Source organism: Pituophis catenifer, unplaced genomic scaffold, assembly GCF_029215685.1.
Source record: "Pituophis catenifer annectens isolate HBS135680 unplaced genomic scaffold, rPitCat1.0.hap2 SCAF_11, whole genome shotgun sequence".
Taxonomy (NCBI): domain Eukaryota; kingdom Metazoa; phylum Chordata; class Lepidosauria; order Squamata; family Colubridae; genus Pituophis; species Pituophis catenifer.
The window spans coordinates 27,696,901-27,818,796 of record NW_027256891.1 but is presented as its reverse complement, the minus strand read 5'-3'; the positions used below and the strand labels follow the sequence as shown (position 1 = coordinate 27,818,796).

The 121,896-nt window shown below is 49.9% G+C and overlaps 6 protein-coding genes across 7 annotated transcripts; 3 read left to right on the top strand and 3 right to left on the bottom strand.

Annotated features, from left to right (window-relative positions):
- Positions 1-214: 214 nt before the first annotated feature.
- Positions 215-18,453, bottom strand: TEX11 (testis expressed 11). The gene is made up of 29 exons (XM_070951827.1): positions 18,420-18,453; positions 17,585-17,706; positions 16,250-16,334; positions 15,701-15,780; positions 15,247-15,327; positions 15,037-15,156; positions 14,305-14,385; positions 14,073-14,158; positions 12,864-12,921; positions 12,637-12,732; positions 11,329-11,410; positions 10,775-10,853; positions 10,046-10,197; positions 9,571-9,656; positions 9,007-9,147; positions 7,731-7,833; positions 6,061-6,179; positions 5,504-5,589; positions 5,062-5,109; positions 4,694-4,734; positions 4,431-4,517; positions 3,809-3,879; positions 3,481-3,597; positions 3,019-3,094; positions 2,407-2,556; positions 2,029-2,137; positions 1,543-1,663; positions 1,054-1,227; positions 215-392 (listed from the first exon to the last, which is right to left on the bottom strand). Exons 1-29 carry the CDS (start codon positions 18,451-18,453, stop codon positions 321-323), a joined length of 2,757 nt encoding a protein of 918 aa, XP_070807928.1. The 3' UTR covers positions 215-320.
- Positions 18,454-19,756: 1,303 nt separating this feature from the next.
- On the top strand, positions 19,757-22,404 carry NCBP2 (nuclear cap binding protein subunit 2). Its single transcript, XM_070951830.1, has 4 exons — positions 19,757-19,870; positions 20,318-20,499; positions 21,144-21,282; positions 21,972-22,404. Exons 1-4 carry the CDS (start codon positions 19,784-19,786, stop codon positions 22,053-22,055), a joined length of 492 nt encoding a protein of 163 aa, XP_070807931.1. The 5' UTR covers positions 19,757-19,783; the 3' UTR covers positions 22,056-22,404.
- A 1,127-nt stretch (positions 22,405-23,531) lies between these two features.
- On the top strand, positions 23,532-41,565 carry SLC7A3 (solute carrier family 7 member 3). The gene is made up of 12 exons (XM_070951829.1): positions 23,532-23,551; positions 31,945-32,355; positions 33,331-33,489; positions 34,775-34,955; positions 35,619-35,728; positions 36,730-36,952; positions 37,714-37,853; positions 37,933-38,035; positions 38,256-38,467; positions 38,748-38,914; positions 39,126-39,234; positions 39,353-41,565. The coding sequence occupies exons 2-12, from the start codon at positions 31,986-31,988 to the stop codon at positions 39,481-39,483; spliced, it is 1,905 nt and encodes a 634-aa protein (XP_070807930.1). The 5' UTR covers positions 23,532-23,551; positions 31,945-31,985; the 3' UTR covers positions 39,484-41,565.
- A 5,533-nt stretch (positions 41,566-47,098) lies between these two features.
- On the bottom strand, positions 47,099-51,228 carry SNX12 (sorting nexin 12). Its single transcript, XM_070951948.1, has 4 exons — positions 51,016-51,228; positions 50,425-50,520; positions 50,156-50,280; positions 47,099-48,942 (listed from the first exon to the last, which is right to left on the bottom strand). Exons 1-4 carry the CDS (start codon positions 51,178-51,180, stop codon positions 48,840-48,842), a joined length of 489 nt encoding a protein of 162 aa, XP_070808049.1. The 5' UTR covers positions 51,181-51,228; the 3' UTR covers positions 47,099-48,839.
- Positions 51,229-53,387: 2,159 nt separating this feature from the next.
- FOXO4 (forkhead box O4) lies at positions 53,388-67,798 on the top strand. 2 transcript variants are annotated; one of them, XR_011600880.1, is made up of 4 exons: positions 53,388-54,155; positions 62,016-63,231; positions 64,346-64,387; positions 64,701-67,798. XR_011600880.1 is itself a non-coding variant. In XM_070952134.1 (3 exons), the coding sequence occupies exons 1-2, from the start codon at positions 53,691-53,693 to the stop codon at positions 63,213-63,215; spliced, it is 1,665 nt and encodes a 554-aa protein (XP_070808235.1). In that variant the 5' UTR covers positions 53,388-53,690; the 3' UTR covers positions 63,216-63,231; positions 64,701-67,798. The 2 variants fall into 2 exon arrangements, 1 of the variants encoding a protein (XP_070808235.1); XM_070952134.1 differs by lacking the exon at positions 64,346-64,387.
- Positions 67,799-70,014: 2,216 nt separating this feature from the next.
- Positions 70,015-81,570, bottom strand: GDPD2 (glycerophosphodiester phosphodiesterase domain containing 2). Its single transcript, XM_070951784.1, has 16 exons — positions 81,467-81,570; positions 79,518-79,701; positions 79,087-79,190; positions 78,880-78,973; positions 77,434-77,493; positions 77,089-77,187; positions 75,971-76,064; positions 75,461-75,606; positions 74,373-74,455; positions 73,563-73,713; positions 72,477-72,692; positions 72,212-72,363; positions 71,614-71,761; positions 71,386-71,468; positions 70,764-70,792; positions 70,015-70,418 (listed from the first exon to the last, which is right to left on the bottom strand). The coding sequence occupies exons 2-16, from the start codon at positions 79,617-79,619 to the stop codon at positions 70,366-70,368; spliced, it is 1,614 nt and encodes a 537-aa protein (XP_070807885.1). The 5' UTR covers positions 79,620-79,701; positions 81,467-81,570; the 3' UTR covers positions 70,015-70,365.
- Between the last annotated feature and the right edge of the window lie 40,326 nt (positions 81,571-121,896).

The window sequence follows — 121,896 nt, the reverse complement described above, 5'->3', positions numbered from 1 at the left end:
ATAGCTGTGTTCATGAGATTCATTGTTGGGCCTATGTGGTAAAGGAGATTAAAGAGCTGAACTGTAGATCTGAACTTAAATTCTCCATTTGTTAGGCCAAAATGGGTGAATTGCTTGTGTAAGGCCGCCTTGAACTTCTAGGAAAAAATCTGCAGCACAAATGTAATTGCAAAAAATACATAAGGGAAGACAAATACAAATAGAACTCCTTTATTCAACTTCATGTTTGTGAAGCATCCTCCACTGAATATAATCCCACACTTGCCAGTGCAGCCGGTTCCAGTTCAGCACAGAGCAGCTGGTGGCACCCAGGGTCCCCCTCACTCTTCTTGATAATGGAGTCTCTTTGCTTTGTCCAGTTTTTCCAGCACCTCACCATAAACACCAATCATCTGTGGACAAAGATCACCCCAAATCCTTTAACAGAACGGCATGATGGGCTATGGAGGGCTGTGCAGCTCAGCTCTTCCATTAGCTGAAACAACCAGGAGACCCAAGGACTATGTTAAATGCTGCCTTTTGGGTCTGCAGTTCAGGGGTGAAATGCTCCCGGTTCGGACCAGATCGCCCGATCCAGTAGTGATGGCGGCTGGTGGTTTGGAGAACCAGTAGCAAAAATCCCTGCACCCCGCCCCCTCATGCCCAGCTGAGCCGCGCGATCATTGAGGCTTTTTTTAAATATACTTTTAAAAGCATTTTTTAAAAAATTGGCCACGCCCACCCAGTCACATTACCCCACCACCAAGCCACGCCCACAGAACTGGTAGTAACAAATTTTACATTTCACTACTGCTGCAGTTCCTCAGATTCCTTTCAAAGGGCTGCTCAGGAGGAGGCTGCCCTGGCTCTTGGGAAAGGAGCTCGGCTGTTTTAGTTGCAGAGCGAGGCATTTTTGGAAATCCCCTAATCCCCACTTGATGCTAAATCTCATTAAGCAGTTTCCTCCCCCCCAGTCACCTATGGTAGAACTGCTGTTTTTTCCTTCCTTTACGATGGGCCATTTCAGAGGGTGCTCTGGGTGTGATTAAGTCCTCTCCCTCCGCCCACACTCACCTGGTTCTCGTAGCTGTTCTTCAAAGTCCCCAGGTAAGCCAAGAACCGCATTCCTAGGCCACACCATTGCTCTGCTTCCTTGTATTTGCCAGCACAGTATTGGTATATTCCTGTGTTCCAAGCTCTAGTCATGAGCCAGATTATCTCCACCTCTGGGTAACTAGTCTGTAGCACCTGCTAACATTCAAATGGACATATCACAGCTTTTAGTCCAAGCTTAGTTTTAATATAACCAAGAAGGGCACAAAGACATACAGCTGTATTTTGCTTTAAAGCTGCTGGGTATGTGAGCACCCGTACGCACAAGCTGCCTCATTTAACTGCCTGGACCGAAGTGGGGCCCACCGAGAGGATGATGTCCTCATCCACCTGAGCCTGCAATGTTAGCAGAAGCCAGGCGAATATTCTGTTGTATCAAGATGCCCATCTGGCAGGCTTTCAAGAGCCCCGTGGAAAGGCCGTCACCAAAAGAAGCTGCGTGATACTAACTGTGTTGTCCAACACGGTCAGGGCATCTTCGAAATAGGCCCAAGCCTCCTCCAGCACACAAAGATCTGCCTCAATGGGGCCAGAGGGCAGGGAAAGGTGGACCAAGCTGTGCAGGCATTTGCTGAGTATGAAATACAATGGGAGGTCAGGCTTGAGGTAAGCACCTGTGAAGCACCTTCTTCCTGCCTACTTTGCAAGGCACCCAAACCTCTCGCTGGGTCACCCGTCCAGCCCTCCCCTCACCCCAACTCAGGGGACCTTCATCAACAGGGAAGGTAAAAGCAGCTGTTCCCTTCCACGTTTTCAGAAAGAAGCCAACCTTCAAGGTCCTGAGTGAAGGCTGCATCCCTTGACTTTTTTTCTCGCAAAGAAATAGTAAGAATTTTACCTGCAACAGCCATCCTCTCCCGAAGCCTGTCCTCCACCTCACACAGCCAGGATAAATACTCCTTATGCACTCAGTTGCTCCTCAGCACCACTGCTTACCTGTAGGCGATTGTATCGATCGATTCCCCTTTCCTGAGGAGAGTCAAGATCATCCTGAGAGCCCTCTTGCACACGGAGGGATAGTGAGCGGGAGATTCCATGGCCAGTGCTTGAGGAAGAAGTCATGAGAGAAAGAGACACCTTTCAAGCTGCTGGGCACCTGCCCTTCGACAATACCGCAGGGCGCTGCTCAGAGGAACAGGCTGCAAGCACAACATCGGTGGTGGGTGGGGGGGTAATCCCAGAAGCTTCAACTCCACTTCTGCTGTGGCCTCCCTGCCTCAGACTCATGGAAGCAGCCTTTCTCATTTGAAGCAGCTGCTTTGAAATGCAAGATTCCCCAGGAAGGGTGGTGGGAGCATCAGGCCCAGCTCTTACAAGCAATGGTTTCCAGAGTCTTGATCTCCACCTGTGGAAGCGCCAGCACTTCGTCCAGCAGGCTGGACACTGCAGGAGAATTCAGCTTGGCGCTGGCTTCAAATTCATAAAGCTGCAATATTGTATCTGTGGAGTCCTTGGGGAAATCACCTATGGAGCAGAAAAAAAGTCCCATTTTAGTAGCTCACGAGGTATGACCAGGGAGGGGGGCAAAACAGGCCCCCAGTCCGTAGTGTTTCAGCACAGCAAAGAGGAATTCAGGTAGGAGAGGGGCATTTCCGAGCCTATGAAGCCATGAGAGCTGACAACGGCTGTCTGGTTTCCACTAGAAGATCAGGCGATGTCTCAATTCCATTGCTTCACTAAGCTTGGAAGGAGGATTCAGGCTCACTTCTCAGTCGACACTGAAGTTCAGGGCTCGGAGAACCCCCCAATCTGCTCTGAGAGGGCTGCAGCCTTGCTTCAAAGGGTTCAAGTGACTCTTGCCTGAAACAGGCCTGTACTCCTGACAGATTTCAGCCTCGGGGCAAACAACATCCCGCTGCCATCGCTAACTGAGGCAAACAGGTTTTACCATTCATTTATTTTGGAATTGTAGAAATTCTAGCTCACCTGTCTGCTTCAAGACTTTCCAGATGGCTCTACAGGACTGGATGTACTCGAGGGCCTGAGTCAGCAGTTCGGCCTGCTTTGGAAGCCAAGACACATTTCAGGTAAACTGCATGTGAGATCATCACCATCTTCGTTGGAGTGTCAGGGAGAATGCGTTTCCTGATTTTTTGCATACGTAAACTTATCTATTGATTATCAATGCCTAGATATATTTTTTAAAAAATTTAAATGTTCTGCAAATTCTCTAAAGAAGCATAAAAGGGTAGAATGAATACAGGTTTATGATATAAAATGTGAAGCACTGGAAGAATGGTTCAAGTATCAAACATTATTCCCATTTTCAAAGACAGTCATTTCTATAGGACAATTCATCAGAAATGAAATTAGGCCTTTCCTGACTTTCCACTGAGGCACTAATCCTAAAATACAAAAGTTAACCTTTGAATTCCTTTCAAATTCTACCTCATCAGCAGGAAGCAAATTGCTTCGGCTTATGTCCAGATCCACCGCAGCAGCCATGAGCAGGCACGTTCTCTGAGCGAGCAGGACAGCTTTATCAAGAGGACAAAACTGGGAGAACTGGAGCAAAAGATATCAGGGCAACCATAATTAGTTCCTGGACTCAAACCAGTTGTTGCTGGCTGGCTACTCATCAGCCGGCCAGTGATGAGACATGAATACTAAGGTAAGTCTCAAAAGAAACGGAGCTCCTTTCAAGAAGAGCTTTGCACAAGGAATCCACATTTGCAACTGCAAAGACATTGGGGAGAATTTAGGGAGAAGCGCATACCTTGAAGGATATTATAAAGAAATCTCTCATCACTTTTAAGCAGCCCTCACATCGCACAGCCAAGTTCCAAGCTCATAAAGCAAATAAAATAGAATGTCAGATTTAACAGCACCACCAACAGCAATTACGACAATTCTGCTCAAGACAAAGCTTTTTCTCTTCTGATGGGCTTAAAAAGTCACAGATTATTTCTGTATGGAGATTACATGGGGATTCCTATTATTATGAAAGAATACCTCTGCTTTTTAAATCCCTTCTTTCTTCAATCCATAAAGATACATTCCCCAGCTCCCCTTCTTGGAATGTACGAGACAAAATGGCCATGCGAACAAGCTGTCTTGAACACCTGACTGAAGGTGTTCATTGCTGACAAGCACAAGAAAACCTGATTCCTTGCTCTCAGATCGCTCCTCCTTTTGGATTACAGGCCACACACCCAGGGGGGGTTGTGTCTGTGCATGAATGCGGAAGGGGGGTCAGACAGCATCATTTTGCACAGGAGGGAATGCATGCATCCCTGATGTAAGTCTCCCCTGCCAAAGCATTCCCACTTTATATTTTTTGTTTCGGAACCATGGCGGTGATCATGCAGGGTGAGTGTGGGCTCCGTGTTGTGGCCTACCTATCTTTCTGAACCACTGAGCTTCACTGGCCCTGATCTCTAGCAACTCCTTTTCCTCTTTGTGTAGCTCATCAAGTCTACGGTGAGCTGGAAGAGACTAAATAATGTTAGCAACAAATATGAATTTAGGAACATTGTACATTCTGATTGGGACTTTATAAAGCGATTAAAGATCTGTCAGGGTACCAAAGAGAGGACATTCCCCGCTGCAGCTCTTGCTCTGGACTTAGTAAATGGACAGAAAGATCTAGCTACTTTAATACCTGCTGTCAAGTATGATAGGAGTGTCTCCATATCTTTAATCCTAAAATAAAAAAGTGGGAGTTATTTAACATCTCTAAATGATATTAAAGGGAGGAAAATATCTTCTCTGAAAAAACAGCAGTTGAAATAAACCAATAGTAGCACTGCTCTTCTATGAGGAAACAGAAATATGATTACAGGAAGGAGGAACTAACACTGGCAACAGGAGGGTGAAAAAGAAAATCTAAATCTAGGTTCAGTACTACATTAGTGACAGTTCAAGGCTAAACGTTTTTAACCTTCCACGCAGTTCAAGTCACTATTTAACTTTTCCCACTAACACCTTATCAAAAACTGAATATCCACAATTATTAGAAATGTAACTCACGTCTCCTCTTCAGATGTCACTTTCGACAATATAAGTCGAATCAAACACCTGCAACAAAAGCCATTATACCATGTGATGTTTAGTAATCACATAATTTAAAACACCCACCTTCCTTCAAAAGCGGCTCTCTTTATTTTTATCATTGTTACTAACTGTAGAGGCCGGGTGCTCCTTTGCTGAATCACTCCAGCACAAAAAGTCCACATCTAGTGTTGAACAAAGACGGCAAAACTTTTAATAATAATTTGGTATAGATGGACTCAAATTCAGAACTAATTTAAGAGATACATTTTAAAAAATGAATCTGAAACAAGATTTCAAGTAAAGCAAATCCTTCCCAGATATAAAATGAGGGCATTTTAAGGAAATATAAAAAAGGACCAAAGTCTTCATATTTTGACAGCAAATTATGAAACAAACAGCATTTATATATGTTACTCACTTTACTGCTGTAAGCGCTTGCTGGCAATCCTGCAAGTGTTGAGATAAATACCCCAAGGCTTTAATAGCCATGACCTGTTGATCATTCTGAAGGGAAAATACTTTAATTAGCAATATAAAAATGAAAAATATAACTTTAGTATCATCTTGTTCTACCTGAACACAATGAATGTCATATTTTAAACACAATTCAAACATGGTCAGGCTGAAAAACTCAATTCTTATATTTGGGGAATCTCAATTCAAAGCACAAAACGTGGAGCAAATGCTAATGCTGAGAGACACCATGAGGACTATAACATTGTCGCTCAGCTCCATTGTCTTTCACTAATTCTCTCTCTCTCCAGGGTGGTCATCGTAAGTATCCAACTGAGGATACAGTATCCAAATTTTGCTTATTTCCCTCTTCCCATCCCTTCCTTAGCTTCTGTTCTTTTTGTAAATTGCCAGCCTCTTGGAGAGTGGAATGCTTTGCTTTTGCTGACTTTATATAAAATTTAATTTAATTGAAAAGGACAAGTTATAGAGATCCACCAGCCGCAAGGATCCAATCTGTACCTCCAAGGCAAACTGAGCTGCTAAACTCAGAAGGTTGGTAGCCATAGATCCTTCCATGAGTGGTTTGCCTTCCGTGAACTCTGCAGCCGATTTCTCCATTGCTACAAACGCATCCCAAGCTAAAAGGCAGACAAGAGACATTAACAGCAGTCTTGGCTTGCTCATTTCAACCTGGATTGATTCCTTCAGACCTAGGGTTGATTGACAGAAGCCTTGTGGCTCTTTTACTGCTGCTCCTATCCATGGGCTGTCTAGTGATGGCCTATTTCAGGTAGCCCAAGACTTTGAAAAGTCCTTGACCAATCTCTTCAAAGGCCAAATTGTCATTGTCTAGGGAATCTCAGCTACTTGTGTGGGAGGTTTGATCTTACAGTAGGCTCTTTTTCTGTGTTCCAGAGAGTAGCAATAGTAAGAAAAATAAAGTACTGTTGTACCTTGAGACAAAGACATTTGTCAGCTCTTACAGTGCTGTAAGATTTTGTTGTTGTCCTTGCACAGAGATGTAGTTGTTGCAAGTAAATCATTTCCTGTGTCTACAATACATACAATTTGTGTTTTTCATTCTGTTTGTCATATGAGGGATTGCTTTGGTTTATGGACATAGTATAAATGAGTGTTTAGTTAGCAACCTTAAGGGCCAGTCTGGGCTCACTCTCCACCCCTCTACCGAGTTCAGGATCCTGCATTTTTTACCAGAATAATTTTAATTTGATTTAATTTATCAAATTTCTATGCCGCCCAACTCCCAAGGGACTCTGGGCGGCTATAAACCCGAAGATGCTACTTTTGAGTCAAGCTCTATTGCTGGTTACTCTTCTGGCTTGAATCTTCAATTATGTTTAATTAAATTACATATATGAGAAAGATCTATGTTAGAATAACATGCAGTAAAACATATGTATGTTGAGAAAAAATACTTTGTTTTTCATGGTTGCAAATTTAAATCAGTGAGATTACAGAAGAATCGTATTCTGTAGTCTGTCTCTCTGGATCTATTTTTCTTATTCTATGTATTTTTTATATTTATGGTTCCCTTTAATTTTTTTACCATTTTAATAGTTTCATAATCCATCCAGAGAACTCTAAATCTGGTGGATGAGAAATATATAAAAACTATATAGTTAAATACATTATTCAAATAGGGCATATTAAAGCTCATGCTGAAATAATCTATGCCCAAGTAATTCATTTAAAATCTAAAAATATTCTACGATTCCAAATATATAATGAAATAACAGTGGTGTAACTAAAAACCACTACTATTTTGCACACCCTGATAATAGTGATTAGCATCTTTTTGATGACATTAATAACAACAAGCAAGCAAGATGGATTACCAAAGAGACAGTGAGTGTGCTACCAAGAAGCATTTCTGCTCTACATAGAAAGAACAAAATGCCCTAAATTCTGAGCTGTGTCCTGGACAGTCAGAGGTTTCTAAATCTGGAACTTTTACATTCTTTCTGCTGATGCCCTGTGTGTAATTTTCCATATTCTCTTAAAAACATAATTCTATGCAGAAAATATCAGTTGTGAATTCCATTTTGTGACAAGAGGTGCTTGTCTGATATATAGAGGGCAAAGGTGGGACAAACAGATTCTCTTGCTCCTTGCCCTTAAACAGATGGATTACACATTCACTGGCACAGTAAAAGCACAAGGGGGTTTACCTTTGATGGTATTTTTCTCTAAGACGGCTATTTTATAAACATAGAAGTGAGTGAAGATGCTGCTTGGGTCGCTTATTTCTGCCTTCTTTACAGCCTCATTAGCCTTTTGGTAAAGAGAATCAGCTCAGTTAGTGACAACAATAGCCAGATAACTGGTTAATAATAGGTATATAATTAATATCCATTAAATACTAACATATCTGCAATAAAAGATTTATATTATATTATATTAATTATATTATATGATATTATTATTATTTTTTTTAAATTTGATTTATATGCCACCCTTCTCCAGAGACTCAGGACGGCTTACAATGTGCTCAGCAATATATTATTGCTGATATAATATTATATTATATTCATGTCATATTAGATTATATCAAACAATTACTGTAATATAGCCCAAATGAAGCATAGAGTAACTCTTGTACTGTCAGAGCGATACATTCACACAATAGTTTTTTTTCATTTTTAAAGTTTTTAAGTCCATCTGGAGCAATAAAAACAATACAAATACATTCTCTGCTGACAAGATGAGATGAGAGTCCCAGCAAAAAGGACCGCTTTGCTTCTGAAGTGATGCTGGCAAAGGAATTGTCACGCCGGAAGCTTTGAAAGAAAAGATGAGTTGGCAAGGGTGCCACTGTCCCCTGGTTCTTCCTAAAACGGCTAAGGGCCATGCAAGCATTCTTCTTTCCTAAGGAGTCTGAAGTGAGGTATACGCGTGTGCCATCATAGGCGAGCACTGCAAATGATGCCAGAGACGTCCTGAGGCAAATGAGGCAAGACTAGATGCAATATCTGCCAGAATAGGATGTTCCTTTGGGAAGGGACAGGCTGTATGACCTCTGGGTCTTCTGCAGCAGACAACAAGCTTAAGAATATGCCTCAGGAGAAAGCCCACGTTAATGAATTAATATTAACGTGCTAACAATCCCAGCAAGAAGCAGATGGATTTGATACACTCTGACATGTCTTCTCCTCCTTGTGAAGATGACTGGCTTCTATTGCAAGCGATGACCAAGGCAAAGCATATAAACCTGATGATGATCCTTTATACCTGATGATACAGGCATAAAGGAGAGGCCCTGTTCTCTTGGGCTTCATGTAGCTCAGGCCTTCAGTATTAAGTAGTAAGAAGACCTCCCTCCCCCAAGCTCTCCCTTCAGAAAGAAGCAGCCCCTGATTCTAAGCCATTGTCGAAGATTCCTTCTCTGCCCAGGGAGAAAGTTAAAGAGGGTCCCTGAAGAAAGGGGACACAAAGAAGGAGGAATACCTTGCCGGGTTCTTTCAGGTGAAGATAGCAAGCAGCCATGTTCCTGTACAGTTTTGCCAGGTTCTGCTGGTCTGTCTGTCCAGATGCATAAAAGCTGAGAGAGTAGTTGTACCACTGAAGGGCTTCAGCATAGCTCTTGGACTAGAAAACAGCAACCGGGTCTTAATGTTAGATATGCTCTAAGCATCTGCCTATTCAAAGGCAGAGAGGCGGGTTCCTTTCTCAGACCAGGAGAGAAATTTCCAAAGTTTCTCATTTACTATATATTAATTAAAATTAGTTACTATGAGCTTAATCAGACACCCCAATCTCAATGCAAAGCAAGGGACAAATCTTCAAGACAGATGATGAACACAACGTAAGCCAGATATTTTCACAATATTAGCCACCTGCATAGTTATCTTCAGGAGTTTGGAATATATTAAATGACAGATAATGAAGACCATCTATTTCCTCTATATCAATAATCTGAAACTGAGGCTCTCAGATTGCAACTCTAAGGTGTTATCTGCATACTTTGAAAAGGATACACTGATTTTGCTCAGAGGTAGTAAGAGGACAAACCTCGTAATTCTTAGCTGCTCTGTCCCACAAAACAAGGTGTAAACGGCTGAGTATTTCAGGAGGCAGTTGCTTTCCTATGCTGTGTGCTAAGAAGATAAATTTCAGAATTTCACTAATTCTACAAATCTGAAGAATGTCCACATGTCAATCTATATTGAGATCTAAGATCACTTATGACACCTAGCAATACTAAGCAAGATTTCACCTAAAAGCTCAAAATACTGCTACTAAAATTTCTAGTACCACATTTCAAAAGTAGACTCTTCAAATCATGGTTAAAAGTTTGAACAATTTAAAGACAAGCTTAAATTAATCTTAATCTTCATTGGTACATAAAGTTACGCAATTTTAATCAGCATAAAGTTATAATTGCTGGATTTCTTAGCTGAAAATTTCAAGTGAAACAGGTTTTTACATCCTACAAATTGCTTCCAAGTATCTACCCTAGCAGTGTAATTAAAAGCTGGACACAGACCTGCAATGGCATCTTCAATCATTCCCCTGGCAAGTGGCTCCTTCATTCTCTGTAACAGGAGTTCGATCCGAAAGAGAAGGACTCTGCCAGCATCTGGGGATCTTTCAAACAGCTGAGATGCTGATTTCAGAAAGTCAAATCCGATGGCTTCCCTGAATGTACATGAAAAGAGGTTGGGCATTTTGACACTGGGGAAAGCTGAGAGAATTCATATATTTAATTCTCAGTAACAGAAACCTGACTCCTCACTATGTTGTTCTTCCAGAACAGTCATTAAGATACAGATTTCCATATCAAAAGCTTGCTGAAGCACTCTGACAGGAATCAAATTGTAGGTCTGTGCATAGTACCTACAATGCTGCAATCGTGCTAATTGTAGGCCTTCGGCTGAAAACGCTGCTTACCCAAATGTGTCTCTTCAAATCAATCTGAGCATTGAAATGAAGAATTATTCATTGTCCCTTTGTTTCATTCATTCCCACCTAGCTGATGCACCTGCACTTATTGCCTACCTCCTGCTACTGGGTAACACTGACACTCTCTCTGTCAATTCACCTCCCTTTATTGCAAGAAAATAAATCATAATTATAGAAACAAGCTGCAGAAAATTGGAGTTTGTAAAAAAACACAAAGGAAATACATTAGGTGGAAGTCTTTAATATTCCTTAAATACTCTTACGATAGACACAGATGCCTAACTGTGTCCAGAGGGCCCTTCGGTCTTTATACCTCTCGTGTTCAAGAAGCAACTTTGCAGTGTCCAGACAGATCTCCAGAGAAACCTCATGCTGCAGAAGTTCAGTGACAGCTGGAAAGCAGCAACAGCAAGGTTAGTATGTTCACTAAAAGGGTGTGTGTATAGGGGGAAGGGAGGTAAAGTGCAAATACTTTGTCTTATACAAGACTGACCAAATAGCCAATGGTCTGAGAACCCTGGTGGACAGAAAGATGAAGCTCATTGGGATAATTTACATTGCTATGCAGTAGGAAAATGAACATACCCAATAATCTTTGCTTGTAGAAAGGAGGAAAGGAAGAATTCATACGAGTAAATGTGGACGCTGTTTATAAAACTCTTAAGGGCTCCTGCATTAGTTTAAAGTTCCTTTCCTTTGTTTAGAAGCAAAATAATACATCAGCTTAATTTAAACCTGCACAAGTTAAAGTGAAACTGCTACTGCTACAGACTGATAAACAGTCTAGGTCAGTTCACCATCTCCTCTGTTACAACTCAGACATTCTTTGGTAAAGTTGTTGGTTCTACATTGAACCAAGAATAATACCTTTTCTAATATCTTCATCCGATGCATCACTTTTCAGGAGAATTTTAATTTTTAAGTAAAAACCAGCTGGATGTAAATTATCCTGTAAATCGAAACATCAAGTAATTATTTGACACTCAAACTATTTTTATCAGATTCAGGGTATTTTTAACTAGCTACTGGGAAAGCACAGCCTATTCATAAAGAACATCAAAACTTTCCATGAGTATTCTCTGTAATGTATCTTCTAGAATAATCTTAAATATCCTTAGCAACGATCTACCTGCTATTTACCAGTTAATAATAATTGTTCTTATTAGATTTATATCCCATTTTTTTTTCTTTTTAGAAGTTCGGGATGGTCAACCCAGTACTCTTCCCACTTTCCCTGAGACAGAATTGCAGAGGGTAGATTGCCTTGATCCAAAGACACCAGGGAACTTCCCTCATGAAGGATGGACTTGAACCACACAGTTAAACACTACATGGCACTTAATCTTCCATTTGAGCGCCTCAAAAATCTATTACCTCAGAAGCCTCATATCTAAAGAAATTAAAAAGTTATTTTAATAAATCCCAGAGACCTCAAACTGTTATTCTCATTTTAAATAGCAAAGTATTTTATTCTTTTTTAAACATCATTTTGACTTGAAAAAAAACTATTAGGACCAGCAAACTACACTGACCTTAATTTTATTAGATGCATAGAGATGAAGTGAGATTTGTTATGTATACTATGCATGCATAAATACTTCACGATTGTATAGCATACATCTGATGAAGGGGACTGCAACAGTGGTGAAATCCAGTTTTTTTTATTACCGGTTCTATGGGCGTGGCTTAGTGGGCATAGTTTGGTGGGCGTGGCAGGGGAAGGATACTGCAAAATCTCCGTTCCCACCCCACTCCAGGAAAAGGATACTGCAAAATCTCCATTCTCACCCCACTCCAGGGGAAGGATACTTGAAAATCCCCATTCCCTCCCCATTCCTGGGGGAAGGATATTGCAAAATCCCCATTCCCTCCCCACTCTGGGGCCAGCCAGAGGTGGTATTTGCCGGTTTTCCGAACTGCTCAAAATTTCTGCTACCGGTTCTCCAGAACCTGTCAGAACCTGCTGGATTTCACCCCTGGACTGCAGCTCACCAAAGCAGATACATTTTAAGCAGATAAAATTTGTTGGAAAAGGTACTACTAAATTCTTTCTCCTTTTTTGTTGCCACTATAGATCAAGACAGCTGTCCTCTACGTATTACCATATTTTGGGAGTCATTCTACTGATTGCAAAACTCTTAACAAGAATTTGCCTAGGCCAGAAATCTACCTCACCTCATTAGCCATGATGATAACCTGGAGAGCTTTCTCTTGATATTGTTTATAATCCCACTCCAAATAGACAGTAGCTAATAATCGTAGCACTTTTGCCTATAAATAAAATAAAATTAATATTTACACTCAAAAGGCTGAGAACCAGAGAAAGGCAATAAAGGTCACGTATCAAAGTTCTCACACTGAGTGACAAAGATATTCTCCAATGGATTACAAAAATTGCTCACCAGCATTTCTTTACTAATTGAAGAGTTTTTGTGCATCTTTCCAATTTCATAGCTCAGGCTATTTAATAAAAGAAAGAAACAGAATGGATTCACTGACCATGGAGGGGAAAAGAAAACCCACCTGGTAAGTAAAAACCTACCCTAACGACGCATTCACAAAGATGACCCTAAACCCGCCAAATGTCCCAGCACTGTAGTGTATTAATTTTGTAAAATTATTATTTGACATACTTAAATACTTAAGAAATTATACTGGAGGTCTTCTACTGTAAAGCTACAAAAGGAACAGAACACAGAGTAGATGAAGCTTTTTCCTCTGGGGGTGGGGGAGGATATAGATGCCTTCCGGCATACTCTATCTATTCTATATACTGCACTAATGCTCACAAAACAGTTTTCTCTTTCAAATAAGAGCCTTGGTAGTACAGTGGTCTAAGGCACCCTGTTATTAAGCTGGTTATTAAGACCAGCTGCCTGCAAGGTTCGAACTGCAGGTTCGAATCTTGCCAAGGCTCAAGGTTGACTCAGCCTTCCATCCTTTCTAAGGTAGGTAAGTTGAGGACCCAGTTGTGGGGGCAATAAACTGACTTTGTATAAATATACAAAAGGATGAAGGCTATTGCTGAGCACATTGTAAGCCGCCCTCAGTCTCCGGAGAAGGGCGGCATATAAATCAAAATTAAAAAAAAAAAAAAAAAACAGGATAGAATGTGGGTTTTTTTGGCAAATAAACACTCTAATTTGTTACTTTAAAGCCAGCCTGCATGTATTATGCAGGCATTTGGAGAGACTGTGCAACAGTTTTCCCTCTTTAATCCAGAAATAAATCATATGTACAAACCTCGTTTAAATGACACCTTATTATAAGTAAATTACATCTGCAAATTTACATAGCTGAATAGTGATGATTGCTTTATTTAAGAAAAAGAAAGCTGGAGTTAAGGGAATTCTGGAAGGAGCAACATTCAGAGTTTCTACTTTTTTTTGCATCAAACCATCTGGGCCTTTATAAATGCACTTATAAAATTACTTTAGCCTTGACTACCTCTGCAGCTAGAAGAATCTCTAAATCACTAGACAGAATTGGATCGCTCATTCTGATAAATGCTTGTTTTGAATCCCAGTGGCTATACATAGGGCAGAGTTGGATATTTTATTTATTGCTTATCAAAATATTACCCAAGCCAAAAGTAATAAGAGTCAAATTACCTGAGCCAAAAGGAGCTCTGCTCATATCTCTTGAATTCGTATGTTTCTATGCCAAAGTTATAGCATAGGAGGGAAAGGTAACAAACCTGTAATTAAATTAGAGTAATTCATACCATAGTTTTGTAATTGCTGTTTTAAAAAAGCTGTGAATTAACCAAGTTTGTTTTTTCATAGCTCTGAAGGACCAGGCACTACAACAGAATAAAAAAGCATTTAAGATCTAACCTCTGACCTCTTTTGGCAGTCTTATCAGGATGTCTTTACACCGCTGAACACACGTGACTGCTTTCTGAAAGTCTGCTAAAGCAACTGCCTAAGAAAGCAACATGATATGCTAATGAATTGCTTGAATGACACATAGGTTTCTTTTAAATTAATATTTAAAAATGTAATATAAGTACAAGTGGCTAGAGAATAGAAGCTAAAACAAGAAATAAAAGATTTAAAACTATTGATTATAATATAAAGATATATGTAAAATCAGAACATGTTATATTATTTCAATATAATTATTACACTATTACTAGAATTGTTAAAATCTATGAGAAGGCAAATATCGAATAGTGAATTACAAAAGCAGAATATACATGCTGATACTGGAAGCTGTAAAGTTATATTACACTGTTATGTTGTTTGTATTTTTATCTGTATTTGTATTTGTATTTTTCCTTTTTTTTCCTTTTTTACTTATGGTTTTTAAACTTGGAAAATGTTCAATAAAAACTATTTTTTAAAAATTTAAAAAAATGTAATGCAATTTTGCATTAGAGGAGCGCTCACAAAATATCAGACTTAATAGCAATATGGGAAGTAGCAGTCCAACGAACTATAGAATATAGTTATTGAATATAGAATTACAGAATGTTATTTATTGTAATATTGTTACTGAATAATAACAATAGGGATAAAATCCACTTGTTGCCATCATGCTGCTACAATGAATTGAATTATTTTTCAAACATACAGATTCAGCCTGGTAAGACAGAACTTTAAATATATCTTTCTGTATGTCAGCTTTGTGCATATTTGCCTCAGCCTCACTGCTGCAGTCCTTGTTCAGCTGGTCATAAAGTTTCTCTAGATCCTGTAAAATAAAGCACACAGTAAGCTTAATACACATATAACCACTATTATGTCACCTACTAAAAACTTACATTGGAAAGCCTCAACTTACATGCAGGGCAATGTCAAGGAATTTATTTGCAAGGGCAGGTTTTCCAACATCCACCCAACCTTTTCCAGTCTTCATTAACATCTAGCTCATAAAAGACATATGCAGATTTAAAAGGAATTAGAAATATTGGCAAATCTAGCAACTAGATATATTTCATGTAATATTTTAGAAACTTTTATAATGTGGTTGCTTCAGGCACAATAATCATCCTCTATTATTTAAGGTAAGAATATACATCACGCTATCCTATTTCTACATCACTTGTCAGCTATCATAGTTTGTTTAAATCTTTGGCTTGCAACAAGATAAAACTGTCAATTTCTCTTAGACACAGAATAAAAATTTGAAATGTATTAGAAAACAATATTCTTCTGACATTCTTGAACCTTATCAACTCTTTAGCATTTCAGGAAACAGAAGACAAACACAAATAAGTGGACATAAACTATATTACCAAAATTTGCCTTCGTATTATCTCCTCTTTTGGATCACTTACTTCACAAATCATCATCAGGTTGCAGGCTACATGGCGTACTAGAGAAATATGCAAAGGCATTAACTGTTTCAATGCTCAGTGAAAATAGAGATGATGAGAAAACAAATATTTGTGACATGGAGTAAATGCAAAATAGGCGAAAACAGTATGAAGGGAAATACGTTTGAGTGAGATACATGCTGTGCTCAGTTCACCATTTTCATTTGTTCCAATTCATTCACTCCAGCATCAACTTCAGAAAAAAAAACATAGCAAACCCTAATGTCAGTCTCTGCTTCCCTTTAGTGCTGACATTAGAAACAAAATATTTTTATATTGCAAACACTGTGATTTAAGGGGGCACAGAAACGTAGAAAACATCTATAGATTTTCAAGAAGTAAGAACATTCATGAGAGTTTATTCAAGAAACTAAACAAAAACATTTTACTTTTATTTTTTACATTTAAAAACATTTTAGTAAATCAAAATATTCTTGCTGGGTTTTATGGCTGTGAATTCAAACTGACATTTAACTCTTTGCATATCAGTGATACCAGGGGCTGATTTTTTTGCCACAGTCCAATTCCATAAGTTAACTGCACTTTCCTCAACCTGTAGGGAAAAAAAAACAAGGATAAAAATGAAAAACCCTTAGAATTCATAGAAATCATTTAAATATAAATGAAAAAGCCAATATGTTAAAGCTATGTGGTGATTATTTAACTTCATCATAGGACATTTGGAATCCTAGAAAAAGAGACAGAGGAGCTAATAGTTACCACTTTGCTAGAGGGACAAAAAAGCAGAGGTGGACAGAAGATGGCCTGGCAGGTGGTGGTAGGTCACTGGCTAGTCTATGGTGGGTCAACAAGTATCATTGACCGAGAGCATTTAGACCTTCTCGCTTCACTCTTTGCTCAACTATGCTGAGAGGAAGGCTTGGGCCAATACATAGTAACTGTTCTACACCTTTGGAGATATGTGGAAGAACAGAATATTAACTAACACATCAAATCAGGTTCGCCTGATACGCCAGTTGCGCCCCTTTCTGGATCGGGACTCCCTACGCGCTGTCACTCAAGCACTCGTCACTTCTCGTCTGGACTATTGTAACGCTCTCTACATGGGGCTCCCCTTGGGGTGCACCCGGAGGCTCCAACTAATGCAGAATGTGGCCGTGCAGGGGATTATGGGAGCAACAGGGCGCTCCCATGTGACTCCTCTCCTGTGTGAGCTGCATTGGCTTCCGGTGGACTTCCGGGTGCGCTTCAAGGTGTTGGTGATCATCTTTAAAGCGCTCCATGGCTTAGGGCCGGGGTACTTACGGGACCGCCTTCTGCCACCAATTGCCTCCCACCGGCCAGTTCGCTCCCACAGAGAGGGCCTCCTCAGGGTGCCGTCGGCCAGACAATGTCGGCTGGCGACCCCCAGGGGGAGAGCCTTCTCTGTGATGGCACCTACCCTCTGGAACAATCTACCCCCAGAGATACGAGTGATCCCAGACCTCCGGACTTTTCGTTGGGCCCTTAAAACCTACTTTTTTCAGTTAGCCGGGCTGTCCTGATTTTATGGTTGGTTTTAAATTTGATATTGATTTTAATTGAAATGTTTTAAATTATGGGCCAAATTTTATTTAATTATTTTAAATGTATTTTAACTTTTGTGTATGAATGTTTTATATTTGGCTATTCACCGCCCTGAGTCCGGAAGGAGAAGGGTGGTATAGAAATCTGAAAATAAATAAATAAATAAATAAATAAATAAATAAATAAATGTTTGTAATCAGATTTTTTGATGGGCTACTTCCCTAAATTTTCAACCTGTTGCCTTTAATGATTCTTGCTTTTTTTCCCCCTCTCTACCTGGGTTTTCTGATTCTCTTTCCACTTTTCTTTATTTGTACTTTCTATCTTGCTGAACAGCTTCTCAATACTGTCTGCTATATCAAATAATGTTTCTTGGTTCATCAAGTTTTGAATTAACTCTGAAAGATATAATAACATTAGAATAAAAATAGAGGCAGCAAATTGTTTTCAAGTCAGACAACTTAAATTTTCCCCCTCTCGTTCCAGTAACTAAATAAAATGCCAGAGCCCAAGGATGTCAGTTAATGGGGTTTAAATAAGAATTCTCCTAAGGCTTAAGCAACCTAAAGTGTTCTGTTTAGGATTCAGAATCAGGGGTTGTCTTGCCCTTGCTGCAAAGGCTGCAATGTGAATGTTCCTTCTCTTCTTATGAGAAGCGCCTGACAGAAGTGAGTCAGGAGGAAATATGGTGCAGTGGGCAGTGATGGTCAGGAAAGGATAGAGACCATCTTATCCAAGTCTGATCAAGCCCAACCATGATCCTGAAGCAGGTGATGCCATCTCCTCAAACAGCCAGGTGCCTGCTAGGTAAGTGGCCTTCTCCTATATTTCCCAGCAGCATTTTGAAAGATTGCAAGAGGCTGTCCTTCTTTTGGAAGTTTAGACCTACAAAATAATCCTACAACAATCCCTTAACACCCTCCCTGCCACCAAGGTTGGGTAGGATAATGGTGCTGACAGACACTCCGGTTGTGACCTAGACTAGACCTGTATTTAAAATCCAGAGCAGAATCAGAAATCATTTTGAAACAGCAGACTTGAAAGAACCTGCAGAGAGAGAGAAGACAATACCACTAAAGTTAAATATTTCATTACTGTATGCAAAAATTACCTCTTATTTCCAAGCTGTCACTTTCATCTTCCATTTTTGCTATGTAGAATAACAGGCTCTTGAAAATAATTTTTTAAAATAATCTTAGTTGTTCTAGTTTATATCTTAATTATCTTTCCCACAATATTTTTTCCTGCTTTGAGCATCCTCCAGCCTTTGCTGCGTTGACAGAGCTGCAATGAGGACCAGCTTTCTGCTGACCCAGCAAAGGCTCCTTGGGGGTGCTTAAGGATGCCCAGGTGGCCATGAAGAAGGAAGCACTACGTCCATTTGTTGCCCTTTTGCAGCCCTTTTCTGGCCAGCCAAACAGTACTTTACTTTTACATTGTTAGTTCCAGCCAAATAGTTTTCTTCACAACCTACTTAGCAAATCTGTCTTGAGCAAACCCTATGCTGCCCTGTCTCTCTGGAAGACCCCTGAGCATGTACAGAATGCCTCCTTCTTCTTACTGACATGCTCCAACGTTACTTTAATCTCCAATGGCCAAGTGACTATTAGGTGACCTGAGGGAAATAAATAAATAAAGATAAACCATTAAAACCCAGGCAAGAATGCTTCTTGAGAATGTACTTCCATAGAAGCTCACCAGCAAACTTTTCTTTGGGAAACAAACTTTGTATCATATTTGCTACGAGGCCTCATTAAAAAAATGACAATGGATTTGGTAAACATTTTATATCAGAAGGGGCCTGGGATCACCTTTTCTAACTAGCCAATTGGATTAAAAGGTGTGAATTTTCATGAGCTGCCGATTAGTCCACACAGATAAAGTGCCCAGAAATGTTCACATCTTTTAATCAAAATCTTCCTCATGTTTGGCCACTCTAGGCCAGCGTTTTTCAATCTTGGCAACTTTAAGAGGAGTGGACTTTAACTCCCAGAATGCCCTAGATGGGGAGTTCTGGGAGTTGAAGTCCACTCTTGTTAAAAGTTGCCACAGTTGAGAAACACTGCCCTATGCTGTTCTTCTCTGCCAAGACTTTAGATCGGGCGTGCTTCTGCCACCGCACCTGGTGAAGCTAAAAGGAGCCTTTCACATCAAGCCTTCTCCTGAAAGAAAAAAACCTGACTGACAAGAAGGCCGATTGCCAGAGGCCGAGAAAATGGCCGCCCGGCTTTCCCGCCCAAATGTCGCCGCTCCGCCTTCTGCGTAAGGCATGCCGGGAACTCGCGAGGCCCAGCCTTTCAGGCGTGAGCCTCGCAGCCCAAACTACAATCCCCGGCGACCCTAGCGGCGAAGTCGCTAGGAGCGGCCAATGAGGCGGCCTAGGGAAGGGGAGGGCTCTTCTGAGCGACAGGCGCTCGAGCCAATTGCCGCTCGGCGGAGTTGGCGAGTCTGAGGCGGCCCGGCTCGCCGTTCAAGATGTCGGGGCTCCTCAGCGCCACCCTCAAGATGCTCACCAGGGACTCCTACTGCGACTTGAGCGAATACTTGGAGCAGTCCTACAAGGTGTGTGTCGGGGGAGGGGGTGGGGAAGCGCTCTCTGGACTCGCTGGGCTCGGGCTCCAGCCCGCGGGCGCTCTGTACATGCCCAGAAACCCTCGCCCGGCCATAGATCTCTTCTGCCCTCAGGAGCCTCTTCCCGGCCCCCAGAGCAGATGGCATGCTCGTGGGAACGGGTTGGTTTTGCCTTAGTCCAGGCGGGAGGGGGAAATCATCATCATCATCATCATCAAATAATAGTAATAACGATCCTAGATCTCTTCTGTTGTTTATGCCTCCCTGCTTGCCTGCCCAATGGGATTGCAGGCTCCCCCAACAACTGTGGGTGGTGGGTGGGTGTTGCTCCATCTCAGCTGCTTCAAGAAGCCTGGATTACAACTCCCAGAGTGCCCCAGCGGCAGGTGGAAGTCCTGGCTGGCGGTGGCTGATGGGTCCTTTGGGGGTCCTTTGCAGGGGCGGAAGGAGCTGCAGGCGGAAGACCTGAAGAACTCCTCCACCCTCTACGTGGGCAACCTCTCCTTCTACACCACGGAGGAGCAGATCCACGAGCTCTTCTCCAAGTGCGGAGACGTCAAGCGCATCATCATGGGCCTGGACAAGAACAAGAAGACGCCCTGCGGGTTCTGCTTCGTGGAGTATCCTTGGCGTGGGGGGCTTGGGGGACGCGGCTCACCTCTGGCACGCTGTGGGGGGGGGGTGGACAGGCAGGAAGGGGAGGCTGCTGGTGGGGAGAAGGGCATTTGGAGGAGGAGAAAAGTGGATGGAAACTCATCGAGAGAAGCAACCTGGAACTAAGGAGAAACTTCCTCTCTTCCTTCCTAGGACAATTCACCAATGGGACAGCTTGCCACCAGAAGCTGTGGGTGCTCCAGCACTGGAGGTTTATAAAAAGACACTTGTCTGGCTGTCTGCTTGAGCAGGGGGCTGGACTAGAAGACCTCCAAGGTCCCTTCCAGCTCTATTCTGAATTGAAATTAAGGCGGCTTCTGCCTGTTCATGCCAGTTGCACCCAGCTGCTCTTCTGGATGGCTCGGTTGACTTGTTCTACCCCTCTTCGTGCCAAGGGAATCTTTCCAATTTCACTCCATGGTATTTTTGCAGAAGGTGCTGGGCACTGGGCAAGAGTGTGTGTGCCCCTCATGGGGCTTGTAGTTCCTGACTGCAGGGCTGGGAAGCTTGTTCTGCATCAACAATTTCTGGCCTGGTTGCTGTTCTCTGAGGGGAGCAGTTGCACTCTGTGGCTTGGAGCCTGCAAATCTTTCCTAAAATAATACTCCAGATACTACACAAAAGCTGAAGCCGAGCACGCCATGCGTTTCATCAGCGGAACCCGGCTGGATGACCGTGTTATCCGGACAGACTGGGATGTAGGATTCATAGAAGGGAGGCAGTATGGCCGTGGCAAATCAGGCGGGCAGGTAAAGATGGGTAACTGGGAGGAGACTGTGCCTCGAGGGCCCCACTTCCCCAAGGGTTCCTCTGGAGACCATTCTGAGCTGTGGGGCTGGATCCCAGAAGCACTGAAGTTGATACCTTTTGCCAGCAGAGATCCCATAGCATTTGGAGGTCGGGCCATTCAAGGGCAGGAACCAGCACCTCTGGATCTTACTTCTACCACTGCGTACCCTTCTCTCAGCTGGGGGTCTCGGGGGCTTCTGGGGTGTCATAACTCCCCAAATTCCTACATCTACCCTTTATGGGAGTCTTCGAACCTATCATTCCAGGTTGCTTTTCCCTATCATTGGGAAAGGTTGCCCTTTTGATTCCGTGGCTTGCAAGGATGAAGTCTTCATCCATACCTGAGCTCTGCCTTGTTTCCATGCAAAGTCCTTGAGTTACGTGAGCCAAGGGAGGCCGTATCAGAGCTACAGAGAGAGCAGGAAAGGAAAACCTGCCAATTGCAGGCTGCTTTCAGGCTGAGGTGCTTTCAGGATGTGCTTTGCAAGCTTCTTCCCGAGTGACCATCCTTGGCTGGCTTTCGCAGCGCCCATCCAGAATCAAGGGTAGCTCATATTTTGTAAAGCCTGGGATGCAGACGGCTCAGTCTCTTTGGTCAGCTAGATTTTATCATGGTTTTCTCTCTCTCTCTCTCTCTCTCTCTCTCCAGGTAAGAGATGAGTACCGGAAGGAGTATGATGAAGGAAGAGGCGGCTTTGGCAAGTTTTTCCTGCAAGAGATGCTGAAACAGTAGAGGGCAATTTTAATAATTTGGATGGAAGGCAGGGAGGAGAGCTAACAACAGCTCGTATCTCCTTGGACAGCTGGATAGAAGGGAGGGAGAAAGGGCTGGCTCTTTTTTTTGCAAGGTTAGTTCGAGACTCCTTTCTCTCCCCTGTCACTGTTTTTTATGCTTATCCTGGCCTGAGTTGGGATATGGTCCAAGTGGGGAAAAGGGTCCCTGTGGTGTGGAAGCCATTTCTTGTTTGTTTTTCACTTTTTCTGTATGCTGTCATAGTGGTTGTAATGTCCTGAGGTGTATAAACTGTCCTTAATGTTTAAGAGGAGGAATAAGACTGCAATAAAAATGTAATTGGTTTGAAGAGACTGCTTCTGCTTTCTGTTACCTTCTCAGGCAGGCCTGTGTGGAGGCATAAGTAGTGTAGAATGGGGCTAGAAAACCACACACCTTAAGGAAGCCCACAGCAACCCACAGAACCAAATGTCTCCAGCAGGCTTTTCCCTCTGATTTCGTCCAGACGCGGCTGAGAAGCAGGCCAGGGTAGTTGGCTCAGAGGACGTGCAGAGGTTTAGGGGGAAGGAAAAGACATCCCAGGAAGAGGGGCCCTGCTGTAGCTTATACATGCTCACCGAAAAGAAAAATACTGTTTGTCAGTTATTCGGCATCCTTTTTTTGCAATTCTTTTGAGTTTCTGTAGTGAGAGGCCTGTGGATGTCCTGGGGTAATTGTCCCACAGCCAAGGGGCTGCCCCATCCCACCTGCCCTACTGATGTCTGCAGGGAGTAGGGCTGGATGGGCTGGGAATGTGGCCTTTTGTGATATTGAGGCTGGAGTTTTTGGGGAAATGTTGTAGAGGCGAAGTCTGGCCAGCAAGAAGCGCTACAATGAGGCATCCTTTTGCTCTCCGCCTCTGGCAATTCACATCCAGCACATCTCTAGAGGATTTTGGGGTCTGAAATGGAGACGTGACTTGGGGGAGAAGTTCCCACAGGAAATAGGTGCCCTGTGCCCGGCGCTGCTTTTCCTGCCTTTGGGATGTGCTGGGAACTCTTCCCTTCCTCCTTTCGCTGCCAATTTCGGGTTGGAATGAAACAGCAGCACGTCCCGAAGTGTCCGGAAGGCCGGGAGATTTCCCGAAGTCTGAAGAGGGTCGGGCAGCCTGGATTCCGCAAGTCCCGTTTTTGAGAAGCCGCCTGCCTGGCTTCTCTTCCCGGCTGGAGCCTTTGGAGCCCGCCGCCCGAGGCTCCTCTCCCCGGCTCTGCCACGCCGATCCCAGGTTGGAAGACGGAGGCGAGCGTCGGCGGCTCCCGGGCAGCAAGAGCTCTGGGCTCGCTCCGGGGCTCAGCTGTTGGCCCGGGCCGGGAGGCGCTTCCAGCGGCCCGGGGGAGGAGGAGGCGGTCGCTGGCGCTTGGCCCGCCCCTCGCCCGCATTAGATATCCCGCACCCCGCCGGCCGCCTCCTTCCTTCCTCCCTTCGCCGGCTGCCGAGGAGCTGCGCGGCCGCGGCTGGTGAGCGCTGGCGGGGGCGGGCGGGCTTGGGGGAGCCTTCCCTTTGGCGCGCCCCGTCCGGCGGGCGCCCGGTTGCAAGAGGAGCCCCGTGTTGCGTCAGCTGTGCCGGCGGAGGGTCAACAGGTGCAGCTTCGCCTGCCCGCGCGCCACCTGAGAGGCTCTCAGCGCCGCCCGGGGAGTCCCGCGGGCTCCGCGTCTTTCTCCGGCGGGAAGGATGGGCTTGGACTTGGTCCGTCCCGCCAAAGTTTGTGGCTCCCGCGTTGAGCCGCCCTGCGTGGGACGCGGGCGTGGAAGGAGAGGCGCGTCCCGTCCCGGGGCTCCGCCTGCTCCTCCGGCCCTTCCAGCCTGCGAGGGAAGCCCCTGGGTGGGGAGGGGGAGGCGGAGGGGGCAGTTCAGCTTCGCCGGCGGCCCTGCGCTGCTGCTTCCCGGCTGGGCTCCCCTCTGGCCGGCTCTGTCCCGGGGCTTCCGGGCGGGGAAACTCCGAGCCTTGTAGCGCCGAGCTGGGTCTCGCCAGAGCGCCGAGAAAGCCCCGCTGCGGGAATGGCTCGCTCTGCCGGGGGCTCTGGGGCCCGAGCCGTCCCCGGGAGGTTTCATCCCTTTCGTCCTTCCGAGCCTTTCCCGGCTGCTGCTCCTCCTCTGGGGTCGGGGCGGTGGACCGAGTGCCTGAGAAAGGGGGGCCCGAAAGCAGCAGGAGAAGTTCCCCTCTGAGAATCCAAGCCTGCAGGTGGGTCCCGTCTGCCTTTCCCTCCTGGGTATTTGGCCAAGGCAGCTTAGGGAACAAAAGGGGGAAAGGAGACCCTGTTAGGGGCAGAAGCCCCCTTGGGGCCAGGAACGGGGCTGGTGGGCTTTCCTGCCTTTCATCTCGGCTTCTGGTCTGGAAAAACTTGGACTTGGGAGGGCCTTCTGGGCACTGCTCCCCAGTTCAGAGCCCAGGGCCAAGAAGCGGCAGGGAATCGGGGCCCAGGCACGTTCACACAAATGCCCACTTCAGTCAGGCCAAGCCCTTCTAGCCTTGGGGCCTGGCCAAAACCACTCTAGAAACGGCATGTATGTTTCTGCCTGGCTGAATGCAAACAGGTGTGTTCCTGCACAGAATGTTAAAAATGCGTCATTTGCCAGGTGCCAATTGCTGGAGATGAAAAGGGAGCTGCAGGCAGGATGCTCCTTTGCAGGGAAGGGGGACCGGGAGGGATCAGATCTTCCTGGCGCTCTCTTTCAGAGGATCTCTTGGCGCAGCTGACTTTAAAGTCAGGCTCATTAGTGCTGCCTGGCAGGTTGGGCTTCACAGACCTGCGCCTGGGCTTGGGAAGGTCTCGGAGCCCTTTCAGAGACGAGACGAGACAAGTGGGTCTCATCAAAGACTTCCAGGTTTCCTCATCCGTGGTGTTACCAGGCCATGCGGGGTGCAGGGGATTGCTGGGGGAAAAAAGTAGCCCAAAGGGAGTCGGTGCAGAGCCGGCCGTGTGCGGTTCAGTGATATGGCTCAGCTACAGACATGGTAACCAAAGAGAAGGGGCATTTATAGTGTAAAGCTTGCTGTGAGTGGGGGGGGGGGGCTGCTTTGTTTTGTTCTGCAAGAACCCTGAACTATTCAGGCTTCGATCCTGCCTGGTCTGGCTGAAATGGAGCACCAGCCTAGTCTTGTCCTTTCCCAGGTAGGATGTTGATTTATTTGCTGTTCCTGTTCCTGAATTCTGGCAGGCTCTGAAGGACACCAGAATAGTTACATAAAACATGCCTGACTACCAGATTGCTACCATGGCACCAAGTGCAGGATCTGCCTGGTTTCATATGTCATGTCATAGTTTGCTTGCCCATAGCTTGCTTGACAAACTAACATTGGCTGGTTTCTTACCCTGTGTCTGCCAAGCTATCAAAGCATGCCATTGCGGGCACCTGGTGAGAATCTGGTCAGGGGATCTCACCTCTGGAGCGTCACCTGTTGGCCCCACCTTGGGGTTATCCTTCTAGTTACTCTTTTCTTTGGGTCCTGGCTGTGCTGCCGGCAGCAGGGACGGGGATGCCTGGTGCCTTTCTTCCTGGGTGGATCTCCTGACCAGTCCCTGAAGAAGGCTCTAGACAAGCGTGCCAGGCTCAGGGGTTAATGGGCAACCCTTTACCTAATCATCAAGAGGGACCTAGTTGGGCAAATGTATGCACGGCCATTACGGGAGAAAGAGGAGGCTGGCTGGCCAGCCTCTGCCCCGGCTGGCTGATGCAAGCAATGATGCAGCTTCTACTCGCCATCTGTTTCTCTCGGGACCTTTGGCCCCGCCAGTTCACGCTCGGTGGATGATGTCTCTTTGCAGCCTCTCCTTGCCAAGAAGCTACAGCTAAAGCAGCCACCGGGTGACTCTTTTCTGCCAGAACCGGGAGGTCTAAATTGGCAGGGTGATGCCCCTGTCTGTCACAGGTGCATGGAGCGGTTTGTTTGCTTTTCCTCCCATTTCCAGCAAGCCCCACAGAGTGGAAGGCGGTTTTTCTCGGGGAGAAGGCCTGGGGAATATTTAGCAACCCTTTTGGAGAGGGCTGGAGGAGAGAAAGCCAGAGGCTTGAGAGAGAGGATTGGATTAGAGATGAAGGCTGTCCCACAGAGCCCCTCAACCTTATGGGCACCAAGGACTCGTTCCCTGGAGAAAGGTTTTTCCATGGACCAGAGGGGGCCTGGTTTCACGTGCTGCCTGCATCTCATGGATGGGGCTTCGCTTGTTTTGTTTTGTTTTGTTTTTTTAATTTGATTTATATGCCGCCCTTCTCCGGAGACTCAGGGCGGCTTACAATGTGCTAAGCCCCTGATACGAGTGATCTCCGACCTTCGGATTTTTCGTCGGGCCCTAAAAACTCATTTTTTCCAGTTAGCCGGTCTGTCTTGATTTTAGGGTTAGTTTTTAAAATTTTAATATTGATTTTAATTGACAAGTTTTAAATTATGGGCCAAATTATAAATTATTTTAACTTTATTTTTAAACTGTGATGTTTTGTATAGATGTTTTTATCTTGGCTGTTCACCGCCCTGAGTCCGAAAGGAGAAGGGCGGTATAGAAATTTGAATAAATAAATAAATAAATAAATAAATAAATAAGCAATAGCCTTCATCCTTTTTGTATATTTATACAAAGTCAGCTTATTGCCCCCACAACTGGGTCCTCAATTTACCTACCTTAGAAAGGATGGAAGGCTGAGTCAACCTTGAGCCTTGGCGAGATTCGAACCTGCAGTAATTGCAGGCAGCTGGTCTTAATAACCAGCTTAATAACAGGGTGCCTTAGACCACTGTACTACCAAGGCTCTTTTGCATGGCCTAGTTGCTGGCATGCTGTGGACCAGTGCCGGGAGTTGGGGAGCCCTGTCATGGAGGAGAGAGCAGCTTTGCTTTTAGCTGCTTCAGAAGGGAAGAGGAAGAAGAGGCCTCGGCGTATAGGAGGGACGAGCGCAGGTTCTGTGGCTGCCACCTTCGAGCAGGGGCCGAATGGCCACTGACGGGAGGTCAGTGACGCAGTGGTATATTTCCTGCTTCAGGAAAGTTTTGGACTGCTGTCTGTGGCCCTATCAGACTTGGGCGATTGTCTGAGCCAGAGAGTGTGAAGTGCGGCACCAGCTCCATTCAAAACAGTCACATTCCGGTGCTGCTTTTCCTCTGGCAGGTGCCTCCCCCCTCCCTCTCCATTCCTCCAGAGGTGCGCATCATTTTCTAATAAGTTATGGCCGATGAGCAGGAAGGCATAAAGAGCACCTCCCGTGTCCTCATTTCCCTGTTGGGACTCTTAATGGGTTGGCAGCTGGCAGAGCCCTTCCAGGCGTCTGCCAGGCTGGGCGAGAGTGGGGTTGTTTTCCTCTTTGCTAATTTAAGGAAGAGAAAAATGAAAAAAACCAAAGCATCCTACAAAAAAAAGCCCAGGCCAGGCTTCTGCGCTTGGAAATGTGTTAAGGCCCTGCACAAAGTGATTTCTCAGCATGCAGAAGCCCCTTTTGCCTTGATCTGCTTTTAGAAAACAAAAAACTTGCCTGCCTCTTCCTGGCCTGGCGGGGGGGGATAAGGGGGGGGCTCTGAATGCAGCCCCTCCTGCCTTGCAGGGCCTTGAAAATCAGGAGTCTGGTCACCTTGACATCTTTTCTTTCTCGGCTGCCAGCCTCTATTTCCCCTTTTCTTCAGACTCCAAGCCTGGCCTGCGTCTGTCTTAATTTCTCCAGCTTCTTCCATCTGTTTTCCACATGCCAAGGTCACCTCACGGCTCCTGTGTGACTTTGCTGGGTGAGGATTCAGCGGGGGGCTCTCTGACTTATGGAAAGCCCCCGACTGAAGGCTGCTGCAAGGACCAGTGAGGAGCCAGAGGCAGCACGCCTGAAATGCTGGTTGCTGGGAGACGGTGGAGCAGAGGGCTTCCCAAATGTGCCAGTCGGGCGCCTGCGGACCCAGCCTTGGCACCGACAGTGGATCTGTGGCCTGACCCTGCAGAGTTCTCCAGATGCCTGACTGTATGCTCCTTGGATTTCTGAATGGGCAAAAGCTTTGCTTTAAGGGCTAGCTGGGTTTCTCTCCTCTTCTGGCTCAGTGAGATCCTAGCAATTAAAGCACAGGACGGGTTTTTCGGTTGGTGATCCCGGGGCAGGACGCTTGGCTCTCCGGCCACTGAGTGTGGCCAGACGCCTTCTTCAATGCATGTGAGGAAAAGACCTCCTGCTCTCGGAGAGGCCAGGAATTAACGTGTCTCGTGACGGCCAAGACCCAGGGCCGTTTCCTGAAACAACATCTGAAATTCCTGCATGTACAACTCGCCTGGGGTGGGCCTGGAAGGAGTCAGCCGCCCGGGTCCTTCTCTTCCAGGCGAAGGGTCAAGCGGCCCAGGACCTCTTCTCCGCCTTGAGGGCTGCTGGCACAGCCCAGAGGCTGCCTTTCTCGAGAGTGACGGGGCAGGTGCAGGGGAGGCAGCAATGGCCTGCTTCGGCCCCTCAGTCCCTGTCAGTGCCTGCTTGCTTTGGGCTCCCCCTTCCCTGCAGTAACCTTGGCTACGCTGCTGCTGCTGCTACATGGGCCATGGGGATGGCCTCCCTGCCCAGCTACGGCTGCAAACACTTGACCTTCTGCCTCCCTGTCAGCTATTAATAGGCTGAGGCTTCCAAGGCACAACGGCTTCCTGCTCGAATGGCAGACTGAGTTTGGGTCTCTTTTGAGTTGGTGGCACTTCATCAGGTGCTTTGCTAACTGGTGGTCAGGGAGGCGAGGCAGGTCTGGACCTTGGAGGGAGGAGGTGGGCAGCACTGTAAGGGTCGGACACCTTTCCATTGGGGGCTCCCCCCCCCGATTTGGCATAAGCACCAGGGGCAGCCCTGCCAGCAAGGCTCTTTGCTGCAAGGAGGGGGGCCACCCAGGATGCCAAGCAAGGCTGCCCCCTTCTCGTCCCCTCTGGCCGATTGGCCCCCTGGCCTCCTGGCAGCTGTGCTGTCCTCCTTAGCGGGGAGCTGCGCTTTTGAAAGCTGCATTCCAAGGAAGCTTCTCCTTCAGCCAGAAGGGGCTTTGTGGAAATTCTCACGTCGTCCCTGGCCACTCATTGACAGAAGACCAATGTTGCAAGCAGCCCTGGCACCTGGGCACGTTTTTCATTTGCCAGCCCTTCTCCCATACAGCTAGCTGAGCCAAGCCAGGCCGTTTGGCAGGGTCTCCTCGTCTGCCTGGGGTTTTCATTTGCACACAAAGGCTCTAGGGTGGCTGAGGCCTCCCACTTCAGGTGTCTGCTTCCATGCCAGACACCTTTTCAGCCCCCCCGCCCCCCCCCCCAAGTGGGCAAGGGCAACAGGAGCAGAACCACCATGAAGCTGGCCGGCAACCCTTCCGAGGACACTAGACTCCCAAGGCTGGCGCACCGGCAGGCTTTGATGCTTAGTTGTGCTCCATCACTCCTGACAGCAGTTTCGTGGCAGGATAAATGAACCGTCAGAGCTGGGCTTTTGCCCTGGCTGAAAAACAGCCTGGAAGTGCTGACTGGGAAAGGAAACAGATCAAAGCTTTGTCTGCTGGGTTTTTGTAAGGATTTTCTGGTGCACCGGATTGTCTGATCCCAGAAGGTCATGCCAGGCTTGGCTGGACAGTTGGTGGGAATGCTTCCCCTCCCCTGCCCATAGCCGGGGGGGGGCAGTTTTCTCCCTGCGCTTATGGGAACCTCTTCCCCAGGGAAGTTTGGGCACTTTGCCTTGTGGGAACTGTGGTCTGTGGCAGCTGGGGGCAAAAGCTCTGGAGTTTTGCTGGCACAGAGCGGAACCTGGCACTTTGTCCAGCCTCTCTCCTGGGAGATCTTTCAATTATCTTCCACTGGACTGGAGAACAGACTGCTGAGCACCTCCACTGGGGCGGCCTTGTTTTTCTTCTTAGAAGGTCCTTATAGCTTCCAAACTGAGATGTAAGGGGAAAAAAATCTGAGATCTCTCGGGAGTAAATCTGAGTCATGCAACCCTTGGAAACCCCGCAAACCCCCACCCATCTCCCCAGGGATCTTGGTTAAGTCAACTGTCTCCCCTCTGGGGGTCCTAATGGGAAAGGTCGGCTGCGTATCAGGCCTGGGAAGAAGGGAGACAGGCTGACGGTGATGGGATGAGGGCCAGGGGGGAGATGCGTGCAATGGACACAAACCGAGTGAGACCTGCCTTTTGTTCTCGTTCTCCTTATGGGGCCAAGAAAGAAGAGGAAACTCACCAGGGATAAATTCAATTAGTTTAGGGCAGGCCCTGCAATATTTGATTTTGAAACAGATTTCTGCATCTTTGAATTGCTGCTGTTTTTCCGGATCTTGCTTATCTGATTTTTTTTTTTTTTGGCTCACTAAAGAGATTCGACTTGGGTCTTCTTCCCTTCTGCTTGTACAAGTGTGGCCCTGATTTCTCAGCTCCTGAAGGACGCCTGGAGTGGTCCCCCCACCCCCCCCCCACCCCCAGCAGAGGAAAGAGATGGTCATTAATCTCCTCTGACCATCGGTCTGGAGAGGGGAAAGAGGCTGCTCCTTTGCTGCCTCTCCCTTTGGACAAAGCCATCCATCAGCTGATGGATGGGCCAGGCCGATGGCACCGCATTGATCGGAAGCACAGCAAAAGATGGAAAGCCACAGGAAAGCCTCCCTCCCTTTCCCCAACCTACTGCCCAAAACGGACCATCTGCGTATTTTAATAAAGATCCTATGTCTAGGCCCCATTAGGAAAGCAGAATTCCTGAGCGGAATTGAATGCTTGACATTCAAACCAAGATGCGCTTGGACACCCAGAGAGAGCGGTCACCTTCCGGAGAGGACAAACAGCTCCTGGACTGGTCCTGGGTTGTGGCTCTTTGCCTTTGTCTGACCCTGGATGCAAAAGCCACCCTCTTCTTTCTTAGTGCCCCCTCCTCCCTCTTTCCTGCGCAGGTGTAAGTGCCATGCCGAGCCGTGTTTTTTTCTTTTTTTAAAAAAAACTCTGATTAATGATTAAAGTGCAAGCCAGATTTGCAAATCGGGCAAAGTTATAAATCATGGTTTACAAAGCATTGTGTTTGAGTTCCCAGAATTTACGAAGCCAAAATCACGCCAGATCCAGTATGTGGTGTGTTGAATGGCAGAAGCCACCGACTTGCTGGCAAGAGTGGGAAGGATGAAAACGAGGCAAAATCAGGGGTGGGGAGGGGGAAAGAGACTCTCTCTGCATAATTCCACCATGAAATAAAGCCTTATCTTGTCATGCGAATCACATGCTGGGTCTGATGATGGGCTTGAAGGTCTCGTCCAGCTTGGCTTAGCTAAAGTTTGTTCTGTGGTCTGTTAAATTAGCTTCAGTTGGTTAATAACTGAAGGTGCCTCCCTGACATTTATTCCAATGAGCAGCTTGTGTAAACACAATTAATCCAAGTAGTCGACGGAGGGCTGTTTTTCTTTGCTAACTTCTGCAGAGGTCTGTGATGCACAAAGGTGTAATGTGTAACCACAGCTGGCTACCTCTGCCGCTTTGGCTGGAGTGTTTTTCCTAAGATGGCAGTCTTCTTCCCAGCTCTCTCTGGGCTTTCCAAAACGTAGCCTTAAACTCAGGTTCTCAACTAGATGGACAGGGCAGCCGGGCGCCTTGGATCTCCGCTTCTCTAAAAACATCATTTCCAGAGTAATCTTTGGAGCCTGGACTGTACTTTCTCAGCATTATGCCCTGAGTGTGATTCCGGTAGAATCCACTTGGAGATTTTGCAAGAAAACTTTTCAGCCAATCAGGACGTGTCCGCAAACAGCTGGCCCTGAAAGAAGGAAGGGAAGCTCAGCTGGGGTAACTCCTCCGGGCAGCAGCCAGGGACCCCCAAGGCTGTGTAAGGTCTTCCGTCTTGAGCTCCCTGTGACTGCAGGCCTTCCTCCCCACTGCTGGCTGACAAGCTCTACTGTTTTCTCTGCTAGGTCCTTTCGGGAGACGGGACGTGGCACCACCATTTGCCAGGATGCTGAAGAGAACCTTGACCAACTTTGGCAAGAAGCTGATCCGGCAGCGGACCGTGGACCTGGGCTCGCAGGAAACTCAGCTGGCCCGCTGCCTCTCCACTGTAGACCTGATTGCTCTAGGCGTAGGCAGCACCCTTGGGGCAGGGGTCTATGTCTTGTCTGGAGAGGTGGCCAAGGATCAGGCTGGCCCATCTATTGTGCTCTGTTTCTTCGTTGCGGCCGTCTCATCTGTTTTGGCTGGCCTGTGCTATGCAGAGTTTGGTGCCCGTGTGCCCAAGGCTGGTTCTGCCTACCTCTACAGTTATGTCACCGTTGGGGAAATTTGGGCCTTCACTACAGGGTGGAATCTCATTCTCTCCTACATGATAGGTACATAGCCTTTCGCTTGGAGCAACGTCTGCTGAATGAGGATGTGAGGATGTCTTAAGGTGGAATACGGAAAGCCCAACCATGGTTTGCTTGCAGCATGAAATCAGGGTTCCCATTGGCTAAGCCATCCCTGACTTGTGATGGGTCCTTCTATGGGATTTTTCCTCAGATAGTCCAGCAAATACGCCAACACATCAATTTATCAAAGTTGCAGGACAAGCTTGCTTAGAAATGATCTGCGTTACTTCCTTGACTCCCCCAAATTGAGTCTCTTCCCAACTATTATGAGGAGGAATTTGATGAGAGTCAAGAGAAGGACTCTCATCTGTAGAAACCAGATTAAATAATGGGCATTTAGTGCACTTGCATACCATTCCTGACAAGCTTTACAGTTGCCTTTCAGCTCTCCAGATGTGCTGGAGAGGGTTGGAGGGGCCAGAGCAAGAATAGCAGAAGCTGTTCAAGAACAGAATTCTTTCCTTTGTCCATCGAGCTTCACTCAGTGGGTTTGAGTTGGGGATTGAAATGACCCATTTTCTGAGTTTGCACAGCAAGTGAACCAGAAACCGAGGGGTCCTTGGTGCTCTCTAAGCTTGGTGGTTTTCTTGCAGATGTCTCATTACCCAAACCAGGGAACCTCATCAAGCGCTAGGCAGAAACTGACCCATTGGGCCGAGTTTACATGACATGCTAAGTCACTAACCAAAGTAGGGAGCTGGTTTGCCGAGCTGGCTAAGCATGTTCCCAGGTATGCTGGGCATGCACTGAGCATGTAAGCATGGAGTGCTGTGTGTACGGCTGCTGCCGGATTGGGAAGGAGGTGGGATCTCTCCAACCTTAAGGGCCCGGGGTGTGTGTGTGTGTGTCTTTTGAGCCCTTCCACCATCCTCTGCTCCCGAGAAGGGACAAAAATCCCCTCCAGCCCTGCCTGGGAGACTTGCTTGAACTCACATAGATGCTGTTTTGCACCCTCAGGGACAGCAAGTGTGGCTCGGGCCTGGAGCTCCACTTTTGACCACATCATTGGGGGCCACATCTCCACTTTCTTCCGGAATCACACAGCTTTGCACCTGGAGAATGTGCTGGCCGAGTATCCCGACTTCTTCGCCCTCTTCTTGGTGCTGCTGCTCACAGGTGAGGCGTCATCACTTGCCTCTCCAACCGCGGGGCTCAGGCAGGCAGGGGCTTCCCCTCAGCCAGTGGGAGGCATTCCAGGGCAGAGTTGGCCTGTTTGTTTAAGAAGGTAATGCCAAACATTTCTGCTATGAAACCTCTCAAGACGCTGTACAAACTTATTGAATCTTAAGAAAACAGAAATGTATAAAACATAAATGCCACAGCAATGCTGATAGCAAGAAGTGCCTGGGATCCCAATGGAGTTTCATAAAATGTATGCCTGGCGTGGAGGTTGTTTTCCTTCCCTTTTCATAAACTCTGTTGCAGAGTTTGATATAAGATGGGCAGCTGTGTAAACGTTTTAAACAAGCAAAGCAGGACGATGGGAGATTCACAGTAGGAAGGAGGAAATTTGCTTCCTGCATTGATCTTCCACTGCGGAGATTCTTGACTTTGGCAGGGGGCAGATGGGGGGGACTTCAACTTGCCAAGGTTCAGCAACATTGACCTCCTGCCTTGGCTGCCCCCAGAGGAGCCCATTAATGATCAGCCAGTTGACGGACGTGAGGGATGGACGTGAGTCATGAGGCTGATAGCAGGGCCGGCATTCCTTAGAAATCAGGAGGAGCTGGGTCTTGGTCTCCACAAGGTTGGCTGATTGGCTGTGCCAGAGCAGAGCACCAAACTGGACCGTGTCTCGAAATTGGCAAGCTTTCGGCTGCTGTGCCTGCCACCTTGCAGATTTTGACACCACCTGGCCTTGCAAAGATGCGGCTGGACGGACATTGGATCCGATTCCATGAGGCTCTTGGGTGCTTAGGATGGAATTGCTGCTAACACTCAGGCAGGGGTGAAATCTACTTACCTTCCTTAACAGGTCGGAAGTGCACCACCTGGGTGTCATTACAGGAAGTCATGACACCCAGGCGGCGATTGCTACCGGATCGCCAAACCACAGGGAAAAAATTGCTACCGGATTGGGCGATCCGGGAGCATTTCACCCCTGCACTCAGGCCAAGAGAATGTGCTGATGTTGGTCATTAACAATAGCCAGGAAGGTGCCAAGTTGCAGCTTGGGTACAGCTGCAGAAAAGGCCCACGTTCCCCATCGCTTGACTTCCAAAGCACAATAGAACTGGCAGAATAGAATTGCATGAAGCGACCAGTGCCAGGATGGCACAGAAGCAGACTTTTAACTCTTGACCTGCCTGGCCCGTCTCTGCCCTCCGGAGGTAAAGCTTACACCCGGAGACCTTCCCCTGAGGAGCAACAACAGGCTCGGTCTCTTTTCTTTGGCTTCCAGGCCTGCTGTCGTTCGGAGTGAGCGAATCTGCCCTGGTGAATAAAATCTTCACGGCCATCAACTTGCTGGTGCTCAGCTTTGTCATCGTTGCGGGTTTTGTGAAAGGAGACGTCAAGAACTGGAACCTGTCCAAGGAGGATTATCAGAACCTCTCGCAAAACCTCTTGGAGTCTGGACACAAGTACGGGCCCCCTCCCCAGTCGTGGCTACCTCTTAGCTTTCGCAGAAGAGGGGAGGGGGAGGGGAGTTTGGCACCCCCCTATTCTCCTTGCTCCAGGGTAGCATCTACTGCTACAGGTGGTTTTTTTTGGGGGGGGTGTGTGGATGGATCTGCGGGAATGGCTGGAGGGAAAGCAGCAGCAAGTTGGGGAGAGCCCTGGAGCAGTGGTGAAATGTAAAATTTGTTACTACAGGTTCTGTGGGTGTGGCTTGGTGGGGAGGGGGGTAATGTGACTGGGTGGGCATGGCCAACATTTTTTTTTTTTTACGTTTAAAAGCCTCTGACATCCCAGCTGAGCCGCGCGATCATCAGAGGTTTTTCTTTTACTTTTAAAAGCATTTTTTCGGCCGAAGAAGTTGTAAAAAAAATGCTTTTAAAGATCGCGCAGCTCAGCTGGGCATGGTGGTGGTGGTGGTGGCGCAGGGATTTTTGCTACTGGTTCTCCGAACCACCACCCGCCATCGCTACCGGATTGGACAATCCGGTCTGAACCGGGAGCATTTCACCCCTGCCCTGGAGGCAAGATGGGGGACCCCAGGCCAGCTGGAGACTGGTGCCCCTCTTCGAAGGGTTGCCCCTCAAGGAGACCGCTTTCCTCACCTGCCTGCCTGTCTCCTCCAACAGGGACCACTTTGGCAATGGAGGGTTTGTCCCCTTTGGCTTTGAGGGAGTCCTCTCGGGGGCTGCCACCTGTTTCTACGCCTTTGTTGGATTCGACTGCATCGCCACCACAGGTAAAGTAGCGCTTTGGAGGCGGTGGAAGGGCTAGTGGGAAGGGAACGCTGTTCCTCAGTGCTTGTTGTGACCGAAGCCCAAGTAGTTATTACCAGACACAATTGATCCTAAAGAAACATATTTTATTAGAACAGCTGAGAATTACTTCATTCTCAGTTTAGTCCAAATTAATTCCAAAACAAATTCTTCATAAACAATCCTTCGGACTTATCACCAACCTTTGTCTACTTTGGCACCCTGCCAAAGGCTTTTCATGGCAAAACTCCAGAAACAAGAGACGATGACAAGAAACAAATGTAGCAACGTTGCTTTCCTACAAAGAGCCCAAGAGCCATTGCTGCTCTTTTAAGGCTTCTGGAAGGGGCCAATCATCTCCTGGCCTTATTCCGGAGTTGTCCGTTTTGCTTTAGCTACTCTTGCCTTCTGGCAGCCCTGCGCATGCATGCACTTGCTGGGAAGGTGCAGTGTGAAAGTTGTCTTCGAACTCTTGGAGGAGAAGCTTCAAGAGGGCAGAAGACGGGCATTCTCGTTTGTTTCAGAGGGCAATTCTAGAACCGGAGCTCCCTAGAAACAAATTTGGATTATTCTTAACAACTGAAGTTGTTTGGGGAGCCTCTGCAGCCCGTCTATTCTGCTAAGCAGAAAGGTTCGGAGCATTCTCAGATTCATGTCAGGGATACCGCGTGCTCATCAGGTGTGCGGGAACTAAACGCATCAGCCCTGAGGCTCAGATTCCCGGTTCTACCATGCCATCTTTAAGAAAGAGGTGCATAATTTGGGCAGTATGTTATGGCCAATGGTGGCCAGTACTGTGCTTCCTCGGCTACTCGGGAAGACCACTTCACAAGGCAGAGTTCATGTTTGTGAGAATGGTGTTGGCCTGCCAAATCAGTGAGCATGGGCAAGAGGTCCTTTAACCTTAGCCGACGTTGGGTATAGCAGACGAAGGAGGATTTTGCTGGGATCTCACCTGTGTCGCTCTGCACCTGTTCTTCCGCAGGTGAGGAAGCACGGAACCCTCAGCGGTCAATCCCCATCAGCATCATCATCTCCCTCCTCATCTGCTTTGTGGCCTATTTTGGCGTTTCGGCTTCCTTGACCTTGATGGTCCCCTATTTCCTGGTGGATAAAGAGAGCCCGCTGCCCGATGCCTTCAAGGCTGTGGGCTGGGAGCCCGCCCGCTATGTGGTAGCCATCGGCTCCCTCTGTGCCCTCTCCACAAGGTAAGAGAAACGAAGGGAGGTTGCTCAGTTCAGCCAGAATTCCTCATCTCTTGGTTGGCATGATTTATAGCTGTTTCACCGAGATGACTGACAGGTGACTTGCTTATTAATTCTTGAGCTCAAAACAATGCTTTTAAAGCACTGAAACCAGGGGTGAAATCCAGCAGGTTCTGACAGGTTCTGGAGAACCAGTAGCGGAAATTTTGAGCAGTTTGGAGAACCAGCAAATACCACCTCTGGCTGGCCCCAGCGTGGGGAGGGAATGGAAATTTTGCAGTATCCTTCCCCTGCCATGCCCACCAAGCCACACCACACCCACCAAGCCATGCCCACAGAACTGATAGTAAAAAAAAATGGATTTCACCACTGACTGAAACCCAATCAACCTGGGTTTTAAACAGGCCATTTTTGAAGGAAAGGGTAAGAGAATATGATGGCAGTTAGAGGTTTGAGGGGAAAAAAACGGCAGGATCCTGTGGTTTGAAAGAGAGTTAACCTTCTAGCGCAGAAGATGAACGTATGTCAGGACATCACAGAGAAATTCCTCTTCCCAAAAGTTGCTGCTTAAACCATGAAAAGCAGAAGATCAGGAACGGCCTTAATGAGATATTGGCCAATGAGCAAGCAGGTTTGGAACAGAGGCAATCCCTTGGTTCATTGAGAGGCCTGAGCCCCCATCCTAAACAGGGCCCAGAAGCCAAGTGGAGAAACACCAGAGACCCAGGGCCATCAGTGGCTTCTGCTCTTTCTCTGCCATGCAGTTTGCTTGGCTCCATGTTTCCCATGCCGCGAGTGATCTATGCTATGGCTGAAGACGGACTGCTCTTTCGGTTCCTCTTCCGGGTTCACAGACGGACCAAGACTCCCTTGGTGGCCACTGTCGTCTCAGGCATCATTGCAGGTATCTGTCCATTAATGGCTCCCCCCCCGCTTTATCTGTGATCCAGACAGAGATTTTTACAGCCTCTCTTCCCTTACAGCCCTGATGGCGTTTCTCTTTGAGCTGAAGGACCTGGTTAACCTGATGTCTATTGGCACGCTCCTGGCGTACTCTCTGGTGGCTATTTGTGTGCTCATCCTCAGGTGGGGGCCTCTTTGGGTGCTGATCCCTCGGCAGCTTAGATGGTGGGCAGGCAAGCTGGCTTTGAGGGTGATGAATATTGCAGCGCACAACTGGAGAAGCTACAGTTGAGAAGGCTGAGAAACAAGACCTGGCCACTGGGCCTTTGTTCTCACAGGACTTGTTGTTTGCAGAGAGACTAATCAGGAATTCCTGTTTTTGCCACTCTTGCTTTCCTGATAGATACCAGCCTGAGCTATTGAGGTTCTCCAAAGATCTGGAAATGCTCGAGATAAATGGAAGTGAAGAAGAAAAGATGACCATTAATTCCACGGTCGGTGACAACCAGAATGCATTCAAAGAGAAGTTCACCTGCAGGAGTCTTTTCTTCCCCTCTGAAGACATCCCAACCCATGTGTCAGGGCGCATCGTCTACATCAGCACCACGGTCGTTGGTAAGGATTCCTGGGGAGAGGGAGAAATTGGGCATCCTTGCTGACCTGCAGTTGAGGACCCCAGTGGCTGAGACTAGGGGGCCTCCAGAGACGACCGGAAGGAGCAACTGGCCGGGCTCGGCTCCTTTGCAGGAGACCAAGAGAAGAGCAGGAAGAGGCCAGAATCATGTTCCAGGATTCCGGGATTGGGATTGTACAGACGAGTGGCTTCTCAGGCGTGGGAATGGAAAAGGTCTAACTTGCCTAACCCTTCCTTGCTTTTGGTCTCATTTTCTTGCAGCCGTCACGATCACTGCCCTGTGTGGCATCCTGGCCCATAAGCGGGCAGCCCTCCAGGTGGGCAGTGTCGGCTGGGTCATTGCCTGTGTCATTCTCCTGGGCATTTTGCTCACTGGCACCGTCATCATCTGGAGGCAGCCAGAAAGCAAGACACGCCTCACTTTCAAAGTAAGACTCTGGCCAGCTCTTCCTCAGGGGCCCCGTGGGGGATGGAGAGTCCGGAGCCTTGCTCTTGACAAAGGAGCAGGAGAGCTGGACGGTTGTTTCCTCAATGGCACTTTGCCAGGGAGGTTATCTCCTGCCTTCAAGCCAAGTTTCCATCCTGGCCGGCCCGCTCCCTCCCTTGGCCTCTCCCAACTGGCCTCCTCTTCCTTTCCAGGTGCCTGGCCTGCCGTTGCTCCCCCTCTTCAGCATCCTGGTGAACATCTATCTCATGATGCAGCTCGATGCAGGAACCTGGGCCCGCTTTGCTGTCTGGATGGCCATCGGTAAGGAACTTGCTGCCCTATTGCGAGGGCTGCCTGGTGCAGAATTTTTCCCGCGTGGTGACCCTGATCGGGGCCGCCGGGCCTGCTCTTACACTATGGAACTTTGTCTCTTTCTCAGGCTTTGCCATCTATTTTGGTTATGGGCTCCAGCATAGCGAAGAAGGGCAGGGGCCCCAGCAGTCCCAGTCTGCCACCAATAAAGGCCTGCCTTCGGCCAATTCTGAGCTGAGCCAAGAGATCGCCATCTGAGAGAGGCGGCTGCTTCTGTCCTCCTTCCACTGCCATTGACACCCCCGAGTTCTTGTTTGCCTCCTGCCCCACCCTTCAAGAAGGAAGCCGTGGCACGTGGGATCTTCACTGGTACATTGGACTCAACCTGTGGCAGCAGCTTCATTTCGCAGAGGAGGTCAATAAAGCAAGCTGGGACAAAATTTAGGCAGCAGCCTTTTCTCCCAGGTGGGATGGGGAGGGGAGAGCGACCTTCAGACGAGAAGCTGCCACACATGGTTTATTTATTTACCCGGCTTTGCTGGCTAGATTGCCTCCCTCAGACCTAGATGTATGTAAAAGTGTCAAACGTGAAGAGTCCCCAAATGATCTCCAGGACTGTCAGTCTAGTTTTAACTATTGTTTGTATGTCATTTTTTTTCAGAGATGTTAGGTGTTTTTTTAATATCGGTACAACTCCATGCTCTTAGCTTTTTTTTTAAAGTTGGACTCATCTGACCCCCCGTCAGATGCCTTTTCTCAGATGCCCTTGGTCATGGGTCTCCAGCAGAAGCAATCTGGCGGCCTCCAGAAATTTAGACAGCCTGGGAATTGTAGCAGTGCAGTATTAGGCTGGGGCATAATTGCTTAAATAAGCGTGGTGGTTTGGAGCTCTGCCGTTCTTCTTGCCCAAATAGGTTAAATAGGTTCCTGGGGTTTCTCAAATAAAATAAAAACGGATTATTTCTACCAATGGGATACAAAACTGGCTTACCCAACATGCTGACATATATGGATTCGACGTCCTGAACACATTCAGCCCATAATAGTTTATTCGCGAGAGCAGGCTGCAGTGCCTTGAATGAATCGGCCGAGTGTGAAGTGGGGTGAGAGGATCAACAGCTGAGTAAAGTCATAGTAAAATAAGTCAGTTTGTTAATATGAAACTAAGCCTGGAGATAATCACCACCACATCAGCCTTAGGGGCTCCCCCATGCTGGAAGGTGAGGATGCAAGAGAAGGGGAGGGAAGCTGGGCACTGACCTCGTGGTCAGTAGCTGCCAACAGGAGAGCCCTTGACCCTCGGTGCCGCCACCTTCTGGACCAGAGGCCAGGGCTAAAGAGGGAGGCCGAGCGAGCGCATAAGGGCCTGCTGAGTCTGGTTGCTTAGAACGAAGCCAGCAGCAGACCACAGCTGGCAAAAGCTCAAAGCAAAGTGAGGTCATTGCCAGACTTCATCTGTTGCAAAGATGGCAAAGCCAATAAACCCTCACTGGCTCCAAAACAGGGTGGAGATTTTTTTCCTCCTAATAAAAGCAGCCAAATCTATTGTCCAGCTAGTGATTTCCTGTTTTGGCCCATCCTGAAACTGGCAAGGAAACCAGTCCCTAACTTGGAAGGCACCAGGTTGGCAAAAACAGGATTGGGGTTGCTTGTTTTCTCCAACTGTTAAGGGAAGAAGTGGGATGCTTTCTATCACGATGCAAATTATTTACCTTTCGACTGGGAAAATAATTCTGAGAATTCCCCAGAAATCTGGTTAGTGACGTTGGTTGTATGTACGCAGATACACTCCAGTTACATCAGAAGGCCAGGCTTTCTAACAACTGCACCAGGGCCAAGTTCTATGATGCCAAAGCCATTTCAAACTTCACGCAGCTCTGTTCCAAGTCTTATGATTAATTTCCCCAACATTTCCAAAAGCAAGTTGTGAATGTGCAGGGCCAACACTGAATTTGTTGTTGTGTTTTGGAAGTTAGCTCTGTACGCACACTTTTGACGTTTCCTCTTTCGGAAGGAGATTTGGTACCATCTCATCTCAGGGTTTGTAACTCAGTGGCAGAATCTTCATGGGCAGAAGGTCCCAGATCTTCAGCAAAGGCTGGGAGCACCGTGTCTGGAACCCAACCTGAGATAAATGGGCCAATTCAGCAAAGGCAGCTTCTCATGTTCCTAACTTTACCTTACTCTGCAGCCTCGCTCAGGGCAAGAGGGGGAGATTTCCACTTGTTTTTACAGAACTTTGTTGTCTTGTTTGAACATCTACGATACATGTGCACAAAAGTTCTTCAACATGAATATAATACGCAGCATCTTAATGCATTTGTTGGACCAAATAAAATGTTGTGCTATTATTCGGTGTCCTCTGTGGTTTGTAGTATGAAGCAGGGGTGAAATCTACTTGTCCTTACCGGTTCAGAAGTGCACGCGCCATGCACGCGTCAGATGCAAAACCTTTCTGCGCATGCACAGAGGGTAAAAAACACATTACCTCCTGGATAAAACCAGGAAGTAATGACACTCGGGCAGGTGGGCGGAGCCTCGCGCCACCATCGCTACCAGTTCTCCGAACCACTTGCCACCATCGCTACCGGATCGCCTGATCCGGTCCGAACCGGGAGCATTTCACCCCTGGAATGAAGACAAGAATACATGCAGCCATTTCAATTGTCTGAGTGATGTTCTAGAGCCATGGAGAGGAAGGAAACCTGGCTAGGGCAGAGAACGAGATCCATTAATTTCCCTAGAAATGCCACACTCTCGAGTTTAGATGAGGTGAAGTAGGGTCACCCTACAGATTTCAGCACAAAAGAGGAAAAACCAGCCCTGCCAAAGATAATAAAGATACCAGGAACCCGACGGGGTGATGCAGTAGGGGAACAGGAAAGGCAGATGGGTTACGTAAGCTGAGCAGAGGCAAAGTGACAAGCTTGCATTCGAGATCTCGGCAGCTTGCAGGCAAGACGGACTTACACAGAGGCAGCCAGGGAAGAGGCTGGGAGCTGCCCCGCTGAGGAAGGGGCCATACTCTGCCTAGAGGGCCAGGCCAGAGGTTCCCAGTTTTGTCCGACTGCCATCTGTGCCAGAGGGGAAGGCTTACCAAATGCCAGATTCCAATAAACTCTTGCAAGCAATTTGATTTAGGCTTGAGCGGCTGGCCAGCTTCCAGCCACTTGGTTCTGACAGACACAGGAAGCCAAAGCCAGATAGCCGGCCGCTGGCTTTCCTACCAGACCCCACTACAACCAGCCAGGAAGACAAGTTTAATCGAATGTCAAAGAGACAAATGCTTAGGTTAGCTATGCCAAGGATGATGGAAGAGAAGGTAAAGCCATTAACTATAGCAATGTTTCTTTTAATAGATGTTTATCATATACTCTCAAGCAGCCCTTTTCCGAACATGGGCTCTTTTTAAAATCATCATCATCATCATCAAATGAAGACACATGTAAATACCATACATCCATTCAAAGCTATCTAGAAATCTTTCTCTTTTTCACAGAATCCATGCCTGGATTCTTCTCATTAGTTTCCACAGTTCCAACAAGTATTAACCACATTCAGGACATAGAATAAACAGGGCCAGATGTTTTCTAACCTCATAATGACTGAAGAAGTGAATAATTAATGAAGAGATGAGTCTCTCACTCAACTTTTCTCACACCAACCCAGCAATCCTTTTCCAGGCCTTTGAAACCTTCATACCCCGACCTCCCTGGGTGGGTGGTTAAGACAACTTCTCTGGAATTTAATAGGCACTTTTCAAACTCACTTACCAAACAGAATTCTTCGCCCTTTCAAATGTGACACTTTCCTCATCTTTCTGCTACTGTGCAGAGGGAAGGGGGGAGAAGGTTGAAACGGAATCCAGTGCAGAATAAATGCAACTTTTTAATTATATAGCTTTTTGCCTAAATTAAGGTTTGGCCGTGAGTGGAAATCTGAGCCTTTTACGCAACTTCATAGCCATTCAGTGGGGATCAGAGAGCAAGAGTCACCACTCTTGAAACCTCATGACTAGCGGATGAAGAGCCAGGCAGATGGCCAAAACGTCGTGTGGATCACTGCTGCCCTGAAGTGGTCACGTGTGCAGATTTGCAAGGAACCCATGACTACCTGGATTGTGAAAAACGCTCTAATCTACCAGTTTCCTTGCCTGTCGTCTTCCATCAAAGAGCACCATTTTCCCAACTGACAAAGCATCCCAATATAAAAATGGTATTTTAATTACAAACTGGAATAGTTCTTTTTCCAGCAATCTGCCTTTATGACCACATCTATACAGAGGAAGCTAGCAAGAAGTGTGTTGCTGCACAGGAAGAGCTCCTCCCCACATTGATAGCAGAGAAGTCGGTTTATAATTCCAAGTACAAATTTATTGCAAAACCAGATTTCACGGCACTGTTCAGTCTTGTTAAAACTGCGCAGAGAATCTTATTTTACCAGGAACACCACAGCTCAGTATGACAGATTTATTTTGATAAATATAGAATTATTGGAAACAATTTTGGAAATCATTAATCCAACCCCTTATCCAGTATTTCTACATCATTTTTCCATGGCCTGGCTCCTTCATAGAATGCCACACAAGGGAACAGTGTTGATACCAAACTTAAATTTATACATTTTTCTGCAGGCTTCAGTAGGATAAATAATTCCTACTGCTCTTTATACTCTAGCTCTTATTAGAATTACTCCACTGATACTAGGATGTCTGTTCGGTTTCTAGTATTGACATACTATTATACAACATTCCATAAAACACAATAGAACAAGAACTGTAAGATATATCTCTCTAATGAACAGTTTGGGCATTAATATGATACATTAATTCAACTACCTTATTATTGCAAAATTTAACATTTAATTTTCAAACCATAGTATTTAATCTCATGTCATAGAAAAATCTTATTCTACCCACTTAATGGCCAGTCCTGGAAACGTTGAGACTCAGCCTTCAAATAAGAGATTTTGCTACTCTCTTCTATTCTCATGGAAAAATACCAGTAGCAAATCTTATTTCCCACTTGCTTCTGACTGGATTGCAAAATCAGGAATTTAAAATTGTTCTGTAATCCACTAGGTAGAGTATTTTATTACCCAACAATGGACTTCCAATAAATAGAAATCCATATAATTATAAGGATACTTGTTCAGGAAATTGATGAACCAGAGAAGTTAATCTTTTAAAATGGTAATTCCATTTCCCTCTCATTCACCGTCTGAGCCAAAGGCAAGGAAAGAGATTTTCCAGCTCTGTTCCCACGCAGATTAGATCTACACAACCGGGGTTCTTGCTGGGATAGATACTATCCGCCTTTGAATCAAACCTCTGCTTTTCATATCCTACTACATGGAGATACTCCCTGTTCTTCTAACTTGGACGGGAGATTCTTTGGAACCTTACTTCCCTCTGCTGGTGATTAGCCACCTTTGCATCAGGAAACAGGTGGGGCATGGACTGGCAGGGAGGATTGCTTCTGAGCTGATGGGGCAACAATTCCGTTATATATTTTTGAGATTCTGCCTTGGCTATATTGCTGCCTCCAGCTGTTGAAACACAAGCAGAAGTAGAGGACCAGCATGAACTTGAACCCTAAGGCTGCATGGCTTGGCAAAACAGAGCTCGGAATCCCGCACAAGTTTGTGAGTCAAAAAGGCTGCCCACCTTTCACTTTCCAGGAAACGCAGCTGTGTTTCCGGTAGTTCCCCTATTATCTGAATTCAATTCTTCCCCCTACGCATCCTACCCCTAAATAACCCAAATATGGCTGGCCTCCGACTTAGATCTAGTTTGTAAATGTACAATGCTGACAACTCCAGTAGATAAATACACTGCAAAATTATGTCAACAAGCAACCTATCTTGATTCATGTTTCTAGGGTTGAATAAGTGTTTCCAGATGCTTATTTAGCAGAGATTGATAATTCAATTGGTCCTTGGTACCCCACAACTTTGTAAAGTTTTTCAATGTTTTTGTTGACTTACATATCTTTGCTAAATGTAGTTACTATAAGAATAAACTGCTGCCACCAAATCAAAATTGTTCCTATGTTCAAGATGGTTTGTTAAAATGTAAGGAGTCAGAATAGACCCTGCTACTCCTGCTATCACTGCAGCAGAGTTGAAGATCAGGCATCCATGCAGCATCCAAATCCAGGCACTGCCTCTGTAATGATCAGCTACGAAACGGCATTCGGCAGATTTTATTTATTTCCCAACGTTCCCAGCAGACAAGATACAAGGTCAAAGCAAAAGAACTTTTGCAAGAGTTTCAAAACTGAAATAATCAATGATTATTGATCCACAAGTCATGATGGCAATTTATCGTTAAAAAGGCCATGAAACCGAAGGCCAACGGGCACCGATCGAGAGCCCTCCTTTCTCTTGGGAGCCCGAGGCAGCACTCCTCCCCTGCACAGCCACCACCTTGCGAGGTGCTACTACCATGAGTAAGTACAGGCAGTCCTCATTACATTCATTTAGCGACTTACGTTCATTTAGTGACCATTCGAAGTTACAACGGCAGCAGGAAATGGGGCCGATGACCGTTTTTCAGTTACCACCTTTGCAGTGTCCCCCGTGATCAGGTAGTCAGAATTCGGATGCCTGGCCACCGACTCACATTTATGACCGTTGCAGTGTCGCGGGGAAGCCAGGTTCATTGAACAACACCCAACTTATCAACTGCAGTGATTCACTTAACAACCGAGGCAAGAAAGGTCATAAAACAGGGCAAAACCCAACACATTTCTCAGCAACATAAATCTTGGGCTCAATTGTGGTCGTAAGTCGAGGACTGCCTACCATTTATTCGCCTTTATTGCAGCCGCTTCCTCCAAGGATGCCAAATGGAGAGCGGGACAGTTACAAGCAGGCGGCTCCTCCCGGGCCTCGCCGTGGCGGCTGCTTGAACGTCCGTCCTCCCGCCGGGGCCGAAACCTCACGTGGGACTCCGCTCCCCCGCCCCCCACATACACACACACCTGCGCCCTTCTCTTCCGGCCACCGAGCTGAAGGGCCAGCTGGGCAGGCGGGCGGGCGCGCGCCCGCGACGCCACGTTCGCATTCCGCGCCAGGCTTTTCATTGGTCCTCCAATGAAACCCTCCACCAATCCGACGAGGACCACATCCCATCGGCGCCGAGGAGCCTTCTTAACCACGTGCAGGGAGGCGCCCAATCGGAATTGAGCGAGGGGGGCCGCCATTCCCCCCCACTTTTTCTCTCGTTTCCGCCGCCCAGTACGCTCCGGGCGGGGTGGTTGGTTGGTTGCGAGGCCGGGTTTGGAGCGTACCATTATTTTACCCTGCGGGGGGGAGGTTGCCTGTGTCCCTCTGGCGGATCTTGGCTCCCTCCACGAGCGCCCATTGATCCCTTCGGACGGTCCCGGCAGGAGCGGAGGTGGGGGTGGTGGGGGGGGCGAGGGAGACCCTCACTCGGAGCGCCACTCGCCCGTCTTTCCCGGGTTGCTGCAATTGCCGGCCAGCCGGGCTGATGGTGCCCCTTGGACCTCCGGGCAAAGCCAAGCGCGACCCACTGGCAGAGGGGCATCAGCCGAGCAGCAGCGCTCGCCTTCCACGGCCTCCGGCAGGCACGTCCCTGAGGCTCCGTTATTCCCTCCCCAGGGCAAAGGACGCCCAGGCCTGGGCAAAGGGCAGCAGCACGAGCCCTCTGGGCCAGGAATCCCGCCCAACTGGAAAAGCCCAGGCAGGGAGCTTCTCAGCACAACCCCCCCACCCTTCCAAGCGCTGCAGAAGGCAGAGGATCTTTAAAGTAGGTCCTGGCAGCATGGCCACAGCAGCCTCTACCGCCACCAAAGGCGCCTCGTCTTTCCACCTAAAAGCCCCGTCTTCCTGGCAGGACACGCAGACACCGTTGGCTTCACAGTGGTTTTAATGTGAACAAGTCTCGGACGGACGTTACATCAGACAGTCAGCCCAAGACACAGGTGGCTGACCTGTAAGCCTCCCCCCTTCCCCTCCAAAGGTACTTCAGGTACAGCAGCAACAGCCATGGATCTTCAGACTTGTGCACCAAATAAAAGTATATTAAAAACCCACAGCAAACGCAGATTTGTACGGTGCTGGCAGGCTGCTCCAAATGGGGATGCTGATATCCTTCAAGCAGCAGCTCTGGATGCCTGGAAGACTGCTTGCTATCGAGCGCTTGCTGGTCATCTCAACTCATTTGACCTTTCCCAGCCCTGCTCTGCCCTCCGCTGGACTTTATGCAGAGCTGGAAGGGAGACCGGAGGCCCTTCAAATAGTGTTCAACCCACATGGGCAAGCTGGAGGAATGCTGAAAATGTAATTCGTATAGGGCCTCTCCCTTTTTACTCCATATTCCCAGTTAATTGCCCACCCTAAACTGGACGGTGGGAAAGAAGTAACTTTAATTAAAGCTTCAGGGTATGGACTGATATTCTCCCCCTACCTCCCAGGGGGCAACCCGTACAGAATGCTGGGCTTAGACTTATTCAACTGAGGAGGCTCCTTAGGGGACAACAAAATATCCACAAGCTGCCTATAAAATCTCCCCTTTCATTACACATTAAACAGCAGAGAACTTTGCACCACAATCTTGCAAGCACGGAGTTGTGAGCTCAGAGACTCTGCAAAAGCAGGTAAGCACCACGTAGTACAACTTCCAGTTCAAAGGCAAAAAAGGACTTGAAATCACGCAGGGTGCCAAACACAAAAACAATCTCCCCCTCTCCAAAGTCGCCACTGCAGCCTCTTTCCTGGGATCGAATGGCTGACCTCTGCAGCTGCAGCACAAACCAGGGGCTGAAGAAGCCCCACACGGCTATGAAATGCTCACACAGCCTTTTGCTGTAAAAGTCAGGCTACTGAAACCTGTAATTTTGCACGGTATCATCCAGAGTGGCCTGCGCAAGACATTGCTGAGAAATTTTGGGGAGCCTCCTATCTGCTGGGGTGCGCATTTTGCCTACTCTCTTGGGGATCCTCTCTCTCCCACCAGAAATAGTTGGCAAAAGCTCTTCTGTGTTTCACCTGGGAAATCATTTTGGGCAAGGTACCACAAAGCCCCTCCAAACATTACAACGAGGGAAAGGGGAACCAGAGTCCCTGCATGGCAGCTGCGTGGGCTTCCCAAAGGCCTGATCACTGACAAAAGAGGTTTTGGTCCATAAGGCTACCTTCAAAGAAGGGAGAAGGGACTGGAAAGCAGAAACTGGCTTTAATCATTCAGGGCCGAGAGACACTAATATTGACAGAAAGAACAGCTCTGAGCAACAGACTCTGTGCCAAGTTCTCCCCGGGGACATCTGTCCAGGCAGGAAAACTCCCTTACTCAAAAGCAGTAGGCTCAGATCCCGAGTGTATATTCTTACACAGGTTCCTGGCAAGCTTTACACATCCACCGATAAGTACAGCTATTCATAAATCCTCACCTTTCATGCAGAAACCAAAACCCAACAGAATTTGTCATGGCTGCCTGACAAAAGGGTGGAATGGGATGGCATGATGGGCAACACTGGAGAAGTAGGGGAGTTCAGAAAGAGAGAGAGAAAAAAAGCTGGTTCAGAAGAAAGTGTAAAAATAAATGTCATTTTTGCAGAGAGGAAAAAAAATGGAAGAGAGGCCAGGCTCCCCTACTGGCGGACCTTCCCCGGGACGTAATTCCTATCGATAGTTTCTTCTTGCAGGAACATATGTAAGCAGCGCTCGTTCTGTGCCAGCGGGTGTCCAGCGATTCTACCAGGAGAAACGAGGAAAGGCAGGGGAGTTACAAGGTTCAATAGCTACCTGCTGGCTGACATTACACAAGAAAGAAAGATCACAATGGTGCACAACGCAATCATGGTCTTGCAGGGCTTTAATTGCGGTAGTTGCCGTTCTTTCTCCTTTGGCCCTGGAATAAGAGTTTGCTCAGGGATCTGGGCCCTCGCTCGGTTCTCTTCCCTGGGCTCCATTGGGAAAATAAATGGAGAAGAAGCCACTTTCTATGAGAGGCAGAAAACAGGCAGAGCTGCTGGCGGTGGCAGAGGAAGCAGGCTGAGCAACAGCATATGGTTCTTATCCTGACGGAGGAGATATGTTTTCTGATGGGCAAGCACTTTTCAAATAAAACCGGGCACTCTGCCCATAGCAGGAGACAAATGTCCACCTCCTGCCTTCAAAGCAGCATACAGGATATTCCTCCCTCCCGCTTTCCCACAACTGGATAAGGCAAGATGCAAAAAAGAGGTGAATCTATCAGTTGAGGATGGACTCGAACCCAGGCCTTGCCTGAACTTATTCCAACTATTTAACTCTAAGCATGTTGTGCTCATTTAATGGAAATATATTTAATGGTAATATAATGGAAATACTTGACTTACCACCAACCCCTCAAACATAGACTTATGACCCAATTTCAAAGGTTGGACAGCCATCCCTACCCCCATGGTCATGCAAATACAGAAAGGATTCAGCTGTAAAGGTTGCAGACACACAACCACAATTTTTGATGCTTTGTGCTGATTTCTGGTGCTTAGTTCTGGCTTCTGGCAAAAAAACGCCCATTGAATTAAACTGATTTGTTTACTGATTTACTTAACAACCACCACAAAAAGGTCATAAAATCAGGCACAGTGACTGCTTGATGATTAACAACCATCAATTATGGTTATCAGTCGAGAATTGCTTGTCCAATTTAACTGAGGTTTCAAACAGTGTCTACTAAAACAAATTAATCTAACATAGGGGTCTCCAAACTTGACAAATTTAAGATGTGGACTTTCCAGCTGGCTTGGGAATTCTGGGAGTTGAAGTCAAAGTTGCCAAGTTTGGAGAGCCCTCATCTAACGCACTAAGCCAAAACATGAACCCCTTAAAATTCAGCGAGCAGTACCCCTGCCTCTTGCATGACCCAGTCCTTCTTTCCCAAACAGCCCAGCCCCCCCCGCCCCCCCCACCCAGGCCTTACTTGTTGATGAACTGTTCTAAGCCTTGTCTTCTTTCTTCTATGAAGGACTCCTCAAAAATGCCCTCGTCTCCCCGGAAAGGAAGCTGGCGCTTCAAGGCCTTGCCCGGCAACGGAGGTACTACAATCTGTAAACCCAGAGTTATCGTTTTAGCGTGGAGGAGAACCGGACGCTTGCCAAGCTGCACCGTTTTCCCCGTGGCTCCTCCAGATGCTCAGCCCAAGAGCAGGCTTCGAGAGGGGGGCTCCAGGCAAGGCCCTCGGGCACTCACCTTGCTGTCCCGCTCCAGCTCATTCTTCAGCCATTCAAAGTCACTGTATCGCCGCCTCACGCAGGAGTCTTTCAGTTTGAAGATGGGCAGGTTTGTCTGGGTGGGAAAGAAGAGAGGATGGAAGGCCACCCCCCTCCTCCTCCTCCTCCTCGCCTTCCCCCAGAGGCGGTTTCAGAGGGCAGGGACCCATTTCTGGGCCTCCTGTAGGAGAAGACCCCCCCTCTCCTTCCTGCACATCTCCCCCAATACCCCCCCCCTCCAAAGCTTCCAGACCACCTCCCACCCCCAGGATCCGGGCAGGGCCTCCTCTGCAGGGCCACGCTCTCCTGGCAGGGTCGGCTGCCTTTTCTATCAGCCATGGGGTGGGGGGGACATCCACCCCCCTTAGCTGTGCACGTGGACCCACAACTCTCCCCCCCCGGCTTTGATAAAGGGGCTCTTAGCCCCTCCTGAGCAAGAGGAGACCCTCCCCCCAGGCAGGCAGGTTTCCTGTCCCGGAACGGGCTCCCCCGCAAGCCCCCCTTGGCAGCCCCATCCGGGAGGGGGGGTCAGTAGGGGAAGCCCCGCCCCCTCGAGGCCCCGCCCACGCACCCTCATGCGGAGCTCGTAGCTGGTGTAGCGGGCCCGCCCGACGCCCACGGTCTGCGGGTTGAAGATGTCGATCTCCAGGAAGTTGCTGGGCGGCCCGTAGGCGTCCGTCAGGTCCTGCGGCTTCGAGTTCAGGCGCCGCGTGTCGGCCACCGCCGCCTCGGACATGATGGAGGGACGCGAAGTCGGTCAGAGCCGCCTCAGCGGAACCCGCCCCGCCGCTACTACTCCCGCTCCCCCCGCCGCCGCCGCCGCCTCCGCCTCTTCAGCGCTGCGGCGCCGCAATACATAGCGCCGCCCCGGAACCTGCGCGGATAGGCGCGGCGTCCCTTCCGCCCTGCATAACCGCGGGCGGGATCCAGGTTCCGGGGCTCGCGGCGCGCCAACCCCGCCACGCGCACAAGCCAAAGCCTCTCCTTGCCGGGAAAGGGGATTTAATGCCTTATCCATGGCGCGGGGTTCCGGAATTCCGGTCCCGGGAACCTGCATTTAGCATTACCGCCGTACCCGCACCCGGCAGAAGGGAGGAAATATCCACGATCCGGGGCTGCCTGTCAGAGGGCCCCGACTGCTGCGCCGCAAGGAAACGCCGCTCGCCTCGTAGAGGGGAATGTTCGTGGGTTGGGCGCATGCGCGAGATTGCCTCGCCCTGTCCTGTGGAGCCGAGGGGGGTCTCTGGCGCTCTGCAAGAGGCGGGGGGGGGGCAAACGTGCAAATATACCGAAATTGATATGCATTTTGTGGGGTTTCCCCTTTATCGGATTGCAAACTTACAAAGGGTCCTACAGGTTCGGGGTGGGGATGGTTCTTGCCCCTCCCATTCTAACCCTGCTCTTCCTTCTCCTGATATTTCAATGCATTTATAACCGCCTTCTTCAAAATAGAAAAGCAGAACCCAAGCAGACCCTGGCATAGTAATAGCAGCAGCAGCAGCAGCAGCAGCCGCCGCCAAGTATTTGAAAGCAAAACGCAGGCGAAAAATGCTGCAGCCAGAACGGGAAGAAGGAAAAAAAAACCCCACCAGCCAGTTCCTACAGCAGGTGTCAGCAAAGCGCAAGAACCGGCAAGGTGAAGGTGAAGAACTGGATAGAAAGAAGCAGCCTTTCACCCTCCAAATGGGCTGGGCTGCACCTCCCAGAATCTCCAGCCAGGATTAAGGGGTTTTGCAGCAGGCGGGCTCCCACGGATGACCTTATATATAGAGCTCCCATTCGCCCCCGTCCCGAACTGGGGACACAAATTCCGCACAACCTGCCTGCTTTTAACTTCAGGAGGTGCATCTTTGGACAGGGCATAGCAGCGGCCCGAAGGCAGGGAGCAGGGATCCCAGTCCCTGTGGGATTTTTCTTGATCTCGGAGAGCGACACCTGACGTACCTTCTTGTCTCTGGGATGGTTCAGTTGGTAGTTTAAATAAAGGTGTGTTTTTGCTCAAAAGCAACGGTGAAAGTGTGGATCCAGAGATGCCTTTTCCCTTCTGTTACTGTTTACTATCGGGAATGGCCATGATGGTGGATTGAGGGCTCCGACATGCATTAAAAACAGGTGGAGTTTGGATTGCACCGATGGCCCCAGTTCTCACGGTACCTGCAGCTATTCCCCCCCCCCCGTAGACCATGCTTGACTGGCCACTTTTAACTTTTGGTTAGTTTTGTTGCGGAAACCCAGTTTGCCCAGGTTATTTTATAATATTTTAATAATCAGGTTAACTATTGTGCATATTAAGACCTTAGTCCAGTCTCGGTAGGTGGCATGGCTTGGGTCCCATGGCCTGTCAAAAGAAAAATGCATGACATGTCAGGGAGGAACGCTTCACACCGCCTGCTAGAAAGTCTCGTGATTAAAGGACTTCCTTCAACTGGAAGGTCTAACAGTTCATGACGCACTAAGCTGTAACCAAGCACATGGGATGGATTTATGCACCACGGAAGGTGCCAAAAGCGGCCGTCTGCCCTCTCTGCCCCCCTGAATCTTGGGAGGCTGCGGTAGCTTTGCCAAATGAGATGATGAGGCCGATTTCTCCTCCTTGCCTAAAATGCCAATGTTTGCAGTGTTAAGCCCCCTCCCCGTCCCCATTTGCGGCGGCTCAAGACCAGCTGGCAGGCAGCACAAGAGGTCACAGCCAAGAGGCGGGAAGGAGGAGGGCGTGACTTGGAACAGCCGGCAGGGGGGGAAGGAGCGTCTCCTCGGCACGGCGGGCTTGTTTTGGCGGCAGCGGATTGGCCGCCTGCTTATGTAAGGGCCCCAAGAAAGAAAAGAGAAGGGGCACGCGGGCCGCGAGGCCTTGTGGGAGTTGTAGTCGCAGAAGCTTGGTGGTGGGGCGCCTCGCTCCGGCCGAGCGCCCGTCCGCTCGCTTTGCCTGACGGGAAAGCGAGTCCCTGGAGGCGCGGAGAGGCGCGGCGCACGCGCGGAGGGGGCCCCTGCCCGCCTGCCTCGCCTGTGGTAAACAGAGTGCCGCCGAGGCGGCGGGCTGCTCTCGTGGCTCCGCGCTCGCTCGGCTGAGGAGCGGCCAGGCCGCGTCGGGAAGCGGGCGAAGGCAGCAGCGAGCAGCGAGGCCGGACGGGGGGAGCCCGCGGCGTCGGTCCCGGAGTTCCGCGGGCGCTTCCCCGCCGGGCGCCCGGCCTGAGGCGCTGATGTGGCGGCGGCGCTGAGGGAGGCGGCGGGAGCGGCGGCGCCATCATGGCGGAACCGGCCGGGAGCCCCCAGGCGGCCGAGTCCTCCTCCTCCTCCTCCTCGCTGGCCGCGCTGGACCCGGAGTTCCCCCCGCAGAGCCGGCCGCGCTCCTGCACTTGGCCGCTGCCCCGGCCCGAGCTGGTGGCCGTGGTGGGAGCGGAGCCCGGGGAGGCGGCGGCCAGCCCCGAGGAGCCGGGCGTCGGGGTCGGCGGGGAGGCCTGCGGGGGCGCCTCGGGGTCGGCGCCGGGCTCTGCGCCGGGGGCCGCCGGGGGGTCGCGCAAGGGCGGCGCGGGGTCTGGCGGGGCGCGGCGGAACGCCTGGGGCAGCCAGTCCTACGCCGACCTCATCAGCCAGGCCATCCAGAGCGCCCCGGACAAGCGGCTGACCCTGGCGCAGATCTACGAGTGGATGGTCCGCTCCGTCCCCTACTTCCGCGACAAGGGCGACAGCAACAGCTCCGCCGGCTGGAAGGTGAGCCTCCCTCCCACACACCACACACCACACACCACACACAGCCCACTTGGGCAGCTGCGACGGCCCTGCGAGGGAGGCCGGGCTGGGCCTGGGAGAGCGGCCTCCCTTTTCCTTGGCGGTATTTATTTCCAGGCTGGTTTTGCACGGCTGCTGCCTTTAAAAAGAAAAACAAAACACCCCGAGAATTGCTTCGGTGAAGGAGGCCTTGGCTCTCGGCCCTTTGCAGCCTTTCCCCACTTTATCAACTTGGCAGGAGAAGGCTCTCCTGGAACCTGAAAGTTAGCCTGTTCTTTTTTTAAAAAAAAAAAAACCACACACACACACACACACAGACACACACACACACACCACACACACACACCACACACACACACTGAGTTCTGTGTGATAAAAAATACTGCATTGCCAAAGTATCCGATTTTTCCCCCCCTCTTGAATCATTGCGATAGGAATGGAAAGGCGGTAAATTACACACTTTTCCCAACTCTTTTTGGCAGGGTAAAAAAGAAAACCCACAGGATTTCTGGTAAATTCTAAAAAAACGGGCAGGGAGGGTCTGATGTTTTGAGGGTGGTTTCCCTGCCCCCCCCCCCCCCCCCCCCGCCCCGCAGGTGCATTGTGGAAATTCTGGCATTGTTTCATCAGAAAGCAGCTTTTAGTGCCAGCTTGCAAACCTGTTGCGTTTGTATAGAAAACAGCTCTGGAAGGCAGGGTTAGAACCGGGCAGTTCAGCAGCACCGGCTATTCCCCATGTCCCGCCACATATTTGGAAACGGGCAGCTCATCTTTGGGTCAGTGTGCAGCAGCCCCTCATTTGTTAGCTGTCCAAGTTACTTGGAACGGGGATTTAGTTTCCAGAGCTTCAGGATAAAGTGCTGTTCTAAAAATGGAACATTTCTGAGCATGTGCAGAATGCCAGCTTTAGGAAACCTGCTGCTTCCTGGAACCTGCTTTTAGACGAGGTGGGGTTGCTGGTCTCTATAGATTGGCCTGCCTGGTGGCTTTGCCATCTTGCAGGGTTCCTGGTGCCAAGGGTTTTGAAGTCGTCTTCCGTCCTGCCAGGTAGGGCAACTGCTTCCTTTCTGGTTAGGGAGGAAAAAAATCACAAAGGCAGGTGGAGAGGACACCCAACAAGCCCAGCTACAGATTGCCCCACTTGCTGCAGCTGCTTGGCCTTGAGCCCGTTTACAGCTGACACGCTGGAACTCTTTAATCTTAACCCTTGTACCAGTTTCAGCCCAGGTTGAAAGGACGGTGGATTGAACGCCATGTGTCCTGGCAATATTGACTCCCGCAGGGTGTCTCTGGGCAGAGAGGCCTGGGATTGGCTCTCCCCGCACTGCCCTGATTATTGCCATGGCCCAGATACCCTGCAGTGCTACTGCAAGGGCAAAGCAGTGTGGGGAGGTTCACCTGATCAGCCGGTGAGAGGACGGCTTCGGTGGCTGGAAATTAGAAAGGGAGGACAAGGAAGCTGCTCCCTGCAGGCCTTGAGAAAGGCCCAGAAATGTCTGCAGGCTTCTTCTCCCCCTTGTGTCTCCTTTCTCCCCAGCCTCCGAAAAAGTAAATGTAGGATTGGGCTGGGGGCTGTTCCTTGACTTGGGAAGAGATTTACAGCTTTGTTCCATTTTGTCTACTCAATGTCCAGTCATTCTAGACAGACAATCTGGATATAATAAATAAGTGCCTGGCTTGATTTGCCGTGAAGATTTCTTAAATCTTGACTTACATGCTCAGGACGGATCCCGAACAGTCATCAAAGGGTGGACTTTGGGAAGCTGTGCAGCAGATGACTCCCCCCTTCCCCCCCCCAATGTTGTGCTCTTTCCTCTTGAGCTTGACCCCGCAGTTCACTTTGTTTCAGCACTTCCAAGAAAAGCCACTCCCTGCCCCCTTTGTAAATGTTCTCAGCTGTTTCTTGGAAAGGCAGGAGTCCAGTCTAGGACTCTCTGCCAGTGTCGCACAACTTTCTCAGTCACAGGCTTCAGCTCTTTGTCACCCAGCTGGGCTGATGCTTAATATAAATATCTCCTTCATAGCGGGCATTCCTAGCCCTCCCAGCCCTCCTTTCAGAAAAGACCTCTGAGCCGAGAGCGGACATGTCTCTTTGGCTCTGAGGAAATGCAGTATGGCTGGAAAAAATTTTTTTTTAAAGGCTCTTTTCAACGTGACTTGTGTTCCTTTGAAAAATTGACAGTGCCAGCCATAAAGGCAGTTGACGTTTTCAGTGGCTGATTGTCTCTGTTCTGAGAGCACCAGATGTGTGAATTATCCACTTTTTTAAGAGTGTGCATATATGGTAGAAATTTGTTTGGCCTGGAAATGCCATCTTCCTTTACAGGGAGAAGCTTCGTAGCCCTGCTTAGGACAAAGCCTTTGTTTAGGGGAGGGTCTGTCTCTGTTGGTTTTAAGGATTCGTTTATGACTGATGCTGGGGAGGGAGGGGGTGTCCTAATCATGTAGCCAGTTGTCTTTGCTGTTCTGGAATGCAGAGGTTTATGAATGACGGCCCTTTCGGTTTGAGCAGAATTTAAACTCAGGGTGGCTCAGCCTTTTTTTTTTAGGGGCATGAAGATGCTGAATCATGGAAGTTCACTAACTACAGGCAATTATTGAACAGTCATTTTTTTATGACAGTGTTTGGCTACATTCTGTACAGTATCATGCAATTTAAAATGGGAAATTTTTCTGAGGTGCAGATGGAAGAAGCCCGGCTGTGATTTGGAACTGATGACATGAAACTCTGTGCTGAGCTGCTCCTGTGCTGATTGCAAGGCGAGAAAGACAGGCGTCTTGATCCCTGCACTTGCTATCATAGTTCAGTGTAAGATGAAGATGTGCCAAACCTGCTCTAACACTCCTTTTTGGCCTCTTCAGAGGACCGCTGCAGGTTGCTGTTGGCTTTGAATGCTTGGGAATGGGCTTGGTGGGTGACAGAGAATTTAAGAATGAACTGAGTTAAAAGGAGAATATTCAAAAAATGCAGCACAGGGTAGTTGCATCTCCTTATTAATGGTTTATAGATAACTTTTTTACATTTCCCCCTTACCGCATCCTTAAAGCTCAGGAGGGAGAAAGAGTGGGTTTCTGTGCTTTCCCTCCCCTTAAGAGCCTCTTCGTTTCTGGGCTGAGCAGGGATGAGGGAGGCTACGCTGCATCCTTCCTTTTTCAGTGAATTTATTAAATGCAGAGAAGGCATGGTGGTGCCTTGGGAAAGCACCAATAGGAAGGTCTGACTTTTTTTTTTAACGGAAACTTATAAGTTTCTACAGTCATATAGGATACTTATATGCTGATTGCAATGGCTGGGTCCATATAGCTCTCTAAACTTCAAATGAACAAGCTACTATTATGGCTTGAGTTGATGTGTGAATGCAGCCAGCAATATATCAGTGCACTGCTTCTCGGTATCACCAGGTTTCTGGGTTATCAGTTACCGGTTCAAGGAGGAGAAGGAGGTTTTGGTGGGGAGGGGGAGGATTGAACAAAGATAAGGAAGCAAATAGAGTTTCAACTTGGTGATATTTCAGGGCAGTTAATGCTAGAGAATGCAGAGAGGATATTATCAACCAATGTTTCCTGGCTGAAAGAGTAGATAAAAAAAAAAACAGGGTGTGCTTAACTGAATCAGAATAGGACAAACATGCCCCACCCCAGAGCCAGTTGGGTTCAGAGTCCCAGCAGGCACTTTCCCACTCCTTCCTCCTGCTGCTCGCTGCTCCTGGTAACCCAAGTGGAATTCTCTTCCTGTAGAAAGGTTCCCCCCTGGAAGGAGCCTGTGCAGAGAGAGGCAGGTGGGAGCTGTATCTGCCCCCAGTGGCTTCACCGGGATCCTGAAGCTGGCGCTCACTGACGACTAGGCAAAACGGCTCAGTTGGGTGTCTGTGAACTTCATGTAATCTGCCGGCTAAGGATGATCTCTGGCTGTGCTAATATTGCTGCCCAATTTATTCCTTGCTTCCACACAACAAGAAGCTGTTTTTTTCCCCAGTCATCCTGAATGTGACTAGAAATTGACACCTTGCCTTGTACAGCTAAGTCCTCTCTCCTTCTGTTTTTAAGAGTTTGATGAAACACACTTTCTCTCCCTATCAATCCTACAAGGCAGGCTGGCTGAAGAAACAGGTGCCATGTAGCCCTAAAATTATTTTTATTACAGTGCCTGTAATAACAGAATCTTGTATGTCTGAATGTGCTTCCCCTTCCTTTATTTTAGGGATTTCCCCCCTAAATCACATTAAAATAAATAAGGGAGGATGTTAAGCAAGGATCTCCTTACAATCCCCTGCTGGCTTTGAACAACCACAATTGTGGGGAAGCCAACAGGAAGTTGCAAGTCCCAGGCAGCTCTCTTGCAGGTTGGCAAGCAGGTGAGTGACTGCTGTGGGGGAAGAGGATGAGTGAGACTTTGACATAGCACAAGGTGCAGCAGGGGGCACCTACGGGCGTGTGAGGGGCTGGTGCAGTGCCAGTGCAGAGAGGCTTGGCATGGCTGCTGCCAGGCATGCGAGATTTACCTGGGCAAGTTGCAACCTTCTCCGCATGCTTTCCCATGGACTTTGCTTTGATTTGGGAAGCGGCAAATGGTGATCAGATGACCTTGGGATGCTACCACCGTCATAAGTTTGAATCAAGTGCCCAGATTGTGACCGTGTGTCTGTGACAGGTGCTGGGCCAGCCAGAACCTCAAGGACCAGTTGTAAGTACCCCTTTTTCAGTGCTGTACTAACTTTGGCCACTCAACAAGTGGTTGTTATCCAAGGACTACCTGTAAATAGATATCCCCAAATCTCGCCTGCAAGGATCAAGTGAAACAATCCAGTGAGGTGAGGGATTGGCGATTTCCATACAAAATTACATGGTTAGAGAAAAGTTGTTTTCTGTTCGGTTGAAGAACCCGGGGTGACCAGTGCGGCTGTGATGCCGCCAGTTGTGCAGTGTGGCCAGCAGGCTGCCCTCAGAACATTAGATCCTTGTCTCTGGTTTCTGCAGTCAGCACGATATTCCTTGGCTGTGTTGACTTGAACTTTTCCAGCTCCGTTGCAGAGGGCAAATTCCTTCCTTGGCAGACGCTTCTGTAGGAGCTGGCAATTTGATACAGGAGATGCTTTTCCTTCCTCCCAGGAATGTCTGAGTGTTTGGCTCATCAAACCATCATTTCCTGTCTGTCCTGGTGAGGACAGTTTGCCCCAACCAGCTGCCAAACGGTTGTAGGTTTGGAAGCTCCTGAATGAACTATTGCCACTCAACCCTTTTAAGATCCATTCTAGGGGCCAACTGTAGTATCAAAATTGTGTTACAAAAATTGTGTTTGCCTCGTGGTGCAGAGAGGGGTGCTTTTTAGAGTGCTGCTTTTCCACCACTTGATATCCTGAAGTAGAATGACAGTTCTCAAAGTAATAAGCCTTCTTCCAAAATGGTATGTTTTCAGGTCATCAGGACTAAGAAACCCACATCAGAAAATGGGGGAGTGGAGGAGCTACAGAGGCTACAGAAGCGCAAAGGATCTTCTTTTTTTAAAAACATGATTTCTTTCCCCCATGAAATTACCCAGTAACAGAACTTGCTGTTTGGAAAGGGGTATCAGGTAACAGGCTTGTAATCCTGAACTTGTTTTAAAACAGACTCTAGTTTGTTCACGGGTCTCCAAGTTTTCCATTTTCCTTTTTCTCAGGGGTTAAGGTTTGTTGAAGTATTGATCAAACATTTTGCCCTGAATGTGTGATCTAATTTAATGATTTGAACCTGGACATTTTTAGAACCTTCTGGCTGGGCTCACCCATCCACTAAGCTTGTTTTTTAAACTTTTGCTTTTGTTTTAAAGTCACAATTGATTTATAACCATGCTAAGCGAACAGCAAACCAGAGTAGAGCTTGGCAGAGTGTGTGAACCTGGTTCCTCTCGCCCTCTGTCCTAAACTATTTTGCTTTGCCATAACTTCTGGCTGTTCTTTGGGGAGCGATTCCTACTTTTTCCACTCTTTTGCACCCAAAAACTGTGTGGCTCAGTCTTACGACGTTCGTTTGCTTGTACCGTACTGATATTTTGGATCAAGACAGATGGTTTTGGCGTAAGGGAGCCTCCTCGGTCCTGAAGAGACGAGACAGCCGACTTCCTCTGCTTGGGCTGTTCCTTCATTTCAGGCTGACTTTGGGGCTGTTGGCCTGAGAAGAGAAGCCGAGGCTCTCAGTCCCAGAGCTGCCCTGTTCTTGGGCCAAAGAGCTCCTTTGACGCAAAACTGAGCACTCTGCGGTTCTGGCAGACGAGGCTCTTCCCCAGAAGCGAAACCTGACTAGTATCCTTAGGAAGTTACATGCTGTTCCCCACCTCTTGCTCTCAAGTCACTCTGTCACCGGGCCAGAATCTGCCGGTTATGCAACTAGGTGGTATTCACTTGGGGGGGGGGTCCTGTGGCTGACCGGCTGCTTTGCTGGCTCCTGTGGGATGGAGCTCCGAAGCCATGCGCAGCCCCGAAAACCCCCACGTGGCGAATAAGAATCCTGTTCTAAATCAAGAGCACTCAGGGAAGAAGGAGCTGTGGTTTCTCTTCGCCCCATCACAAGGATTGTAGGGAAGAAGTCTGGGAGCCAAAGAATTCTCGGCTGGAATTTGAAAACAGCTTTGTGGTTTGGGATCCGTGAACTTCTGGCTCCACAGATGGTGGCCAGTTGGCAAGATGGTTCGGGCTGTCCTGGCCAACAAACAGCTAGTAACGCTGGTTAGGGGGCAATGCCAAGGCAAGGCCGCTTGGGTTTCTAGGTAGGCGTAGCCCAGTGCCGTATGTCAGATCTGTGCCTGCTCCATGCCGCTTGGGTGGGTAACAGAGATCCTGTCTTTTCTGTTATTGGCTGTTGGGGTTTGGGCCGAGGCTGCCCAGTTTGCTATTTGCTCTCCCATTCTCTGCACGCCTGGCCTGGAGGCGGATGAATGCCCTTCAGAAGGAGCCACACTGGCTCTGTTCATAGGCAGGGCTGGACCACAATGCAGCCTGTTTGCTTTGGGCTGCTTGATGCGTTGTACACATTCAGCATGCTGCTGCTGCTGCTGCTGCTGCTTGAACCAGTGCTTGGTGCAGGGTATGAACCCGGGCAGTGAAAAGCCAGCAGGGAAATGAGGTGGCAGAATTCTTGCCATTCTTGGGTTTACTAGCATGGCAAATGTCCCAATCCCTGTGCTCTGCAGGGAGGGAAGAAAAGGTCCAAGAAAGAGAAAAGAAAGATAAGAGGGTGGAAGGAGGCAAATGGACACGGTGCAAGGAAACTTGGGGGGAGGGTGCTTGTTGGTCTGCTTTGCCTTGTTGCTCAGGCACCTCCCCCCCCCCAGTACTGTAATATGATAAATCTTGATGGATTGTACTATTTGCATCTGGTGATAATACAGCGGGGATGCTGATTTCCCCACCGTAATGTTTATGTAGTACGATTGAACTGATTAACATTTTATTATTTAAAGAAAAGTATTGGAAAAAAAGAGAAACGGATATCAGTGTTACAAGTGCAAGATTATGTTTATGTATGTTTGTTTATGTAACATAGAAATAGGGGGAAGATGTTTGGCAAGGCTTTCTATAAAGTTTGGTTCTTAGCCTCAGAATGTGCTTAGCAACTTCCTCTTCAGATGTCTTAACTGTATCACCTGGTTGGTATTTTGACTCTAACTAACGTAAAATACACAGGCTGTTACCGTAGGAAGGTGGGAGCAGTCTGACAGGTCAAAGGGCAGCCTGTCAGTGCCCCAAAGGCTGCGGCTGCAGCTGCCACCCAGGAAGCTCTTCGTATGGCCCAGGGGGCTCAGGGGTTGTCTGTTGGGTTTTCTGGGCTTGATCTCACCGTCTGTCCTTCCTGCTTTATTTCCAGAACTCCATCCGGCACAACCTCTCCCTGCATAACAAGTTCATCAAAGTGCACAATGAGGCCACCGGGAAGAGCTCTTGGTGGATGCTTAATCCAGAAGGCGGCAAAAGTGGGAAAGCCCCACGGAGAAGAGCGGCCTCCATGGACAATAGCAGCAAGCTGGCCAAACTGCGTGGGAAAACACACAGGAAGAAGCCGGCCATGGCAGCTGCTCCGGAACCGACGGCCGACAGCCCGGTCTCCCAGTTTCCCAAGTGGCCGGGCAGCCCTTCTTCCCGGAGCAACGAGGACTCAGAGGTGTGGACCAGCATCCGGCCTCGGACCAGTTCGAATGCCAGCAGCGTGGGCCTCTCCTCGGTCCTGGCCGAGCAGGACGACCTGGCTGACGAGGAGCTGCTCCCCACCCTTGTTTACTCCAGCGCCTCCAGCAACGTGCCTCCCACAGTGACGGAGGAGCTGGAGCTCATTGACGGCCTGAACCTGATGTCGGCCAGCTCCTCATCCTTGCTGGCCACTCAGCAGCCGGCCCAGAGGAACCCCAGCTTCCCCTTGCGGGCCCCCAGCTCTGCCGCTCAGGCCTCGGGCTCCTTTGGCAGCTCCCTCTTCAGCCCCATGGACCACCTGCTGCCTGGCTCGGCCGGCCATTTCTCCCAGTCGCTGGAGGAGCTGCTCACGTCCAACTCGCCTCCTGCCAGCGATGTGATGATGACCCAGGTAGACCCGATTCTCCCGCAGAGCGGAAGCCGGGTGAGCAGCCAGAGTTACCTTCTGCTGGGGGACCAGCCATCCAAGCCCAAGATGAGCCTGGGGAGCCTGCTCAGAAAGCCTTTGGAGCAGCAGCTGGAGTCCATTGGGGCCACCGCTTTGCCCTCCACCTTCACCATGACGGCATCTTCTCAGAGCCCCATCGGCCTGTCCGCTTTGAAGACTCCGGGCTCAGCACCGTCTGCCCAGCTGGGCCAGCTGGGCCCCCAGCCCGCTCTGTCTGCCACTTTCCCGGCCTTTGACGGGAATCAGGATAAGCTGCCCAATGATTTGGATGTTGATATGTACATGGAGGACCTTCAGTGCGATGTGGACTACATCATCAGCACCGACCTCATGGACGGAGAAGGACTGGATTTCAACTTTGAGCCCATTCCGTCTACTCCGAGCTACCCGAGCACATCGCAGGCTTCCAATCACAGTTGGGTCCCCAGCTAACTTCGTATGGACAAAGGTATGTACCCGCTGGCTCCTCCCACCCCCATAGCCAGCCCTCCGACCCTGTGGAAGCCTGGATCCCTGCCCCCCTCGCCCCGGTTCCCAGTGTTTCTTGGTTCAGGAAGTACATGAATGGGGCCCCTCCCTTTGGGCAGAAGTTCTTTCAACTGCCATCAGCCAGCAGAGCATTCTCTGTAAAGGGATTCTTGCAAGGCTTAGTGCCGTTTCTGTCCTTGGGGCAAGGGTGAAATGCTCCCGGTTGGGTCTGGTTCACCGAACTGGTAGTAAAAAATGTAAAAAAAAAAAAAAAAAAGTTCCAATGATCATTGGACACGTGATCGTTGGAACGTTTTAAAAACCTTTTTTAGCATTTTTTTACTACTGGTTCTCTGGAACTGGTAGTTAAAAATGCTTTAAAAAATTTTTAAAAAAAAAAGTTCCCAAGATCGCGCGTTGCTCAGCTGATTGTCGGAACTTTTTTTTTTTTTTTTTACACTTTTTAGGCATTTTTTTATTGCTGGTTCTTGAACTGGTAGTAAAAATGCTTTAAAAAAGTAAAAAAAAAAGGCTCTGACGATCACAGCTGTGGCGCGCGATTGTCAGAGCCTTTTTAAAAGGTAAAAAAAAAGGCTCCGAAGATCGCGCGCCACAGTTGATCACCCCCCAACCCCCGCATGCTGTCCTACTTACCCCAGGCCTCCTTTTGGCGTGCACTGCGCCCCCGCGCACCTTGCGTTCAGTGCTTGGTGCACATACGCAGCCAGCGAACCGGTAGTAAAGCAGTTCAGATTTCCCCACTGAAGCCTTGGGGCTAAACGAAAGGCTCTTCTGGTTCCGTCCAAATGAAAATAACTGCCCTGAAGGAAGATGAGGAGGTGGATGGATGAAAGGGGGAAAAGGTTGGTGCTTTCCCGGCTTCTATTTGCATTGGGAGAAAAAGTTCTTCCCAATATGAACAATAGTCCTGGGACATTGGAATTGCCCTGGTTGAAAAAGCTCAATGCTTCGGTTGGGGGTGGGGGGTCTGTCCTTGCTTGGTTGGGGTCAGGTGTCAGCCATTTGTTTGTTGTTGTTTTCTCTAAAACGATGCTTCCTTTCCTCCCCTGCTAAAACGTTTCATCCTTACTTAGAAACAAAGGAATGGTCGGTGGCAACCAGGTGGCCATTTAGAAGTGAGTAGCTCTAACCGTAAGGCATGAAAATCGAACCAAGGGCTGCCTCCTGCAGACCATCTTGGGCCGTTCTCTGTGCCTTTCCAGAAGACGGCTCCCTGGCCCTAAGGCTGCTTCTCTATAGGGGCCCTTGACATTGGTCCCTAGCGGAGTCTTTGGAATGCCGTTCCTATGTAGGGGGATGGGGAGAACCGATTTGGGGGGGGGGGGGCGAAAGAAAGTCAATACTGTTGTTCACCTTTTCCTGTCGTTTGTTTCCCCCTATGCACTAAAAAAACCTGAGCCTTTTTTTCTGCCCCTCCCCCTTTCCCAGTGCCCTTCTGCTTCAGGAGCTTTACACACCCAGAAGAGTCTGGAATGCCAGGAGTTCTGGTGCCCGCCTTGGCCTTGCACGCGGGCTGGGCGCGAGAGGCCAGCTGCCACGGGAAGAGAGAGATCCTGTCCAGTGCCATGTCTTTTCATGAATCCAGCCTACGCCATTCTCCCAGCAGGAGCCTCGGAGAGCGCTTCGCCTCGGCCAGACCCTTCCTGCCCCAAAGAAGCCTTTCCAGCTGATTCCTGCCTCACCTGTCATTTGACTCGGTACACTACGCCTCCATGGATGGGAAGAGGAGCAGCCAGCCTTGGGGCTGCTTGAGTGGAGAAGACCTGTCCTTTGTGCACTTGTCCTGCCTTGAGAGCAGCAGGCGGGGAGAGGCGGGAGGGGGCAAGCTGTCCTCTGGAGCGAGGAGCTCACCGGGCTCGATCTTGACAGTCCTGGCCAAGAGGCCCTCCTGGAAACGCAGGCCTGGCCTCGCCTGGCCTCTCGAGGGCCCCACCTGGACCTGGTCACGGAAAGCACTTTCCTGCAAGCGTGGCTGCCCTCAAGCAGGTGCTAAAAGCCGTTGCTGAGAAACCAAAAACGCCTTCTCTGGGTTTGTCTCTATGCTGCAGTAGAGAAATCGGAAACCTGGACCTGGCCTTAACCAGAGCCCTAATCAGTGTCGGATTTTTCTTCTTCTTTTTCTAACCTGGAAGGGCATTTTATACAGATGAACTATTTTGGTGGCGTTTTTCTATCTTTTCCCTCTTTCGTTTGGACGGGGCTTTTTGTGGTAGCCTCGGGCCCGTTTTACACGTCTCTGTGTCGAGTGCCTTTTCTCCCCTCACTTGGCATGTCAGCAGCTGTGCTATTCCAAGTTGTCTCCAGAACAGGAGGGCGGCTTTGGGGGTGCTTTATAGCTGGGCGGGGAGGAGGGAAAGGGGCACCAAGCTAGCCTTCTTCTTTGGAATTGGGGTAGGTGAGGGGCTGTAGATAAATACCTGTAAAGTTAGCAGCAGATTAACTAGAAGCTTTTGTTAAACAAAAAAATGGGGAGGGGGGGGAGAGAAAATCCTGTCTATATTTTAACAGAAAATCCTATGAAATGATTGGCTAAAAGTAAAGGACATTTTCTTACAGCTTTATAAGTTTTGATACCAGAGAGAACACTAAAGTACGCAATGCCAGGAATTGAGCTGAAGAACGGATGATGGGAAAAATGGGTGGGGGGCAAGGGGTGGGGTTTAGATAAGACTTCGAGTCCCCTTCTCCGAGGAAGGGGGCAGTCCGAGCTCCCTGGAAACACAAGGCTGAGCATCTTGTATTCCTGGGAGGAGTTTTGGGTGCTCTAAGCCTTGAAGGTAGCAAGGTCGCAGCTGCCCCTCTGGACGTGTGGAGCCCTCGACCTCTTGGTGCAGAAGCCTCTGTGGGAGAGGCCACTGCCTGCTGACTGACAGCTTGGGGGTGGCGGGTATGCTTGTTGTATAGCCTGGCTGGCAATACTCAGAGTGTGGCAGGGATGGCAGTGGCTTTGTCCTTCGCATCCAGCATGTTCTCAGGTGATCTGGCCTGCCCTGAAAAGACCGGGGGAGGGAGGGAGGACTGCAGAAACAAAGAGCATCAGAGACCATTTTTCCAGTATTACTTCTCCTTGACGAGGGGAGAGAGGGTGGGCCCTTGGGCATGCTTGGGTATTTCCCAGCAGGGCTGAACGGGAGAAGGTGGGGCTTCAGTGTAACCTGAAAAATCCTTCGGCAAGGCAGTTTCCAGGCGTCCTTCCATTCTTTTCCTGCAGCTGCTGAATGCGAGGAAAGGCCAAAGGTGTGCAGGAGATTTTGCTTGTGTCCCACCATAGAGGGGCAGAGCCATCTATCCAGGCAGCCCTCGGAGTTCTTTCGTGAGGCCCCTCGCCTGCCCTGCTTTGGAATGGGGACTTTCAGAGAAGCTGGCCCAGTTGAGAAGAAAGGGGTGCCAACCGGGAGAGAGGGTGCCCTGGCCTCCCACTGCCAAGAAGCTGTTCTGCCAGTTTGCTTTCTCCAAGCAAGGACTGGCTAATGAGGGGAATGCACTGCTCCCTCCCCTCGTTTGCATGGAGCATTGTAGACAGAAGGGATCCTGATTGGGATCAGAGAGAACCTTGCATTGAGCTGCAAGAAGAGATGCAGAGCTATGGAGATCCTCAGTCATCCAGGTGATGGTTGTCCCAAAGGTGCTTTTTTCCCCCAAAAGGAAACTGGACTTCCTTGGTTTTCTCCTTGAAAACATGTCATCTAGGAAGCTTCTTCAGTTGCCTTTTGGGGGAAAAAAGTACCTTTGGGACCAGAGATAGAGACGTAAATTGCAGTCCGAATATCAGTCTGTAAAGATTGCCAGGCATCTAACCCCCCCCCCCCTTAACAGCTGTGCTAATGGGGGTCCCTGGGTCATCCTGCCCCAGGAAGGTATCGGAACCTTCTGGTGGGTTTTAGTCCTCTCTGCCTTGTGTAAAGGAGGAACCTTCCCCTGCCCCACCCCCTGCTTTTGGGATACCCTGCTTTGCAAGGAGAGCATGTTTCTGCTTTGGAGGAAAGATGAAGGCAGCAATGGGTCTTCTGTGGCATGAGTAATGAGATCTGCTGGGATCCAGGACAAGAGAGACGGGGATCTTGGGGGCTTGATGAGCTATTTCCATCAGGATATTGGTAGGAGTCCAAGGCCGCCTTCATGCAGTTATACATCAATTCTGCTTGCGTGTTTGGCTTTGCGATAGGCTTCTTGGGCATTGTAGTCCCAAAGCCTTGGGGCCTGGAGGTCCTCACCCGGGCCTGGCCTGAGGAGGAACCTTCCGGCTGGCCTCTTTCCAGAGCAGAGTGAGGAGGGGGTGTGTGCCTGCTGTGGGGTTGGAGCTCTCCTGCCTGTCCCTTGGGGACCTGGAGAGGAGCTGCTGGACCCGCCCCAAGGTTTGACTCACCCCCTCCCAAATAAAGGCTCTGTCCCCTCCTGCAACAGGATCACTGTCCAGACATTCTCTCTCTCTCTCCCTTGCCCCAGCCCTCCCCCCTCCCCCCCCCAGTTTTTGTGGATTTGCTGGAGGGCAAAATGTGACAAATAAACCTTTATAATCCTCTGTCTCCATCTTGTACTTCCCATTTACAATTTGCAAGAGAAGTTTGGCAGTGGCCTTTGGAAAGAGTGTCTGTGCTGGAGATCACGAAGGGAATTCTGTGTGTGTGCGCGTGCGCGTGTGCACGCTTAAACTCTAAATGCTGGTTAATGGGAAATGAATGTTGGCAGGAATTGAGCTGGCAAGTGGCAATGCCTGGTTTCTGCTAGAATATCACGCAGTTGGGCACCAAACGGGGTCTTGATTGCAGCCAGGCCCAAGTGAAGCAGTCTTGGGGTGTGGGGGAGGGTCGCAGGTGAGCATCTTCAGGCAGACTTTTTTTCCAGGGTCTCCTCATGACCAACCTGGGGTCTGCAGGGGTCATGAGAGACCTCGTAATAACCAGCTGCATCCTTTTGGGTGCCAGAACGGTTTCATCTCTGGGGGGAGAGCTTAGCTCAGGGCTTGGCGTTGTTTTAGTTAGGGAAGTTCTGGATTCAGTGACTTAACATTTTCCAGTCCAGAGAAATGATGGGGATTCCCCAACATTTCTCTTCTGGACAGGCTGATTTTCCTGAGGAATCGGAGACAGTGTCCCCTGCTGGTCAAGGGTTGCAGTGCAGGAAAGATTACCGTATTTTTCGGCATATAAAATGCACCGGAGTATAAGACGTACCATAGTTTTGGGGAAGGAAAATAAGAAAGCTGATTGGCAGGTGGATCGGCCTCCCGGAATACCCCCAATCAGCTGTTCCCAGAGGTGAATTTTAGCAACAGGTTCCTTGGTTGTGAGCTCTGTGCCTTGCTTTTTTTTTTTTTGCCTCTGAAACTTTTGAAACTCTGTTTCAGAAAAAACTTTTTCCTGCCTCTGAAAGCCTCCGAAACAGAGCTTCAGAAAAAAAAAGCCTCTGAAGCTCCATTTGGAGGCTTTTTTTCTGAAGCTTCGTTTCTGATGCTTTTTCCAGCCTCTGAAACCTCCGTTTGAGAAGCTGGGTGGGGCTACATTCGGAGTATAAGACGCACCCAGATTTTCACTTTTGGGGGAAAAGGTGCATCTTATACTCCGAAAAATACGGTAAACAGCCCTTGGACAGAGGAGCAGGGGCTAGCACTGCCCTAGGAGTTACTGGCCATCATGGCAGCAGCTCCATGTTTCCTTGGTGGTTTGTGGGTTCCTGGGCATCATTCAGGACAATGGAGAGCTGCCCAGCCTCATGCAGTGGGTTTTATTCCTATTGGGAGGGGGCCCAGGGTGAGCTGAACGTTGGGGGTTCACAGCTCAGGGGAGGTATAACCTTGGCCATTGTGTCAAAGTGTGCAACCTGACGCTGCTTTCCTGCCTTGTTCTGGCAAAGTTCTTGGTGCGTGCTAGGAGCTCTCAGCTGCATCAGTCCCGGAGGAAGTTCTTGGGGCAGGAGGCACTGTGCCAAGATGGATTTTGCTGTTTTCAGGGTTCCATATAAACTAGTTTACACTGGTGTGTGTGTGTGTGTGTACATTTTATCGCTATAAGAGGTCTGCTTCCGATTGCTCTTCCTCTTCATTTTCAGTTCCTTAATTTTTCTAATTAAGTCTGAATTACCTGGATGAACTTTCTCCGTCTGACTCATGAGTTAATAGATTGGCTGATTCCATTCGAACGCCGTGCTGCTAAATATTTCTTAAACAAGGAGCCGCCTTTCTCGGAATAAGGAGATCACCTGTCCCGAGGGACCTCACCCAACTAGAGTTTTCCCCCAGCATTTTCTGTAAAGCTTTTGACCCCCGTCCATTTTAAAATCAATATAAATTCACTTCCTGTTACGTCATCACCACTTGAAGAAAAAGAGCTGGGTTTTTTTTTTTTTTTTTAAAAAGTGAATTATTAACACATACACAGAAAGTAGCATTTTGTTCCTAAAAGAACCAACTTGGGGCAGCCTGGGCCACTTGCCTGCTGGGTGTTGTGGTTTTGCACGCTCTGCTGTTGAACGCTGAACCTGCAATCCGACACACTCCCACATGGGAAGGAGCGCAGCCATTGGTGCCCAGACCCCCTGGCTCGTGTGAGGTTAGCATGCTTTCTCCACCCTGGAGCCTTTGAACCCAGCTAGGCTGCCAGAACACAGGCTGGGCAGGAAGCTGCTAGAGGTAGGACACCCGAGGCAGCTGTGCATTGAAAAGGTGTCCCCCCCACCCACCCCCGCTTTACTTGGGCCCCCTGGGAGAGGAATAAGTGTTCACAGCAGCTCCGGGTTTCCCAGCCTGTACAAACAGCTTTATTGGGCACTTCCAAGATCCCCCCCAGCCCCCCATCAAGAAGAAAAATGGTCCCGCAGGAGAGTCGGTAGCTGCCTAATTCTGTCTTGAGGCTCTAGCAGTAGTTCCAGGATCTGGGAAGGCTCCGGGTTCAGCTCTCCAAGAAGAAACGCAGCTTCCAAGCTGCTCCTTTGAAGGCTGTGCAATACAGGCCCCTGAAACAGATCCCAGCAGCCGCTGCCAGCAAACACCCAGGACAGGCTGTTCCCAGAGAAGCATTTGAAAGAGGAGAGTCCTGCCAAGAGTAGCAAGGGGGGGGGGGGAGGGCAAAGCCCGGAGCTTCTGGACGCTCCTGCCTCACTCAGACAAGAGGCTGTGGATCTTCGTCAGGAGCACATCGGAGCTGGAACCTGCAGGCGGGAGGAGATGCCTGTGAGGGGCTGGCTGGCTTTTGCTGGACTCCGTTGCGTCTTTTTTTCGAGGCTCAGCAGAGGTGGGGATGTACAGCTGAAGCCACGTTCCTTCAAGGAACAGCGAGCCTCGCTTGAAGCTGCTCACGGAGACGAGAATGGAGGATGCCAAGGAATATGCAGCCCTCCACAAAGCTCTTTAATTCCCCCCAAATGCCTGTGAGAGCCTTTCCCCTTGTCTGTACCCTCTTCCTTGGTCGCCAGGGCAGCTGCTGTGTGCCAAAGTGGCATTTTGTTTCTACAGCAGAGTAGAAATACCCCGTTTTCCCAAAGTACCCGCTTTACCTCTCGAGTCCTTTTTCCGAGACCACCTTCTGTAAAGGAGGAGAAAAATAATCATGTCAGAATGATTGATGTCCAGTGAACCTGTCGGCACCTGGAAGGGCAGCTGGAGAGCAACCGGGGCCTTTCTGATGCTTGTGACACAGCTGGACCAGGTCATGCGGAGCTCCACCCAAGGGCACCACAACACTTCTTTCAAAACGAAAAGACCCATCCGAGAAACTCAAATCCTACAGAGCCCAGGTTTTCTCAACTGTGGCAACTTTAAGATGTACAGTCTTCAACTCTGGGAATTGAACCCTGAACCTAGAACTTCCAACTCTGGGAATTCTGGGAGTTGAAGTTCACACATCTTAAACTGCCCAGGGTGAGGACGGGGCACACTGTCCCCGAGCAAGATTTCGGTAGGTGCTTCTTGTCTACCTTCTAGTAGAAAGGCTGGGTCTCCAACTGTAGACCTAACACCAACTGTAGACTTAAGCTCTAGGCGCATTGGCAAACCTCCATAAAGGTGATGGTAGCAGCCACACGCCTTACTTGAGAAGACACAACTACAGAGCTTGCAAGCTGGAAAAAGCCCTATTATCTGACTCAGGTTCCTCATCTCTGTTCGCTTGGTACTCACTTCAGCATCAAGAAAGCCGAGAGAACCAGCAGGAAGGACACACAATCTGTCACAATCCAGATCATTTGATAGGTGGCACGAGGCTGGGAGAAAGAAACGGCATGTCAGGGTGGGCTGCTCGATGGAAGCAGGGGTGGACAGCTGCCTGGCTAAGCCCTTTCTCCCAGGGAGTCAGAGTGGGCTGCAGCAGACGGAGCAGTAGCCCCCCCTTGCCCCCAGTGGTCTTACCAGTAGCCAGAGGGGGTGCTGCATCTTCTGTAGCACCTGGCAGGCATTGGTGGTGACCGAAGTAGTCCCAGCACACCACAGGACGGAGAAGAGCCACGGAGCATTTATCACAAACAGGTTGACCGAGATATTGTTACGGTGGTATTCCCTGCAGAAGTGGGGGGGGGGGGGGAGTTTGCCAATAAAGTGGGGGTCAGAACCAACCCATAATAGCACGATTTGCATGGAAGGGCTTGAGGAAGGCTGCAGCTACATCCCAGCCTTTGGGAGTCCGAAGCCTCCCCGTGCAACAAGGACCTGAAGATGACACAGTCTTTTGCCAGTTGCTCTGCAGCGTTTGCTAACTGGTTATTGAGGGTGGGGTGGACGGAAGTTATGTTGAGCCCCCTGCTCTGCTTGAGCCCTCCCCTTCCCATTTGTCAATTGGGGTGGGGGGCTTCAGAGATCTTTGCTTTCTATACCCGACACATTTCCCAACTATCTGCCTTCATAAAAGCTGAGCTGGGATTGAAAGACAGAGTTGTATAAAGCCCCCCCCCCTCCTCAGATCTGGCCAGGATGTGCCCACCAAGAAAGAGCTCCCCTCCCCAGCTCTAACCTGATTTCTCTGCTGCTCAGTTTTTGGTAAGCTAGGTTGACTCGTGGTAGCCTTCTGGTCTTGTTGTCCAAACTTTCAGGGCCGTAGATGTGCTGGAACCCGGGTGCCCACTGTCTCACATCCTTCCGAAACTTATTAGGCAGCCAGAGGATCTGGGTTGGGGAAGAGAGAGGATGTAGCAGGGCCTACTCACCATTTGTAGGGCCAGGAGAATCTCCAGTTCTAGGACCACAGACTTGCCTTTCTCGCCACAGGGAAAACTCACCAGCTCTTGGTCAATGCCAGATTTGAGGATGGTCTCCACTGTGATGTTGACCAGGCGCTCGTAGTGGGGGTCTTCCAGTGGCATCAGATCAAACATGACAGACATCTGCTGCCTCTTGGCCTCCGCCAGCAGCTCCTTCAGAGACGGAATGCGCTGCCTCCTGGCCTGGGCCGTCTCTTCCTCTGAAAGGCTCCAGGCTGTGGGGAAGGGATGCTTCTGGCAAAGGAAAGGGAGGCGGTGAGCCCAGCGGCTGTACGGCAACCCAGGTTAAATCACGCACTGGGATTCAATGGGCTACTGGACTCTCCATGCAAATCCAGCTTCTTGGAGTGCATAGGAGGTTGTCCCATCAGTGAAGGGGTTTAAATCTGCCCTTCCATTAGTCCTAACACCCCTAAGATGTGATTTCTGATAGAAAAGACCTGTGGTTTTGCCAGAGGGGAGATCTCCCCCTCCCCAATTATTAGGTGCGGAGTAGCAAGAAAAATGAGATGACTATTAGTGGAAAAAGAAACTCCTGGAGGCCAAGAGTTAAGAAGAGCATGGAAGGTTCTTGTCATGAGTAAGGACCAGGGGTGAAATGCAGCAGGTTCTGACAGGTTCTGGAGAACTGGTAGCGGAAATTTTGAGCAGTTCGGAGAACCGGTAGCGGAAATTTTGAATAGTTTGGGGAACTGGCAAATACTACCTCTGGCTGGCCCCAGAGTTGGGAGGGAATGGAGATTTTGCAGTATCTCCTGCCACGCCTACCAAGCCACACCACACCACGCCCACCAAGCCATGCCCACAGAACCGGTAGTAAAAAAATGTGGATTTCACCCCTGGTAAGGACCTCAGCCACCAAGTCCTTCCTGGGTGGCTACTTGCTTTTGTGCAGGTGCCGAAAACTCCCCTTGTAAAAATGAGGACCCAGGTCCTGTTCCATCCGCCTTCTGACCCAGATGTTCCCTGATAGGGATTCTCCAGAGAATCCAAGGTGGTTCACCCCCCCCAAATCAACCAAATCTAGACGAGTGAGCCAGATGTTCAGCCCAACCAATCCTAATCAAACCTTGTTTGGATCAAGGGGCCCCACCCTGCTCTCACCTGCAAAAACCAGCTGCCAGCATCCAGCTGCTGCAGCTGCGTCCAGTTGAAGGCGGTGGCCTTGGCGTGGGCTTGGGTGGGGAAGACCTCCTGGACATTTGTGGTCCGTAAAAGGGTCTTATCATGCATGAGGAAAGGGATCCCATCAGCACTGGATTGAGAAAAGAAGGAAATACCTGGATCCTGGACCTTTCTTTCCTGTCTGGGGGATGAGGCAGCATTTGGATTCCCACCAGGGGTGAAATCCTACTGGTTCGGGCGAACCGCTAGGGATTATGGGCATCAGTTTGCCGAACTAGTAGTAATTACCCCTCCTTGGCCCCACCCACACCCTCTTCTGGCAGCTTGATATTCCACAGAATTCAATGTTAAATGCAGCAGAGAGAATGCTAACTTTTCTCCCACCATTCAGAACAGAGCCGCTGCGGCCTGTCCCTTTTAAGGTAGTCTCCGGGACGGGGAGGGGGGTGGGGGAGCGGCTTTTGTGAAAGGCAGGAAAATGGGGAAGGGGATTTTTCTGCCTGTCATCCATTCCTCAATCTCAGCACAGACTGAGGGAAGGATGGTAGGCAGGAATGTTCCCCTCCCCATTCTCCTGCCATTTGCAAGAAGGAGTGGCTGGGAGGGGAGGGGCCGGTGAGGAGCCCCTCGATGTGAGTGATGTCGAGTTGGCCATGCTCACCCAGTCACATGACCTCCCCCAAGCCACGCCCGAAGAACTGGTAAGGGATTTTTTTTTTAATTTCACCCCTGATTCCCACCCTGCCAAAATCTTCCAACAGGGCCACAGCTGTTCAGCCTGTCCCTTACCTCACCCGGACATCGGTTTCTAAGACGCTGAGGCCACAATTGATGGCCTTCTGGAAGGACATCATGGTGTTCTCTGGTGCCAGCTGGGGAGAGGGGGAATGAAGGTGAAGCGGGTGGGTGGGTGGGTGGGTTTGGGATACCCCCCCTCTTGAGACCCCTAGCCAGAGCCTGTGGAGCCCACTGCCCAGCTCTCCAGGAGGGGGCTCCACACATCATCTTGCAGATGGAGCAATTCTGACAGGTCGGAGGGTCCTTAGGAAAAAGAGGTGGAGCTGGGACATCTTCCCAATGTCTTACCGAGTTGGAAGGGACCTTGCACAAGCAGGAGACCCCATACCATTTTAATCCAAGAGGAAAAGGCAGAAAAATCCCAGCAAGGCTAGAAAGTCAGCCTGGAAAAGCTGCTGCAGTTTCAAGGACACATCTGTCTTGAAACAGGCCTGCTGCGTTCAGGAGGAAGACCCCCAGAGAGCTTCTCCAACCTGGGGCACTCCAGATATGTTGGGCTTCAACTCCCCCCAGCCCCACCCCCCCAGTACAGACATTGGGCTCATAGACAGTGAGCTCTGACACATCTGGAACAGTGGAGGGTTGCTTCTGGTTCGGCCCGGTTCGGCCGAGCCAGTAGTGATGACGATGTGACGTCACTGAACCAGTTCTCTTCCACTGGGAGCTGGGCCCTCCTGCCTGCCGCCGCTTTATTCCTATCTTTATTCCTTGCTTTTTAGCCCAGCTGATGGGTGCAGCAGAATGGATTGCCGCACCTCAGCTGGCCAGAAACCTAACATGCTTGTGATTGCGTGCAAAGCACGTGCGTGAAAAGAACCAGTGTTACCACTGATCTGGAACAGCTGGGGAAGATAGCTGAAGACAGTTCCCCTTTTCCCCAAATTACAGACACTCATCCAGGAAGGTGAGCATCTTCCAGCAGCTGCTCCACTGTTGCATTGTACAATTCTCAGTGACCAAGATCAGGAGAAGCACTCAGATTATTCCAGCTTCTGGAAGGTCTTCTGCAGGGTCGCCCTCCTGGGAGCCTGGCTGGCCTCATTCCAGGGCCAGTGTGGGACGGAGGGCCAGGGACTTACCATGGGAGCCCCACGGTGCCCAAACAGAGCTGGTTTGGGGGGAAGCTGGCTGTGCTCCAGGAAGCAGGGCGAGTCGATGCCCAGGGGGGCCAGGTATAAAGCCAGCATTGCGCCCAGATACAAGACCAGGAGAACCCCACGGAGTGCTGCGGCAAAACAAATGGAAGAGGGCCCAAAGCAGTCAGTGGGGTCCCCTGGTCCCCTTGAAGTCGGCTACTGGATCCCCACATCAGCTGTCTGCATTCCGCTCTTGCGCTCAGGAAGGTTTTCCTAGCATCCGGCTGAAATCTGCCAGCCCACAATGTTTTTTCTCCTTCAAGGCTGTCCCAACAGTTTAAGGAAAAAACTCCATCACAGACTTGGGGACCCCCAACATCCGAGACCCCCAACTTCCAGGCATCCTTTTAACAGCTCAGGAAGAAGCTGTGCCTGTGTGTTAGGGTTCATCTTGGAAGAGGCGCCCAAGGGCTGAGCCCCAAGGAACAATCCCCCATCCCCCACCCTCAGTACCTGCACGGGAGATGCGGTAGAAGCAGGTTGCTACTGGCCAGGCAAGCATCGTCAGGCCCACCACGGCTCCAATGTGCAGGAAGGGGCCGGTCGCCTGGCAGGACACAATACAAGGCGTTGGCCTTTCCAAGGGAGCCGCAGTTGGCACCGAGGGAAGGCTGGCCCAGAGAGGCCACAGTTCAGAAGCTCTGAAGCCTCCCAGGATTAGGGAGAAGGGCAGCTGGGTCAGGAGGGGGCTCCACCCCCACTCCCTGAAGGAAAAGCCACAACATCCCTTGGATTTGGCAAACGGAATCCTTCTGAAATTCTCTCTCCTGCTGCTCTCCATCAACCAGAAGCTGCCACGTCCCACTTCCTGGCCCTTTTGGTCCTCACACAAGGATTTATGATCCTATGGCAAGGCATACCTGTCTTGGAGAGTCTCCCATGCTAAACGGCACACAGTTGTCTATCGCTCAGTGCCCCCAGCCTGCCAATTTCATGGAGCCAAAGGTCTGACCATTAGCCCAAAAGGGTGCTCATCCAGACCTCAGATATGCCCATCTGATGGCTGCCCAGCCTCCATTCTCTGGGGCCCCAACTGGGCATCTCTCCACGTACGAGATGCTAAGTCACCTGCTGCAGCTCAGCCAGCAGGTGGGACAAGAACAGAATCGTAGTTGGAAGGGACCTTGGAGGTCTTCTAGTCCAACCCCCTGCTGAAGCAGGAGACTCTGGGCCATTTCAGACAAATGGCTGTCTAATCTCTTTTTGAAACCTTCAATTTCTGGAGGCAAGTTATTCCACTGGTTAATAAAGACACTTCAGGTTGCTTCTCTCCTTGATTAGTTTCCACCCATTGTTTCTTGTCCAGCCTTCTGGTGCTTTGGAGAATAGATTGACTCCCTCTTCTTTGTGGCAACCCCTCAAATATTGGAAGACTGTTATCATGTCTCCCCTAGTCCTTCTTTTCATTAAACTAGTCATACCCAATTCCTGCAACCGTTCCCCATACGTTTGAGCCTCCAGTCCCCTAACAGAGGGGGAACAGAGAACAAGAACAGCTGGACAGACAACTCTGCAGGTGCCTTGGCTTAAAGCAGGGAAGGGCAGCCCTGGGCTTCTCTTAGGGCCCTTACCTGTAGAGCAATGTGGGCACTCTCCCATTGCTCCGACCACTGAATTTGCAGCCCCACAAAAGCAGCCACTGCTATCAGCAGAGTCAGGATCAGAAAGCCCTGGAAGAAACAGGGCACCTTCAAGGTCCAGGAAGTCACCCGAAGAACCCCTCTCCAGGAAGGAAAGGAGGTCCTCTGTGGGCAACACATCCGCTGGTGGGTGTTGGCAAGGGAACGATCAAGCAGAGGGCATCCCAGGGAGGCCTCAGAAGCCTCCCACCCAACGGGGATCACGGAGAGACCAACGCAGAAAACCTTATGGCTTCTGCCCAACGAAAGGAAAGGAGGCAAGCAAGCAAGCCTTACCTTGTGCAGCCAATGCAGCTTCAGGGGCTGATGGCACAGCTGTAGGCAGAGTGCCAAAATCTGGGATGAAAAGGAAGGAAAATCTGAATGTCCTCACTCCATATAGCTGCTCGGGGCAAGAAAACCTTTAGGACAGTGATGAAATCCAATTTTTTTTACCACAGGTTCTGTGGGCGTGGCTTGGTGGGCATGGCATGACTTGGTGGGTGTGGTCTGGTGGGCGTGGCGGGGAAGGATACTGCAAAATCTCCATTCCCACCCCACTCCTGGGGGAAGGATCCTTCAAAATCTCCATTCCCTCCCCACTCTGGGGCCAGCCAGAGGTGGTATTTGCCGGTTCTGCAAACTACTCAAAATTTCCACTACTGGTTCTCCAGAACCTGCTGGATTTCACCCCTGCTTTAGGAGGACAGGATGGGATGACCTCGCTTGGAAAGACCCTGCAATGAGGCAGAGTTTATGCAAATCTCACCCTTCTGGATGTGTCGGACAACCCAGTTCCCTTAATCCCAGGTAGACCAGTCAAGGTGGGTGAAGATTACCACACGCCAAGAAAAGGAAACGTCTAGACATGATTTGCAAAGTGAGCATCCCTTTTCTTGTCTGCCTATTTACTGTAACTCTCCAAGCCTGAGATGCCCAAATGCTAACCTCTCCCCTCTTCTGTCTTCTGGGTGTGTGTGTGTGTGTGTGTGTGTGTGTGTGTGTGTGTGTGTGTGGTTTGCCCACCTAAGTCTGTCCAATTTGAACTGGAGAAACGTGGTTGCCCATTCTTCAGGGTGAATCGGTGCTCCCTTGTGCCAGTATAATATCGGCCTCTCGATATGGCCGAGATTATTCTGTTAGATGCTGCTGTGACACTCCTCCCCCCTCTCCCTCCCCATGAATGACTGAGTCCAAATTGACTCAGAATTTAGTTTATAGCACAGAGCAGTGATGGCTGACCTTCTTGCCACCGCCTGCCAAAAGTGGGGGGGGGGAGCGCGAGGGGTTGAGTGTGCACATGCCCACCCCCATAATTCAATGTGCCCCACTCCCTGTGCATCCACGCGACCCCCCCGCGCTCCCCCTGCTTTTGGCACGTGATGGCCTGGTGGGCCCGGTAGGCCTGTTTTTGCCCTCCCCAGGCTCCAGAGGCTTTCTAGGAACCTGGGGAGGGCAAAAATGGCCTTCCCCACCCTCCTGGAGGCCAGAAATGGCCCTTTTCCCGATTTCTGGTGGGCCCAAAAGGCCTGAAAACCAGCTGGCTGGTGTACGCATATGGCTCCGCGTGCCACAGGTTCACCATCATGGGCATAGAGGTATCCTGAAATCCTCCCAAAACCATCAGCAATGGGGTGGGGTGGGGCGATACAGAAACCCCCAGAATCAGGGGAACTTCACCCCCTAATCACTGCAAGTTGGCCAGGAGGGGAGGGGGAGGAAAGATGAAGGGGGGGGTCCTACCAGCAGCAGAGAGGAGTAGGTGACCAGGGTAGCTGTCACGGAGAGCATCACCACTGACCAGTCCAGCCACCATTCTGTCTTCTGGAAGACGAACCTGTGCGGGGGGTGGGGGGGAAGGGAGGGCAGATAAAACTTATCCAAAGGTCAGAAAGGGGCACAGTGTGTGTGTGTGTGTGTAGAGACGGGGTGTGTGTGCCTTCTACTCACTCGTTGAAGTTGTGGAAATCGTTGAGGGTGACCAGGGCTACGTAGAGCCAGGTCAGAGCAAGGAGGCCGATGCAGAAGAGCAGGAAGAACCAGACGTAGTCACACTGAGGATGGAGCAGAGGAGGCGGCTCAGCTGACACTGCCAGCCTGGGACCCTCCACCCAAGCAGGTTCAGGTGGGAGAGCCGAATCCTCCCAGTCAGCTCCCCTCCCACCCCTTGGCAAGAGGGAGGCATCTGCAGCCCTTCAGTGCTTCCCATGCAGTTCAAGTGGTTAATCAAGGCCCAGCTTATTTGGGGGACCCTAAAAGGCAGGAGGGGTCTGCAGCCCATCCCCACAGGGGACAGGGGCATGGCGTGGGCCTTCCGCCATTCCTCCAAGGACTCCGTAGAGTGGGGAGGTTTTTCCAAACCTCCCTGTAAGCGCACACACCTTGCTTGTCTTCAGGCCCTTCTTGTGAGTCCAGTGGCAGCCGAACAGGCCCAGCAGGCAGGTGGTGCAGAAGCGCTGGCAGCCCCCTTTCTCCTTCGCCATGGCCAGTCACGTCTTGGGGAGGGGCAGCCCCGCCCTCCAAGGCAAAGCAGGCAGAGCTTGGTGGGCCCGGCAGGCAGGCGTCCTGGGGGAGACCGGCAGGAGGAGAAGGAAGGAGACTCCACAGACCTTCGTCCTTGCTCATTCATCAGAATCCCCCCCCCTTCCTGCCCCCTTCCTCTTTCCCATCCACCCACAACTGCAGGGACCGTCTGGTGAGCTGCGGGAGGCGAGTTCAACAGGATCCCCTGACTCATCTGCAGATTCCAAGAGCAGCCGATCCCAACCAGGCACGGAAACCTGTGCAACCTGGCCAGGTGAGCCCTGCCCGGCCACCCCACCCCAAGGCTGCAGGTTGGGGCAAGCCCTCTATGCACGGAGGCACTTTGGAAAGCTGTTTAACCCGCCATCTTCTCCCAGGTGGGAAAAAGGGGAAGTGGAAGGGAAAAAACTCCTGCTGAAAATCCGGCTTGGGGGCAGCCTTTGGCGAGGGAGCCCAGCCTCTTCTGTGCCCGCAAAGGAAGCGCCCGGAATCACCCTCGCCCTGCCCCTGGAGGAGAGGGGGGGGGCAGGGAGGGGCCTTCCTGCTGTGCCCTAAACATGGTTGCTTTAATTCCCTACATCTCCTATCACAAACCAAATTATTAATATTGGGGTTTTCCTCAGATGAACTCTCGAGGCAAGTTAGCAACATGGATTCTTTTTCCAACCCAGAGATTAAAACTAGTAAAACCGCTCCACAGGCAAGCTGGATGGAGCTGCTAAGACTAGACCAGGTCTCTCTCAGTCTGCTTTACAGCAGTGTGGAAACTACAATGGATGCCCAAGTTGCAGAGGACTGAAGGCAGGAACCTCCAAATGCGGCAATTTAAAGACTTGTGGACTTTCCCAGAATTCCCTAGGCAGCCATTGCCCCTCCCCAAGACATGCTGGCTGGGGAATTCTGGGAATTAAAGTCCACAAGTCTTTAAGTTGCCAACTTTGGAGGCCCCTGCACTGAAGCCTTCAAGTCAGAGGCACGAATACCAATCCTGCACCCCCACCCCCAGCCTGCCCCTGGGCCTTTCCCCACTCACCCCTAACGGCCACCATCTCAAAGCAGCCCAGTCCTCCTCAGCTGCCCACAGCTAAAGCAGCCCCACCGGCAGGCGTCTGCCCCCTCCTCTTGCAGAGGCAGATGGGCATGTTAGGAGGGCAACTGGCAACGGGGGTGGGTGGGTGTCAGGGTTCTTTGCTGCAGCTGGTTCAGGAGGGGTGGGAGAGCAGCCTAGCTCAGCAGTGAGGGAGCCCCCCCCCCCCGTCCCTCTCACTCCCGGATTGCAGACCCCTCTGGGAACCCCTCATACCCTGCAGGTGTTGCATGTGCCAAGAAGTGGGTCAGAAGGGGGGGGGGCACAGCAGCAGCAGCATTCTTCCCACGGAAGGGCCCCTTCGAGGACTGCATCACAAAAGCCTTTGCAGGGGGCCTCCCGCCTTGCCCGGGCCTTTAGGCCTGGGGAAGGGTTGTCATGGTGACCACCCAGGCGTCAGGCCTTGGTGCACAAGGACAGCGAAATGGGGGCTGGGGGGGGGCTGGGGAAAGAGAATTTGGCTCCGCAACTCGAAATCAGCCGCCGCCTCCGTGCCGAACGATCGTCCTGCAATGCCGGGATTTTTTTTTAATGGGGGGTGTCAGACCGCCCTGGCTCCCCCCCCAGACTTTATAGAACCTTGGCCGGAGCCCAGCCGCCTTCGCGGCAAGAACCCTGGCGCAGGGGGCGAACAAAGCTCTCTCCTCTGAAGATGCGCCAGTCAGTCGGGCTACTTTCTTGGGCCTTTGGAAAAACTTTTCCCGAACTTTCCAACTTTACCTTCCTGCGGAGAGGAACCAGGTAGGATCCGGCCAGAGTCGCCTCTGGGGCGGCAGGGGCGGCTGCTCTTCCCTCCCTGGTCCCGGTCCGGGATAAACGCTCTTCGGGGCGTAATCGCGACTTTGGGAACGTGAGCGGACTCCCGAGTTTCTCCGGGAGAGACCGAGGGAGGAGCCGCGCCGCTGCCCTCCCGAAGACAGAAGCCGCGGAGCGGAACTTTTCCAGCGGAAGGGGAGCCTCGCGGCTCCCCAAAGGCTCCCAAGTGAAGCTCACCCCCCTTCCCGCTCCTGCCCCCTTCCCGCAAGCCCTCCGCGCCCTCCCTTTGGCGCGCCTTTCGCTCAGCCGACGCCTTCCAGGTCACTCACCTCGGCCAAGGCTCCAGTCCTCGTGGAGGGAGGGAGGGAGGGAGGGAGCGGGCGCTCGGCTTCTCTTTCCGCGCTGCGCTTTTCCTGGCTGCTGTTGCTGCCGCCGGCTCCCTCCTCCTCCTCCTCCTCTTCCTCCTCTACTCTCACCTGCGGGGCTTCTGGCTTGGCATCCCGCGTGGGTGCCGCCTCGACTCCCTCTCTCTCTGTTCGTTTCCCCCAGTTGGAGCTCAGTCTTCTGGCACTTAAGCGACCTTGTACTTGCAAGGCTGGGGTAAGGATCACAATAAAGCTATTTTGTCTACCAGCTTCTGCCTGTCATGCAGGGAAAGCTAAGTGGCAGCGCTTCAGGCCCCCTGTGGGGATTGGTGGGCAGCTCCTGCTCCATTCGGGGGTCCCACGGAGTACATCCCACAGCCGGATATTACTTGTCCCATGTCACACTCTTCTCTTTTGGAGCTGTGCAATTTTACTCCACATGGAAAAGTAAACTAAAGAAGTTGAAAAGTACCAAAGTATGATTAAACCTGTTTAGATCAGCCCATTCGCTACATCTTGGGTCTGTGTGAGTAAGGGCACCCATCTCCTTTTCCTCTTGATCCATTCACTCTTCTCCCTTCGCTCTCTTTCGGTCTCTGGGTGGCCAAGCCACCTCAGTGTGTTTCCTCTGGACTAGTTGTTCCCTTGGGGGTCAAGCCCCGTTTCTCTGGGGCCACTCAGGCAGAAGACGACTGCTTGCTAGAAAGGCTTCCCTTTTGCTTGGCCTCTCCTAACCCTGCATTGGGCGGCTTCAGGCCAACAGGTAGGGTGGAGAAACAGGCTTGGCTACTTGAACGGGTCATACACCAACTTTCTGCTTGGAAACATCCAAGGTGGTTCCCCATTGCATCTTGCACGATGGAAGGCCACCGCACAAGGGTGTGTGTGTGTGTGTGTGTGTGTGTGTGTGTGTGTGTGGGAGGAGGCCATGGGGCTGGAGTTTCCCGCTCCACTAAGTTGGCTGAGCACAGGTGGAGATCAGGTGGCCGTAGCACATTGTGTGACCCCAACCCCTTCCATAAACGCCCCTAAATAAGCCAGAGCGAAGTGGGAGGGGGTATCATCTCTTATTTACTCAATCAATCAGCCTCCATTGTGCTGCTCCCCCATTGGGGCCCCAAACCAAATGGCAGAGACACACCTTGGACCTCACTTGGTGGGGAGGAGATGTTCCAGAGGGCAGCAGCAGCAGCAGAGAAGACCCTCTTCCTGGACCCCACCATGCCTTCTTTGCCGGCAGGAGTGGGACAGGCCAATCCCAGTGGAGTCACCCACTCCCCTTTCATCTCTTCCTTGAAAAGGAACTTCTCCCTTTAAGACCAGCCTGGAGAATCAGTTGAGTTGAGTTTGTGAAGCAGGCACCCTCCACCCTCCCTGATAAAGAAGTGCAGCTCCAATAGAGGAGCCCACCGTTTCTGACATTCCACTGGTAATGTTACCTAATCTGGAAACGAAACGTTCAGAAGCCAAATAGCAACTTTGGAGAACAATCCACCGTCAACACCATTTTCCCCTTTGCCTTTTATGGGGTGTCATTTCCATTTCTGCAGCTTTTCCATGAGGAGACATGAAGCGTGAAGTGGAAAATGTGTTAATCTTTATCCCACAAGATGATTAAACATTTTTCTTGGGTTCAGGCCAAGGTATATTTAATACCTTCACCTGTTCTGGTTGTTGTTTTGGGGTTGTTTTTTTTTTGGCAAATAAGGAATGACAGCTTTGCGTCCATAGACCAGCAGGGGGCACCAAAGAACCCTTAATCTCTAACAAGGACTTAAAAACCTAGGAGCTTCTTCCAGAACCCCAATGATCTGAAGCTTGGTTGAGAGGAAGCGGCTGCAGCCCACTCGTTGCCTTGCCTGCTTCCAGGTGCTGACGGGGTCTCTGTGCCCCCTGCAGGGTTGGCTGTGCCCCTTCTCAGTTGGATCTCCGTCCCACAAGGGGCAGTTGGGGAGGTGGAAGGCGGTTGAAGGATGCCGTCGGCTGGGGGGGGGGGGCTTCCAGTGCATCTGGAGGGGTCCCTGGTGGCTCCCAACTCAGGAAGACTTTGTGTGATCTTAGTCCCAGACCAGGCTCCCACTTTCTTCGGCTTGGAAAGGTGGTGGAGAAAGTGACGGCCCTGGAGGAACTGGATGATTGAGGCGGAATGGAAACTCTTTGGTCCTCCTTGTGGAGGACCGAGATCAGGGACTGAATTGCAACCTTCCTGGTCCTCCTGGAGGAGGGTCGAGTGGGAGGGAAGGACCCAACGGGGCCCCTCTGAGACCCTGAGAGATTCTCCTCAGGGTGCCGTCGGTCAGGCAATGTCGGCTGGTGACCCCCAGGGGAAGAGCCTTCTCTGTGGGGGCACCCGCCCTCTGGAATGAACTACCCCCAGAGATACGACTAATCCCGGACCTCTGTACCTTTCGCTGGGCTCTGAAGACTTTTTTATTTCAGCAAGCAGGGCTGGCTTAAAATTTTTAATTGGTTAATTTTATGGGTAAGGGGTTTTAAATTGGGGGAAGCCAATGTAGATTTAATTATGTTTTAAAGTATTTTAATGTTTATATTGTCTGTTTTTTAATCCTGGCTGTTCACTGCCCCGAGTCCTTCGGGAGAGGGGCGGTATAAAAATGTAATAAATGAAATGAAAAATGAGACAGAGCAACTTCCGGTTGGTGGGATTAGCAGTTCCTGAGAAATTCCTTCTTTGCTTCTGCAAGGGGTCATTCCTCCCCCCCCCCTTCAGAGGTGGTCTGCAGTTTCTCCCGGGCTCACAGCTCCTGCTGGAAGAGCAGGTGGCAGCTTCAGGAGAGCTTCTGGCAGGCTGCCTACAGTGCTGGACTGGATCCAGGCTGATGCCCTCCGCCTTGTGAGTCACCACTGCAAGTGTTGGCAGAGACGGAAATCGTGCCCAAGGGAGGGTCCTGCTTGTGCTCCCTCCCCCCTACACGATGAGAGGACCTTTCTCCAGGACAGTATCTCGAGGTGCACCTCTTTCTTTTCTGGGAAATCCACCTAGTTTCCCCAGTGGCAGCTGCAGGGGCGTCTGCTGGGAAGGGGGTGCCAGGTCAGCAAAGGTGGGACTTCTATTGCATGGTTTAGACCAGGGGTCACCAACCTTTCGGAGCTCAGGGACCACTAAATTCATAATTTTAAATCCCGCGGACCACTAATATGATCTGCCTGATGACCAGCTGGGTGGGCGTGGCTAGGTGGTCATGTGACTCGGTGGGCATGGTCACCGGCCTCTACTCGCCCCTCCCCTCCCAGCCACTCCTCGCCTCCCCACCCAGGCTCCTTAGGGCCCCAACAGGAAGCAGTTCTTTTTTTTGCTTTGATTTATATGCCGCTCTTCTCCAGAGACTCAGGGCGGCTTACAGTGCGTTAAGCAATAGCCTTCATCCTTTTGTATATTTATACAAAGTCAGCTTATTGCCCCCACAAACCGGGTCCTCAATTTACCTACCTTAGAAAGGATGGAAGGCTGAGTCAACCTTGAGCCTGGTGAGATTCGAACTTACAGTAATTGCAGACAGCTGGTGTTAATCACAATGCTATCAGTCTGCTGAGCCACCAGGCCCTGTTATTGGAGCTAAGCATCCACCAGGAGAAAGAGTTGGCAAAACAGCTCAGTTCAAATTAGATCTGGCCGAGAAGGAGGCTCAGCAGAAGCACCTCACTGAGGACTAGGAGCATAGGCTTTCCAAGCAGAGGGAAGACCTGTGGGAGTGCAAGGCCAGGTACGGGCACCTGGAGGCTCAGCAGGCTGAGATAGTCAGCCAGGTACAGGCCATGATGCTGTTCCCCTGGAACGAGGCCCTCCGGCTCTTTGCCACCAACGGTGCTTCCCTCCAGCCTTCCGCCAAAGCCCTGCACCAGGAGGCTGAAACAGACCCCAAGTCGGAATTTCTGCCCCTCTCCAACCTGCACAAAAAGACCCCGAAGGGGGAGATTCTCTGCAGCAAAACAATCGTTCATTGCAGGTATCCAGCCCAGGGGCCGTAGTTTGAGGACCCCTGATTTAGTGCAATATAAAAAATGCAAATAATTTTTCTGTGGACCACCAAAATTTTCTCGTAGACCACCAATGGTCCACAGACCACCAGTTGGTGACCACTAGTTTAGAACCCCCCAATCCTTTTTCTGATCACCCCACGGACACCCCTGAGAGCAACAGGAGTGGATGCCTTTCAACTTCAAGCAGCTGCAGTTCGTTAGAGAGAAAATCCGTGTGTAACCTATAACTCCACGGACTGCTGGGGCTGAGCAGTCAGGGGCCGGAGAAACCCCTGAGTAGGGCTTATTCCTCTGTATTCAGGACGGCTCTAAGGACCTCCAGGGATGGCCTCCCAGTTGCATTGCAGCTTCTCCTCTGGGGCTCATGAAGAGAAGCACTTCTGCCAGATTCTAAAGTCTCCAGATCGTAATACCTTTTACTGTCAATTTTATGGTGAATTATGGCGGCCGTAGAATGGCTCCCTTGTAGGTTGGCCCGCGACTGTAATAAACATTTTATCTATTTATTGGTGCAGGACTTGGAGGGTAATATTGACCCTCTGGGTGCCATCCGTGGTATCATAAAACCCTGATCCTGGCGGGGATATTTCTGGAGCAGCTGGAGAGAGGAGGATGCTGTTAAGACAAGGGCTGTTTTTCATGCCTTTGAAGGCCAGAGAGGACATAAGCTGTGCCCCACGGGGCTCTCAAGGCTTTGGGGAAGAGCTTGCTTCCTCCACAGGTTCATAAGCAGCAAAGAAGGGCAGGAGAACCATCCAGGCAGAGCTGATAGAAGGGGAGAATATTCATTCGGCAGGAACAAGACTTTGGCGCAACTCTGAATCCCAGGTGAACCCATCATTAGTAGGGAGAGAAGTGAATGACCTCTCTGGCCGGAGGAGGCCCTTCATCTGGCCTATTAACCGAGCTCCTCCTGAGGAATCTTCAGACCAGAGTCCTTCAGAGTAGAAAGGGAGTGGACGCCCGTCTGCTATGGTGCTGGGATCCTTCTCGGAGGTCAAGTTGGAAGAAATGTCCATCTGGGTTCAGTTCCAAGTGGGGAAAAAGACACTGGAAACATGGAGACTGCTTGGAAAGATGGTTTAATGGTGGATAGGAATCACATGGCTTGAGTTCCTGAGCAGAAAACAAAGAAGCCCCAGATGCTGGGAGGGCCTTGGTTTTATGCCCCCTGTTGGGCCCCAGCTCTGAGTTTCTTGTTCCTGAATAAGAAAGGTATCCTGATTGGTTGTCAAACTGCCAGGTGGTCTAGGGGTCTCAGCCAACTTTGTAGGTGGTCTCTCAAGCTTGCTTGAGTCTTGCCATGTGGTGAGTTTCTGTTGCTAGAGGGGTTCTATTGTGTTGCAGATGATCATTCATTGGCATCCTTCAGTCTCAAGAGACTCTGGTATCGTGCTCTGGAAAGAGGTCCTAAAACAGCATCTAGTGTGACTAAAAAGGCCAATTCGAGAGTGGCCATCCCTTCCACACTGAGGGCAGATACATTCCGTCCCCTGCCCAGCCCCCAGATTTCACTGGTTCCAGGACTGCCTCTTTGCCTCAGTCTGCCAAACAAGTGTCTCTTCGAATTAGAGAAGGCCATGCTCAGGGGCGAAATGCTCTTGGTTTGGACCGGATCGCCCGATCCAGTAGCGATGGAGGCGGGTGGTAGCAAAAATCCCTGCCCCCCCCTTGTTTCTGCCAGTGGCATAGGTGGCCTCTGCCTGCCCCAGGGCTCAGGAAGGAAATGAGGCCTAAATGTTCTTCATGCAGGAGGAGGAGGAGGAGGAGGAGACAAAATGGCCCCAAGATTAAGTGCGTCTCATGTCTAAAAGCCACAGCAGCAGCAGCAGCAGGAGACGTGAGGATAATGGCCAGCCTTCTAGCAAAGTGTAATTCTCCTTCCAAGGTCTGCAGATTGCTGGGCATTTCCGTACTTTAAAGAGAGATGTGAAAAGGAGCATCAATGACTCGCTGTGTGCTGGGTGCCTTCTGGTGCTCTTGTCAATGTCCAGACAATTAAAATCTCCTTCCAGGTTAGCTTCACAAAGGCCGGTGCTCGAGGAAAATGGTTTCATGCAAAGAGATGCTTATGAGTTCACTGCACAGCCCTGAGGAGGAAGGTGCTTTCTGGAACCGGCCTTTCTTTCTCGCCTTTCTTCTAAAAGTCAGAAGCCACCCTGTGTGTTTCCTCTTGATTGCTCCTTCCTCTGTTATCGGAGCCTGGCAGAGTTGGGCAAGAGCACAGTCGGAGTGTCACTCTTCTGTGGAGGTGATCTAATCACCTCTTGGGAACAAAGGAAGCACGGGGGATCCAAGGGGGGCGGCATGTGGATCCTTTATGTGCAGAAGGTATGAAGAAGGGGGTGGGGGTGGGGGGAAGCACCTGAAGGCAGGACAAGAAAAGCAACCGATGGAAACTAATCAAAGAGAAGCAACGTAGAACTAAGGAGAAATTTCCTGACCTTGAGAAAAATCAACCAGTGGAACAACTTGCCTCCAGAAGAGAGGTGGGTTGCAGCAGGTTCTGACCAGTTCTGGAGAACTGGTAGTGGAAATTCTGACTGGCCCCGCCCCCATCTATTCTCTGCCTCCTGAGTCCCAGCTGATCCAGAGGAAATGGGGATTTTGCAGTAGCCTTCCCCTGGATTGGGGAGGGAATGGAGATTTTACAGTATCCTTCCCCTGCCATGCCCACCAAGCCACGCCCACAGAACCGGTAGTAAAAAATTTTGAAAGCCACCCCTGCTCCAGAAGTCGTGGGTGCTCCAACACTGGAGGTTTTTAAGAAGAGACTGGACAGCCATTTTTATGGAATGGTATAAGGTTTCCTGCTTGAGCAGGGGCTGGACTAGAAGACCTCCAAGGTCTCTCCTAACTCTATTATTCTGCCACAGAGAGCAGAAGAAAACCGCAGTCTCTCTTTTCTTCTGGTTCCCCTGGAGAAGCAGGACTGGTGGACTTGCCTTCTTCTCACTCAGCAAGCCCCCCCCCCCACTTTCCCCCCAGGAAGTCAGGCAAGGAGCAAAGGTCAGGAACTGAGCTTCCCAGCACTGAAAAGACTCTTAAATGGACATAGTAGATCAAAGGTAGTCTCAATCTGATGTCCTTTAGGGTTTTTTAAAAACTCAGTTCCCATCAACTTCAGCCAATATCATAAAAAAATAAGTCAGCCATAGAAGGTAGACCAGACCAAGAAACAGGCACTGCATAGAACTACAACTACTTTGAATGTGCTTTCCCATCTGCCTCTTCTATTTTCTTGTGAATTGGGGAGGTACCTGCCCTAAGCACATTCCAAAACATTTCTCTTCCTAAAGGCTTAAGCCATGTTTATCTGTTTGTTGCCTTCCCTCTTTCTGTCATCCTCCCTACTCTCTACCAGACGCAGGCCAGGTAAGTCAGCCAGTGTCATCATCAGGTGGGTAATGGCTGTTTGACCTAAGGCAGATTCTTCTGCTCCTTATTGGATCAGCCTGCAACTTTCTCCCAAATGCTGGAGGCCAAAAGGAAGAGAGAGAGAGAGAGAGAGAGAGAGAGAGAGAGAGAGAGAGAGGGAGAAAAGAAGAAGAAAGAAGAAGAAAGAAGAAGAAGAAGAAGAAGAAGAAGAAGAAGAAGAAGAAGAAGAAGAAGAAGAAGAAGAAGAGGAGGAGGAGGAGGAGGAGGAGGAGGAGGAGGAGGAGGAGGAGGAGGAGGAGGAGGAGGAGCACTCTCTGAAGGGAGTCGGGCACTATTGATGTCTCCAAAACTCCTACCAGAAACCTTCAGGTGAAGTCTTGCGAAGGGCCCCACGATACCATTAATGTTTGTGTTAGGAACTGCGGGGTCTCTGTTTCCGTGCTAACATCCAACTCATCTCAAACATGCACGAGGGCAATCTGTGAGTTGTGCGCAGATCGTTTCCCTCCCCAGCAGCCTCTCACAGAAACAAAAAGGAAATAATTAGCAATCGCTGGTAGGAGCTTAATCTTTTAATTTTCCAGCTGCTGTGTTGCTGTGCCCCAAGCTTGGCTCAGAGAGGCAGATCCATCAAAGTGAAGGGAATGAACACAAACTGCAACACACGGCAGACAGGTGCTCCCTCTCCTCAGCCCCTCCCATCCCCCGTACCCATTTAGTGAAAAGGGCAGGCTCCAGAACCGGCTTCAGGCTGGCACTTCCCGTTGCTGGCACAGTGACCTTGAAGGGAAGGGACCCGTCCTTAGCAGAACTTCCACCGCTTCCCTTTGGGGGACCCCAAACTTGGGAAATGGCATCCTTTTGCAGGGGCACCAGGCCTTACAGAACAGCGGTCACCAACTGGTGGTCCGTGAGAAAATTTTGGTGGTTCAGAGAAAAATTATTTGCATTTTTTATATGGCACTAAATCAGGGGTCCTCAAACTACGGCCCTGGGATGGATACGTGCAATGAACGATTGTGTGCTGCAGAGAGTCTCCCCCTTTGGGGTCTTTTTGTGTGGGTCGGAGGGGGGCAGAAAGGCTGGAGGGAAGTGCCACTGGTGAGGGGCGAGGCCAGAAGCCTTTGGCCGGGTTTCCCTTGGGACGCCCTGGAAAGGAGGCCGAGTGCCCTTCCCAGGGGAAAGTCTGAAGGCGAATGGCATCAAATGCTTTTCCTTCTCTGTGGGAGGCTGTGTGCTCACTCCCGGAGGGGGGCATTATTAGAGGTTGTAGCAACAGAACGTCCGCACTCTTTTCAAGGAAAGGAGGCATTTTTTTCTCCCCCTTGTTAAGAGCTGGTTCTGCCTAATTAGGTTCCATCAGCAGCACCTGCATTCTGCCCACCCAGCTCTTTATGTCCCAGGCAGAAGGGATGCCGAGAGAGGCAAAGGCTTTCCGGCTGAACTAAAGATGCAGCTCCAGAATTAAGCCTGGCTTTACATGCATGTAACAGTGAGTGGCCTTTTGGCCTTCGGGAGGGGGGGGATCTAAGCAGCCCCTTTGCCCTGGAGAGTCAATGTATGTGTGTGTGTGTGGGGGGGAATAAGACCTCTTTGAGGAATGGTCTTTCTGGGCCTGTCCAGGGGCAGAGATGTTGTGTCATGGCTTCCAAAGACAACCCAGAGAAGAAGGAGTGAAGCGATGTTCCCGCAGAAGCTAATGGGAAACGTTTGCCAAATCACGTGCTCCATCCTAATTTATGGGTCCCTCTCGCTGTACGAACGCCTACACTCAGAGACCGTGGAGTGTGCAGCCTTACGATCCGCCGAGTAGTCCAGCCTCCTGAAGCTACTTTGCTCCCTGCTAACTAAGCCTTTCTCGCAAGCTTCCTCCGGTCAGGCTGAGCGCCGGGTGCAAAGGCGGCTGGCAGGAAGGATGAGCTTGTCCAAGCAAGGTGGTCTCCTCTCCCTCCGCTTCCGATGGCTCCACGATTCAGCAGGTCTTCCAGGCCAAGATGGAGGGTCCTTCAGGCACCCTCAGTTCAATGTCTGTCACCCTCACCCCACCCCATTTCTCTAGGGTGCCTTAATTTGGACCTCAGTTTAAGTCACTTCCTGGGACTGTATGCAGAAATTAGAGAGAAAACGGGCTCTGTTTTAGTTGTGTATATAATTCAGGCATTTTACAGCTGGGTCCTAATGCAGTTTGATTCTCCCCCCCACCCCCCTTTTTTAGGTCTGTTTGCCTTCCCCTTGAAAAAAATGCACCATTTGCCCCCCCCAAGCCTGCTTATGTATCCCATGCCCCCTCCCCCCTTTAAACCGCAGCAGAATCCGAGCAGTAAACTCAGGCAGCCTTCGAGACAAGCAGGCTGTCTCAGCCACAGATTATGATTTAATATATATCCATTTATGTCACTGCGAGAAGCATGAAGAAAAAATGGAAAAGGTCTGTTGGAAAATTATAGGGAATTAATGCTGCAAAGCCATGAGGGAGAATTTGAGAGAATTGATGTTTCTGCTCAAACCTTCCTGCAAACAACCAGGAGTTATATCAGGGTCGGCTACTTTAAAGAACTACCATATTTTTCGGAGTATAAGACGCTCCGGACTATAAGACGCACCTACCTTTTTTGGTGAGGAAAACAAGAAAAAGAAATCTGCCTCTGCCTCCCAGCAATTTTGCCTTGTTGCAGCAAACAGCAAATAGCCTGCTTTACTTTCATTTTCGTTTTCAGCATAGCTTGATTAGCACAAGGAAAAAAAAAAATCTGCTCCCAGCAATTTACCTCCTTGCAGCAAGCAGCAGAGGCCCCCGCAAAACAGCTGAGAGCAAAACAGCTGAGAGTCGGGAGGCCAATCCAATCAACTTGTGCTAATCAGACTGTGCTGAAGCTGAAACGAGCTGTTTCTTCTTGCTGCTTGCTGCAAGGAGGTAAATTGCTGGGAGGCAGAGGCCAAAGGGTGGGGGCCAGTGGGTGGGTGGGGCTACATTTGGTGTATAAAATGCATCTAAATTTTCACCCCCCTTTTAGGGGGGAAAAAGGTGCATCTTACAGCCCAAAAAATATGGTAGTCACGTTTCTCTCTTGAGCCAAGTGGCCTTTGAAAAACTCCTGGCTGAAAATAAAACAAAGGGAATCAGTTTCAGTCTTATTTAACTCCTTCTCCCCCCCCCCCCGGTTTTTTGCTAGAATGTTTGGGGACTCACCCCCACTGATTATGGCTCTCCAAAGGATTCTTTTGGGCTGCACTGGCTTCATGGCTTGCAGAGATGGGCAGAAATTGGGATCGGGAAGGCAGCTGAGGGCAGCCATCAGAGCAGAAAGCTTTATGGAGGCCTGGCACTCCACAAGCTTCTTCATCAATGGACACATTGACCTACAACCAGCCTACGAACACGTGAGAATTCAACTCAACCCCACAATCAACCAGTGACAGCACCGGCCTTCAACCGACCCACACAAATGCCCCCCAATCAGCACCTCATCTCCCAATGACCCTCACCTGATGCGGCTTCCCCATCACAAGACCCTCACCTGACGTGACCCACACTTGACCCCCACAAGACCCATCATTAGACCCATCACCAGACCTCCACGTGACGTGAGCCTCCCATCACAAGATCTACTGACCACACGAAGCCCTTAGAAGCAGAAGGACACCAACACTGGCATTCCCTAAATTCCGCTGAAGACGTTACCTAGCCTGGTAAAGAAATGTTTGGAAACCAACCCAAAAGCTCGGAGACGAACCTCCACTCTCAGAGCCGAAACTACCATGGGGGGAAAATTTGTCAGCAGAGTTTATTGTGCAGAATGTTTACATCTTCAAAATGAATTGTGAGGATGGAAGGTCTTGGTTTTTCCCCATGTGGGGCCGGTTGAGAATAAATAGCAGGAAAGGTACTGGTTGGGTCTCATGGTCCAGGCAAGAGTTCCTTTTGGAGTTTGGGTCAGCACTTTGAAGACGGCTGGGTCAGGAAACAGACTCCACAGGAAATGTTTATTGAAAAACGTTTATAATGAATAGAACAGAATAGAATTCTTTATTGGCCAAGTGTGATTGGACACACAAGGAATTTGTCTTTGGTGCTTAAGCTCTCAGTGTACATAAAAGACAAGATACGTTCATCAAGAATCATAAGGTACAACACTTAATGATAGTCATAGGGTACAAATAAGCAATCAAATCATACTAGGAAAACAATTAATATAAATCATAAGGATACCAGCAACAAGGTTACAGTCATACAGTCATTAGTGGAAGGAGATGGGTGGTGGGAACGATGAGAAGATTAATAGTAATGCATTCATTAATAGTTCGACAGTGTTGAGAGAATTATTTGTTTAGCAGAGTGATGGCGTTGGGGAAAAAACTGTCCTTGTGTCTAGTTGTTCTGGTGTGCAGTGCTCTATAGCCTCGTTTTGAGGGTAGGAGTTGAAACAGTTTATGTCCAGGATGCGAGGGGTCTGGATATTTTCCCAGCCCTCTTTTTGGCTCGTGCAGCTTACAGGTCCTGCATGGAAGGCAGGTTGGTAGCCATTGTTTTTTCTGCAGTTCTAATTATCCTCTGAAGTCTGTGTCTGTCTTGTTGGGTTGCAGAACAAAACCAGACAGTTATGGAGGTGCAGATGACAGACTCCATCATTCCTCTCTAGAACTGTATAATAACAGATTCCTGGAATCCAAGCAGCCTTTTTTCTTCCCTCCCTCTTACACCAAGGAGAATCAAGATGAGGCCGTCTTGAGTTTCTTCCTCATCTGTTTCTTGTTGCCTGGGCTAGGTTCATCTTCTCCTAATGGCTGCTGCCTATTGTCTTTGTAGTTGTTCAACAGCTTAGTCCAAACGTAAAAGGGAGCACACGGGAGAGAAGCTGTGAGCCCTGAACTGCGTGGAAGTGAAGCCTTCAGGAGGAACGCTGCCTTAATTGTCGTGCAGTGAGCAGTAAATGAGTAATGAGACTCAGACAACCTCATTACAGGGAGCAGGGATATTGGTGCATTTAATTAATAGCTAGCAGGGTAGCAGTCATAGGGAAGGGGAGGCCCATCGTTCTGCGGGACGTCACTCCGTGGAGGACACAGAATTCTTGCTGAGTCACTCTTCAGGCTCTTCAGCAGCCCAGAAAGGAGGGCTTTGTGGTGGGGAGTCCCAATTTGCAAATCGACTGGGGAGCTCAGTGATCATCCTAAGAGTGGAGGATGTGATCTCTGCAGGCCCACTGCCCAGGATGGGTGGACCCTTGACTGAAAAGCAGTGGTGAAATCCAATTTTTTTTACTACCAGTTCTGTGGGCGTGGCTTGGTGGGCATGGCAGGGGAAGGATACTGCAAAATCTCCATTCCCACCCCACTCCACGGGAAGGCTATTGCAAAATCTCCATTCCCTCCCCAATCCTGGGGGAAGGATACTGCAAAATCTCCATTCTCACCCCACTCTGGGGCCAGCCAGAGGTGGTATTTGCCGGTTCTCCGAACTACTCAAAATTTCTGCTACTGGTTCTCCAGAACCTGTCAAAACCTGCTGGATTTCACCCCTGCTGAACAGCAACAGGTCTGCCTTCCAGCTCATTAAGCAGCTGCACTTGCGATGCCCCGGAGACCCTGACCATGGGATGGGAACTAAAATGGACAATATGCAAATCAATGCAGCCCCTCCCCCCCTTTTTAAAGAACTTTGCTCAGTTGGTTCTCTACTCAGAACAAGATGCTCCGAAATGCCAACATGATCAGAAGGCTACAACAGCATCATGGCTGAGGTCACCAGAAGAGCAAAAAACTCTCAGAGCAGAAGAACTCTGTGTCTCCCTCAACACCTGAAATGGTAGAGGAGGAGGAGGAAGAGGAAGGGGTGGGCATGAGGGCTTGTGTGACTTGGGGGGGGGGGAGTTTGGAAAATCTCATGTCTTTGACTACAGCCACTCCCCCCCCCAGGGAGAGAGACAAATAAAGCAATATTTGGAAATGCACTCAAACAAAAGTGGCCGTAGTGGCGATTGCTGGACCTTTGTTCCTTCTTAGGATGGGGTTTCCCAATGAGACGGATGGGGCAGGTTCCAGGAAAACAGGCAGCAATGCAAAAGCCGACTGCTTCCCGCAGCACGTCATGAATCTGAGGAATTTGCTGCCACCAGAGTGACCCTGCAGAGATTTCAAATGTGGCTCCGTGAGCTGGAGGAGGAGACGGAAGAAAGGAATAAGCAACAAGGGTTAGAACTGCCACGATCAGAGGCCAGTTCTGGTTCTGAGGACCAAATTCTGCAAAGCAGAAGCAGCAAAAGGGCCTGGATGATGGCTGTGAGAAATTGGGGGGGGATCAGACCCTTGCCTGGCCCAGCCAGACCTGCCCTCTGCTGATTCCAAGCCCAGGAAAGGAAGCCCAAGGACCACACATCTGCTGACCAGCAGCCATTTTTCATTCCTCCAATGCTGCACCAGCCTCCCCCCCACCCCCGGCCCCAGGTGCCCTCCATGAATAGATAAAATGGCCACGGTGGCTGGGATTGCAGGAAGACCATCTGATGGGAGGAGGCCGTGATTTGGATTCAAAGCTAAAATTCATATTCTGGGATGGTAGAAGTTTCCTGTGAACATCTGTTTCTTTCTTCCTTACTAATTTTCTAAAAAAAATTCCTCGGGCCAAGAATTTCCCTTCTTCCATGAAGCAAACACTCAAGTTTCCAGAGTGAGTGAGGGCAGGAAGATTTGCTTCTGCAAAGAACCTTCCCACTTCCCTTACAGACACCCGGCCCCCTCCCCTCGTCCCCTCCTCTCCCCAAGTCCTTCCGAGGGAATTGGTGGTCCCTTGTTGGGAAGAAAATTGGGGAGCCAACCTGTGGCTCTTTGACCTGTCAGTTGTCTTGCTGGACTCAGCATTTTAAAGCCAGGGACAGGCCTTGAAACAGAAATGGATGCTGTGATGGGCTCTCGAGTCCCTGGATGGGTGGGTGGGAGGGGCTGTTGGCTGCATTACATTTTGATGCACCTTGATTTATTTTAAAATATTTTATGTTCCCTTTGAAAAATGCTTTCCTGGGTTCTGTTAACCCTCAATTACTCTTAATTTTATCCTAAATTATTTTTATAATAATTATATTACAACCTTTTGGTTCTTACATTGCCGGGATTCATACACAACGTTGTTTGCTTAATTACTGTTGGTTGACTAAGCCACAAAGTGCAATAGAGAGGTTTGTGGAATATGTGAAGCTGAAACCAAATGAAGTGTGACATGCGAGCTCCATTATTGTGTGATCCACTCAGATAAAATGAGAGGCGTATAAATGATGTTGAATAAGTTAAATACATATAATCGTTGAATCTTTTCCTCTGCAGTGGATTGCTGTGAATTGAACTGTCCATGGTCCTGATACCCAATGTCTTCCTGTCATTAAAACGGGTACTCCATAATACTCCGTTGGACTGTGCTGCCTGGGGAATTCTGGGAGTTGAAGCAGTGGTGAAATCCACATTTTTTTACTACTGGTTCTGTGGGTGTAGCTTGGTGGGTGTGGCTTGGTGGGCGTGGTGGGCGTGGCAGGGGAAGGATACTGCAAAATCTCCATTCCCTCCCCACTTCAGGGGAAAGGATATTGCAAAATCTCCATTCATACCCCACTCTGGGGCCAGCCAGAGGTGGTATTTGCCAGTTCTCCGAACTACTCAAAATTTCTGCTACCAGTTCTCCAGAACCTGTCAGAACCTGCTGGATTTCACTCGAGTTGAAGTCCACAGATCTTAAAGTCACCAAGGTTGAGATACATGGCTGTAAGCAATTTATCTAAAACTTATTTGCTGCCAGTCTGATTCCACGTTAGGAGTAGTTGGGTTGAGTTTTATCCAATCTTTAAGGACACAAGGAATAGTCGATCCCTCAGACTTGAAAGAGCAAAGATGATTATTTCCCAGTCTTGTTTCCAGCTGTGGAAAATGCTGACAGGTCTGGCCAAGAGCCGAAACAAAGAGATCGTGCATTTTTTATCAGTATATAAAGTCAACAGAGCTATCCTACTCTCTAAGCTGCTGCATTTACTCCTCCTCTCTCTTTAATCGCTCTATCGTTTTGCAATTCTCAACTTGCTTTTAACAGATGCCTCTATTCTGATAAAATAAATTTTCCTTACAGCTGAGAAAATAATTAAAACGATCCCCTTGCTTAACCATAGCAGGAGTGACTAATTTCTTGTTTCTCGTGCATCAGTTTCCGATGCAAACATAAATGTGAGTTGCCTGTAGCTTCCTGTGGCGTCCATTTCTCACAGAACATCCTGGGGTGCCTGACCAGACTGAAGTTGGGGGTTACAGCACTGGCAGCTGAGCTGGTCCACAAAGGCCAGGAGGCTCAGCTCAGGGGTGGGTCACATTCTCTGCATTCAAACATTATGGGGCTAAGCCACTTTTCCTGTTGGAAGGAGGGAGCCTTGGGTGACAATGCTCCACATGGAGCATTGTCATGGCATTGTCGTGGCATTTCATGTCCCACAGGAGATGATACGAAAGGAAGATGTCTCCTCTTTGACAATGCCACATGTGAGGGAAAACCATAGTTAGAGGCGAAGGCCATTGGGGGTGTGCCAAGGGTTGTGCCTTCTGGAGATGGTGGGAGCTTCTGGGGCCACAAGGCTGTCTCAATCTGAAATCATCCTGGTCTCCTTTACCGGAAGGCCTCTTTCTTCAGCCTTTCCATGTCTAACCGTCCAGCACCCATCACTCTGATTCACCAGCTGGGGGCTTGGAGGGGGTCTTAGGGAACAGAATGCTTGCTGATTGGACTCGCCTCTCTGATTTTAGAAAGCATGACAACATGGGGAGGCCAAGAGAATTTAGATGCGCGCAATTATAGAAGCCCGAGCATATTTCCAAACAGAATAAACCCGCTGGTGGGAGTCAGCATAATTTTGACCTAGATTCACACATGGTTTTCCGGATATCCAAGAATGGATGTGGGCACCTCAGGGAGCCTGTGGACGGGTCCAGCTGCCAGAAAGAGATTTTGAGCCATCCGCCCATCATCTTTTCCTCTCAGCTGGCAATGTTGGCAAAGCACCTCAACCCTTGTGGGAGCCATCGGCTCTGAAAAAGAAGGCCTCTCCGTTTTCTTCTCACACACATTATGGTTGTGGGGAGGGGGGATAATTGCTTTGAAATATTTTGCACCATAAAAGCCTAATCAAATCAACGGCTGGCCTTAATTCTGTTGAACGGAGAGGCATCGTTTCCACACTGCTGTCGCCGCTTATTGTCAAGAGAGGCTGCAACCCTTTAAATGGATTTGACTTTTATGGAGAAAAAATAGCGATGATTGGTTAATGTAAATCAATGCCTAACTGCAAATGCTCGCAGCCGGGTCTGGTTGTCAGTGAGTTAGTGAGCATGGAGGTCATAAAATCCTGGTGCTCCATTCACTGTTTCTCATCTATGGTGTTATCTGCCTTTCCCTCCTCCGTTATTTCTAAAAACAAAAATAATTGACTTTCCTGTGGAATTTAAAACCATTTTCACTGAGGTACAGCAGCCCTGAGTTGGGAAATCCTTCTGATGAGAAGCAATGTGTAGAAACTATGGTGTTCTCTGCACAGAGCTAGCATTTGGCCGACAGGATGTCTACTTCCATATCGCCAACTTTTATTAACTTTGAAAGCTGGTTTATTCTCTTTTAGCCAGCTGCCTTGGAGGTTGAGGTTGTTCCTTGATAGTAATCCTATCTGAGAAGGATTCTGCGGAGGTTTCCTTGGTAATGTTGGAGCTTCTCATGAGCAGCCACTCTGTGGACTGGCCAGTGGCCCGGTTGACTCAGGGAACCTGTGGGTCAGTTTTTCTCAACCGTGGCAGCTTGGAGATATGTGGATCAACTCCCAGACTTGAAGAGGAGGCTGAGGCAGGGGTGAAATCTGAACCGGCTTACTACTGGTTGGCTGGCTGTGCATGCGCAGTGTGCACCATGCACCAAATGCGAGGTGCGCGGGCGCAGTGCAGGCCAAAAGGAGGCATGTGGTAAGTAGAACAGCATGCAAGGCGGAGGAGAGGTGATCAGCTGTGGCGCACAATCTTCTTTTTTTTACTTTTAAAAGCATTGCTTTTAAAAGTAAAAAAAAAAGGCCTCTGACGATCGCTCTGCTCTTCGGCCAAAGAGCTTGTAAAAAAATGCTTTTAAAAGGCTCCGACGATCCCAGCTGAGTTGCCTGATCGTCAGAGGCTTTTTTTAAAAAAAAAAACTTTTAAAAGCATTTTTTCTACAACCTCTTTGGCTGAAGAGGTTGTAGAAAAAAATGCTTTTAAAAGTAAAAAAAAAAAAGCCTCTGATGATCATGCGGCTCAGCTGTGCATGGGGGGGGCAGGGATTTTTGCTACCGGTTCTCCGAACCACCCGCCTCCATCGCTACCGGATCAGGTGATCCGGTCTGAACCGGGAGCATTTCACCCTGGGCTGAGGGTAATGGTTGCAAGGGGAGCAGTGATGGAGAAGAGGAGGAGAAGAAGGCAGAGGTGTAGCTGACGTCCCTCGCCTTCCTCCTGCTCCGTTTCCCCACTTTGGCCTCACATGACCAGGTGTGGTTCAAGGTGTGTGGCAAGAGAATCCATGCCTCCTGCCCCAAGACGCCTGCTCCCTGGTTTCATGGCTGCATTCCTTGAGACCCTTTTCTCTTTGAATGCCCAGTTCAAGGGCTTCTCCCTGTGGGTCTGACCCTCCATTGGTGCCCTAGAGGCAGCCAAGGACTTTTGCTCAGGCGGCCCCAAAGGTATCCTGAGCTCCAGAGCTGAGCTCTGCCTCTTCCAGAGCTGGAAACTGCCCTGACTTTCAATTGCAGTGGAAGACAAGGCCGGCCGTTTGCTGAGCTTCTGCCCAGTGGAAATTATTATTTTCCACATGCTGCCTTGTTTTCAGAAAGAACTTTGGCTTCAGAGGTTGCTCTCCAATTAAAATAATTGTTTATGAAAACTGCTGCACACACTGTTCAGAAAGGGAGCCCATTCTCGTTGGAGGTGACTTGTGTTGCAATCCTTATATTTATAATTAGTGCAGTCTCAGGAGGAACATATGTGTGTGTGTGTCTCTGAGCATATGTGTTCAGCCTGGCAACGGAGACGAAGGCTGTGTATTAGATGTCACTGAGCCAGATAATGTTCTCCTGGGACTCTGACCTTCCTGCATCTTCTGGGCTTCTTCTCAAGAAGATTGGAATCAGCTCATTGAACCATTCTGACCTGTCAGAAAGCAGAGCGATGGTCAGCCATGAAATAATTGGATCCATGGAGATCATCTGGGCAGTTGTCTTGTGTTCTCAACTTTAAATGTGGGATGAATGTCCTTCAAGTGCCCTCTGGATGAAAAATGCAGGAGGTGAAAGACAATTCAGGGACGGAGATGGAAGAACAAAGCTCGGGCAACCTCTGGGGCATCCGCTGGGCAATTTTGCAGATCAGGATTGACTTCCTGGGCCAGATCAAACCCCAAACCAACTTTGGCTGCCTTGAGCGGCTCTCCATGCAATGTTGACATTGACTTAATCACGCTGCCCTTGGGATTTTAGAAACCCTCCCCAACTTTCCATCATTTCACAGGGAAAATGCTTGCGTTGAATTGTGTTTCTGTCCTGAAGATGTTTCTTTCTTTCTTTTTTAAACAGAAGATAAATGTGGGAACACAGCCGCAGGACGATTTAGCATCTCTATCCAAATATATGCACTATTCGTCTGCAGCAACACCGCAGTATGTGTTCACCAGCGTGAATAATTTAATTTTAAATTAAAATTGGCCTGGGACTTGTTTTTCCTTGCAGATATTTATTCTTGGGATTGCTTGTGGTTTTGGATGCAAGTCTTCTCAATAACTCCTAAAGATCCTTGAGCTTCAGTTGCATTTAACAGCCAAAATACAGTATGTATTGATGCTGGTTTTTTTTTAAAAAAAATCCATATTCTCTATAATGCGAGCAACAAATGCAACATTTTTAAGGAATACTGCAGACATATCAGGTGGTGGGGAAAATGCCCACTTAAATAAGGAACCACAACAGTGATCCCTGGGCTCTTTGCCAAGACCCCAGAACTCACAAGGGCACAGGCTAGATGCCCTCTGAAATGATACACACACTACATACAAAAGCAGTACAAATGATAACACAACCTTTAATGCAGGAAAGTGGATCTGATAACAGCTACACGGAGTGACCTTACAGCAGGGGTGAAATCCAGCAGGTTCTGACAGGTTCTGGAGAACTGGTAGCGGAAATTTTGAGTAGTTTGGAGAACCGGCAAATACCACCTCTGGCTGGCCTCAGAATGGTTGGGAATGGAGATTTTGCAATATCCTTTCCCCAGGAGTGGGGTGGGAATGGAGATTTTGCAGTATCCTTTCATCAGGAGTGGGGTGGGAATGGAGATTTTGCAATATCCTTCCCCCAGAAGTGGGGAGGGAATAGGGATTTTGCAGTATCCTTCCCCTGGAGCGGGGTGGGAATGGAGATTTTGCAGTATCCTTCCCCTGCCATGCCCACCAGGCCACACCATGCCCACCAAGCCACGCCCACAGAACCGGTAGTAAAAAAATGTGGATTTCACCACTGCCTTATAGGGGGCTGACAGCTCCTCTTCTTTCTGTCCGTTCTGATCAAGAGGCTCCATGCCTTTCTACTGACACTGGAACTTCTAACATCAGCAGCGCCCTTTATTGTGTCTGTGTATTGACACCCTGCACACCACGGGAGAAGTAATAACCTGGCGTTTGTTAACTGCCTCCTTCCCTTCCAGGGTCAGTTTGCCTGCTCTGCCTAATGTGCACTTTGGAATTACTTTTGCAAGGGTGCAATATTTTGCTCCTTCCCGCAACCCTAAAAATCGGATAAAACTCTCTTTCTCTAGGGTTAGAGGGAAAAAATGGTGGGAGAGAAAATTGTCCAGAAGCAGAAGAAGCGACAAGGATATATTGTGAATCGGTATAAAGACGATTCTGCTTGGACCCATGAGGAACTTTATCCAGACCAAAAGAAACTCTTAATTAAATTTCAGAATTAATTACTTTCCATGGGGAATGAGTTCATTTACCGATTGCAGTTGGCAGAACTAAAGCCAGCTTTCCCTCTGATGACTCACCACTGGCCAAAGAGTTATCTTAGTTTCTCTGCTGCTTCTGAACCCTCGTTGCAGCTCAAGCTTACCCAATGTTGGGATTTGACCCAGTTTAGAGGTTGCACCATAGCTGATGCCGGATTCAGTGGCCATTTGTGTTGTGGTCTGCCAGCAGCCTGCGGAGCTAGCAGCGAAGTCGGACAGTAAGGAGGCTGGGGAGGACTATGGGCCAGTCCTGGAGTCTGGGGAGGGCCCGGATGAGGGCTCTGCATCGGAGGCAGAGATGGGGCCAGGGCCATCCTGGAGTGATGCGCAGACTCTGGAGCCTCCAGAGGCGGATAGCAGAAAGGCAGAGGAACAGGAGGAGCCTGTTCCTAGTGCGCACATGTGCAGAGCTGCCAGAAGGCAAGAGAAGCTAAAGCAGAAAGGACGACTCGGGAGTAAGGCCAGGAGATGATTGGCCTTCCCATAAGGCTTAAAAGAGCAGCAAAGGCTCTTGGGCTCTTTGTAGGAAAGCAACTTTGCTAAATCTGTTTCCAGTCAGTGTCTCTTGTTTCTGAACTTTGTGGGGCTTTGCCAAGGCCGGCATTTGGCAGGGTGCCAAAGAAGATAAAGGTTTGTGATAAGCCCGAAGGACTTTTTCTGAAGGACTTCGTTTTGCAATTAATTTGGACTAAGCTGGGAATGAAGTAATTCTCAGCTGTTATAATAAAATAGGTTTGTGTAAGACTAATTGTGTCTTATAGTGACTAAGTGAGCCTAGGTCACAACAATTTGGGCCTCTGGTTGGCCGTGGGCTGGCAGTGACAGGCTGAGATGCTCCGTCCCAAATTAAGGGAGGACATCAGATCTTTGGTTTGTATTCTGCTGTCTGTCCATCCATCTGTCTGTCTCTCTTCTCAGACCTTGGCTTGTATATTGGTGATCTGAATTTGGAGCACTGAGCCTTGCCCGTCTCTTTGCTAAGTTTAGCTTTTGCTTCTGTGCAGTGAGAGGGAGGGTCGGGTGTAAGGAAGGCAGGCGGCAATGGGGCCCCTCTTCCCCGGGAGACAGTCAAGATTGCTCAGGGAAACTATTTTTATGATTCGTGTGGGCACTCAGAGAGGCTGCAAAGCTCAGGCCGTGGGCAGAGGAGGATTCAATTTCCTTGGGAAAAATCCAGACAGCGAGGAGAGCAGATGCAAGGAGACCAAATGAATTCTGTCAACATCTCATTTTCGAGGGATCACCTTTGCGGAAGGTCCGTTTTGTTGATGCTGAAACTCTAAATATTGGCTGAGTGCGCCGGTTTTTATTTTGCAAATTCATAGAAGCAGAACTCCACCATAAACCACGATGTGGAATCAGCTTCCTGGATGGAAAGCCAGCCAAAGGAGCTGTGTTTGCATCTGTGAACAATCTGGGTAGCGCTTTTCATGAACAAAAGTGGAAATAACCCCACACGGAGGAAGGAAACCTTTGGACCCGGTTCAAATCCTGCGTAGGTTAAACGTTCCTATTTTGGAACAGTCAATGTTCTCTCTCTCTCTCTTTCTCTCTTTTTTTGGGAAGATAAAATGAGACAATGATGATGACGATGATGCAAAAGGGTCATTGTACTTAAATTATGAAGTGTATCTCATCACAGATGAACAACAAAAAGAATGATGTGCTTTAATATAGCCGTTTCCTCTGGCCTCTATAGATCTTCCTCCTTGGAGGCATCCACCCTCCAACCCATTTCCCATGCAACCTTTGCTTTTCCAGTCCTCGTTGACACCTCAAAACACATTCACAGAGCTTGGCTTTGAGAAAGTTTTGCTCTGATTTGGACAGCTCCTGAATCTGTGCCGGGTAATCCATTTCAGGGAGGGCCCTGTCTCCCAACCTTGGCCACTTAAAGATGCGTGGACTTCAATTCCCAGAATTCCCCAGCTAGCTGATTCTGGGAGTTGAGGTTCACCCATCGTCAAGTGGCCAAAGTTAGGAAAAGATTCAACAAACTGGGTGCCCCACCCTAAAACAAATCCATTCTGTGCTGACAGATTGGAGATAATGATTAGTAGTTAGCTACTAAGTTAGTTCTCAGGCATAGTTCACAAATGCTTCTTTTTCCCTTGTTCCTATTTTAAATCCTGCCTGTTGTCCTCTTCCAGCCATCCATTTATGACCTAAAGCTTTCCGAGAAGCTGTTGATTACACATCAAGCCTTTGCAGTCGGTCTGAAGCAGTGGTGAAATCCAATTTTTTTTTACTACCTGTTCTGTGAGTGTGGCTTGGTGGGCATGGCAGGGGAAGGATACTGCAAAATCCCCATTCCCACCCCACTTCAGGGGAAGGATACTGCAAAATCTCCATTCCCATCCCACTCCAAGGGAAAGATATTGCAAAATCTCCATTCCCACCCCACTCTGGGGCCAGCCAGAGGTGGCATTTGCCAGTTCTCCAAACTACTCAAAATTTCCACTACTGGTTCTCCTGTCAGAACCTGCTGGATTTCCCTCCTCGTTTGAAGGTAACAGATCCGATTTGTCGGGTGAAAGAGCTTGAGAAATAAGGTAGCAGCCCCATCGTGGCTTGTCTCCAAGTGAATCAAGAGACCCCATTTGCCTTGGGGTCTTTAAAGGTAATCCTTATTAATGAATGTTTTTTTTTGCTTAAGGCTGATAGATTTCTGTTATTATGTTTCCCAATGTCACTCCAGCTGAAATAAATGCAGTTTTAACTCCAGAGTGCTTTATGGGTTTCCATAAATAGAAAGCCCCAGACAGCAGGGCTGCGGGGGAACTGCATCCTTCCCAGGAAGATTGCATTAAATGTCTATTTTTTTTAAAAAAACCTCTGCTTTCTACTTTCAAAACCACAGTCCTCCAGCGGGATCTTAAAATTAATGATCCAGTTTGCAGGTGGCTCCACCTTCACCAAAAGGAGGAACTTTCCAGGAAGACCAAGGATTCAGTGCCGGTAACTTTATAAACACTGGCTTTAGTAAATGCAAGTGACTTATTTGTCTCCCTTTAGGCATCAGAAGTAAGTCTGTAGTAGCAGCAGCAACCTTCAGTTAATGGCTTCCAGCATCATACAGACACACTCTTAATGCGAGAGGGAGAAGAGGATTCAGCTGGGGGGGGGCGGGCTTTCCTCATGGGTGCCCTCCATGCCTCATCCATCCAGGAAGCACAAAAGCACATTTTCTCCCTCTCTGAGATCATTTTGGCAGAGTTTCCCAACTAAAACCCCAGATTTAATTTTACAGAGAACTGAGGAATGTCTAGTTGGCAGTTTGTAGGCCCTTTATCACTATCTGGGCATTACGGGGTCTAAGAGACAAAGGCAGTTGGGGATGACGTAGTTATAAAAATGAGCCAGTCTGTAGAAAACCATTCTCTCCTTCTCTCTCTCTCTCTTTCCCCCCTCCCTCTCCTTCTCCCTCCCTCCCTCCCTCCCTCCCTCCCTCTCTCTCTCTCTCACACACACACTCCCTCCTTTTCTTTCTCCCCTCCGGCTGCTGGCTCCCAAATTCCGATAAGATCTGTTTGCTTCTTAATGGGAAACAATGGTGTGTCTCCAGAACCTGCGGCATCCCTTCGGTATTCACATTTAAAGGAGCCGGATTCTTGGGGGGGGGGAGCCGATTTCCAGGTTGAAACCGCCACTCAACAAGAGGGGTGACCTGGATCCCCCCTCCCACAGGCTCCCCCCTCCCCATCTTTCCCCTTTCTGCCAGCTGGGCGATCAAGGTTTTTGATCGATCTACTTTACACAACGGAGAGGAAATGTTTCACCAGCCGGGCTGTTTCCAGACATAAACAAAGCCATCTGTTCTATTGGGAAGTCTGGCAAAAGGCTGCTCCTCCTTGCGAGGAAGGGAGAGCATCGGCGGCTGCAGGGAGGGGGCTCCTTCCTCTGTCTCCCTAACAATGTAAGCCAGCACCGGGATGAAGGGAAACTGGCCATGTCCCATTGGGAGCTCCCAGCGAACCCCTGGAGGCTTCTGGCCCTGCTCTGTGCACCAGCAGCTCTCGTGAAGCGAGAGACCCAGAAGAAGGGTGCACGAAGGGGATGGCAGCATTGATATGCTGAGGGGCTCATTATGTCCCTGGGGAGGAGCCTCCGTAGGCCGGGAAATGCCTGCTGGCAACCTCCGAGCCCCAAGGGTCCATACATGGGGTCTCCCCCACTCCACACGTCCTAGTAAGTCACCAGGTGATTAGCCTTGGTTCCTGGAACCACCCTCAGCTAGATGGACTCATTCGACACACAGGGCCAGATCACTCCTCTGCATCCCACCGTTGACAGCAGGTGGTGTGGATTTCTCATATTTTGGGGCAGAAAAATTGACAAACCTCGAGTAGAGTAGAACAAGAGAAGCCTTTGGAACAGGCCTGGAGGCCAAAGGTGTCCCTTGCTTTTCCCTGGGCCAGAACCCTGACCTACACACAACAGCCAAAGGCAAAAAGAGGGGAACAAGCCCCCTGATGCTTTGGATGATGCACCTGCAGGAAGCAAAAAGCCTCCTCTAAGAGGCAGAAGGGGCCAGTTCAGACCCCCCCACCACCACCACAACCCCACGGTGCACATCAGTGGCCCAAAGTGATCTCTGTGCAAATCCGGAGGGGCTCCCCTTTCTTTCCGCCAACTTAGAACTACGCCGGCTTCGGTCTGACCTACGCGTAGTACATAAAATTATCTGCTACAATGTCCTATCTGTCAATGACTACTTCAGCTTCAACCCCAACAATACACGAGCACACAGTAGATACAAACTTAAAGTGAACTGCTCCAAACTCGATTGCAGAAAATACGACTTCAGCAACAGAGATGGTCAATGCCTGGAATGCACCACCTGACTCTGTGGTTTCATCCCCAAACCCCCAAAACTTTAACCTTAGATTGTCTACTGTTGACCTCACCCCATTCCTAAGAGGTCTGTAAGGGGCGTGCATAAACGCACCAACGTGCCTACCGCCTCTGTCCTATTGTCCAATGATGGGTTGCCCCCAGTTTGGACCGGTTCACAAGAACCGGTAGTAAAACTGGTGGGAGGCCCCGCCCACCACCCCAGATGTCATCATCGGTGGTCTGTGGATGCAGATTGGTTCGCTCGTGCACACGCGCAATCCTGTTGCAAACCAGTAGTAAAGGTAAGTAGAACCCACCCCTGCTAATGTCCCCTTTTATTCGTAACCATCCCATGTATTCATAATCATGTTTGTACATTTCATGTATAAACCATGTTTATACTTTTATCTGTAATCTTATATATGCTTGACAAAATAAATAAATAAATAAACCTTTGGGGTGTACCGATTGTCTTCCGTGGTTGCTGGCTCAGCCACGGAAGGAGAATTGGAGGAGAAGATGGAGGAGTTTTTCCTTCTCCCCTTGCAGAAACGAAGGATTTCCTTGGCTCCAGAGAACGTTTAAGGATCAGAAGCCTTGGGCCTTTGTCTGTCAAATTAACTTTGCAAATAGCTTCTGCTTTGTGAGACTCGCTTTCCTGGAGGGGCCTGAAAGGAGAGCTTTGGCCTTGGCCTCCTCGGAGCATTGCAAGAGGATGCAGGAAAGAGTCGGTTGGTTCACAAAAGAGTGACAGCTTTTAAAAAGCATTTATCCCCTCTGCTCTTCCTCCCAAGACTCCTGGCAGGGTTCCCTGGCACAGCTTAGCATCATAACAACGTCGCCATGTAGTTTCAACTGAAAGAAATTGACCTGATTTTCACGTCAGACAAAGCTGGGGTTTATTGTCCCAGCCGTAATTGGTTTACACAGTGCTAAACAGTTGTGTGTGTGTGTCTGTGTAGGGATGCACAAGCCACATGATTGTCTAATCTGCTGCCTGAGAATGGGACAAACTCTCCACAGGACAATTCAATAAATACAAAAGTTAAACCGATTTCGACGGAAGGCTGGCCAATAACAATAAAAAGAAAACCATGGAATCTATTTTACAAGGGGTTGGAAAAAAAGGGGTGGAGATTAAGAATGCAAATTTGTATTGTTAAGCAAATTAAATACCCAGAGACCAAGATGTTTATTAAGCACTAAGAAATGTATTTAATAGAAAATCAAGAAAAAGAAAGAAAGAAAATCACGCCAGAAATACAAGCGCTACAATACGTTCCACAAAAATATTGTCACCTATAATAAAAGTAATTGAATGAAACGATTAATACAGCATTGAATGTTCCCCTGGTGAAGTTGGCTGTGGCAGGTTGTCCTCGAGCAGTGTTTCTCAACCTTGGCCGCTGGACGATGTGTGGACTTCAACTCCCAGAATTCCCCAGCCAGAGTTGAAGTCCACACATCGTCCAGCGGCCAAGGTTGAGAAACACCGTCCTTTTTCTGCAACAGGATAGTTAGTACAATAGCTATTCTGGGGAGGGGGGGATGAATCACCAGATTTCCCAGCTGAGTTTGTGGGGGAGTCTCAGGCTGAAGGCCCCTGAAGGAAAATTCCCAGCCAGAAGGGGCCCTTGTCTCTTCGTCCTCGGCCTTCTGCGCCGGCCACAGCTCAGGAGGAGAGTCTGAAGGTTCCTTCATGTGCCAGCAGGGAGGGGTGGCATCTCTGCTGCCAACCAACCACTGCAGCTGACCAACCTCTCATGTGGTGTCTCCACTCCATGGCCCATCATGGCACTATGGTGCTGCAAACGGATAGGCAGGTTCGCACCGCATGGGTGAAGCTCTTCTACGGCATGAAGGGTGAAAACGGGATCCTATTCCTGAAGGCCGGTGAAATTCTGCAGCCGGTAATCCGGGCTAAATTCGATTTGGAGAGCCGCTTTGTTTTCAGGCTAAACTCAGCGGCCGAGCTTTTATCTGAGTCCCTGCATAAACATGAAGCGGTGATTAGATTTAACATCATTGGTAGTAATTTGCTTTTTTCCACCGAGAGTTTGAAGCTGGGAAACTAACGCTCTCCTCTCTAGGAAGGAATTAAAACCTTATTTACTCATGTCTTTTAATGTCGTTCTTTATATTTTTATTAGCTATATTTTAAATCATTGCTTTTAATGGCTAAGCATATTGTTTGTTGTAATCCACCTGGAGTCATCAAGGGAAGAGGGAGCAGATGCATCTCTTAAATACAGGGGTCCTCACTTAGCAACCAAAACTGGGATTGGCAACTGAGTCATATTGCAAAGTGGTCCCTAAGAGAAACCTTATCTGTGCTCACAATCTGACTTCAGCTTTCTTTTGCTTTAGAAAGACTGACAGAAGTCATAAACGTGACGACTGATCGTAAATTTACTTTCTCATCACCGACAGAACTGTGAATGGTCACTAAGCGAGGCAGTTGTTAAGTGAGAACCACCTGTAAATATGGATCTTGATTTCCCTGAATGATTTCTGAAGGTGGACATTTTTATAATAATCTCACGTTTTCCCTTTTACCCCCCCTCCCCTTTCTCCTTTTACCTAGGCATCATCTGGGTTTCTATTTTTCTGATTATTTTCTCCCATCTTTTCCCTATCTATTTTATCTCTATACCTTTATTCATATTTCCTTTCTGACCAATCGTAAAATTCATCCCATGTCCTGAAATACATCGACTCCTCTTTATCTTTTATCCTCAACGTTAATCTATTCATTTCTGCACATTCTAAAATTTTCTTTATAATTTCTGCAAGATAAAAATGGACCAGATTGATACGATGAGCTTGTTTTATGACTTCATATTTGGTGGCAAAAGAGCTTCTGGACTGGGCTGCATTTGAATGTTGCAGCTCTTCCTGGGAGACAGGTGCCTCCCCCTAGACACAAGGCTGCTTTCGGATGTATTAAGCGTGATTTAAGTGAATCAATTCAACCAAGTATTTCATTAATTAATTAAAATCAAATTTCAAGTGTTTAATTAGATCTAAAATTAATAGCAACATTGCAAAAAAAAGGGAAGGAAAGTTAAGGTCAAGCTGAGGAGGAACTGACAAATTGGGAATATTAATAAAGCAAGACGGAGTTTTATCAAAAAGATCCTGTCTAGATATATGATCTAAGATCACACCACCAGGATACAATTACAAGGATGCGTAATCTACCTTAATCATAGTTGATAACCTGATTTCCTTTGCTTTTTATCCCACGGATGATCAGTCCTTGGACGGCTTTTCCTTTTCTCTGATCTGTTTCAAAATGCTGGTCAATGCCAGGCACCTCAAAGTAGCTAAAAGCATTACTTGACCTCTGGCATGGAGGAGCCCCCCCCTCTCTCCACAGCCTTTGGCAGACAAGGAGCCCCAAATTCGTGTCTCCGCAAACAAACATTCATGATTCATATACCTACTAAGCAGGTATATACAGAAGTATAAAGGCTATTGCTTAACGCATTGTAAGCCGCCCTGAGTCTCCGGAAAAGACTCAGTTCAAGCACACAGCTCCCTCCCTCTCTCTCCATCCTTTCCTCTCTCTCTCCCCCTTCCTCTCTCCTTCCCTCACTCTCCCTCCCTCTCCTTCCCTCTCTCTCTCTCCCTCCCCCTCCCTTCCTCTCTCCTTCCCTCACTCTCCCTCCCTCTCCTTCCCTCTCTCTCTCTCCCTCCCCCTCCCTTCCTCTCTCCTTCCCTCACTCTCCCTCCCCCTCCTTCCCTCTCTCTCTCTCCCTCCCCCTCCCTTCCTCTCTCTCTCCCTCCCTCTCCTTTCCTCTCTCTCTCCCTCCCCCTCCCTTCCTCTCTCCCTCTCTCCCTCCCTCCCTCTCCTTTCGTCTCTCTCTCCCTCCCCCTCCCTTCCTCTCTCCCTCCCTCTCCCTTCCTCTTTCTCTCTCTCCCCCCTCCCTTCCTCTCTCTCTCCTTCCCTTTCTCCCTCCCTCCCCCTTCCTCTTTCTCTCTCTCTCCCTCCCTTCCCTTCCTCTCTCTCCCTCCCTCCCTCCCCCTCCCTTCCTTTCTCTCTCCCTCCCTCCCCCTCCCTTCCTCTCTCTTTCTCTCTCTCTCTCTCTCTCTTTTTCTCTGTCTCTCTTTCTGTCTCTCTGTCACCTTCCCTCCCTCTGTGTAGAACTCAGAGGGTGTCTAGAGTTGCTGCTGGTCTGTCTGTGTCATTTGGACTGCATTTTCCCCACAACGCACCATGGTTTACAAACTCAGAAGTTGTGGGAGCTTCATCACTGGAGGCTTTCCAGAAGAGACTGGACTGCCACCTGTCAGAAATGGTGTAGGGTCCCCTGCTTGGGCAGGGGGTTGGACTAGATGGCCTCCAGGGCCCCTTCCAACTCTGTCAATCTGTTAAACTCTCATGGCTGGATTCATCATCCAAGCCAAGCAGCCCTCATCGTGGTTTGGAGCATTGCAAGAAGCGCTGCCACCATCCACCATCAGCCGAAGGGTCGGAGCACAAGTGGGGTAGGGGAGGAGGGGGGGCTCCAGGGTTGCTCTCCAGAGGATTGTTAGACTGGATCCCAATTGTAACCTTTAAGCTCCTCTGCGCTGGACATTGTTAAGCAACAGCCTCTTTTCACCCATGATTACCGGTACTGAAGAGCCTGACGCCATTAACTCAATCCCAGAAAAGGAGAACTAAGCCAAGGGTAGCAACGGTGAGGGATCCTCTGGACCGCGGGCGAGGCTTCGGGTCCTGCGCTGCTCTCTGGACGCCTCCCCAGGGCCGCTGGGCGGGTTGGGAGCTGGGACTTTGCTCCTGGTCCTTCGCAGCCACCGGTGCCCGACGTCCCGTCCCCGAATTCGCACCTTCGGAAGCCGCCCCCAGGTCGCGCCCCTTGGGCGGTGGGTCTGCTCGGGGAAGCCGCCTCGGGGGTCGCGCGGCCGATTGCCGCCCCTCGCGCTGCTCTTCAAGGCCCCGGAGCGGATGCGAGTCCCGGGCGACCGCCGCGCCTGCCGGGTGGGGCCACCTGTTGCGCCTCCTGCGCAAGCCGGCCGGCCGGGGGTCTTCGGGGGCGCTGGAGCAGCCGAGGCGCCGGCTCACCTTCCCGGGGCGGCGGCGGCGGGGCGAGGCGCCTTTAAGGCGAGCGGAACCGCGGCGGAGCTCCGCGTCGGGCGCCCCCTCCCTCCCTCCCTCCTTCCCTCCCTCTCTTCCCGGCTGAGCAGCCCCTGCGGGTCCCCCCAGCCCGGCGCGCAGCTCCAGCCCTGCCCGGCCGGCGGGATGGGGACGCCGCCGCCCGGGAGAAGCCGCGCCGCCCGCCCGCAGCAGCCTTGACCCGCCGCCGCCGCCGCGCTGGATGCGCCCCGCCGCGCTCGGGAGCCAAGGAGCCGCGCAGCGCAGCGAGTCCTGGCTCGGAGCCTCGGCAGCCCCGGCCGCCGCGTCCGCTCGCCCGCTGCCCGTCCTGCCAGGTAGGCTGCGCGGAGAGCGCTCGCTTCCTCCCTCCCTTCCTCCCTCCCTCGCCGCGGGTCCTGGGAGGCAGGTGGGACGCTGCGCCGGGGACGGTCGGGGGTGGGCTGGGGGGGGGAGAGGGCTGGGAAGGGCTCCGCAGCCTCGGCCCGGGCAAGTTGCGGCCAGGCGCCGACTCCGGGCTCCGAGATGCTCCCGTCTGCTTCCCTTGGACCGGAGAAGAAGCTGCCGCAGGAGAGGCGCTTCGACCGTTGCTCCCCTCCCGGGCAGCCGCGGCCGCTCCCGCCATCCCGGGATGTCCGCCTTCGGGGCCCGCCGCTGTCCTCGCAGCCCTGTTCGGTCGTGCGCCTCCGCCGGAACGCGCCGCTGTAGACCTGTGGCTCCTGGAAGCCTCCGCCGGCTGGCTGGCCGCCTCCCTGCAAGTGCCTGCCCCCCCCCGGTCCCGCCTGTTCGGTCGCCCCCTTTCCCATCTCAGCATCAGGGCCGCGGATCCAGCCGGGCCGAGCTCGCGAGACCCCTTTGGCCGTTTTCCGCGGGGCCTCCTCCTGGCAAGCGTGTCGGGGACCCGATCTGGCGGGGGCGAAGGTGGGTGCCAAGCAGCCCCAGCCTGCCCTTTGGGGGTCTTAGCTGCGCCCTCTGCAGCAAAAGGCTGGGGTTTGCCCCCCTCTCCTGCCCCTCCAGGGTTGAGAGCAAACCCCTTGGAAAAGGCTCAGATTCCAGGTGGCTGACCCAGATCCCCCCTTTTGAATGTCTGTCCCTGGGTCTCACCTGCTTCTTGACCCACAAAACGGGGTGCACGCAAGTCGACGCTGTTGATAAATGGGCAGGTAACCTTTGGAGGGGAGAGACCCTACAGCATCATTAAAGGAGAATATTTGTAGCTTGGAGTTGAAATTGGGGGTCTCAGAGAGCACCAAGGACCCCTCAGATCCCCCCAGGGCCTTTAGGGAGAATACTGGGGGGGTGGGCCAGCTGGGGCTCTCAGGGAGGGGCCATCGAATAAAAGTTGGGTTCCCAGCCGAAGTGCCTCCCCAGCAAAGACGGCCTTTCCCGTCCTTTGGAGCTGGCTGTTCAAGCAGAGCCTGCCTGGCTTGGAGGGCGCAAGGCCGACCCCCGTCTCTGCATCTGGGGAGTCTTGTGGAGAAAGGGAGCAGCTCCCAGGAGCAAGTGGGGCCTGGTGGAGACTCAAGGGCAGCTTGGGTGGACCGTCTCAACTGGGGGGCCTGCATGTTGGAGGGGGCTGTGGCAGACCTGCCCATCAATGCCCGTCTTTCTGGTGCCAATGCTGCCTCCATCCCATTTCTGAAGGTCTCGGCTGAGGGGGGCTTTACTCCATGGGCTGAGCTGGCTGAGGGTGCTGGCAGCTCTTTGCTGGGGCCGGCCTGCCTGTCTGGTGGTCTCTCTGTGACTGGCTCAACTCTGCCAGCCTCGGTGCCCGTTTAGTGATTGAGTGGAGATTCAACTTACCTGTGCGTGGAAGGACACTTTCAGCACGATGGTGCTGCACCAACCTGAAAACCTCAAATGGCTCTGCGAGGGAAGGGAGGGGGATATGAGCCAAGGGAGGGTGGGGGGAGAGGAGAGGCTGAAATTCTGGGGTGGGTGGGTGGGGAGTCCCAGGCAGGATTCCTGCCCTGAATGGGAGTTTCAGAAGCCCCTATGCCCTCTTCCATCTTTAGGGTTCTAGGATTCATTGCAGTCCTTGACAAGGGGAAGAAATAAACTCAGGGTTTAGATTCGATTCGATTGGACTAATACCAAGGATTACATTAATTCTCCTCTTAGCATTTTGCTGTTACTATAGTACTGTATACACATTTTTTGTATCCTTTTGGTCTTAATTCTGTGGCCTTCAAAATACTCGAATAACTGAAGCAGGGCGGTATCGAAATATCATGCTCCTGTTTAGATGGGAGGGGGTTCCAGAGGTGACTTGGCCTCCCCCCCACAATGGCCAGTCTGATGGATCAGGGAACAATGCAGAGAGGCCACTGAGCAGGTGCTCAGCCCACAGGCTGCCCAAGGCAGGGCACCAGCACCGATGCTGCTGGAAGGGGACATAAATGGGGTGCAAAGGCCAGAAAGGGGGTGTGTGTCTCTTCTGTGTGTGGCTGCTCAGCTTGCCTGCCCTGCGCTGTGGTCTTCTTCCACACAACAAGACTCAGCCCAACCCCAAGCTCCTTCTTGGCCTTTTTTGCTGGGACTTCCAGGTTTGGGGTTTATTGTGTCCTTAGAAGGAAGCCAGGATGTTGGTGTAATAAATACAGGAAGAAAATGGAGAAACCTAGTAGGAAGTGGTGCCTTTTCACAGGTTCTGAGCCATCGGGGGCTTTGCCTGGTTTTCGGAGAGGATCAGGTGAGCCCAGTCAGATCCAGTCCATAAGGATCATCAACAGGGCGTTGAAGCAACTGGCTGGATGGGTGGGGGGCTGCTTTCCAGAACCAGCTCTGGAGCCACACAGGAACTCCTCAAACCCCTCCCTTTTAGGTTTCAGCAGGGTGTGTTGTGTGTGTGTGTGTGTGTGTGTTATGTGTGCACAGGCACATTCCAAGAGGAAGAAAAGTGACGCTTTAAAAAATGACTGTCAGTTTTGTGTGTGAGGCATGGGAAACGATCCCGCCTCCCTGAGGGCTCCCGCAGCTGATAAACCATGCGCCCCCCCCACCTCCTTTTCCCTGTTTAGGAAGAGGTCCCGTTCATGAGGAGCTGGAGGCCTGGGGCCTTCCAGGGACCTTTTGCACCCGGCCTTGTCTGAGCCTCGGAAGGCAGCTGAAACCTTCCCTGCACCAGCGGCTGCTGTTCCTGCCTGACCGCCTTGCCCGGCAGGCGCTCCTGGAGAAGAGAGAGGCTTGCTTGCTTGCTTGCTCTCGTCTGGTAGCTGCCAAATGTGCAGTGGCGGCAGTGGCAGCAGGGAGAGGGCAGGCTCTGTGCAAGGACCAGCCAACCGCCCGCCACCTCGGCAGCCTCGGCAGGTGACATGAGCAGCCTGCCTTTCAGAGCGCATCTGTGGTCCAAGAGAGCAGAGGCTTCCCTGCCGGGAGGAAGGGGCTTCCAGGGAGCCAAGGAACGGAGCCAGACTGCAGCAGGGAAGACGGGGAAAGGCAGCCTTCCGAAGAGGGGAGGGGCTCCAGCTGCTTTCCAGGGGGAGAGTAAACTGACCTTGGTTTATCTTGAAATCTGCCGGAGATGGAAGGCCGTGGCAAGGCTCATCCATGGGGAGATGTGAAAGCTGGTCTGGGGCAGAGAAGGACCTCTTGGAAACGTCATGACTAGGATCCCAGTTTTGTCTGAGCCCCCCGAGGTGATGGCCCCCTTTGTGACCTCCTTTCTGTGGGCTCTTGGCACCAATGAGGATTGAAGATTCCCCCAAGTGGGCTTGGCTGATGTGTGGAGCATGTTGGTTTACTGGTGGCTGGACGGAGAGGCTGCATTGGGGAGGCTTCTTCAAAGGTAAGCCTGGCAGTGCCAGCTGGTTTTTGAGGGTCGGCCAGCCGGGGGGGGGGGATCAAAGGTAGCTTTGGAGCTGCTCCGAGAAGCTTTGGAGGGCGTTTCTGGGAAACTGGTGGTCGGTGGCTGGGAGGGAGGGTGGGGAAGTCCATTCTCTCAATGGGGGAACCCTAACATGGAACAGGAACTGGATTTGGGGGCCAGGGTGACAGCGAGGGGGGCAGAGGTTAGTGGCGTCCCAGCATTGTCTGGAATGGCTGTGAGCGAGGACTCACAACCCTGAATGATGGACAGTGAGGAGGTGTGTGAGAACTTCGCATTTGGTGATGAGTTCTAAGCTTGGTGGAAGTGGCTGGATCAGAGACGGCTCCACTCTGGGGGAGAGGGGGGGGGTTGCGGGAAATTCAACTGTTCACTTGGAAGACCTCACTCAGACCGTTGAGGTAACTCCAACTTGGACAACTGGCTGAGTCCCTCCCTGGGATGTCTGTTTTTTACAGTGATTCAGAAAGCAAGACGCATGTTTTGCTTCGTAGACATAACACCATGCAGTGAAAGAAGGTTTGCAATCCATTCTGGGCAGAGACAAAGCAAACCATTGACCTGATTCCTTGAATGGTCCCTCTGGGTCCCTAAGAGCTCATTCCTGAATCTCCCGTCGGATTCTGGTCCACCTTGAAGATGAAGTCTTTGACAGATTGCCATTGGAGATGCACCCATCAACTGAAAAAAGTTTTCCCCCCCACCTGATGGCGATTTCTCAGTGTCCAGAGAATTTCTCTCTTCCCGGGATCTCAGAGGAACTGCCCCCACTCCCGCTTTTAGAAGAGAAGGATTCTGCCCCCTTTCAAACACTGTTAAAGGGTTCTTGTGACTCTTGTGATGCTCTCTTCAGAACTGTCTCCTCCTTGGAGGCCTTCCCCTCCTTTCCTCCCATAACAGTTGGGGGCATCTGATGAAAATGGAAATGGGTTAGGGTTAGGGTTAAGCATGGGCTGACAAGGGGGGGGGGGCTTCTACTAAGGTGGAGGGGGAAAGAAAGCTTCCATAAGGATGCCTGGAAGAGGTTGGAGCTCAGGAGCTCACTATCTGGGAGGGCTTCCTTTTCTCCTGGCCCAGGTGCTGCCTTCCTTTGAAGAATGCTTGCTCTCCTCCATTGAGAAACTGGTTTGGAGTAGTGGCCATCTCTCCTGGCACTGGGAACCAGTGAGGGGTCCCTCCCTCCCCTTCCCCTCTCCACCTCCCAGCATCTCCCCCACTGGACCCCAAGGGGCCTTGAGCAAGGAATCTTTTATCTTGTGGCAGGAAGGGTTGTTTTTTTTCTTTTCTTTCCCTTTTAAAAGCATTTGTTGCATAAGGGCCACTGGATGGTTTCTAAAATAGCTCCGGGATATTAGCATCCTAAGCATCTCTAAAGGAGATGCTATGACTCACGTTGCCATAAATTCTACCAAGGTTTTCAGCAAGTATCCTGAGGAAATTATACGGAACTAGAGATTTATTTCAGGACTCTATTATTTTCATGGGCAGGTTTCAAAGCCAGCTGAGGTATCTTGAAAGGCTGGGCAACTACTTATCGGCAAGCTGGACAGTTTCAAATGAGTCCCTGAAATCTAATTATAGACTTCACACGGCTGAATGGCCGAGCCAGATCTATGCCGTCCATTCCCTTCTGTCTTCTGAAAAGTCTCCCAAAATAATTTGAGTCGGTGGTTGGACTCTTAAACGTTCTCATGCCTGGCCTTGCACTCTCTCAGAGCCGAATGTTACCGGAGAGATAATGTCTACCTTCTCCTAAATGTTCCCTTAAGCCTCCAATTTAACAGCTGCCACGCTCACACACGATGCTAAGCTGTTGCTTGCTTGTGCTTAGCATCTAATACAAACTGACTCCTGGACTCGACAAACCACGGTTTATGGTTTAGCATCATTCAAACTCAGAAGCAACCAGAATTCCCCAACCAGCATGCTGGCTGGAGAATTCTGGGAGTTGAAGCCCACATCTTCTTTTTTTTTTTTTTAATTTGATTTATATGCCGCCCTTCTCCGGAGACTCAGGGCGGCTTACAATGCGTTAAGCAATAGCCTTCATTCTTTTGTATATTTTATACAAAGTCAGCTTATTGCCCCCACAAACTGGGTCCTCATTTCACCTATCTTAAAGCTGCCAAGGTTGAGAATGATGGCCTTAGCCAGATATTGCCTGTTGCTGTTGTGGCCCGCCAGCAGCCTGCGGATCTGGCAGCGCAGTCGGACAGTGAGGAGGCTGGGGAGGACAATGGGCCAGTCCTGGAATCAGGGGAAGGCCCGGATGAGGGCCCTGTGTTGGAGGCAGAGATGGGGCCAGGGCCATCCTGGAGTGATGCGCAGACTCTGGAGCCTCCAGAGGCGGATAGCAGAGAGGCAGAGGAACAGGAGGAGCCTGTTCCTAGTGCACACATGCAAAGATCTGCCAGAAGGCAAGAGCACCTAAAGCAGAAAGGATGACTCGGGAGTAAGGCCAGGAGATGATTGGCCTTCCCATAAGGCTTAAAAGAGCAGCAAAGGCTCTTGGGCTCTTTATAGGAAAGCAACGTTGCTAAATCTGTTTCCAGTCACCGCGTCTCTTGTTTCTGAACTTTGTGGGGCTTTGCCAAGGCCAGCCTTTGTCAGGGTGCCAAAGAAAGGATTGTGATAAGCCTGAAGGACTTCTTCTGAAGGACTTGTTTTGGAATTAATTTGGACTAAAGCTGGGAATGAAGTAATTCTCAGCTGTTACAATAAAACAGTTTTGTTTGGGACTAATTGTGTCTTGTAGTGACTAAGTGAGCCTAGGTCACAACAGTTGCCTATGATTTCTGCTGTGAGGCGAATGGATGCCTTCCTCCATCCCTTGAGACCTCTGGCGAGGCCTCCGTTCGGGTAAGGAAATCCAGCTGTAGGAGGGAGAGTTTTCCACAGCTGGTCCTTCCTTCCTCCTCCTCCTCCTCCTCAGCCAGCAGAAGGGCAGTTCTTCCTGACTTTGTAAACCACCGTCAAGCTCCCCCATTCCCCTGCAGCCTTTCTTTATCTCCTCCAGTGAACTCTTCAGAAAGTATAATATTATCTTTTTTCGTTCTTTTTTTTTTTTTTAAAATAACAATAATGGGCTTGATTTCTCTCCCTCCCCCACTTAATGAAGAATTTGGACTGAAATCCAAGCAGAGTTTGCTGCTTTGTTCTTGCTCAGATAACAAAGAAAAACCGCCTTTAAAAAAAAAATTATAGATTTTCCACCCAAAGTGCCAGGGCTGTAGGATTTATTACCCAATTCTGAGCAGTTGGGGATCATTAGGTTTTATCCCATCATATAAATGGGGAGTGACATTGCTACTGTGTCTTCTTGCTCATGGATAGCTGGCTCCCTCCTGGCTTGGGGTCGAAAAGCATATTGCAGCCGTGTCCATATCCGAGCCGCTCTTGAGGTGTTTAAAGGAATCCAGACCCCGGGAATATCCTTGCTCCCTCCCCCCCCGGTTCCCCCCTCCCCTTTCCAACTGAGAAGATTTGCCAGTTCCCACCTCCCTGCAGGGATCTTTGCTACCCGTGTAAATCTGTGGGTGTTTGTTTGCTGCAGGATTATTTATGGGAACAATAGCAAGCTGCTGCTCCCCTCAGTTGGTTTGCACACCTCTGGCTGCATGGAGATTCCTCTTGGAGCTGGGATTAGGGCCAGCTAGTGGCAATGCCCACCTTGTTATCCTGCATGGGCGAGGCAGAGGGGAAGGAAGGGGAGGGAGGCTGGCCGCGTCTCGTCTCTGCTGCCCCTTCCTCCAGCCTGGGGCTGCTCTGCTCTCTGATGGATTCCTTTGGCTTTTCGGCCAATTAACGGGAGTTCCTCTTCGCATAAAACCTCTTGTTCCTAATGATTTAGCAGAGCCTAAAAGCCTGGTATCTTGGGGGCAATCAAGCTGATGGAGCTGCATGAACATTATAAATATTCAACGTTTCACAGAGCAAATCCCCCGTTTAAATAGATTTAAGCTGAATTATGACTTGTCTGAAAATTATCAGATTAGTTCTTATCAAAGCGCTCTTCTCAAATCTAACTCCTTTTTTCTCCTCTCGATTACCTGGCAAGGGACCTGCAGAGGTAGCACCAGCTTGGCAATAAAGTGTGTGTGTGTGTGTAGGAATCCAACCCTCAGTTTTGTTTTGTTTTTGAAGAAGGCGGTTCATGAAACCGGAGCTCTTGTTCAAGGACACAGAATGTTTGCAAAGGCCTGAAAATGGCTCTTTAAGGGCTGCTCTCCGATTTGGAAGGAGGGAGTCGGTTCTGGCAAGGAGGACCTGAACAGCCGGAGGGGTTGCGGTGTGTAGCTTCAGGTAACACTAGCATTTTTGCCTTCGCACGACAGAAAGGGACCTGCAAATACTGGATCCTGTCCGTGGAGATTCTCAGAGTCTTCCTGGCAAAGCAACCTTGTCACTCTCTTGTTGCCCAGTTGCCAGCTTTGCCACTCTTCCTACACAATGGCCAGTTGGGGTAATGGTTACCTTCAAAAAAACATTGAAGGAAGAGTGAGGGCAGAAGTTGGGCACGGGGTGGCTGCCGTTAATTTGCACCCATCTGTGCCCACTGGCCAACCGGAGACTGTGCCGGCTTCTCTGTAAGAGGGACCGGTGCAGTGGTGGGTTGCCCGGGTTCAGACCGGTTCGCAAGAACCGGTAGTAAAACTGGCGGGAGGCTCCACCCACTGCTTCAGATGTTGTCATCAGTGATCTGCACATGCACAGAAGCAAGGCGTGCGTGCAAGCGAAGCAAGCACATGCGCATGATCTCGTTGTGAACCGGTAGTAAAGGTAAGTAGAAGCCACCTCTGGCCCAGTGGGGATGCTTGTGTGACCCCCTCCAATAAACCTGCTATGGAGTTAAGAGAGAATGAGAGAGAAAACCTTCCTTGGGGCAAAGTGTTTTCATAGTCCGTGGTTTTGGATTGTTTTCTGGGTTCTCCTTAAGGTCTTGCAGGAGGAAGGATCCCCCACTCCAGCAAAGGACCAGCGCAGATCCCGGGGGTGCTCGGAGGGCAATCAGCAAAGGAAACTGGTTCAGAGGAGATGAAGTGACAAACTAGATTGGACTGTTGCTTTTGTTACGGGGTGGAGACAATTTACATTGGAGACAGGCAGGGACGAACTGGCAGGCAACTTCCACAGGAATTCTGGCTGATGAAAGGCAATTTGATTTTAAATTAGCATGATCAGCTACAAAATCCCCTTAAAATCAACAGTGCCACCAGTTTGTTGTTTTTATAATACCAGCAGTTGCCAAAGCTCCCTGGTTTGCTCTCACCTCTTCTGTTCCCGCTTCAGGGGCTTGATTGCTCTGCCTTGTCTTGCAGTTTGCATTTGCTCATATTCCCCGAGTGAGTAAATTGGCCCCCAATTCTTCAAGTGGGTTTGCCTGGGCCTCCCCCTGGATGGAGCCCTGGCCCTTCGCCCCTGAGGCAAAACCCACTTCTGTGGAGAGTTTGTGCTGGAGGGGAGGAGGGGAAGGCAGTGAGGGCCTGGGAGTTGCCGTGGGGTGAAATGGGCCCTCCCAACATTAAAGGAGCATGTAGTTGGTGCCAGCTGGAGCTTCTGGCAATTGTGAGGTTGGGCTTTCAGTGTGGAAGCCGCGATAAAGCTGAATTTTTGCATCCTGAGAATTTCATGCGCTGCCCCGTGCCGTCGTGGGCTTTTTGGGATTCTGGTTTAATTGAACCTTGTAAAATGTGGCTGATTGATTACCACGTGGCATGAATCCAGACCATTACGATTTGCTCCCTGAATCATGGCTAAGCGAGCCACTTATGATATATAGATCAGGGCACATTGATTTACGCACCGTGCTCAACCATGCTTCGCTTAATGCAATTAGCGGTGTTCACGCCATCCT

Coding starts and splice junctions, on each gene's coding strand:
- NCBP2 (XM_070951830.1), top strand. CDS start 19,784: ATGTCGGGGCTCCTCAGCGCCACCCTCAAGATGCTCACCAGGGACTCC. Junction 19,871..20,317: donor ACTTGGAGCAGTCCTACAAG/GTGTGTGTCGGG, acceptor GGTCCTTTGCAG/GGGCGGAAGGAGCTGCAGGC. Junction 20,500..21,143: donor TGCGGGTTCTGCTTCGTGGA/GTATCCTTGGCG, acceptor ATAATACTCCAG/ATACTACACAAAAGCTGAAG.
- TEX11 (XM_070951827.1), bottom strand. CDS start 18,453: ATGGAAGATGAAAGTGACAGCTTGGAAATAAGAG. Junction 15,328..15,700: donor TAATACGAAGGCAAATTTTG/GTAATATAGTTT, acceptor TTTATGAGCTAG/ATGTTAATGAAGACTGGAAA. Junction 6,180..7,730: donor AGAGAAAAATACCATCAAAG/GTAAACCCCCTT, acceptor TCTGCCTTTTAG/CTTGGGATGCGTTTGTAGCA.
- SNX12 (XM_070951948.1), bottom strand. CDS start 51,180: ATGTCCGAGGCGGCGGTGGCCGACACGCGGCGCCTGAACTCGAAGCCG. Junction 50,521..51,015: donor GCTACGAGCTCCGCATGAGG/GTGCGTGGGCGG, acceptor TTTCCCACCCAG/ACAAACCTGCCCATCTTCAA. Junction 48,943..50,155: donor TTAGAACAGTTCATCAACAA/GTAAGGCCTGGG, acceptor TTCTCCTGGTAG/AATCGCTGGACACCCGCTGG.
- GDPD2 (XM_070951784.1), bottom strand. CDS start 79,619: ATGGCGAAGGAGAAAGGGGGCTGCCAGCGCTTCTGCACCACCTGCCTG. Junction 78,974..79,086: donor GATTTCCACAACTTCAACGA/GTGAGTAGAAGG, acceptor CCCCCCGCACAG/GTTCGTCTTCCAGAAGACAG. Junction 70,419..70,763: donor TCGGAAAAAGGACTCGAGAG/GTAAAGCGGGTA, acceptor TCCCGCCTGCAG/GTTCCAGCTCCGATGTGCTC.
- FOXO4 (XM_070952134.1), top strand. CDS start 53,691: ATGGCGGAACCGGCCGGGAGCCCCCAGGCGGCCGAGTCCTCCTCCTCC. Junction 54,156..62,015: donor ACAGCTCCGCCGGCTGGAAG/GTGAGCCTCCCT, acceptor CTTTATTTCCAG/AACTCCATCCGGCACAACCT.
- SLC7A3 (XM_070951829.1), top strand. CDS start 31,986: ATGCTGAAGAGAACCTTGACCAACTTTGGCAAGAAGCTGATCCGGCAG. Junction 35,729..36,729: donor CGACTGCATCGCCACCACAG/GTAAAGTAGCGC, acceptor GTTCTTCCGCAG/GTGAGGAAGCACGGAACCCT. Junction 38,036..38,255: donor ATTTGTGTGCTCATCCTCAG/GTGGGGGCCTCT, acceptor CTTTCCTGATAG/ATACCAGCCTGAGCTATTGA.